At 51.3% G+C, this 139,074-nt stretch overlaps 5 protein-coding genes, 1 long non-coding RNA gene and 1 pseudogene across 18 annotated transcripts; 4 read left to right on the top strand and 3 right to left on the bottom strand.

Annotated features, from left to right (window-relative positions):
- Positions 1 to 6,203: 6,203 nt before the first annotated feature.
- Positions 6,204 to 21,682, bottom strand: LOC148819222 (aldehyde dehydrogenase, mitochondrial-like). The gene is made up of 13 exons (XM_088935982.1): positions 21,418 to 21,682; positions 19,474 to 19,578; positions 18,739 to 18,879; positions 17,763 to 17,842; positions 15,560 to 15,671; positions 14,414 to 14,542; positions 13,216 to 13,329; positions 12,685 to 12,787; positions 11,751 to 11,935; positions 10,385 to 10,549; positions 8,655 to 8,812; positions 7,213 to 7,327; positions 6,204 to 6,709 (listed from the first exon to the last, which is right to left on the bottom strand). Exons 1-13 carry the CDS (start codon positions 21,550 to 21,552, stop codon positions 6,677 to 6,679), a joined length of 1,575 nt encoding a protein of 524 aa, XP_088792108.1. The 5' UTR covers positions 21,553 to 21,682; the 3' UTR covers positions 6,204 to 6,676.
- A 457-nt stretch (positions 21,683 to 22,139) lies between these two features.
- Positions 22,140 to 44,938, bottom strand: LOC148819223 (acyl-CoA dehydrogenase family member 10-like). 2 transcript variants are annotated; one of them, XM_088935980.1, is made up of 21 exons: positions 44,819 to 44,938; positions 42,590 to 42,784; positions 41,044 to 41,192; positions 40,357 to 40,551; positions 39,682 to 39,840; positions 39,134 to 39,293; positions 38,648 to 38,789; positions 35,302 to 35,370; positions 34,144 to 34,325; positions 32,916 to 33,066; positions 32,135 to 32,280; positions 31,853 to 32,026; positions 31,321 to 31,667; positions 30,223 to 30,363; positions 29,714 to 29,851; positions 29,012 to 29,102; positions 28,182 to 28,340; positions 25,921 to 26,093; positions 24,929 to 25,072; positions 24,160 to 24,237; positions 22,140 to 23,116 (listed from the first exon to the last, which is right to left on the bottom strand). In XM_088935980.1, the coding sequence occupies exons 2-21, from the start codon at positions 42,771 to 42,773 to the stop codon at positions 22,982 to 22,984; spliced, it is 3,117 nt and encodes a 1,038-aa protein (XP_088792106.1). In that variant the 5' UTR covers positions 42,774 to 42,784; positions 44,819 to 44,938; the 3' UTR covers positions 22,140 to 22,981. The 2 variants fall into 2 exon arrangements, with proteins under 2 accessions (XP_088792106.1, XP_088792107.1); XM_088935981.1 differs by lacking the exon at positions 30,223 to 30,363.
- A 71-nt stretch (positions 44,939 to 45,009) lies between these two features.
- LOC148819224 (ATPase MORC2-like) lies at positions 45,010 to 48,932 on the top strand. The gene is made up of 6 exons (XM_088935432.1): positions 45,010 to 45,059; positions 45,464 to 45,543; positions 45,630 to 45,712; positions 45,900 to 45,985; positions 46,222 to 46,362; positions 46,908 to 48,932. Exons 4-6 carry the CDS (start codon positions 45,933 to 45,935, stop codon positions 46,963 to 46,965), a joined length of 252 nt encoding a protein of 83 aa, XP_088791558.1. The 5' UTR covers positions 45,010 to 45,059; positions 45,464 to 45,543; positions 45,630 to 45,712; positions 45,900 to 45,932; the 3' UTR covers positions 46,966 to 48,932.
- Positions 48,933 to 80,505: 31,573 nt separating this feature from the next.
- LOC148819225 (uncharacterized) lies at positions 80,506 to 81,159 on the top strand. The gene is made up of 2 exons (XR_016094336.1): positions 80,506 to 80,752; positions 80,880 to 81,159. It is a non-coding gene; the product is annotated as an uncharacterized LOC148819225 (long non-coding RNA).
- Positions 81,160 to 95,465: 14,306 nt separating this feature from the next.
- On the top strand, positions 95,466 to 107,308 carry LOC148819226 (ATPase MORC2A-like). 11 transcript variants are annotated; one of them, XM_088935394.1, is made up of 8 exons: positions 95,466 to 95,712; positions 95,840 to 95,906; positions 99,460 to 100,381; positions 101,753 to 101,813; positions 102,677 to 102,814; positions 103,704 to 103,880; positions 104,977 to 105,070; positions 105,393 to 107,308. In XM_088935394.1, the coding sequence occupies exons 6-8, from the start codon at positions 103,735 to 103,737 to the stop codon at positions 105,726 to 105,728; spliced, it is 576 nt and encodes a 191-aa protein (XP_088791520.1). In that variant the 5' UTR covers positions 95,466 to 95,712; positions 95,840 to 95,906; positions 99,460 to 100,381; positions 101,753 to 101,813; positions 102,677 to 102,814; positions 103,704 to 103,734; the 3' UTR covers positions 105,729 to 107,308. The 11 variants fall into 11 exon arrangements, with proteins under 11 accessions (XP_088791520.1, XP_088791517.1, XP_088791514.1 ...); XM_088935391.1 differs by lacking the exon at positions 99,460 to 100,381 and adding an exon at positions 99,297 to 99,409 and having other exon boundaries at positions 95,466 to 96,448; XM_088935388.1 differs by having other exon boundaries at positions 95,466 to 96,448.
- A 1,099-nt stretch (positions 107,309 to 108,407) lies between these two features.
- On the bottom strand, positions 108,408 to 119,569 carry LOC148819227 (rab5 GDP/GTP exchange factor-like; annotated as a pseudogene). The gene is made up of 9 exons (XR_016094328.1): positions 118,940 to 119,569; positions 117,311 to 117,475; positions 115,247 to 115,386; positions 114,815 to 114,966; positions 114,442 to 114,511; positions 113,768 to 113,903; positions 113,212 to 113,306; positions 112,020 to 112,275; positions 108,408 to 111,369 (listed from the first exon to the last, which is right to left on the bottom strand). The product of XR_016094328.1 is annotated as a rab5 GDP/GTP exchange factor-like (transcript).
- A 2,020-nt stretch (positions 119,570 to 121,589) lies between these two features.
- Positions 121,590 to 126,682, top strand: LOC148819228 (neutral alpha-glucosidase AB-like). The gene is made up of 5 exons (XM_088935426.1): positions 121,590 to 121,658; positions 125,199 to 125,309; positions 125,478 to 125,586; positions 125,788 to 125,915; positions 126,186 to 126,682. Exons 1-5 carry the CDS (start codon positions 121,639 to 121,641, stop codon positions 126,334 to 126,336), a joined length of 519 nt encoding a protein of 172 aa, XP_088791552.1. The 5' UTR covers positions 121,590 to 121,638; the 3' UTR covers positions 126,337 to 126,682.
- Positions 126,683 to 139,074: the final 12,392 nt, after the last annotated feature.

Consider the following 139,074-nt stretch of genomic DNA (forward strand, 5'->3'; position numbering starts at 1 on the left):
CCTTTGGGATGCCCTGGATCGCACCATCCGGAGACGTGACCCTCTGCCTGCCAATGGCCAGCAGCTTCGTCAGGCCCTTCTGCAGGAATGGGATACCATCCCACAACTGCAGGTTCAGAGGCTCATTGGCTCTATGAGCCAGAGGTGTCGGGCAGTGGTGGCTGCAAGAGGCGGCCACACAAGATACTGAAGGACTGCAAGAAGACTGTTGTTAAGGTTCACAGTTGTTATTGTTTTCCTGTTGTTTTTGTTGTACTGTTTTGTTTTCCTATTATTCTCATTTGTTTATTGTTATTTCAGCAATGAAGGTTGAAATTTCAGTCCAACAATGCGTGTTGCGTTTCTTTTTTCCATCAGTATATTTTTTACGTTTAATCACAGTATCCCAAAATGTTTTTTGCAGAGATGTAATTACTGGTGTCCAACAGGGATCTGTACTAGGATCACTGCTGCTTATAATTCATGTTGATTTAAATTCCAGTATAGTTAGTAAACTATTCAAGTTTGCAGATGATGTCAAATTAGGAAGATTTGCAAACACTGTAGAAGCGGCATGTTTTTAGATAAATGTGGATTGTAGATGCCATGTCATCTGAACAGGAAGCTACTGCTCAGCTTATGTTTGTAGAAGGGGTTCGTGCATGATATTTATACAGCTAACAGGAAATGATGGTGAGTTAATTCCTGATATATCTCAGAAAAACAAACTTTACATCTGTAAGATTTGGAAATTTTGGGAGTTTGTTTCCATAACAGTAGCAAAATTTAACCAAACCCCAGATTCAAGACGTTTATTCAAAAGCAGCGGTTGCCAGCACTGGTTTTAGAGAAACAAGACAAATGCAGACCAGCAGGCTTTATAAGTCACCCTTGATTTATCATCTTGGAAGACGTGGAAAAATTAGTTCTGGCCACTTAAGCGGACAATTGGCTCAATTAAGTGGTTTGGAGAACATCTGAAATGTAGACAAAACCCTGTAGTTCTCGGTTACTACAGATGGCCATTCCTGATTTCGTGAACCAAATAATTTATTAAATTGATCTGAATGCATTTGTTCCAAGTCCTCACAAAGGGATGATTTAAGGGTGACCTGCATCCAGATTGTGTCTTTCCAGCACCATGATTAGCCAGTCCTGTTCTATAGGTTTTTGAATAATGTACCATTTTATGGTTTGTCAAAGCATCTCTTGCCAAGATTTTTTAAGAGCATCGTTTTGGTCACCTGGTGCATTCTAGAATAGTTGCATAAGTGATCAATACACATTGGTCTTTCATTACCTGGAGAACCTGGAGTGGTATAAACTGGCAGAGGTGTCCCGTGTGCATCGTAAGGATGGTGAGCCATTCCATCAGTGAAGACATGCTAGATCACACTCACATCCAGGCCAGTTTTCCCAGACACTGATTAACCTAACAGTATGTCTTTGGACCATTGTGAGAAATTCCTCTTCAGAAGAATCAGAGCAGGACACAGTCTTGCGCAGATTCAGTTTTACTGAGCTCAATAAGGACAGCAAAGCGCGCTGGGTCTGTCCTGCAGAACAGAAAAACTGCAAGGGTTTCCCAGCTCTTACATACAGTAAGTCCACAGGCTCAGAAAGATGTTTCTTTCACACTTCAAATGTTTGTTCTGTTTTATCACCTGTAAATGACTTTGTCCTGTCCTTGTGACAAAATTTGTTTTCACACTTTGGTTGTATCCCATTAGATTAGATTACTCCTATTCATAACACCATATAGACTCAACGACAGACTCATTTTCTTCTAAATTCTCTCTATTCATTGTAGGTTTAATTTCACCCCCTCTTCACCTATCCTGACTTAACACTACCTGATTGGCCACTCTGTCTGTCCCCTGCTCCCGCCTCCCGCCCCTCCTCTCTCCCAGCTCTTGTTCTCCTGCTACATTACCTTTGCTTACTGCCCTGTCTTTCTCACACCTGAAGAAGGCTCCACGGCCGAAACGTTGTGTGTTTTCTTTCTTCTATTTTCACAGCTACCCACCCGAACTATAATAATACTAATAATAAAAATTCATAACATTCTTATTTGCACAAAACATCTCTCATCTAGTTATATATAATTATATATCACTGTTTCTGATACCATAACACACCTGATCAGTTATGAGTCTGAAAAAATTAATGAGTAGTTTGATACTAATATCAAACAGTTTGAAGGAGAAAAGGATGATAACGAAGAAAAAAAACAATGCATTTTACTTTTTATATCTGAAAATGAGAAAATTAGAAAACTTAAAAGTTTTTCTATGCATTTTTACACATTCTTTACTTTCTATCTAGGGGAAATTAACACCTGTCATATGTCCAGAATTACAGGGATGTGGCCACTGTTCCTCCTGTGATGGATGGTTACAGTATTGCAGTACTGGTGGATCAAGGCCTAATTTGAAATATTCTTAGGACATGCTATAACAATCTGAGTCGAACAATTGGAGAGATATGAAACTAATGAAGCAACACAGAACTGAAAGCACAGATCTGTAAATAATACAAAGTACTCCCTTTAAGAGAGCTGTAACTCCACCGATAGAGCCTAATTATGTTTAAATTGCGCTGATATTACAACTTTTTTAACTTAATAAGAAGCCCCTCTTACTACTGGGGGGGCTTTCTTTCAGGAAAGGAGATTGGCTGCTCTTCCCCCATGGAAATGGCTGTTTTGTTTCCGAGCTCTCCTGCTTCGAACGCTTAGTTGCTAGGAGACCACAGCGTGAGCTGCAAAAACAAATTTTGCTGAATCTCCAGTGAGGCCTGAGTTAGGGTTACTTCCCTTAGGATACAAAGAGCTAATGAAGATGAAAATGCTGGGCCATCCGAACAGAGCAAGACACTTACAGGTGATGGCAGTTGAGAATAGGTTACACTGCTGTTGTGGATAAAACACTCTGGATTGACTCTGAAAGAAGGAGGTAGAGTCCGTCAAGATGAATTTCAAAACTTTTTCTGCATTTACTGATGGTAGTCATAAAAAAAAAAACATTAAACCCACCATGGGACAATACACGTTTTTAAACCGGAATACATTTTCCCCACCAAACAAAAAGCTTTAAGGGATGTGTTTAAAGTTTGTAGTGGTAACATTTCTTCTTTAGTTGTTTAGAGTTAATTTCTATGTGTCATGCAAGTACCTATTCAGCAAAAGTACAGTACAGAGGAAATGCTTTGTATTCATCGATTAGTTTCACACAGCACCAGGATTATAATGGTCGTGTCTCAACACCCTAACCAACACAGTTTCCCTTGAACTACTGTGACAAGTCAATATGGAAAGTGGGAAAAACAGCTGATGGACTCAGTGGAGCATTCTCCGCGCTCCACCAAACAAGTCAATATCGGTGCCTATCCGCAAGATGAGAGGGGAGCCGAGTGCCCTCTCAACTCGAGCATGTAATGAGAAATACGGAAAAGCTGTCAGAAGACTCAGCATTGGAGAGAGGTCAGTAAAACGGGGTGATCCTCACTCTGGGGACGGAGCAGGAGAGAGCCTGTCAGACAGCCAGAGAATGAAAGGCCAGTACTTCACTTAGACAGTCCCCTGAGTCACTTTTTGGATGAAATCAGGAGAATCTTGAATCTGCCGTGAACGGAGAACAGGAAAAATTCATATGGTATTACTACACCACAGCATAATATAGGTCAGCCCACTCTCATGTACTGAGGAGCCTAGATTGTCACACTGTGTTCCCCTCATGATCCTATTTCATATCAAGTGTTGAATACCATCAGTGTGGCCAACTGGCATGACTCCTGTGCCTGGCTTGAGCCATGGGTATAGCTTGTATCATTCAGTACAGTGCTGTGCATCACAATGGTCATGTAAAAACTCGGGGGGGGGGGGAGCTTTTGTGTTATTTTCTCAGCAAGTTTATAAATCCAGGCAAGACTGTCTTATCAGAGCCCCCCTCTCACACCCACTTCTTCTGTGGTGTGTGAAGTCAGAGGAGCAAAGTGGAACAGAGCATGCGCGGCTCTTTCCTGAACAACACCACTGTCAAGCACCAAACAGGTAGACTACATTTAATCTTGATTCAACACTAAAGACTGGCATGCCCCCCTGAAGTGACTGAGCTCAGCCTTGAACATACCAATGGTCCAGAGGCGCTGCTCTCTTGTTGACAGCTGGGGCCTATAGGTTTCTCTCTGTATGTCTGTTTCTCGATTGTCACCAGGTTTGACATTCGACAAGTTAAAACACCTCGTCACCTGTGCCCAACTCTCTGACTAGTTTAGAGTTTATGAAATACTTGTATGGATCTTGGTCACGTGGTCACTTAATTAAGCAAACTGATACCAAACGTATTCGAAATTCAAAATCGTTATACTTCGGTATTATTTCTCTAAAACGTACTGTACAGTATATGCACAGTCATGAATTTCTCTAGATGTCCAGTATATTTTGGAAACACGTTTCTTACAGTTAATCTGGACGGACGAGTGTTGTCTTTATATTGGGACAGAAGTAACTGAGGTCGCACACCCCATTGGACACTAACCGAACACTGTTGAAATGCTCTGTACAGTCCAATGCAAGCGATTCCTTGGAACGAAGAAAAAGAAGCAAAGCAGTTCATTCATTCAATTCATACAAAAAGATAACAGTAGCTTTCTAAATGAATGAAATATCAACCTCTTAAGAATTTTTTACTCTTAAGATTTCGATTCTTATTGTTTTCGGTAATAAGAGACGTATACAAATAATGATAATTAAAAAGGAACGTGTACGGCAACGCGTTTCATGTCTTAACTTCTACTTGTGATGCGAAAAGCGTCGCCGGAATCAGCCGACAGGCGGCGTCACGGTCGTGATTAAAACGCTCCGATTATCGGAACCTGTCTACAGTAGCTGATGCCCGTCTGTAGTGTCCCAGTGACTCTGAGTGCAGGGACTGGCGGTGATCGCAGGTGATTTTACCACAACAAACACCGCTCAAGAGCACATCATCATATATAAAATCTGCTCTGCTATTCGATAAGTACCATAGCGTTGGAAAGTCATAGAAAAGCGAAGAGCTACATATTCCAAGCAGTGTTTCGGGATTTACGTATCACGACAAAACATATGACATGAATTTGGAATGACTTCAATGCACTTAAGTAATATATTTCTTCAACCGTTCTCCTTGGGGTTTTCTTTAACTTTATAGCAGCAATTAAAGATGAAAAAAAGCAATAGGTCTTACAAGGAACTATTCAATCAAGCGTTTCTGACTGAATTCCCAGAGGGCTTCGTGCTTCGTGTCTTCTAGTATCAGTTCCAGCCTGAGTAGAAAATGAAGCATTTCACATAACTGTCCAATAGTGCATAAAGTGGTTAGAAAATTGATGGATGAGTGGATGTCCATAAGATTTTTTCTTAACGTCTTTTCCCGTTATTTACTTAACGCAAACAATCCATTAGGTATTGTTAGCTGTATAGGAACAGGGCTCTCTTTATTGAATACACTGCGTGTTCAATGAAGTATTTCCGTGCTAATAATCACCAACAGAGGGACAGAGAGGCCTATTGTTATAGCTGCTGTTTCAGTGCAGCCAGTACCTTCCAGAACTTGGAAAAGCAGGGTGTTAATGAGATAATAATTAAGACTTCTCTTCTTCTGGATGCTCTGTTCTGCATCTCTTGGTTTTAAACTTGGCTTGTCTCCGTCTACGACTGTGGCCTGTGCTCACCTTCTCTGCACCTGTCTACCTCCACTGCCAGCTGCAAACACCACGCTGCTTACTCTCACTGCTGTCAGCCTGGGTTTCTCTGGCTGCTCCCGGGTTTACTTCATTAAAACATATTACTGCTTTAATATCGTCCGCAGCGACACATTACAGTGAAACAAACCCAGGAGTAGGTGATGAGCATGACATTGCCAAGCTGTGTTGGATACGTACTACAATAAGTGCAATAATATGTTCACAGTCAATAATATACCCTCATCTACACAAGCTCAGCACATTTAAATAATAAGACATGCGTTTTATACAGTTGAAATCCACAAATATCTGGGAAATACAGCCCCACTAGAGGCAAAAGTCAAAGCACATCAATCGGCAGGTTAAAGCCAACATCTTTATTGTATAAATCTATCAAAAGATGGACTACTTCTGCAGTTAAGACTCCAGGCATGCTTTCTTTTAATGAATAAATCATTCACAGCTCAACCACATGTTTAAAAAGAGAAACGGACAAAAGAAATGTTCAAATGAAACCTCTATTTAAGTGCTGTGACTTTTTTTTAATACAGAAAATGCAAAACAGGAAAGGCAACAAACGCTAAGGAAAGAGCCAGAGCTTTTTCCCCTTCACATTACGTGTAGAGCTAGTCTGTGAGAACACGTTACTGCACGGCCCGGACGCAACACTGTGTATCCTCTCAATTCATTCTTTTCAGTATTAACTGCTCTAAAACGTTTGTGCAACGGACACTAGAAATAAGAGCTTTTAAAACCATAAATCCTGTGACTCTGATCCATCTATTCCACAATCTCCAACTTCCAGCTCAATGGATAAAAACAACAAAGCTTACAGTAAAGGGTGGGACAGCACTACAATGCTGTACAATGCATTCTGGTAAAAAAAGCACAGGAAGCACATTCAGAATTGTCGTTCTTTATAAGGTTTTCTCGTCTTGCTGTCGTCACAGTGGCGGTGTTCTGGAGAAAGAGCTTACGAGTTCTTCTGTGGCACCTTGATCGTCACCTGGAAGAGAAAATACTTGTGCTTATAAGGATCTGTCTGAAGTCTGGATCTGATGTGTGCTGACAATCATCTTCCACTGTGCTTGTGCTTTGACAAATATATTTCAGACATAAAAGGTATTTAATAGTTTTTTCTTCAATTAGTGAAGAAGCGTGACAGAAATTCCCTGCTGTGCAACATACTCCACTTTCACCCAGATCGTATTTATGAAACAGTAAAAAAGGTCTTCCAATCATCAACAGTATTAGCTCAAGGGGAAAATTACATCCTGAATAACCGATACTTAAACAGAAAAAGGACACTGCTGTAGAGAAAATGGCTACCTCAACTAAAGAACAAGTCATCAAAAGCCACATTAACAGTCATTAAAAAAAAAATGACCGTCTTGTGCCACTTCTCCACTAACAGCCCCTGTTAGAGTGCTACATTTGCATGTATATTCTCTATAATGGCTTTGAAGACACAGGTTTTTATGTTAAAACTCTGCAGCCAGATGGACTCACCGTTTTAACTTCGGTGTAGTTGTCCAGGCCGTACTCTCCCAGCTCACGGCCGTTTCCTGAAGCCTTGTAGCCCCCGAACGGAGCCTGGGCACCAAACACATCGTAGCAGTTGATCCTGCAGGCAGAGCAGAAGGGCGAGTGCTGTGGGATTAACAGAGTAGGGCAACCTGGCCAATGACCATGTGGGATCAATTACCGTATGTTGTCAAACCTGCACTGATTTCTCACCATCTGCATGCAAGATCTGACTGTTTTAGCCCTAGTTATTTTTAGATATGCACTGAACTGCTATAAATCCGATGGGCTTGTTAGTCTACGCACTAGCAAGAAGCTCGTATGGATGTGCTGATGTTACGGTCTGATGATCTTCCATGTCTCAGTTATACGGAGGAGGTTTTTGCGCAAATTACAAGGCAGCAGGGAGCTGTGCTCAGGACCCTAGAGGACACACTACCAGCGAGAGTGGCCTCTTCGAGTCTGCCCTCAGGTTCGTGATGGTGTTTCTTTGATCTGATGGCTCTAGCCGTATGGTTACCAGGCAGCGAGGGGTTAACCAGCACAGGACCCACCCGACTAAGGGAGAGTGAGGCACTTTCAGTCTGCTCAGCGACACAGAGACTGGGATAAGTGCCAGCTATGCTGATCCAGCTAGCTCACAAAGGACTTTAACCTTTTCTGCAAACATTTTGCAATGGTGTGTGCTTCCTGGAGAGTATCCTCGTTGGAGGATTTGTTAACCAGAAGGCAGGAAGAATCCAAATAAAATACGGAGGGGTGAGACATGCTCTGCCTGACCCCAGAGGCAACACCAGAGGCTTCTCTCACGAAGACGCTCCCGGCAGGGCTACCTTGTGAAAAATTCGAAGAGCCCTGTGGTTTCAAATCGGGGATTTACCTTCCCTTGACACAACGAGCGGCCATGGGAAAGCCACAGTGAATGAGGAGGTCAGTTTTATATGTGCTTTCAAGCTGATCTCTTCTTTGCTTTCTAAAGGACGGAAGCAGTGGCCCTGTAGACGGCTCTCACCCACACCTTTCCACCTGACGCACAGCAGGCCAGGAGTGGAGTCACCCCCAGACAGGAAGCTGCCGATGCCCAGAAAAGGCTGGAGTCATTCTGCAAGGCTTGCCAATGGCTTTGGCAGGAAAATGGGCTTGGGAGGCTGGACCCAGCTCACCCCTCTTGGTTACAGCAATTGGCAAACAGCCGAACAGCTAGCGCATTCTGGCTGTGAGATTTCTGGAGTGACACTTTTTATTTTTATTTCGGTGCATTCTGAATGTTGAAAATTGATCACTCACACATTAAACATCTTGAGCCCTGAAGATAGTCTTTACATTAAAAACTGTGTTCCCAACTGCTCATCCAGAGTAAAAACGAGAAGACAGTGTGGCACTCCCGAAGCCGAGCTCGAGGACGGCTCCCAGAGGGGACGTCCTACCAGACAGTGCCGGCTCTCAGGGCTCCAGAAACGTAGTGAGCCTTGTCGATGTCTTTCGTGAAGACTGCCGCTGCCAGCCCATATTTGGTGTTGTTGGCTCGCTCGATGACTTCCTCCAGAGTTTTAAACTTCAGAATCTGCATCACTGGACCGAAGATCTGCCAAGAGCGAGAAGAAAGCCTCAGTCAGACCTTCAGAAGCAGCTACCCCGAAAGAGGCGAGACGGATCAGCTGTTGAAAGAACTACGCAGGATATTTACTGAAATCTGTACCTTTTGGAGTAGAGTATTTAAATTTGCATTTCAGATCAAAATATTAATATGAGGCACAAGAGTATGAAAAAATAAAAGAGCTGTGAATGTACTGGCCAGTTCCAGCTTTCGCAGTCTGCCTGTTGATATCCAAGATGAAGCCTAGAGAGTTATTTAGGATGGAAAAGCAAGTGGTTGTAAAGATGAGAGGAAAATCCAACTGCAGAGAGACTAGGCGTCGCAAAATCAACAGTTTGGAACGTCTCAAAAAAGCACGAAACTACTGGAGGAGTCAGCAAAAGGCAAAGACCAGGTCATCCGAGGAATACAACAGTAACTGGTGACAGAAGCAAATGAAATCGTAGCTAACAAGACTGCAGGCAATCTCCAGAGCGCAGGGTGAAAGTATCTTCACCCGGTGTGCAGAAGACTTTGAAAAGAGGATTGCGAAGGCGGCACTGCAAGATGCACAGTGACCTCGCATCAGCACTAAAAACAGAAACGCCACATTAGAATTTACAAATGAGCCACGGTAGTTATGGAACAAAGTTTTATAGACAAACAAGATAAAAATAAACCTTATTCAAAGTGACAGAAAGGCAAAAGTGTGGAGAATGAGAGGAACTGCAAATGATCCTTTGCACTAGTTTTACCTTGTAACTGGTGAGGAATTTTACATTTCACCATTCAGTTAAAACTGGAGCTTTAAGGCTGCTTTATAGCATTTTGTAAAATGTTGAATTGCCAAGTAACTTTTTTTTATTATTTACCCACTCGATCTGGAATCGCCAATTGTGTTTCACAACTCCTGTCACAACCCCTGCACCAGGCGGGAGAGAACACGACTCCCTGACGTGTTCCTCCAGCGAGGGCCGCAGGGCGAGAGCGGAGAATGTTTCTCACCGAAACCACCGCAAGCATTCAGCGAGTGACAGGAGCGAACACGGTCAGCGTCTGGGTTCGCCTCCAGGGGAAGGGCCTCCAACCTGCCCTCCCAGCATCTTGTACCATTTCGAACTGTAGCAGCTAAGCCCTACTTTTGCTGCTGCTGTTCTTTTTCCCTTTTTCCATGCAATGTGCCACAACAAAAGGACCAAAAACAACCAACTCTTAATCGCAAAAAGGACCTGCGGATCACAGAACGGCACTGCTAGTACACTCCAAAAATAATTCAACTGACTCAATGATCCCAGTTCAGTTGAAATAACAGTTTGCAGTGCTGCTTCGAAGGTTAAAAAAAAGCAACAAAAGAGGAACATTTACAGTGTGCAGACATTTGAGCAGAAAGCTGCATCAACATGCTTAAGTACAGGTAAAGGTTCAGTCCATGCTGAAAGGTAAAGAAACAGTGTTTCGGCTGTGGAGCCTTCTTCAGGTGAGCCACCTGCACAATGACAGTACGATAAAGGCTGTACGAGAGGCAACACTAGCTCACACGAGCACGATGGAGGCTCCCAGAGCAGCTCCAGGGATCCGTACCTCCTCCTGGGCAATGGTCATGCTGTCCTGCACCTCCCCAAACACGGTGGGCTGGATGAAGTACCCTCGGTCCGCTGCCACGCCACCGCCGCACATGAGCTTGGCGCCGTCGCGCTTCCCCGAGCTGATGTAGCCCAGGACCTTCTGGAACTGCTCCTCGTCCACCTGCCAGCAGAGCAGGGCGTACGCTCAGGAGGACCGCCAGGACCGAGCCTGCAGCTGGGCCCTTGCATGAGCCTCAGAAAACTTACAATTAACAAGGCCCAAAACTTACAATTAATTACACAACAAAAGCATTTCAGAGCTGTGTCAGAACAAATGACAAATTCTTGCTTGGAAGTTTCCTCTAATGGGTTGAAGATCTTTTTAATAGTTTGGATCCTTCTGAACCTGAGTGATCTGTTCAACAGTGGTTTTCTACATTATCACTTTCACTGTTTTTAATTTATATGTCTGTACCTGCGGGCCCTGCTCCGGAGGCTGGCGCCCCGGCCGGTCTGTACCTGCGGGCCCTGCTCCGGAGGCTGGCGCCCCCCCGGCCGGTCTGTACCTGCGGGCCCTGCTCCGGAGGCTGGCGCCCCGGCCGGTCTGTACCTGCGGGCCCTGCTCCGGAGGCTGGCGCCCCGGCCGGTCTGTACCTGCGGGCCCTGCTCCGGAGGCTGGTGCCCCCCCGGCCGGTCTGTACCTGCGGGCCCTGCTCCGGAGGCTGGCGCCCCGGCCGGTCTGTACCTGCGGGCCCTGCTCCGGAGGCTGGTGCCCCCCCGGCCGGTCTGTACCTGCGGGCCCTGCTCCGGAGGCTGGTGCCCCCCCGGCCGGTCTGTACCTGCGGGCCCTGCTCCGGAGGCTGGTGCCCCCCCGGCCGGTCTGTACCTGCGGGCCCTGCTCCGAAGGCTGGCACCCCGGCCGGTCTGTACCTGCGGGCCCTGCTCCGGAGGCTGGCGCCCCGGCCGGTCTGTACCTGCGGGCCCTGATCCGGAGGCTGGTGCCCCGGCCGGTCTGTACCTGCGGGCCCTGCTCCGGAGGCTGGTGCCCCCCCGGCCGGTCTGTACCTGCGGGCCCTGCTCCGGAGGCTGGTGCCCCCCCGGCCGGTCTGTACCTGCGGGCCCTGCTCCGGAGGCTGGGGCCCCGGCCGGTCTGTACCTGCGGGCCCTGCTCCGGAGGCCGGCGCCCCGGCCGGTCTGTACCTGCGGGCCCTGCTCCGGAGGCTGGTGCCCCCCCGGCCGGTCTGTACCTGCGGGCCCTGCTCCGGAGGCTGGCGCCCCGGCCGGTCTGTACCTGCGGGCCCTGCTCCGGAGGCTGGTGCCCCCCCGGCCGGTCTGTACCTGCGGGCCCTGCTCCGGAGGCTGGCGCCCCGGCCGGTCTGTACCTGCGGGCCCTGCTCGGTCTGCAAGCTGAAGGGGTCCCCCACCACCCGCCTCCTGGCCCTCTCCACGCTGCGCTCCACGAACTCCTGGTAGATGTCCTCCTGCACGAAGGTGCGTGAGCCCGCACAGCAGCACTGCCCCTGGTTGAAGAACAGGGCGAAGTGGGCCTGCTCCACCGCCTCCTCCACTGCGGGAGACACGCACCGTCGTCAGCCTCCCTGAACCGGCAGGGACACATCAAGACACGCAGCTCCACAGAGACGGGCAGAGCTGCACCAGCAGGGCTCTCACCAGCCTGTGGCAACGAATGCCTCTGACCTACAGCAGGACAGCACAGGGCAGCGTCTATTTCAAACAGGCAGGTGGGATATAACTGAGGGGCGGCACAGGGGCGCGGTGGTGAGCACTGCTGTCTCACAGGGCTGTTCGGAAGGCAGGAGATCGTAAATTGAAAAGAAAAATTCCATTATTTCTTATGGGGAAAATTCCCCCGCGTTCCGAACCAAAGACTAGTTCGCTAAAAAATCACCTTGAATATATAATACCCTACAGACCATTACAGCAAGCTCTACTCAAATAAGCCAACTACAGCCGTAAAATAATCAATTATATCATCTTTACATTCTTCATTCTTTCGTAAAAGATTGCGATCCGAGTGATCGGCTAGAAGGATGGGCGTACTGTTGTTGATTATTACGCTAAAGAAGCCTTTTTTTTTTCCTTAGGGCCCATAATGAACAGCAACTACAAAACAAACAAAAAAAACACTTTCGCTGTGATCATAAACGAAGCACAGCTGCCTCACGGCGTCCTCCACCACAATGCCTGGAGCCAATGCAGAAACGAACAGCTGTTCAACTATACTCCTGGAATACGCCCCCAGGTCTCTAGGGTGCAGGGCCCAGCGAAGCCCGGAGAGGGGTGGAGAGCGCTCACTGTTGGCGTCCGACAGGATGATGTTGGGGCTCTTTCCTCCCAGCTCCAGCGTCACCTTCTTCAGGTTGCTGCGCCCGGCGGCCTGCTGGATCAGATGGCCCACCTGCAGGCCAGAGGACAGAGGACAGTCAGTGCAGGCCTGCTCACACAGACGGGGACCATGCATCACCCGAGTGCGCAAGAGCAGGCTGGCCCAGCGCGGTGCCTAACACATTCTCATTACTTTAGAAGTACAGATTGCACATAAATTATAATGCCAAGACTCACAGACTAACAATGTGATTAGAGACCCAAGAGGGGAAGGTGGTGTGTGACTGACCCCTACAAAGTGGCACAAGGCGTGACATAAAATTCCTGCAGCAGCATGCCAGCCAGATTAAAGTATAGAGGCAGGAAGAGCATAGGAAGGCCATACAAAGTACATTTTCTAACTTGCACATACAGTTTTGCTAAATTTCAGCACTCAAAGGTGCTTTACAGTTTTACAGTACATATAACAGAAATGCAGCAGTCCACTGTCAATGGCCTCACCTCAGTGGAGCCCGTGAAGGCCACCTTGTCGATGTCCATGTGAGTGGAGATGGCGGCGCCCGCAGTGGGGCCATAGCCTGGTACGATGTTGACCACACCCGGAGGGAACCCCACCTGGGGGAGAACACACCCGCGGGTCACTCGTGGCCAGCAGCCTGACGCCGGCTTTCGCCGACCTCTGCTGTCTATCTCCAGGACACATAAAAGGACAGTGAGGCTGTACGTGTGTCCGGCCTGTTCCCCTGACCGGAGGGTGGACACTGCACCGTGAAGAAACGTGTTCTGTACACAATCAACTAGGAGCAAAAGGAATATGGACAGAGACAGGACTTCTGTCCAGCACAGGTTGTACAGTCCCTCAGACATCATAGACACAGACAGAGGTCACACTGTCTTGATGGAACAAACTGCAGATTTGTCTGTCTCTGGAAAACCGTCTGAACTGGAGAGGATCTGACTGCGGAAGTCTGACAGGTCAATCTGGCTACAGGCTATGTGTAAAAACGATTTATGAAAGACTGCTGGGGTACGCTGTTTGAGCGAGGGAGTGCTTTCTTATGGGAGTCAGAGCCAGAGATGGAATGTGCCTTTATCTTATCACATGGGAGGTCTGGCTTTTGAAATTGGCTGTTCTTACAGTGAATCTATTTCAGTTTTTGTGAGTCTGAACTTGGAACAGGCATCTGTAATCCAAAGTCTTGATAAGACCAAATTCTTTATGACAATTTCTTTCTTTTAGTAACAAGTTCTATGAAGGAACATCAGCTCCGCTGGTGAGAATTCACCGCTCTTGCCCAGAGTCCTTCTCAGCCACCCTTTCATTCTGTAACCACTATATCCCATTCATGGTCAAGGGAAAGCACAGCCTATGCCAGAAAGCAATGTTTGTCAGGCGGGGTACACTGTGGACGAGACACACACAGACAGACACAGACAGACACACACACAGACAGACACAGACCTGGGCCAACTTTCCCAGAAGCCAATTAACCTGCCAGGATGTCTCTGGACTGTGGGGGGAAACTGGAGCACCCAGAGGAAACCCTCGTGACCACAGGGAGAACATGCAGACTCCACACAGACAGCACCCCAAGCCTGGGATTGAACCCGGGGCCCCAGAGCTGACCCCTGCCTCCCCAGTCACTCTCATACAGACAATAATCCAGGAGCTGCTGTGTGTGCGGCGAAGGGTACTCACCTCTTTGATGAGGCTGGCCACATACAACGCAGTGAGAGGAGTCTGCTCGGCCACCTTCATCACCACAGTGTTGCCCGTGGCCAGGGCGGGGCCCAGCTTCCACGCCTGCATCAGCAGCGGGAAATTCCACTGGCAAAGACAAAAGCAGGATCCGTGAAGAGCCGGACACAACGGGGGGCTGTGAATCCCGAGCCTCTGGATCGCCGGGTGCTCCGATCACAAGCAACAATCGCATCCACTGTGAAATATCACAAAAGGCTAAAATAGATACGACTGGAGCATCCAGCGCTCCTCGGGTACACACGCGCTGAAGGCACTGTCCAGTGCCACTAGTACTAGACTGCGGAGCGGTGGCTCTGTGGCTCAGGATGTGTGGCTGGAAGGCTGCCGGTTCATATCCCGCGGCCGGCAGAGGAATCCTACTCCTTTGGCCCCTGAGCAAGGCCCTTAACCCCAACTGCTCCAGGGGCGCCGTATAAATTGCTGACCATGCGCTCTGACCCCCAGCTTCTCCCCCTGTCTGTATGTCTCATGGAGAGCAAGCTGGAGTATGTGAAAAGACAAATTCCTAATGCAAGAAATTGTATAGGGCTAATAAAGTGATCTTATCTTATCTTAGATATTCCTGCTAAGTGTGAATGCGCCTTGTCTGCCCATCACGCTCAGACTCGTATTAACAGCTTGGGGCCTCTGGGAGACACACAGTACACCCTGCTGCCCACTCTGAGGCCTGGCCTGGGTCAGCCAGCTCCACCAGTAGGCAGTGCTCTCAAGCCTTCATGGCAACAAACAAGAATTGTATAGTCTTAGAGCAACACTGGGATTCCTTCTTCCAAATGCCATGAAAACACCGAGGTCAGACGTGTGAAGAAAACAATTTGCACAGACAGAGGCCGGTCTGAACCATGTACATCACGCACGACTCGTTCAGAGGTTACATCCGTCAGCTGCATCAATAACGTTCAGAGTCTCCCGTCGTCGTCTTTGTAGGGGGGCTCTAATCACTTTTGTAATTCGCCTGCAAAAATGTCCAAGACGTCGCTGCACAGCCCCCAGCCTGCAGATAATATCACAGTGGCGTATAAAGGTCAGAGTGGCCCGAGTCCGGCGGGCCTGGGCCTCGCGCTGACCGCGGCTCCTACTCACGGGAATGATCTGGCCGCACACCCCGATGGGCTCGTGGCGGGTGTAGGAGAAGTAGTCGCCATCGACAGGAATGGTCTTCCCTTCCCACTTGTCGGCCCAGCCAGCGTAGTACCTGCATCAGAGACGCTCGAGTTCAGGAGCGTGAAACAGAACCACACAGGAGCTTCCACACGGCAGCCCCATGCAAAGACCGACTCAGGGCCTCAGCCTGAAACTTAAAGACCCTCACACTCAGGTTTCCACAGACATTAAGGGAAACATCTACTTATGTTGTTTAATACAACCGGTCTCCGATTGTCAGGAGTGAAATCTCTGAAGACTGTGAATTGATTGTTTTACCACGGGTTTGTCCAGTTGTCTCCCTTTTCCAGTTTGCACCATCGTGTGACAAATACCCCCGATGTCACTGTAGTGGGCTACGTATTATTGAATAGACTGCATAAGGGATTATGCTGCAAAATAAAATGATTCAGCTTCAGCTATTTTCAGCAGTTTTCTAAATAATTCACATCTCAGGCTAAATCACTGCAGCTAATTTCAGATTCCAGAATTACTGAGCCATTTTAAAATTGTGTACTCAGAACGTTCTTGATCCAAGCTTGTGATCTTCAACCTGCCGCTGTTGCTTGGAAACATAAAAAAGTCCCTCATATGAAAAAGACATAGTGTAGAGTATATTTCCACGCTTCACTGCTTGGAAATGCTTCATTAAAGTGTTTTTTAACTATAAAAAACTACAGACTTTTGTGCACAGCACATGAAGAACACTAAATGTACGCAGCAGTAAGATTTTCCTGATTTACAAATCCTGGTTGCTGGGACACTTCTGAACTGGAAGGGAAACAGCTCCTTGCGTGACTAAGCAGTTCTGGGGTTTGTTTACTTCGTCTTAAGTTACCCTGAACATGTGCCAAAGGTCTTCCAAGCTGGAAGTCTTTTACAAAAGGAGGGTAGAAAACAACAGCACCAGCAATCCAGAGCGTACCTTTCCTTGAGCCTGCTGCTTGCTGGGATAGGCTCTGGCTCCCCCATGACCCACAATCGGATGCTTAGAAGATGCATGGATGAGCAGCAGGGCTCTACCCACAACTCTGTTTACAAAGGAGTGCTGTCTAGTCTTGATGTAAGCACACTACCTCTTAGATTTTCATTATGCCCTGACTGATGCCGGTAAAAACTGTAAAACCTTTCTCTCACCCAAGGAAATGAAACTTTTCTCTGCCTAAACACTACTAACCTCAGACAGAATTACCTTTCCCCCCTCTATGAACTGTATTCAGTACTGTATTGTGCTTGGAATGCTTAGTTAATCTCTATATAAAGACAAAGAAGATTAATTTTATATTTCTTAGAACAATATCAATACAACGTTGACTTTTTCCCATTTCAAAAAGAACAAAAAACCTCTTGCATTATATAGCACTTCCAGAGGTCAATATTTCTGAAATTAGCACTGTTGTTCACTCTAATCACCTGAATGCTACACAAGGTTTAAGCTTTCATCTTGGGAACTGCAGATGTACAGTCCAAAAAGTACAGCAGACCCATTTTCAAGAAACTATAATTAACATTCTAAGCATTTAGAGGTACTTCATCTGACACAAGCACCGAGTCTGACATGTTAGTAGTATTTCTGACGCAAAACTGCGTCAGTCCTTCAACTGTCCACGAACTTCAACATCCGAAACATGGAACTTAAATCACTGGGAATTCTAACAATTATTTAATACGATTTAAACCATTTGGCAAAAATATGCATTCTGGGGGCAATTTTAAATGATTCATAAATAGAAGTATGCGCCTGGGCAAACGGAGATCTAGCTAAATAATCTTAATTACAGTCCATATGGTCACGTACACCAATCAGCGATCGGTTGCTGTTGCTTCTTTTCTTCATCGAGAATGGGGATTGTTGTTCATGTCTACGTACAGGAGAAGTCTTGAATGTAATGCTTTGTGCTGAGTACAGTTTCCTTTGTTTATCCTTCTTGTGGTGGAAGCTTTAGACAAGGAAGCCTCCTGTTTCTCCTGCAGCTCATCTCTGGCACGGTATCTCCTGAATCACACTGGCTGTGCCTGTGGCTCTGTGACCATGTGCAAGCTACCATGCCGTCTGGTTCCTTCAGGAGGAGCCCGTTCAGAAATGGTATTTAAAGGCTGTCTTTCTCAACTGCGAGACTGCCCAAGCGAAGCCAATACTTACCTCAAGCATTTCACCACCATGGGGACGTCCACACTGTAAGCCACAGCATACGGCTTGCCATTGTCCAGGGTCTCCAGCGCCTGGAGGCAGAATAGCCTTTGTTACGCTCATTTCCATCAGCGGGCAAAACCTACCGCAGCACGCTCATCCAAAAAAACAATCATGCTTGGTACAACGTAAGAAATATTACAAACAATGGAGGCCACTTGAATCATGTTGTACATCTGACATGCTCATTGATCTTGTTCAAGCCTCAAGAACTTCATCTGAGTTAAAATCAATTCAGGCAACTTGAGAAAAGGGAACTTAAACTCAGAACAATGACATTCCTCCTGAAATGGAGCTGATCTGCCTGGAAGAGCTTGAAGCTGTTCTCCAGGACTCAGATATACTCTTGGGCACTGTCCTGATTGACAGGCCTCATATTATAACTGACAGTGGGCCTTAAGCCAAGATTGTCCCTGGACTTGAATTACTGGCTGAATGAAAGAACTTCCTGGTCATCCTTGACCGACAGCCCCCCCAGTCTCTGCCATGTGTTAAGGAGGGAGCCACACACTGTATGAGCTTGAAAGTTAAGGCATTACAGGACCATAACCGTCCTGCAATTAGAATGACAAATTGCTTTTGTAGTCTTTGCCTTTAAATGAAAAAAGATCAGTAAAATATGAAAAGGGCAGACTGCAGAACTAGTCTCCCATCGATTATTCCGGACGAATAATCAATGCAGCATGGTGGTGTGGCTGCGTTGGAGCTGGGCGCCAGAGAGCCTTCTGTGAGAAGTCTGCATGGCCTTCCCATATTTGCACGGGATCCATTCAGGTGTTCTGATTTCTCCTACCTCTCAAAGACATGCTGACTAGAACTGCTGGTAAACTACTGTGACGGTAAAACAAGAAAAGAGACTTCCTTTACTCCGTTTTTGCCGTCTTCTAGAAGGCAAGTCCTTGGAGAGCAGCGCGACACAGGAACTTACAGCTAAGTAGGCGGCATGTTTCTCGATCTGATCGGCCAATCGGTTCAAGAGGAGCCCTCGATCAGAGGCGTCCAGCCGTCGCCAGGGTGACCCGAGCCTGAAAGCCTCCCTGGCAGCCTTCACAGCTTTATCGACGTCTGCCTGAGGAGGAGGGAGTTTCAGAAAGGGCGACAAACACACTGGCCTTTTCTTGCTGCTGAGAAGAGGTTTGCCAGAACATCAGCAATACAAGCACATACTGTACAAAATACTACCCTGCTTCTAAAATGTCCATACACCACTGCCCCTTCCACGATTAGCACGACAAAATGGAATGCAGTTCCTTCACATCAAGCTTTTAAAAACTAGGGGCGGCCATATCTGTTGCTACAGATCCAGAATCCAGCAGGTCTTAAGAGTCACCCTTTACTTACCTCCTTGAGGAGGAGCAGAGTATTTTGAAATGAATTAAACTTCCTAAACACCTGGAACAAATCCCATTTGACGCTCAAGTGAAGAAGTTCCACAAATCTAAAATGAAAATATCCGAATACTAGAGCTCCGCAGGACCACGATCAGCCTTTCCTGTCTGAAATCGGTTAATTCACTGAATTGATCACAATGCACAGGTTCCCCATCTTTCTAACATAATGATCTCAGGGTGAATTAGGAGAGCTGCTGGATTCTGGCTCTCCTGGAGCAAGGACTGACCAACCCTCCCATACAACTGCCCGCACTGGTTCTCAAAATCTTTACCTTGTCTCCCTCGGCAACCTGGCAGATGACTTCCCCCGTGGCGGGGTTTATAGACGGAAAGGTCTTCCTGCTGACCGCGTCATGCCACTCGTTGTTGATGAAGATCTACAGGGCAGACAGAAGGGCAGAAAGAAATGGCACCACAGAAAAGCAGTTGCAGGGCAACACCCACATCTAAGGCCACCCCCCCCCCCCTCCTCCCCCGGGGACTTGGAATCGACAGTTACAGTATTTCCTTTCACACCTCCCCCTCCCTGTATGGGATCTTCCACTTATTAAACCAACAGGCTTCTACCACTCCAACAGCACAACAGGGATGAAGACTATTGCCGCCTTCCTCCAAACCCTGTGACGGGACCTGCCATCTGCAGTTTCTTCACAGTGTGAATCTCACCACACTGGCCACAGCAGAGCTCGCACCTGCACACACAGGTGCCCAGAAACCCAGGAGCCCTACACACGACACGGAATACTGACTGACAAAAACTCAGGGATCCTCGCTCTGCGGAAAGACAACTCAACAGGTTTTAAGCCTCAGATCTATTTTCAGGTCTGACCAGTTCCTAAAAGGACTGGCAGAGAATAACAGATCTTTCTATGTATATCAAGGAAATCTGTCTCTCAATGACCATTAAGAGATGGAACACTATTGGGGAAAAAAAATCAGCATTCAGTCTTTCATTTCAATCTTAAATAAAACCTTGGACTCTCCCATCCTGAATTTATCTCGTAAAAGCTTTCTACACAGAAACACTACAGTATTCAGGTTACAGAAATTATAAAATGCAAAGGAACAAGTAAAGGTTTTTTTCCATGCTGAAAAGAGAAGAAAAACACGTTTCGGCTGTGGAGCCTTCTTCAGCTGTGAAGGCTCAAAAAAGCTCTCAGCCAAAACGTTGCATTTCTTTTGAACAATAGGTTTTAACAACACTAAATTATCAATAATCAACAATACTAAAAGCAATGAATATGCTTATCTTTGAGTGTAAAAATAAATAAGAATATTTTGAGACTCATCTCAAAGGCTCATCTGTGTTTACTGCGGTTTGCTCCTGTTGAGCTGTGCAAGATGCATTTAGTAATTTAATAGTGTAGTGTGAATCTATAAGCAGTGCCCAAACATATTTTTTAATGTACGGTCTTAGAACCATTTCATTTATGGACAAAGGCCGGACTAATATTTAAATTCCTTATCTCAGATTTAAATGTAATCAAAGGTGTGTGCAAAACAGCAGTGCTGCTGATAATCTAAAGAAACATTAGATTAACATTAACAGCAGATTTCCCTGGGTAGAAGTTAGGACAGCTACTTTGCACTTATGAGTACTGTCAATAGATGAATCTTTTATACTTTTGCTCTAGTATTTTACCAAAATGAAACTTATAAACTTGCTTACTTTTTTTAATTACACAATTTTAAAAGTACTGTAACTCGATCAACATCTGAATACTCTTCACCCCTGGGGAGAGCCTTATACACTCTGTCCTTCACTACCCGTTTGCCTCCAACTCCCTGAGCTACACACGCCCCTCCCTGCCTGCTCCAGGCCTCCCGGTAGTATCAGATTCGACCTCAAACTCGAAACCACCGAGCTGCAAGAAAAGCAGAAGCCAGCGAGGTCGTATCCCCAGCTCGACACGACGCCCCCAGGACACGAAGCCAAGGTAAAGAAAACAAGGTTGTGCACGAACACGCAGCCCCTAATTCCCCCCTGCCTCCTCTCGGTTTCGCACAGGAATGCCCAATTTCAACCCCACTGCAACAACTCTGCCCAGCGGGATAAGCCCATCGGCTGTAGCGTCGCCACGCCATTACCGTAAGAAACCTTTTTTCAGAATCGCTGTCAGCTCATTAGGCAACAAGGGTCTGAAGCTGGCCGTGCAGCGACTGCTGAATAACGAGCCCCCGGCCGATGTTCGCGACGACTTGCCCTGCTGGGGTACCTTGTTGAAGTGCACATCAGGCTGGGGGTTAGGAGCGGGGATTGCCGACGCAGCAGAGTAGTTATGCGCAGGCAGCCGGGTGGACCCCCGGGCACAGACCCGGAGCAGCGATCTGGAAAGCACAGAGCGCAGCATGTTGCCGTTTTAACCCCGTCACTCGTTCAACTGCGGCCACAACCCGGGCTGTCAATCCTCGGACACGGCCAGGACCTACAGTACAACAGGCACTCGCCCACTCAGACGGGGCTCCCGTTTCGCTGTGTTTTACGCCCCCGATCCCGCCTCCTGCACCTCCCGGGACAGCTACACCAATGGGCGCCTCCTCTTGCAGTTCGCATTTTGCATTTACGGCCCTGCGCCAGGAGGCCTTGCCCGCCTGCGCCAGGACCGGAGCGGAGGGGAAAGTCACCAGCTCTGGGCCAGCTGGGTGCTGTGTGGGGCTGTGTTGCGCTTTATCTGCAAAGCTAATAACTCGCCGTGAAATTGACCGAGCCATCTCCTGTTTTCTAAAGCCATGACCTATCTCTGTGCTTAAAACAGAGTTTGTCATCTCTGTACGAGGTGTATGCCTGGCGTCACCGTATTTGCAACGGAAAACACCATTAATTCCTCGCTGTAGTTTCAGCTGTAGACGGCTGTCGGGATAATAAAATCATGTATTTTTTGTGTCCTTATTTAGTCGTTTAGAAACAGTTGAAAGCACGAGTTGGAATGTCAAGCTCTGTGGTTCATTTGCTGTCTTTATTTGTACGTCAATACTGCATTTTTGGATCAAGTCGGAACTGTTGCACACCTATAGAAACAAACTACACAAACATCTTAACAAATAGCATTTTTCCCCACCCTAAAAATAATGTCAGGTTAAATAAGCATTAAAATGTGTAAAATACTACGTTCTGTGAAATGGGATAGTGTAGCTAATAACATACATTGAAAAGGCAGCCTATACAAAACAAGTGTAAACATTTGTCACATTCATTATTTTCAAACCGCATTAGCAAAAAACAAAATTATTTTTATTATGCATATAAACTGTTTTTATTTTACAAGAATGTGAAACTAGGATCTCTAAGAATCAAACATCAATAATCTCTTTATGATGACTGATTCTTATAAATATGGGGTGTCCAACCCTGGTTCTGAAGGGGCACAGTCTCAGCTTAATTAGAACAATTGTTTTCTTGGGGACTGAATGTGCTTTTCTGATCCCTGCTCACTGTTTGTTCCAGTTCAACTATACAAGACTAGTGTCTGACACTCCTGTCCTCAGCCCATTACCGTCTGACTGACCAGTTTAAGCCTCTCCCAGCACTTCAGGGGTCTGCTGTGTTAAAGACACCTGGAAAACCTGACAACACGCAGGACCAGGACTGGGGACCCCTGGAAGAAGCAGTTCAGTCCTACATTAGATGGCGACACAGGGCTGTGGCTCTTGAGGACAGGAGGACAGGTGTGTCCTTCCAGTGCAGACAGTGAAAGATGGTGATGAAGTCAGAGATAGCGAAGGCTCCCCAGGACCCGCTGAGACTACACCATGTGAAGCTTTCGAGAGAGAGGGAGGGCATCAGCGTTTCAGTTCCATTTTGGCCACAGTGGCCCGGTGGACTTCATCCGGTCCATCTGCCAGGCGCAGGGCCCGTGCCCAGCTGAAGAACAGAGCCAGGGGGTAGTCGTTACTCAGGCCCGCTGCTCCAAATGCCTGCAGAGCAAAGCACCAGACAAAACGGTTTCATTCAGGGCTCATTCACTTCCAGCAGACATCGCTGATGCATCTGGGAGACGACTGCCTCACCGCCGAGACATCCAACTTAACAAAAAGTGCCCTGCTGAGAGAGTACGTGCATCTCATTCTAAACCACCCGTTAATACCTCTGGTCTTCTCAACCACCACGAAAAAAGAAAAAGATCAGATCATTCATCTCATCAACGGCTTTAACACTTCACTTCCTGGAAGGCCAAGGTTGACTATAGTCTACAAAAACGCATACTAAAAGGAAAAAAAAATACTTGAAGAAAATATTTTCTACCCAATCAAGGCTCATTGCTAGGATTTCTGTTTAGCAAGAGCAACAAACAATGTCTATTAGCATTGCCTGTTAGCTGGAGTAATCGGCACTGAGCCGAGAGGAGGAAAGGCTAATGAGTGAGTGAGTGGAATTTCCTTGGCATCACTAGAGAGGAAGGAATGTAGGCGTGGAGGGGCGTGACGAGGAGGAGAAGAGGTAGGTCAGGGAGGGTGGAGTGAACAGACAGGCAGAAGGAACAAGCTTCTGTTGTCGTTCCGTCACCTGCTAGAAAGCCAGATCCTACAGCGTTTGCAAATGCTCCCGTTCTGGAATGATCGGCGCGAAGCAAAGCGATGAAAGAAGACTAGCAGAATGCTCTTCCTAATTCACACTTGATTTGGATTCAGATATAGTTTGTAAACTACTGACGTCTGCAGAGAATTAGGAACCTTTCTGCCTTTTCAATAAGCATCCCCATTTCACAGACCTTCATTAGACTCTTCCATTTTTCTATGAAGAGTACAAGCTTTCAATTTTCTTGCCGTTTATGTCGCCTGATGCCAGCACTATGACGCTTCAACAAAGGGCGCCTGGATGTGAAAAATGAGATCTACACGAAATGAAACGGACACGGGTTTCCTTGGGATTCATTAGGCTACAGTCAACCCACTGATGAGACTTTGGCCTCCTGTCACAGGTAGCCTCTCAGATGTTGGACAGCGATGCTGTGCTGTACCTGGATGGCCCGGTCGATAACCTTCTGAGCCATGCTGGGCACCACGGCTTTGATCATGGCAATCTCAGGAGCAGCCACCTGTACAAGGAGACAACAGTCAGGCCCCTGAGCAACCAGGTTCATCAGGGGGGAAATCAGTCTGCTTTTTGCAAAAAAATTTTTAAAGAATATACTTACAAATGTACACATTTCACTGTGAAAAAGAGAAGTGCTGTACTGTTGTTTCTCATCGTAAGGAATTAGAAGCCCAAATATAATTAGATTATTAAAAGCCTGTGCAAAAGCTAAACTTTTGGGAAGATCACACCATTTTCTACATAATATGGTGCAGGCAAACTAAAGAAACTATTTGTCTTTCAGCTACAAACATGCTACACCATTCCCAAATGACAGAGGGTGGATTAGTCAGCTGTCATTTGCTGTTGATGAAAGCAACAGTGAGACAGTAAGTGAGTTTTTAAAATGAATGATTGTTCCATTTCATGTCAACTAGACTGCATGGGATGGGCAGAGCATAAGTACAGTACGAACATTGTTCTCAGTTAGGAAAATGATCAAAGTAATTTTCCCTGGTGTGAAACTGCCTGTCCACTTCATTTACTGCACCATGGAATGGATACATTTCCCCCCCAACAAAAACAGGGCCCAGATTTGACAACATTCCATTACATCCTTGGCTTTATTTTATTATTAGCCTATTAGCTTTGAACTATTACTACTTGAACTATTACTAAAATCTCTTTTGCCCAAGCACAGCGGCCTGTCTCACCTTGTTGCCCACAGTGTCCATGAGGTGTGCTGTCTTCAGCACCAGCAGCCTTGCCTGCTCTATCTCCAGGCGAGACAGGCCGATGTCAGCCAGGATGGTGCCCTGCTCCGCCAGGGGCTTGCCAAAGGCCACTCTCGTCTTCACCTACCAACAAAAACAGGAGTACCGCCCAGAACAACAGTACACACGGATGAAATGGAAAATGTCCTGCATTTACACAGCATTATGTTTCTTAGAGTACCAGGAGAAAGTAATGTCTTATAAGTTATACCAAAGGCTAAGTCCATTAGCTGCCTGGTTAAGTGAAAAAGGTCTGAATTTTCTAACTACAGATGGGGCGAGATCCCATGGTCCAAAGGCCCTGCCCTGCAGCCGGTACCTGTTGAGATGTGGTGTGTGTGGGCAGGGGGCAGGGGGCAGGCTGTGTAGCTTAACAGTTCTATCACATTCTTCACTTCACTGTCTGCCTTCCTGTTCCCTTGAAGACAGAGCACACTTTAACAAAACTGAACAGGTGTGTAGGAGGGGCAAGTGGGAAATATGGACTACATTCTCTCACATGTGCGCACCCCATTACGGCTTCTATGGCCGCCATTAACCTCTCCATGTTTAGGTTCTCCTTCTGAAACTTCTAAGGTCTGAAATTGTGTTTTCATAGTTCCTACTGATCAACGACAGGGTTAGCTGATGAGAACTGTTGAGTAACATTGGGGACCTTATAAGAGCAGTTACAAACGAGAGGAGGCTGTTCAGCCCATCAATCACTGCTTGCAGCCATTTGTCATCAGTTACAACACTTTGTCATGGGCCCGGCCCCAGCGACGATCTCATCCAGCCGTGTTCTTGCAAATAATTCTGATGTATGAGAAAATTTGTTGAAGACTAAAATGTTGCCAGCCGGCCCTCAGAATGCATCAGTGGGATGCACAATGAAACCAGGAGCACCGAAAAGCCTAGCCTGCTGCCGCTAGTGAAGACGCCCTAGCCCTTACCCTCTCCTTCATGAGCTCCAGGGCTCGCTCCGCGTGTCCCACCAGCCGCATGCAGTGATGAACCCGGCCCGGCCCCAGGCGGCCCTGCGCGATCTCGAACCCGCGGCCCGGCCCCAGCAGCAGGCTCGAGCGAGGAACGCGCACGCTCTCGAACACCAGCTCCGCGTGGCCACCTGTCAGGGCAGCACACAGCACAGACCACGATCGCGTAGTTTCAAAGACCGAGGCAAAACAAACTCCTCCTCACAAACCACCGTGTTTGCGGACTTTTACGGGTTATTTTTCACAACACTCAAAATATTTGAAAAGATTCAAAGACCGATTTTCTTTCAAAATGAGGATGAGGAACAAAAGACACTGCCCCTTCCTTTCCTAGGACTGCACCTTGGATCACTTTTAGAAAGTGGAATGTAAATTTTAAACAGCCTAAACACGATAGTTTACATTTCTAAGGCTGGAGAGGCATGTTAGAACTGAGCAACTTTGCAGCACATGACCATCATGGGATCCACACTAACAGCTAAAGATACAGATCACCCAGACAATTTCCAGTCATTTAGTCACTCTAATGACTTCACATGGTGAAGAAACATACTGGATGCTTTGAATCTCTTAAATGAAAACCAAGGATTTCGGCATTAATGTAATGCGACAGGAAACATTTTTTAATGGTAACAAAGTTTTGCACAGCTAACATACTGTACTGATATTTGGTATATTTGTAATATACAGCAAGTAAAAGGCAGAGTTTGCCTTCCATTGATTTTTAGGAGAAACATCTGTGTGGAGCAGCACGACATGGTACTTCCTCTGAGGATTTTACTTTTCTCTTTATTTCCATGTGGGTTATCTCCAGGTGCTCCAGTTTCCTCCCATCTTCCAAAGACATGCTGCCTAGGTTAATTAGTGTCTCTGGTTTAAATTAATTCTCATCATATGCTATATAAATACAGTATATATTTGAACACTGCTATTAACACACTACCTAACCATAACTCCACTTCTAACCCCGATTAATTTTTAATAGAGCTGCAGTAAACACTTATCTAATTTCACAATTCTAAGTGCCTTGCAATGTGAGACTTTGTTTTACCTTTGATCGCAGGTAATAGTTCATTTCAGGTTTTGGAGTGCTGATTGTAAAACAGATACAGAGTTCTGGGGTAAGAAATGTTTGAAGATGGAGATATCAATGAATCAGGTTCCCATGTAATTAGAGATTCCATTCACCAGGGGTATTGATCTATAACATGAAAACCAGACCAGATCTGTATGCCTTTGATATGCACAGTGCACGATGACTAATGATCACCAGCCCATGTTGTTCAAACATGATCTGTGCCTCCTTGCTGCAGACATTATCTGACAGTGCTCACACGGTACATTCAGCATGGTCCTAAAGCTAAATCTGGACATTTAATCTGATCAGCAGTGACTGAGACAGACTGTAGCCAAGCATTTGCCAACAAGCACTGTGCCTGACTGGCAGGGCTGGCCGTCATACACTGTGCAGTAAGGAGGCTGTCCATTCAAACTGCCATTGAACTGGAAAAAGAATCTAGATGATAAGTTAGGGAGGACTTGTAATTATGATTTTAAAAAAAATGTGCACAATAATATCATCAAGCTTCCACAAATGCACAGATCAACCAGTGTTTATCAGTACCATACTACTCTCTGTTACAGTGCGTTATATTGTGAAACACTAGAGATAAGGGAATAAAAGATAAAAACTCAGGACATGATTTCTTATCAGACAACACTGTAACTGTTCAGGGAAATTTAAAGACACAGCATGCATTACGTAACTGACAACCTTAAGTCGTTAATAGTACAATTAATAATGGTACAACAGCTCTGTAATGTGCAAGTAAAACATCCCTGACTGTGACTGTAAGGTAGACTGTATATTAAAGCAAAAGTGCTTTATGTTCATTCTCAGCAAAAGATACAAAACCAACACTTCCAAATTATGACAATCTGTGGGAATCAGGACAGCTTATGCTGAAATAAGCATCATACAGTAATTTTGTTTTCAGTTGGTTAGTTGTACTGTTATGTCATGTGGCCAAAATGTTAATTAATCTTTTCTCATTCAAAATAAGTACCTGTCCTTTTCCTCGAACTTCTTTAACCTTATCAGATTATGGTGAGCCTGAGCCCAACCCAGCAGGCTCAGGCCACAGGCTGGGGCTGCACTCTAGATGAGACACTGTAATAGTTATGAAACAAGTACATTCCTGGCTAGACTAATATCCCACCTGGAGCATCTTCCACTCCGTAGACAGAGAGAGGACGCACAACCCTCACTCCAGGAGTATCCATGGGAACCAAGATCATGGACTGCTGCTTGTGTTCGGGAGCACTGGGGTCGGTCTTTCCCATGAAAACACACAGCTTACAATTGGGGTTCAAGGCTCCTGTGGAATTAAGGACTGGTCAGCAAAAAGGCTCATTACGTGCCATCTGCAGATGAATGAATAACTGTTTTAGAGGAGTTAATAATGATCTCATGTTGCACAGATTTGGATTAAGTGTCATTGGATGCAAAGCTCAAATACTAACTCAGGAAGGATGGGTTATTTAATTATATTATGTCAGATGAATAAATACTCAATTTGGTATAGCTGCTGCACCATAAAGCAAAAAAAATGTATTCTAAAAGTCTGTTTCATCAATTGTAAGAGGACCAGGGGAAGGGTCATTTATATTCTGTTTCCTGACGCAGCTCACCTGTGTCTCATTGTTTCGCATAGATCTTTTCCAACAGCGGGTCAGCTGGTTATCCTTGGCGGCCATCTTGCCTAGGTCTATATCTAGTACATCCAGTGTTTCGTTACGGAAATACTGGTTATAAATGACCCTTCCCCTGGTCCTCTTACACAATATTGACTTCCTAATTCTTCATATTAATCAAAATGGAAGTATAAGATTCAATAAAGTGTGCACATAAATTAGTTTTACCGTAAAGGAACTGTTTTCAAATATGGTACTGAATCACAGCTCAATCGCCTAATAAAATATTTCTGCAGAGCAACTATAACTGAGTCACTAGGATAATGGCAATATAGAAACTGGAAGCATTTCTGACCTGATGTCCACCACTTATGTCCATTTAGAATGTAGTAGTCCTCGTCCTCTATTATTGACGCTTCAATGTTCGTGGCATCTGATGAAGCAACCTGTCATTCAGAAAAGCAACAGCTCATCAACATAGCATTTCAAAGCGCTTCCCTGTTGTAACCTCTTGAGGATGCAGGTGTAGTTCTATTAGTTTGAAGCCTAAAGCTCTCTGACATTCACCTAGTGTACATCATTATCCACTGTATTTATATGCCGTTTTGTTTATGCCAAATACGTGAGTTATGGATGGAATTTCAGATTATTTCAAATATTCCAATGGTAGTACATCCTGAACCATACAGCACCAGTAATGCGAGAGACAAGCAGCAATTAAGGCTTATTTCTGTTCTGTCCAGGAGCCTGTGAGGTTATTTATTGGAATGGGCATGAAAATCTGGATTCAATCAAAACACTGGGTGGGTATCTGCAAAGAAGAAATAAAAATGCTTTGTTTGCCAAACTTTCCTTTCCTCCCCCCCCCCATCAGATTTTTTCCTGACACCTGAGGTTTATCATTTGTGACCGATTACCAGGTCCAGATTTTGATTTCAATTCCTATATCGCTGGTGTTACATCTTAAAAATCTCCTGCTCTATCACAAGCCTACGTCTAGGTTAACCTTTTACGTGTACAAAACAATCTGAGGAAAAACACTGAAGAAATAATTCACCAGCGGCTCCGTCATGGCGAAGCAGGAGCGGATGGTCCCCCTCAGCAGAGGCGTGAGCCACTCCTCCCGCTGCCGCTGTGTGCCGTAGCGAATGAGCACCTCCATGTTCCCGGTGTCCGGGGCGGAGCAGTTGAACACCTGTGCACACACCGGGACAGGGTCACGCACAGGCCTCCGGGGAGGCGCTCAGCAGACCCCACCAGTAACACCCCCGGGCCTATGAGCTGACATCCCAGCCGCGTCTCTCTGTGCCGCATCTAAAAGACCCGATTCTGCACGCACCCAGCCTGCGCGTTTGTCAGGTGTACGATTGCTCTGTCAGCTCATTGCTGCACGCTGGATCTCGGCGACCGACAGCGCGTGCCCTGTTTAACCTCGTTCGCTAAACGTTGCTCAGAGGCGGCGATAAAGCGGATGACGTTGATGAAAGGGACGTAGAAGACGACAGCAAGATGAGGAAGGAAGGAACAGCAGCTGTCGCACAACGAAGCCAGGGGGGCCGGCCTCACCTCCGGGGCGTACAGCGAGCGGCCCATCAGCTCACACAGGTGGGCGTACTGGAGGTTGGTCAGCCCCGCCCCGAACTGCGCCTGGGGGTCCAGCTCCAGGGGGATGAAGAGGTTCCACAGGCCCGCCGCTCGCGCCTCCTCCTGGAGACACAGCCGCAGGGGTCACAGCGCAGCGGCACCCGCGGGGGCCTTGTCCACCGGTTATTCGCACCACTCCGACTCGGAGTTGTTTTCCCATCCATTTTTTCCTCGATTCCCCCCGGTTAAACACTGCGGTAGACTCGTGTTAAATAATGTAATGACGCCAACAACAACTTTTATAGGATTTTAATTATATTCATGGAATTTTGATCAAGACAGATATGATCAAATATTGTTTTAGTTTAGTTTTGGGCGGGATGGGGCTTTCATTACCAGGCATTAAGAGTCATGGCGTAGTCAGGTATAGTGCCATGTGATCTCACAGAAGAGAAGAATATTTTCCATATTGTTTTCTCAGAAGATTAGACAGCACTATACCTCTGAGCAGCACCATATCCAGTGTCCAACTGCACACGCAAACACTTTTTTTGCCCAATCCGTTATTTGACAAGCAGAAATAAAAAAGGAGTGCTGCAGAGCGCATAGAAAACAAGGAAATAAAGACTGTATAAATCATTTCTAAGTCCACTGCAAAGGTCCCGAGTTTCTGGGCCTCCCTTGTGGCTCACATGGGAAAGGCATTCTCCTGAGCACAGGCTGAGCTCTACCACCCCAACATCATGGGTTCGAGTTTGGGCCAGGTCGCCAGCCAACTTTAACTATGCTTTCCCTAGGCGGGGTCAGGAGACATGGGACTCGCAGGGGGAGGGGTCAGGAGACACGTGGCCTGCCTTTGGGTGGCCCGGAAGTGGGTGGAGTCAGGAGACATGTGACTCGCAGGGGGAGGGGTCAGGAGACATGTGACTTGTGGGTACGAATTTGTCGTTGCGAGTTGAGATGTGACAAACACACAATGCGCCATTCCAGAATAGGGTGGAATAAAAATAAATACATGCCCATTTTTTAAAAAAAAGAAACGGTCCTGAAGACCTAACAACAGTGGCCGCAGTTCTGTACCTTCAGCTGCTCCACGACGGGGTGAATGGTCCATCTCTTCTCGGACACCTGGTGGTCCCGCAGCTCCTGCTCCACGGGCAGGATCCGGGCGCTGATGAAGCCCTGCAGGCGGCCGTACAGCTCCTGGACCGGGGGCGGCAGGCCCGCGGGGGAGATGATTAGCTGGCCTGGGGTGGGACGAGAGGAGCTGCAGCTGCCGAAGGCCCTGCGGGGTCCTGCTCCTGGGTTTCCCACCGGGACGGACTTGAAGATGCGGAAGCCCTCCTTCACGGCGAAATCCCACGCCAGCTCTGCCATCTGCTCGGCCAGTTCCCCCGTGCTGGCGGCATCGGCAGAGCTGGCCTGCCCTGTTTAGGGAGACAGAACTGATAACCCACCCAGCTCACAGCCTTTGCTTCTCCCAATTCAGGGTCGCAGGGGAGCCGGAAGCCATCCTTGCAAGCAACGGGCGCCAGGCAAGCCCTCAGAAGTGTGAACTCCCCCGCACAGCCCCCAGCGCAGGCTCCTGAGGGCCATGAGGGTTTCGCCGTACCTTTGAGGTGGCGCTTGTAGACCCCCTGCAGGATGGCGGCCACTCGGAAGAAGGAGAAGGCCATGTACATGTTCCAGCTGTCCAGGCGCTCCAGGCCCATGTGGCTGCTGTACAGGGAAAAGATCTCCTCCGCACTGGGGATCCCAAGCTCCGCCAGATCACAATGGCTGATCCCTGGAAAGCATAGCAAACCTCTGGATGCAACAATGCCTTCCCCAAATCCCCGTGCTTCCCATCCTGTTGTGAGCCAGATCAGGCGGACTCCACCCCAGTGACACGTACCCTTGAGAACTGGGAAACCAGAAGGCAGAAAGTGTGCCAGGCAGCTGTAAGCCAGATCAGAAATGGGGTCCCCCAACGTTGACAGTTCCCAGTCCAGGACAGCCAGGACCTCCGGTTTCTCTGGGTGAAAAATCAGGTTATCCAACCTGGACATGAAAAGGAAGGGAAGACAGGATGACTTAGCATCTTGTTACAAAAGATGTACTGCACACCATTTATCACATCTCTGCCATGATATTAAAAAAACAGCTCTGCCAACATTTTCCCCCATCGGAGGCCTTTTGGTATAGACTTACATAGAATTACTTAAGAATATTACATAAGTCAGTTTTCTTTATCCTGACAGCGAGATACACATCTTGCTTTGTCAGTCAACTTTTAAGATGCTGAACTGTTTCATGTCAATCTACTTCCATAAAATAAAGAAATATCCAAAGACCGAAACCAGAACAGTTGGTAACTAACAGCGTATATATTAATATGCGCAACAATTTTATCAAAGTACTGTTACTTTCTTTTGAGCTTTTTTCTTTTAATTTAGCAAGCTAATCCTGCGCTGTTTAGTCTTCCAACAGCAACAAACACCAGAAAAGCACATTTAGTAAGAATGTTTCCTCACGTTCAACACTGGATAGCTTTAGCTTCACAACACAAAGAGTAAAACAGACACCTCCTATAAGCTACCTCCCGGAAACAAAGTGCTTTTCCCTTTTAATAAGGAACACTTCCGCCTGAGATCAGGGATGCGAGGTGCAGGGCAGCGGGGAGCAGAGTGGCGCACCTGAAGTCCCCGTGCACCACCGCCGCCCTCTCGCTGCGGGGCAGGTGCTGTGGCAGCCACTCCATCAGCCTCTCCATGGCTGGGATCGGGCGTGTCTCGCTGGCTCTGTACTGCTTCGTCCAGGTCTGCACCTGCCGGGCCACGTAGCTGCCTGAGGGGCAGGGAGACAAAGAGAGAGCATCAGAGCGCGAGGGCAGGGGAGATACAGTACAGCCACTAGCCAAGTTCCCCTCTCTAACAGCTGAAGCATCCGAGATTCCAATGCTCCTTCTGACTTCTGACCTTAACGCACTGGACCACAGCCGTGACGACACCCATCGCTGCACAATAATATACAATAAAGAGACAATTTTCTGTTTTAGGGCATCTGTAATGACCAGGTGGTCAGGACATCGGTTTAATGTCTTGTGGGAAGTACAACGCCACCTACAGCACAGTGTCCTCTGTCAATATACCAGAATATTGGTACAGAAATTCTGATTCAGAGGGAAGAGCACCACCTACTGTCACAAAAAAAAACACTTTCTAGCAGCAACTGAGCTTTCCTTAGAGATCTGCCTTCCCAGTGCTGACAAGGCCTAGGCTTGTTTAGAGTCTAAGACCTGATGAGATCATTATATACAGTATTAATGCTCCAGTTATATTTTTATTAGGGTAATATTTGTTTCCAACTAGCTGAATACAGGAGTAAGGTGGCACTGGAGCCCTGGGTTCAATTCTAGACTTGGGGTGCTGTCCGTGTGGAGTTTGTATGTTCTCGTGTTTGTGGGAGTTTTTCATGGGGTGCTCAGTCCCAAGACGTACTGTTTGGTTAACTGGCTTGTGGGAAAATTAGCCCTAGCTCATTTCAATGTGTGTGTGTGTGTCTCTGTCTGCCCTGTGATGGACTGCCAACCCATCCAGGGTGTCCTCTGCCTTGTGCATGTTGCTTCCTGGGATAGGCTCTAGCGCCCCCACAGCCCTGTATTGAATGAAACATGTAGAAAATGGAGGGTCTAATATCCCTTTTCTGCTTTTTTTTCCCAGTTCAACACGCACTCAGGGCAAGTTCATTTGTAGTTCAAATTCACAAAAAATAAGTTGTATTGTTCTACAACGGAGAATCTTATTCCATCCCAGGAGTGAAGGCACATTTTGTAAAGTTATGTAACCAAGAGGCGAGATGCAGGACCATCCAGGTCTTGTAACACAACGGGACAATCCCCGAAAGAGCCAAGTCTGCTCTTACCGGATTTCCCATAGTCCTCCAGCCCAACAGCTTTGATGTCCACGCTGTGGATCCGACAGAGGACTCGGACCATGGCTTCATACACCTCTCTCCTCTCCTGCCTGTCCATCCCTGGCAGGGAAGGATCATGGAATATCCTCCCTGGACAGTATTCCATCAGGAAAAATGGAGTTCCAATAACGCTACACAAACACAGGAGATGTCAATATCAACACGCTAAAACCATTCACAGTTTTAGAATGTGCAGTTTTAAGACTGCAGAGATGAGCACTTAAATTAAAAGATGCCCGATTATATGTTTTAGACACAAATACATTTTACAAAATTACAAAGACCTCTTGATCCGACAGCCACCTATAATAAAAGTGCACACATTTGCCAGTTTTGATGTTCATTTCTGTACAATGAAGTATTAATCCTTCAGACTTTTCACCTCTTTAAATGTTTTACTGCAGTTGTCTTAGAAATTATTTCTTTACTCATCACACTACTACTTCACAGTCTCCTTGCTTTTTCCTGAACGAAGGCTGGATAGACCTGGATCAGTACCTGCAGCTCCTCTTACTGGTGCTCTGACAAATGAGCTAGAAAGCAGCTGTTAACCTTCCTGTCATTTCAGTTTCATTGCTTACAAAATGAAATTATATAAATGAGGACATCTGTAGACTTAAAAATCAACAACAAAAGAAAAACTACCCTGTTAGTCCAGAAGTATTAAGAGATTGATTCCCTTTTTACCTCATAGAGATGAAGAGAGAAAGTGCCCAGAAAGAGAAACTAAGCAGATTTCATATCTGAAGGACTTGCACCTGTCTGTATAAACCACCCACAGTAGAAAATCAAACAATATAGTCCAAAATACACCAAATACTGTATATTTTTCCCCACAAATGTCTAGGTTACAACTGATAGATCGAGCTGTATAATGCAGGAACCAAAACACTGTACTACACTATAAGACATGGTGTTTCACCGATCCTGGTGAAAACACAGATGTACTCCTTGGATATGAGCTAGGGGCCATTATGCCTATCTGTCCTGTACAGCAGAAGAAGATAAAAGGTTGTCACTATCTGGCCTTCTAGTTTCCTGCAGGAGTGGATGGTCGCTGTTAGGTTAGCAGGTAGCAGGAGGGGCTGTCGGGCATGCTGCCATCACCTGGGGTCCTCGCAGAGGGCCATCACTTTGGGCACAGGAACTCCAGCACTGCTCAGGGCCTTCAGGACTCTGCAGAACACATGACCACAGTCTCACTGCGCTCACTGGAGCAGCAGGAGCGCTGCACAACGCAGCATGCAATAATGAATTTCACAGTCTCCCTCTCTGGATGAAGCATACCCGTTTGCAAACGTTTAGGCACCCCTGGTCAAATTGTACGTTTCAGTGAATCAATAAGCGGAAATAAGTTGACACAACCTCTGTGTGGTAGAAACTTAAACTTGTAAACTTTGCACACAGCTGTGAGTAGTGAACTGCATGCTTTGCCTGGTCTTGTTTCTGAATAGTAATAAACGCTCCAGGTTCTGTGTCGGCAGTATGGGGAGTGACAGGCTGGAGAGGACTTTACAGGCTCCCTGACAGTTTTAATAAAACTGGGGCGTCATGATCAGGGAGGCAGAGAGAGACAGTGTAAGAATTCACTGGACCTACAGCAGGATTCATATTTATTTTCAGCTGAACACTATGTGCATGATAACCACTGTTTCTTTTAGTTGATCAATGTTATTTCTATTAACTTCAAACCAATGCTTGATACTTTTCATCATATATGTCTATATATACACATTTGGTGTATGCCACAATTTTGGATGGCGGTGGAGGAATAGGGATTTCCTCAACACGGCAGGGACTCCAGTTAAGAATGCTGGGTTTGTCTCTGAACTGTTAGAAGCTTTGCAGCTGCTGACTGAAGTAGCTGTGGTAAAGTGTAAATCACATAATAAAGAAATGTTTCCAGTAACTCGAGGGAACAACTTTGCAGATGCAGCTGTCAGGTGAGCAGTCCTGGTAGAGCAGGAGTCTGAGACCTCTGTGAAACCTCTGTTGGTGAAAAGGGACAGCTCAAAGGACATTCAGGCTGAGGCCTCTAAAGCAGAGAAATGGACACGGTTAGAAAAGATTGTGGGGCTGCATGATGATTGGGTGTGGTGCTGCCAGCACACTGGACACCCTGCATGCCCTCACAGCCTAATGCCCCTTGTAGCCCGACAAATGCACTCTGTCGGACACCCGGGTGTGAGTCAAATGGTGTGCCGGTTACCCAAAACTGGGTGGGGACCGGGTTTGAAGCAGTAGCCACTTATGTGGTATCTCGACGTGACACTTATCAAAGGAACTCAACTACAGTTCAGGTGCGGGTGCTACAGCTCAAAAGGCCTGCTCCTGAGGAACCTTTCATGCTCTGGCAAGTTGACGATTGTAAAGGGAAACCTGGGCTCTTATAATCCGTTTTCCCAGTGGGTTGCTGCCACTGCCTCTGTGTCTACCAAACACTTGATGATGGAGATAAGCCCTCGGTGGGCACTGCCCTGCCGCTTCTATTATGATGAAGGGACGCACTTCACAGGGAAAATGTGTCAGGCTGTGGCTGCATTGTTCGAGGCGAGATGGACTGAGATCACCCTCAGTCTGCTGGAACAGTGGAACGAAGGAACAGAACTCTGAAAGATCGACTAGACATCAGACTGAAGGAACACCATGGGTAGATGTTCTGCCTGCTGTCCTGTGTAGCCTGCGGGCTGGATCAAACAGAACTGTGTAACAGAGCCTGTTTGATATCATCATGGGCCAACCAACGAAACTTCCTGGAGGGCCAAATCTGGCTAATGGATCGTTGAATTTGCGATCTCATTCTCTATTGCAGTATTGTAGGTTGTTAATTGAAGCGGTGCACTGGGCTGGTGAACAGGTGCTGGACGTTTGGGGACCTCCAGTAGAGGGAAGACATGACCTGATACCTGGATAGTGGGTGTGGGTGAGAAAGATATACCCTGCCAGATGTTGCAACCCCGCTGGGGAGAGGCCATATTAAGTGCAACTGACTATCAACTCTGCCATCTGAGTGACAGGATAAGATCGCTGGATCTACGCGTCGCACTGCCACCGAGCCACTGCACCAGAGACTGAGTGAACATGAATTATTATGTTGTTCCTGTTTCTGTGTTTGTTGAGCTTCCCGGGGGGGGGCCCAACAGTGTGCCTGTTAAGTGTAAGGAGTGTTACTTTGATAAATGGGGATATGGAATCAATACTTTATCAGTCAGCCACAAATAATAATCAGAGCTCATGTTGGGATTGTATTGCTATAAAAGATGCTCATGGGAGTAATCCCCTTTGATAGAGGTGGTTATTTAGGTTTATTGGCATGGGTAAATAGTTCTGCTTTTAATCTGAGTTTAACTCAAATGTATTAGAACAAACCGTATGCTCCCTGCTACAATCACAGTTCTAGACCATCCTCTATTAGGGTGATAGACAGCTGTTTAGGTGAGCGAAGACTAAGCAGTACAATTCTGAGCACATTAATGACTTAGCACAGCACATTTATGATGAAGAACAATAAAAATATATCAATTATAATCCAGATGATTGGGGCATTGGTGCGTGGCTACAGTCTGTGCTAGGAACATGGGGAGGTCTCTGGTTCAATACATATTTGTGGGTCTGGTATTATTCATAATGATCATATTGTTAATATCCTGCTTGAAAACCATGTGGACTAAAGCTGCTGCTTCTGTGGTAATTGTATGTCCTGAAGGGATCAGGAAGGTCAAAAATGATTTCATGGAAAAGGTCTCTACATCTCTTATCTAGTGGTAGAACACTATGGCGCTAAGTGGGGAATGAAGAAGATAAGAGAGACGCCCGGGAAGTGAGATAATAATAATATAATTTCTTGTTTTTGTAGTTTTTTGCAAACTATGCAGTCTAGTGGCTTGAAGTAGGCTTTGTGCTCAAATATATATATAAAGACGCTGCTCGTCCTTGGTCAGGAAGATAAGGGACATATATTTGGTAAGCTGGCTGTACGCCCAGAACATGAAAAGAACTAACTGTTGTCTAGTCTGCAACCTAGATATAATTAATTGGCATGTGTTGCTGTCTTATAATTTGTCATAGTTACTCTTTTTGTTTTAAGGTATAAAGGACCATCTTCAGCTACTTACTGTATTTTTTAAGTCTGGTGGTTGCAAGCTGGACTTCCATATGCATATGTAAATAAGGGGACTTCTGCTTCACAGACACCTGAACTTTGTCATTTGTTTGACACTACAGTACATAAGGGTGGTATAGAGGTATAGAGGTATAGAGGTAGTCTTGGGTATTTGAGAGTGTGGCTTTACATGAAGGTTCTCTCCACCGAACCCTCGCAAATCTCGAGACAGTGCCGTACTGCATTATTGTTGCAGCACTTATCTGCGGTGCATTCCAGAAACATTCAAGCGGCCTTCAGAAGACCAGCGAGGCGAATGCGCAACAGAAAGAAGGGTAGAACAGCACACACCTGAACTCCCTCTCCACGGCGTGTGCAGAGGGCAGGAGAGCGCCCGGGGGCTTCTTCCGCAGGACCAGGCGCAGCCCCCCCGCGGTCACCAGGTACGTGGGGTTGGACTGCCCGTGGCTGAACTGCCGCACGCCGAGTGGCTCTGGAACAGCCGGGAGCAACAGGCCATCAGGGGACACAGAAGAAACAGCAGCATCCCTCAGTATGCCAGGGGCCCCGTGACACTCACTGCTCTGCGAGTGACCTCACTAACCTGGCTCTCAATCAGAAACCAAGATGAGGAAATCAGGGCACTCCAATGAAAGTCAGGCCAATTAATATGCAAAATACACGTATCACTCATGTGTCAACTCTTCAGGATTGCCCATCAGCTAGAAGACTACTGCTAGACACACACACACACACACACACACACACACACACACACACACACACACACACACAGGCCAGACACCTGAACGGACACAGACACGAAGGTCGGAGCACCTGGGGGCGCCGGGGACAGGACCTCCCGCAGGTGCTGTCCAAGCTGCTCGAGAGGGAGCGCCATCTCAGGCCTGACGGCGCGAGTGCCGGGAACAAACCCGCTCAGGGGGAAACCCAGCACGCCCTGCAGCTCCCCTATTGCAGCTCCTGGGTCTCCAACCTGGCGACGACAAAAACACACACGCACTGATCGCCACAACGACAAAAAACCCATCTGCATTCTGCACTCGGGTCGATTTCTCAACTGCTGCTTTTACTCGGTTAGGTTTCTTTGTGTTTTTTTAACTTGCACTGTATTTCAAATCACACTGATTATTATTTCTATATATATGATTATTACTAATGTCTTCAGTTGGCTTATTTTTCTAAAGCAATTGACTTTTACGCACATTTCTGCAACCGGGAACTTGGCTGAAGCCGAGTGAAGCACGCTGATCGAGGAAACAAGACTGGTGCCCATCGGGGAACAGTCAGAGTCTGAACCCTGCGAGCTCTACACCGCTGCCTGAGCTGGCACAGCTGCTTGCTCTCTGCAGGCCGTCACTCGCCTTGATCGCGTGAAAGCCCAGCTGCTGCGCCGCCGTCACGTTCTGCCCCACGTCATCCAGAAACACGGACTCCTCCGGGAGCACCCCGAGGCGTTCGGCACACAGCCTGAAGATCCTGGGGTCAGGCTTGCACATCCCTTCAATACAGGACTCCACAACCTGCAGGAAACAGGAGGATCGACACTGTCAAGGCTAAACCCACACTCCCCCCTTTTCTAGTGAAGAGCTTCTACTTAGGAAAGAAGGAAAACCAAATATTTTAAACAGGAATTGTTAGGTATCCCATGACAGAAGCAGGTGAGGAACATTTCTAGCATCTCTTTCTTGCTTTGAGTCTGAAAGAGAGTTCATGTCTTCGGAAAAGCTATGATACTAGGGTTGTTAAACTGTGAAATACGAACAATGAGAATAAAGGAATGTTTCCCAATGCTTCTGTAACACTTTTGTATTTCCACGCAATTTCTTATTTCTAACTTGTGTTTTGTAGACTCCTCTTTTGTTCTCCTGCTCAGATTAGTTAATTGATTGAAACAGACAAGCAGGAGCAGCCTTGCCAAGCGCTGCGCCACCGTGCCACCCTCTCTATGCACATCAGCTTTTGTGACAGGAGCCACAGAAAACCCTGGGGCTTTGGGGACTGGAGACTTTGTTTTTAACAGGAAAGGCTAGACGCACCACACTGAACTGGGATCGGTCCACAGGGAGGAAGGTCTGCCCGTCGTGCAGGAAGAAGTTGTTGGTCAGGACGGCCGTCTTCAGGCCCTCGGCCCGGATGCACTGGATGGCCTCGGTCATAGCCGGCAGCTGCTGGGCCATGTGTCCCGTTGTGAGCTCAGCAAGGAAGAGGTCCCCTGGGACGGAGCTGCCAGCCTGGGACACAGAAGGCAGGAGAATGTGTGCTGAAGAGGCAGGTGACCTACTGCACCTAGATCAGCTTCCTTAAACACATCGTCTTAAGTGACGCCAATCAGGAAATAAAGATAAGAAATATTTGGATTGTCCAGCTGAGTACTGTATATTACAAACATAGTCAACCTTTTCCAAGACAGGCTCCTCTTCAACGAGCGCATGGGCACCACATTCCTGAGTCCAGCGGATCATCAGGATTGAGCCTGTCCTGGCTTCTACAGCGTTTAGTGTAGAACACTGCTCTGCCCCGGATGGGATACTAGTCCACTGCAGGGTTACCCTCAGAAACTGGGGCACTGCTGGGTGGACTGGAGCATCTAGGGTAAAGTACCTTGTTCAAAGGTACAACTGCAGCATCCTCAGCTTTCCAGTCGGGGGTCTGGAGCCCTAACCCCTGCTCTACGCTGCTCTTTCATATCTTATTTAATAAGATATAAAACATTTCCCACTTACTATCTCTGCACACTCTTTTCCAAAAGCATCGATGAATTCTGCTGTGCTCATCTCTCCTGTAATGTACCTCTTCCATGCGCTGCTCTTGTCTCCCAGTCTCATGGCTTGGGCTATAGTGCCAACAGGCACAGCATGACGCAGCTCCAACTCTGGAAACAAGAAAGGACAGGCTGTGCTAAACTGAACAGACTAACTGGAACCGACACCTCTGATTCTTTGTGGGTGCCTTATTCCCTTAGCAGAACACGAATGTTCGGATAACAGAATAATCCAGCTTCATGCCAATTTAGGGTCGCACTCACACCAGGGCCAATTTTCCCAGAAGCTGACTAACCTGCTAGTATGTCTTTGGACTGTGGGAGGAAACCCACACAAACATGGGGAGAACATACAAACTCCACACAGACAGCACCCCGGGTTGAGAATCGAACCCAGAGCCCCAGAGCTTCAAGGCAGCAATGTTGATCACTGTGCCATCATGCTGCCCTCTTTGATATCTATCCATTTTCTAATTGCTTGATCCAGTTCAGGGTCGCAGGGGAGCTGGTGCCTTTTCTGGCAAGCAAAGGGCAGAAGGCAGGGAATGTCACACCATTAGAGTGTGTAATGTTTCGTTTCAGATAAGTTAAAGGTTTCAGTAAGCTACAGGGAAGGTCACAAGGAGTAAAGTCAATCTGTGTGACTGTTCCAAGAAACCTTTTTTGGGACAGTTTACAAACTCAACAACAGGGACAGACAAAGGTGGGCTGAACTGTGTCAACTGTAGCCATAGTAAAAAGCCTGAAGTACTAATCAAGGGGCACACAGTGGGGCAGCCCACCCTGGGACTGGACAACCACAATCCAGCAGGTTTATGGATCTAAATCAACTGAAACATTTTGTATTGGCCACTGAAGCAAGTGATTTGTTAAATTAGCTAAATGATGATCTGATATCATCTGAGAAAATCTGAATTGAGGAATCGGCACATTCTTGACTTAACCAATCCAATTATCTCATCACACTGATCAAAACTCTTGTGTTCCCAGTGTTTACACACTGCCATTGTTGTTAAAGACCTGCTGAACGCCAGGTACAGTATATGTCTTGCCCTTGGCAACAACACCAGCCTTGCAGTTTAACTTCAACGTATACAAATTGAGGCATATACTGTAGCTCCACATACTGTATCAATGAGGCTGCCAAGTTATTTTGATTTAATACTAGACTTTCTAGTTAGAACAAGCACAGTACATCACTTCACCTCCTGTAGGAGTTAGTTCTCAAAAGAAAAACTATTAATCTCATTTTATGACCCTTATAAATATTATCAGGAGAGGATTTCCAAATCTTTCAAGGACGTCTCCATAGCTCAGACATCTGCTCAACTTGCGCTGAAGGAGGTGCAGTGTTGCTCGGGTCTCTGCGGGCGATTGAACATGTGAAATGTACGAGGCGGCCTGGCTAAAATAGTTCAAGAGGCAAACCTAAGCTCTTTGAATTGCAATCCGCGTTTCTTGCGCTACAATCAAAAATATTTCCCTCAAAAAACATTTTCTTCACCCACCTGCTGCTTTCTTGTATGGAGACGGCAGGAGCACACCTCCCATGTCGAAAATGACAGCTTTGTATGTCCGAACATGTGCCCCACCCTTCACAGAAGCTTGTCTGAGTGGCCATTGCACAGAGCCCAGCTTCTCCAAGCCTCTGAAGAACAGCGAGGGGCACCGGAGCAGCCGGGCAGCACACATCACTGGGCTTTCTGCATTAAAAGATGACAGAGATTGTTACATATAATATGCATTATATTCCTTTTTATAATAGGGGCCAATATAGTTAGAGCCAAAGAAGGTACAGAATAAATCAGATACAGCCAACCCTGGACCAGAAGGTGTTTTATATCATCCTTAAATCATCAGTTCATGAATACTTGGGAAAATATAGATTTTTTGGATCAACTCAGCTAGTCAATAGCACCCTGCAACTCACAGCTAGCAGCTCACTGAAGCTCATCAGGTGTGAGCCTGGTCAGTATCTGGGTGGGAGACCTCCTGGGAAAGGTCCTGGGAGGTGTTAGTGGGACCAGTAGGGGGTGCTCACCTAGTGGTCTGTGTGGGGTCTAAAGCCCCAGTAAAGTGATGGTGGCACTATACTGTAAAAAGGGTACTGTACTTTGTAATACCAAGGACCTGTCTCTTCATTGTCATTATAAATCACAGGGTGTTTCTCAAAAACAGTAGGGTTGTTAACCCTGGGGTCCTGGCCAAATTGCCCCTTGGCCTTAACCAATTATGGCTTCCTAATAATCCCCATCTCTGAACTGGCTTCATCACTCTGTTCTCCTCCCCACTGAGAGCTGGTGTGTGGGGAGCATTCTGGCGCACTTTGGTGCCTTTGCATCATCCAGGTGGGGCTGCACACTGGTGGGGGTGGAGGGGATCCCCATTACCTGTGAAGCGCTTTGAGTGGAGTGTCCAGAAAAGCGCTATGTTAGGATTAGTAGTAGTACTTAACTTTGTTTTTTTATGGTTGTACAGTATTCATATTTCCATATAAAACGCTCTCGGAAGACAGAAATTATAAGCCTGACAGACATGCTAAGCTGGTTCTCCAGGACCTGGACTTTCCCCACCTCCTATCTTACTTTGGGAAACCAGATGGATTTAATTTCAGGGTTCATCCTCACTCCTAGTGCCAGAGACCCACAGCATGTCAGGTTGTATAGCAAACCCAAACCCAAACCCCACCACCACCTATAACTACAGTCACAAAACAAAAGGAAGGAATTCAGACCCATCCTTCCGACCTTGTCAGAGAGCGGATTACTCCTGGAAGACACCTGTCCTAGAGTGCAGGGAGTCACCAGACCCTGCTCAGCAGCCATAAACACATTTACACGGAGGAACTGAACATTAGACAATTGCTAAACTAATAATACTGCTACATTTCTGGAAAGCCACACAACACTTTAATAAAAGTCCCCAAACTTAAATGCATCCTGAATGGTTTTTTTAGTATTCCTAATGAAATAATACTGTATATTCTTGTCTTTACTTATTTCCTAAACTACAAAGACTCGGCGACATTAAGCAACATTAAGTATCATCCGCAATTAAACGGACGACTGATCCGACTTCTTTAGGGATTGGGGTATCGAGCAAGAATCATGTCAAAAAAAGTAACGGATAACTAAAATCCTATTTACAATAAAAAAGCAGCAGCGAACACTAATTCAGCAAATATTTAACGCTCACTTTATACATTCAGTTCTTTCTATATAAGTGAAACGTTAATAAGTTGTACTGTCACAACATGATCTATTTAGTGAATCAGAAAAAGCAAATAACTTCTTAGTCGTTCAGTAAGTTTGCTATTAATACAGAAACGTCGCCGTATTCTTTCGTTTCAGTGTTAAAGTTGGATTTAAACTCTGAACTTCAAACGCGACAGAATTTCATTACTATGCTTTATTGTGTTGCGAAGTTCAAAAAGGTTTAGGTAGTTAATTTTCAGTCTACAAGACGGTGATGTTAGTCAGGCTAAAACAATTAAAAGTAACAAATCATTTACAATATTACAGCGTGCTTTCTAGTTTTGTTTTGCAGCACGTGTAATACAGGTGTAGCAGAAGAGAATAACGACTTTTTAGTATAATTTATATTAAATAGCAGCATAGCTTGTTAAGAAAAGAGTTGCCTTCCTGATTTCAGTGCTGCATTCACATTCATTTAACACGCTTTACCAAGTTGTCAAAACATGTATCGCTTAATTTCTTAACGTCAGACGCTCCACTTACATGTCTTGTTTACTGTAACACTACAGGGCGGTTGATAGACATCCCATGTCCAGACTTTGCTCTGCGATTAACTGGAATTGAAGAAATTCATGCCCCCAGCTGTCTTTATGGGAGAGCGCTGGACGTAACCCCGTCACGTGACGAGGGAGCGCTTCTGACGCTCGCTTCTGCGCGCTCCTCTAGGTGCACCTCGGTGTTCCGCTTTTAATACGAGGATTTCGGCTACTTTTTTTTTTACAAGGTATCACTTTATTTATTTATTTTATTTAGATTCGCGGGAGATGTTTCTTTGTGAAGTATTTTAATATAATGTTATATAATATTATATTATATAATAATGTTTGTATCTCTGACATGACATGATTCTTTATGTCATACATGACATAAAGAAAACTCTTTATATGTGTGCATATCGCCGTTAATTCTCTCGCTACTAGTACTGCTGTTGGGGTTTTAGGTGCACATCAATTCTGCATGCTTCTTTTGCATTTAGTGCAAATGCTCTGCATCTGTGTACAGTGGAATTTATCATCACTGCTTTATGACATTATAAACACATGCCAGTTATTCTTGAATTCCTGCACCAAACCACCTGGAATTCTGCAAAGTTTTCTGAACTTCCTTTCCCCCTCGTTCTTTCCCCAGAATGTACAGATACACATCGACGCGTTTTAAAACGAGGGCAGAGCAGGAAGTGAAGAAGGCCGACCACTTGGCCAAAATAGGTAGGCTGGGCCCGGTAACCTCAGTTTTTTTTCCTATGTTATTTCTCTGTGTCGATCCTTTTAATGGGTCGGTGCTCTTCTTGCAGCTGAGGAGAAGGCGTGAGAGGCGGAAAGCAAGAGTTTGGCGCTGGAGGTGAAACTGGGAGCTGACCTCACCAGGGAGGCGCGGGTAGGAAGCTGTTCTTGCTCAGACAGTGCTCGCTCTTCGAATGAGGAATGGGACTCTGTCCTGAAGCACGTAAACGCAGGGCTGCCATTCGACCGTTCCGCAGTTTGGGAGCGGGGGTTGGGGGGCTGTATTTCCTTCCACGCTCTCCCTCCCACATCCTCCTGATACAGCTCTGCTCTTGTTTCAGGTCGTGCTGCGCAAATCACAGGACTCTGCTCTGATGCTGCGCAGGGAGGCGGAGGTGAAGAGGAAGATCCATGAGGCCAAGCAGAGGTGAGATGCAGAAACCATAAATGCATAGAAATAAATGTCCAGGATCACCTCTGAGAAGGTTCAGGAATCAGATGAGTTTGCTTTGGCTCCTCAGCTCAGTCTAGGGGTGGAGCCTAATGGGATAATACAGCTCTATGTCACCAGCGCAATGTGCCTTCTCTTCCATATCCTGTACGTTGTATCTGCAGTCCACACTTTTCTCACGTCTCTCACTCTCGTGATGTCCTCCTCCTCAGAGCCCTGAAGGAGCCCAAGGAGCTCTGCTTTATTTTCGGCGTGAATATCGACCAGCGGGACCTCGATGGCATGTTCGTGTACAACTGCAGCCGGCTCATCAAGATGTATGAGAAAGTCGGGCCGCAGCTTGAAGGAGGAATGTGAGTCACATCTGTGCTCTGCTCTGCACCACGCAGCACCTCTAATGGCTGTTTCTGCAGAAGTGTGTTAGTGGCCAAGTGGCATTTTTATTTGGCTCTGTGAGCTGTGATGCTAGATTTTCTAATTTGTCAGGGAATGGAATACAGAGGGGCTTACTTATGGTGGCCGAAAGCTTTCATAAAGTAAAATGTTTGATTTTAAAATACTGCGGTGTGATCTGCTAGTGCCACTAGCTATTGTTGCTTTTGCAATTGAGCTGTAGGGATAAATGTGTTCACATAATCATGATAATAACTGCTTACCCTTATATAGCACTTTTCTGGACACTCCACTCAAAGAGCTTTACAGGTAATAGGGACCCCCCCCACCAACACTCGTGTGTAGCCCCCATCTGGATGATGACTTTGGAACTAGCAAGTTTTGTCCAAATGTGTTGGTTCCCTCAAGTATAGTCATAACCGTACGGGAATGTCCTGCGGTTATTGTGTCCTGTAGAGCTGACAGCAGGCTGCCGGCTGACAGTGCTTCGTTTTCTACCCGACAGGCGACCAGGTCCTCCGAGAGGGTGCAGCGCCCTCGCTCCCCGCCACTGCCCGCCATGATCAAAAACGCCCCCAGCCGGCCGCCCCTCGTCAAGCCTCCACCCCTGAGCAAGAAACTCCCCACGCCCGTCCGGAGAGACGCCCGGGCCAGCGCCGCCCGGACCCCCGCGCCCAGACCTCCCGCCCGGAGCCCCGTCCCCAGCAAGGCGGCGGCCACCCCGCACGTCTGGAGCGAGGGACGCTGTGTGGGGAGACCTCGTGAAATCAAACCTTTTCTCCCATTCTGGTCAGGATATTTTTTGGGAAGTTTGTTAAATTCGTCTGAGTTGTCTTTACACATGTGACCCAGCGGTGAATAGCGGCCTGTTATGCCAAATCCACTAGATGGCGCTACCTCTTAGCTGGCGGCTCCTGTCAGGTGAGTTCAGCGTTCTGCGCATGGGCAGTAGGGACTCAGAAGCAGTGAGTTACCGTTAAAAGAACCCGAAATTACTAGGGAGTTGTAACGGTATATACGGTGTTGTTGCCCTATTTACACCCTAAATACCCGCTATATAAATGCAATTATTGCTACTATCCATGCAGTCCTTCTCTCTGTTTGTAAATGTACCCAATTTCCCCAGCCTTTGTGATGCACAGGGTTTATTTTAGTTCAAAGGAATCCTGGGTCGTGGTTGTTTGCCTGTTGGCCACAGGGGGGCGCGTGTCTGCGGAGCAAGGGGGTGTGAGCAGAGTCGGGGAAGAGCGCAGTACACTCCCTCCACCACCACGCTGCCCTCCGCTGTCTGCGCCCTGAGCTCCGTCACTCTCCCACTCTTCTGCTTCACCGCAGGCGCCGAGCCGGTCACCTTCGTCTTCTTGGGCTGCGGCTCCTCCTCCTCCTCCTCCTCGCTGTTCTCTGCCTGGGGGGGGGGCTCTCTTGCGCTGGCTCCCTGCGGGCGTTGCCTGCTTTGCTGTGCTCTGTGCGGCGGAGGGAGAAGAGGGGAGAAGGGCTCATACAAGGCTCATACCTCTTTGCTCGGGAGCCGACAGCAGCTGGCCGTCAGCGGGAACGCTCCCCCTCTGCATGAGCAGGCTCGTACTCAGCTTGTACGCCGCAGTGTGTCAGAGCCGTCACAATCACCTACAACACATACTTCTTACACACCCAAGGAGCACTCAGTAAATCTGATGTGCTTTTGCGGTTTCGATTATCCAGAGCTGTTTTTGACATATTCGGTATTTTGTGTGTGACCCAGGGTGAATAGCGGCCTGTTATGCCAAATCCACTAGATGGCGCTACCTCTTAGCTGGCGGCTCCTGTCAGGTGAGTTCAGCGTTCTGCGCATGGGCAGTAGGGACTCAGAAGCAGTGAGTTACCGTTAAAAGACCCCGAAATTACTAGGGAGTTGTAACGGTAAATACGGTGTTGTTGCCCTATTTACCCCCTAAATGAGTATAAAGGGGCACTTCATAGGATTGAGACAAGAGTAGCGAGATGGATATTAGATTTTAACGGAGTACACTGAGGCGGTAGCCAGTTTTTAGACAACTACTCGGGCTGGGGATATCTGTTTATTGATTTGTAAGTAATGGGTTTCACATGCTCCTTGTATTTTCTGTTCCTTCGTTCTTTACAGAGATTTATGTTTAGCACCGTTTGTTAAGTGTACGCAATTGTAAGTATGATACTAATTATGGTCGTAATGTAGTTCTCAGGGAGGGCTGAGAGGTGACCCGCGCAGCCTGGGAGCGGCTTATTTCTGCCCGCGCTGCGTGGTGAGTTGTTTGAACTTCAACTGTGATGTAATTTATTTATTTTTTTGTTGTTCAGTGTAGATGCGTTTCTGTAATGGTCAGATGGAATGTAAAAAACTGTAAAACTAAACATGTTTTCTTTGTTTTCCCCTCTGCGTGAAAGAACCACTGCCGTATTGTGTGTATATAAAAATATTGTTATATGTCATTTCTTTTGTTATTTTATTTTTGTTTTTTAAACTAAGAACAGATCAGACCACATACTCACCTAGAAATAAAGAACCCCAAAATTATATTGGTGTCCTGTGCTGATTATTCTTTGCCAGGCTTCCCTGCTGCATAGTCAACGTCCCGGTGACTATCAACCCTTCACCCCCTTGACTGCCTCCCTAAAAAGGACAGCACTTAAGTTTGCCATCATCTGGGAAAAGACTGGAGTTAAGGAGATCGCATTACAGACAGACTTGGGTTCATGAAAAGGATTAGTGTGCACCCCAGCATTGGCCCTACGACTTCTGCGTGGAACAGGAGTAGGTACATTTACTACACGGTCACAAGGAGAGAAGCTGGTAGTAGGCTCAGCCCTAGAAGGCTCGGTGTCAGCCTCAGTCCTAACCTGCACAGCACCTGTAGATTCAGGAGCAGGTTCAAACCTAAGAGGCTCAGAGAACACTTCTGATTCACTACCACAGAGATCCTCATCACTAGCAACATCTAATGACTCAGGGAACACCTCCCGAGTTAATCTTGGAAGCGAAACCTCCTCCAACACTACAAACTCTGGCGGAGACTCTGAAAGGGTACTAACAGACGTTCCTGTGGGGGACTGGTTTCTAACACACCTGGGGGCTGGGACAGGGCCCACACATGGCCTTAAATTAACCCTGTGTACCCGCTTTATAGGACCACCTTCCAATGGTTCCACTGTGTGTGTCGTACCCTGCACCTCTACCACCCTATACACAGTAGGTCCCCAAGCATCCTGTATCTTATTTCTGCCCAACGGTCTGTGTCTCAGATAAACCAGCTGACCTACACTGACTGGGGGAAAGAACACTTTGTCTTCTTGCAGTGCAACTCTTTCCGCAGCTTTTTGTTCTGCGTACTCTTTAGCTCGGGCATGTGCTTCGTTCAACCGTTCCTGGTGGACCACCAGCCAATCATGTCTTTTATCCAGCACCTCCTCCTGGCCCAGTAACGCATCAACAGGTAAGTGAGGATGCACTCCGTACAGAAGGAAGTAAGGCGAATATCCCGTACTAGCGTGAGGTGTCACATTGTAGGCATAGACTAACTCCGGCAGATGTTCTGGCCAACGGCGCTTCTTCTCAGGAGGCAACGTGCGTAAAAGGTCATGTAGGGTCCTATTGAACCGTTCACAGTGTGGGTTTCCTTGAGGATGGAAAGGACTGGTGCGTGTTTTCTTCACTCCGTAAAGTTTACACAGCTCTGCAACTACCTGACTCTCAAAGGTTTTTCCCTGGTCACGATGCAACCTTTCAGGGCATACAAATTTCATAAACCATTCTTTCAGGAGGACTTTTGCTGTAGTGTCTGCCTTCTGATCACGAGTCGGGAAAGCCTGTGTAAACCTGGTAAACACGTCAGTAACTACCAACACGTTCTCCCGCCCATCAGAGGCTGGCTCGAGGACCGTGTAGTCGACAGCGACAACCTCTAAAGGCCTAGTAGCTATAAATGGTTTGATGGGTGCCTGGATTTTTGGCTGTGGCATTTTGGTCAGGATACACCATTGACACTTCTCGACCCACTGTTCCACATCATTATACATGCCCACCCAAAAGCATCTCTGTCTCAACAGATTCTGAGTGCGTTCAATTCCTTGATGACCCATCTGGTCATGTACACTTTCCAATATTTGATCTTTCATACAATCAGGCAGGAGGAGTTGGAAACATTCACCAACATGAGGATCTTCGATCACCCTGTACAATAGCCCATCACGCTCTCGCACCCGGTGTCACTGTTTCAACAAAGACAAGGTAGATTTAGGCAACTTTGATCTCTCCTTATTCCCTGGTTTTCTCTGCTTATTCCAGAACATCCGGAAAGCACTGAGAGAGGGATCAGCATCTTGAAACAGACGGAGCTCCTTCTTTGTATACCCTGGGAAAGATTGGGTGTTACTCTGTGACTTGTTCAAGTTATCACAATCCACTCCCGCTTCCAAAACACGGATCTGTCTTATTTTGCAGCATTTCATACCGGCTGCCACCAAATCTGGCTCCAGGGGTGTGCCTCTGCTGACAACATTACAGATAGCCACACAATCATCATATTCGACATCATCAGGGTCAGGTTCAGGCTCCCCTGCAAATGGCTGCCTAGAGAGGGCATCAGCAGCAGTGTTGCAGCGTCCTGGGCGATAGAGATAAATCCCTAACCCCCTCTATGAACTGATCTCGGATAGCTCGCTTCTCATCCGACACTACATCAGGCGATACCTTTAACACAGCGCCGAGCATGCGAGAGAGAGAATGAGAGTAATTGCAAAGATCTTCCCCCTCCCTTTGCTTACAGCCATAAAAGGCTTGCAACAGTTGGGAAACACTGCGCTTCTCCCTGAAAGCATGTCTGAGGTAACTGAATATATCACTGACCTGTCTAGATTCACCACCCATACGTAAACGTACTTCTTCTAGGGCCGGACCCTTCAACAATGATAACACAAGGTCATACTGCTCAGCAGGAGTCTGTTCCCTGGCTCTGATGACTCGTTCAACTTCTTCGATAAACTCGTCAACGGAGCAACCATCTTTAGTTATATCACCACTAAAAGGCTGTACATTACGTTCTCTAGGTACATACACATATGAACGTTTTGGTTCAGGACCCAGTGCAGCAATAGTGGCCATGGCTTGGTCATATTTTCTAACTAGGTCTTCTACTTGAGACCTCAAGTCATGGAGGTTGTCACCATTACCATTCTCCATAACTACACGACCATCAACTGCTGCACCATCATCCCTGTCATCACCTGACATTTTGGGAACTGTTCACAAACAGTCTCTGTGCAAACATCAATCTTGGAATACCACAGTTCAGCAGATGAGTCTGAAGAGACAAGAAGACGTCCTCCACTGGCCGTTGGTGTCGTCTGGTTCCCAGCACACTGGCCACTGGACCTGGCCTTCTCCGTCCGTTATCAGCCTCCTTGGACAGCTGTCTTCACCACTACCGTATTTTATGCACTTCACTGCTTTACTGTGAGAGTCAGAACCCCCAGACTATCAGAAACCCCACTCCAAAATTGAGAGCAGAGCGATGTAGCCAATTCAGAGATGGGGATTATTAGGAGGTCATGACTATTAGGAGACCAATGGGAAATTTGGCCAGGACGCGGGGATTACACCCCTTCTCTTTTCGAGACGGACGGCGCCTGTTTACAGTATAGTGCCCCCGTCACTATAGTGGGACATTAGAACCCACATACACCGCAGGGTGAGCGCTCCCTGCTGACCCCACTAACACCTTTTCAGGCAGCAACCTTAGTTTTCCCAGGAGGTCTCTCAGCCGGGTACTGACCAGGGTCACACCTGCTTAGCTTCAGTGAGCTGCCAGCTGCGAGTTGCACGGTGTTATGGCTGCTGGCTGATGATGTGATGGCAGGGGGGTGGAGAGCAGTGTGATGTAGCAAATGGACAGCTGGCAGCCCACTGAAGCTAGAGATTAGTAGGAGGCCATGACTCCCAGCCAGGTACTAACCAGGCTCACAGCTGCTTAGCTTCCCAGGAGGTCTCTCAGCCAGGTACTGACGTGGCTCACACCTGCTTAGCTTAAGTGGGCTGTCTGCTGTGAGTTGCAGGGTGAAATGGCTGCTGGTTGGGACATTACTGCGACATTAGTACCCACATGCACCGCAGTGTGAGCGGCCCCTGCTGACCCCACTAACACCGCTTCAGGCAGCAACCTTAGTTTTCCCAGGAGGTCTCTCAGCCAGGTACTGACGTGGCTCACACCTGCTTAGCTTAAGTGGGCTGTCTGCTGTGAGTTGCAGGGTGAAATGGCTGCTGGTTGGGACATTACTGCGACATTAGTACCCACATGCACCGCAGTGTGAGCGGCCCCTGCTGACCCCACTAACACCTCTTCAGGCAGCAACCTTATTTTCCCAGAACGTCTCTCAGCCAGGTCTCTCAGCCCTGACCAGGGTCACAGCTGCTTAGCTTCAGTGGGCTGCCAGCTGTGAGGTGCAGGGTGATATGGCTGCTGGCTGATGATGTGATGGCAGTGGGGTGGAGAGCAGAGTGATGTAGCCAATTCAGAGATGGGGATTATTAGGAGGTCGTGACTCCCAGCCAGGTACTTACCAGGCTCACACCTTCTTAGCTTCAGTGGGCTGACAGCTGTGAGTTGCAGGGTGTCAGCCCACTGCCACCCTCAGCCCACTCATCATGCTGGCTGATGATTCTCAGCCAAGTACTGACCAGGCTCACACCTGCATTGCTTCAGTGGGTTGCCAGCTGTGAGTTGCAGGGTGATATGGCTGATGATGTGATGACAGGGTGGTGGAGAGCAGAGTGATGTAGCCAATTCAGAGATGGGGATTATTAGGAGGCCATGACTCCCAGCCAGGTACTGACGAGGCTCACACCTGCTTAGCTTCCCAGCATTTCTGTCAGCCAGGTACTGACCAGGCTCACACCTGCTTAGCTTCAGTGGGCTGCTTCAGGGTGATATGGCTGCTGGTTGGGACATTAGGACCTACATGCACCGCAGTGTGAGCGCCCCCTGCTGACCCCACTAACACCTCTTCAGGCAGCAACCTTAGTTTTCCCAGGAGGTCTCACAGCCAGGTACTGACCAGGGTCACACCTGCTTAACTTCAGTGGGCTGCCAGCTGTTAGTTGCAGGGTGATATGGCTGCTGGTTGGGACATTACTGGGACATTAGTACCCACATGCACCGCAGTGTGAGCAGCCCCTGCTGACCCCACTAACACCCCACTAGGCAGCAACCTTAGTTTTCCCAGGACGTCTCTCCTCTCTCTCAGCCGGGTACTCACATCATCTTAGTACAAGCACACCTGCTTAGCTTCAGCTGCGAGTTGCACGGTGTTATGGCTGCTGGCTGATGATGTGATGGCAGGGGGGTGGAGAGCAGTGTGATGTAGCTATTGGACAGCTGGCAGCCCACTGAAGCTAGAGATTATTAGGAGGCCATGACTCCCAGCCAGGTACTAACCAGGCTCACACCTGCTTAGCTTCCCAGGAGGTCTCTCAGCCAGGTACTGACGTGGCTCACACCTGCTTAGCTTAAGTGGGCTGTCTGCTGTGAGTTGCAGGGTGATATGGCTGCTGGCTGATGATGTGATGGCAGTGGGGTGGAGAGCAGTGTGATGTAGCTATTGGACAGCTGGCAGCCCACTGAAGCTAGAGAGTATTAGGAGGCCATGACTCCCAGCCAGGTACTGACCAGGCTCACACCTGCTTAGCTTCCCAGGAGGTCTCTCCGCTAGGTACTGACCAGCTTAGCTTCAGTGGGCTGCCAGCTGTGAGTTGCAGGGTGATATGGCTGCTGGTTGGGACATTTGAACCCACATGCACCGCAGTGTGAGCGCCCCCTGCTGACCCCCCTAACACCTCTTCAGGCAGCAACCTTAGTTTTCCCAGGAGGTCTCTCAGCCAGGTACTGACCAGGGTCACACCTGCTTAGCTTCAGTGGGCTGCCAGCTGTTAGTTGAAGGGTGATATGGCTGCTTACTGATGATTCCCAGGCCAGTACGGACCAGGCTTCCCACCATGTCTCTCAACCAGGTACTGACCAGCTTAGCTTTAGTGGGTTGGCAGCTGTGAGTTGCAGGGTGATATGGCTGCTGGTTGATGATGTGATGACAGGGGGGTGGAGAGCAGAGTGATGTAGCCAATTCAGAGATGGGGATTATTAGGAGGCCATGGTTCCCAGCCAGGTACTGACCAGACTAACACCTGCTTAGCTTGCCAGGAGGTCTCTCAGCCAGGTACTGACCAGGCTCACACCTGCTTAGCGTCAGTGGGTTGCCAGCTGTGAGTTGCAGGGTGATATGGCTGCTGGTTGGGACATTACTGGGACAGTAGGACCCACATGCACCGCAGTGTGAGCGCCCCCTGCTGACCCCACTAACACCTCTTCAGGCAGCAACCTTTGTTTTCCCATGAGGTCTCTCAGCCAGGTACTGACCAGGCTCACACCTGCTTAGCTTCAGTGGGCTGCCAGCTGTGAGTTGCAGGGTGATATGGCTGCTGGCTGATGATGTAATGGCAGGGGGGTGGAGAGCAGAGTGATGTAGCCAATTCAGAGATGGGGATTATTAGGAGGTCGTGACTCCCAGCCTGGTACTGACCAGGCTCACACCTGCTTAACTTCAGTGGGCTGCCAGCTGTGAGTTGTAGGGTGATATGGCTGCTGGCTGATGAGGTGAGGGGAGGGGGGTGGAAAGCAGAGCGTTGTAGCCCATTCAGAGATGGGGACTATTAGGAGGCCATGACTCCCAGCCGGGTACTGACCAGGCTCTCAGCCAGGTACTGACCAGGGTCATGCCTGCTTAGCTTCAGTGGGCTGCCCGCTGTTAGTTGGAGGGTGATATGGCTGCTGGCTGATGATGTCATGGCAAGGGGGGGGAGAGCAGAGTGATGTAGCCCATTCAGAGGTGGGGATTATCAGGAGGCCATGACTCGCAGCCAGGTACTGACCAGGCTCACACCTGCTTAGCTTCCCAGGAGGTCTCTCCGCCAGGTACTGACCAGCTTAGCTTCAGTGGGCTGCCAGCTGTGAGTTGCAGGGTGATATGGCTGCTGGTTGGGACATTTGAACCCACATGCACCGCAGTGTGAGCGCCCCCTGCTGAATCCACTAACACCTCTTCAGGCAGTAACCTTAGTTTTCCCAGGAGGTCTCTCAGCCAGGTACTGACCAGGGTCACAGCTGCTTAGCTTCAGTGGGCTGCCAGCTGTTAGTTGGAGGGTGATATGGCCGCTGGCTGATGATCACAGCCAGGTACTGACCAGGCTCACACCTGCTTAGCTTCAGTGGGCTGCCAGTTGTGAGTTGCAGGGTTATATGGCTGTTGGCTGATGATTCCGAGCCAGGTACTGACCAGGCTCACACCTGCTTAGCTTCCCACCATGTCTCTCAGCCAGGTACTGACCAGCTTAGCTTTAGTGGGTTGTCACCTGTGAGTTGCAGGGTGATATGGCTGCTGGTTGGGTCATTACTGGGACATTAGGACGCACCTGCACCGCATTGTGAGCGCCCCCTGCTGACCCCACTAACACCTCTTCAGGCAGCAACCTTATTTTCCCAGAACGTCTCTCAGCCAGGTCTCTCAGCCCTGACCAGGGTCACAGCTGCTTAGCTTCAGTGGGCTGACAGCTGTGAGTTGCAGGGTGTCAGCCCACTGCCACCCTCAGCCCACTCATCATGCTGGCTGATGATTCTCAGCCAAGTACTGACCAGGCTCACACCTGCATTGCTTCAGTGGGTTGCCAGCTGTGAGTTGCAGGGTGATATGGCTGATGCTGTGATGACAGGGGGGTAGAGAGCAGAGTGATGTAGCCAATTCAGAGATGGGGATTATTAGGAGGCCATGGTTGCCAGCCAGGAACTGACCAGACTAACGCCTGCTTAGCTTGCCGGGAGGTCTCTCAGCCAGGTACAGACCAGGGTCACAGCTGCTTAGCTTCAGTAGGCTACCAGCTCTGAGTTGCAGGGTGATATGGCTGATGATGTGATGACAGGGTGGTGGAGAGCAGAGTGATGTAGCCAATTCAGAGATGGGGATTATTAGGAGGCCATTACTCCCAGCCAGGTACTGACGAGGCTCACAACTGCTTAGCTTCCCAGCATTTCTGTCAGCCAGGTACTGACCAGGCTCACACCTGCTTAGCTTCAGTGGGCTGCTTCAGGGTGATATGGCTGCTGGTTGGGACATTAGGACCTACATGCACCGCAGTGTGAGCGCCCCCTGCTGACCCCACTAACACCTCTTCAGGCAGCAACCTTAGTTTTCCCAGGAGGTCTCACAGCCAGGTACTGACCAGGGTCACACCTGCTTAACTTCAGTGGGCTGTCAGCTGTTAGTTGAAGGGTGATAAGGCTGCTGGCTGATGATGTGATGGCAGTGGGTTGGAGAAATGTAGCCAATTCAGAGATGGGGATTATTAGGAGGCCATGACTACCAGCCAGGTACTGACCAGGCTTACACCTGCTTAGCTTCAGTGGGCTGCCAGCTGTGAGTTGCAGGGTGATATGGCTGCTGGTTGGGACATTACTGGGACATTAGTACCCACATGCACCGCAGTGTGAGCAGCCCCTGCTGACCCCACTAACACCCCACTAGGCAGCAACCTTAGTTTTCGCAGGAGGTCTCTCCTCTCTCTCAGCCGGGTACTCACATCATCTTAGTACAAGCACACCTGCTTAGCTTCAGCTGCGAGTTGCACGGTGTTATGGCTGCTGGCTGATGATGTGATGGCAGGGGGGTGGAGAGCAGTGTGATGTAGCTATTGGACAGCTGGCAGCCCACTGAAGCTAGAGATTATTAGGAGGCCATGACTCCCAGCCAGGTACTAACCAGGCTCACACCTGCTTAGCTTCCCAGGAGGTCTCTCAGCCAGGTACTGACGTGGCTCACACCTGCTTAGCTTAAGTGGGCTGTCTGCTGTGAGCTGCAGGGTGATATGGCTGCTGGCTGATGATGTGATGGCAGGGGGGTGGAGAGCAGTGTGATGTAGCTATTGGACAGCTGGCAGCCCACTGAAGCTAGAGATTATTAGGAGGCCATGACTCCCAGCCCGGTACTGACCAGGCTCACACCTGCTTAGCTTCCCAGGAGGTCTCTCCGCCAGGTACTGACCAGCTTAGCTTCAGTGGGCTGCCAGCTGTGAGTTGCAGGGTGATATGGCTGCTGGTTGGGACATTTGAACCCACATGCACCGCAGTGTGAGCGCCCCTTGCTGACCCCCCTAACACCTCTTCAGGCAGCAACCTTAGTTTTCCCAGGAGGTCTCTCAGCCAGGTACTGACCAGGGTCACACCTGCTTAGCTTCAGTGGGCTGCCAGCTGTTAGTTGAAGGGTGATATGGCTGCTTACTGATGATTCCCAGGCCAGTACGGACCAGGCTCACACCTGCTTAGCTTCCCACCATGTCTCTCAACCAGGTACTGACCAGGCTCACACCTGCTTAGCTTCCCACCATGTCTCTCAGCCAGGTACTGACCAGCTTAGCTTTAGTGGGTTGTCAGCTGTGAGTTGCAGGCTGATATGGCTGCTGGTTGATGATGTGATGGCAGAGCGATGTAGCCCATTCAGAGATGGGGACTATTAGGAGGCCATGACTCCCAGCCGGGTACTGACCAGGCTCACACCTGCTTAGCTTCCCAGCAGGTCTCTCAACCAGGTACTGACCAGGCTCACACCTGCTTAGCGGCAGTGGGTTGCCAGCTGTGCAGGGTGATATGGCTGTTGGCTGATGATTCCCGGCCAAGTACTGACCAGGCTCCCAGCTGCTTAGCTTGCCAAGTACTGACCAGATTAGCTTCAGTGGGCTGCCAGCTGTGAGTTGCAGGGTGATATGGCTGCTGGTTGGGACATTTGAACCCACATGCACCGCAGGGTGAGCGCTCCCTGCTGACCCCACTAACACCTTTTCAGGCAGCAACCTTAGTTTTCCCAGGAGGTCTCTCAGCCGGGTACTGACCAGGGTCACACCTGCTTAGCTTCAGTGAGCTGCCAGCTGCGAGTTGCACGGTGTTATGGCTGCTGGCTGATGATGTGATGGCAGGGGGGTGGAGAGCAGTGTGATGTAGCTAATGGACAGCTGGCAGCCCACTGAAGCTAGAGATTAGTAGGAGGCCATGACTCCCAGCCAGGTACTAACCAGGCTCACAGCTGCTTAGCTTCCCAGGAGGTCTCTCAGCCAGGTACTGACGTGGCTCACACCTGCTTAGCTTAAGTGGGCTGTCTGCTGTGAGTTGCAGGGTGAAATGGCTGCTGGTTGGGACATTACTGCGACATTAGTACCCACATGCACCGCAGTGTGAGCGGCCCCTGCTGACCCCACTAACACCGCTTCAGGCAGCAACCTTAGTTTTCCCAGGAGGTCTCTCAGCCAGGTACTGACGTGGCTCACACCTGCTTAGCTTAAGTGGGCTGTCTGCTGTGAGTTGCAGGGTGAAATGGCTGCTGGTTGGGACATTACTGCGACATTAGTACCCACATGCACCGCAGTGTGAGCGGCCCCTGCTGACCCCACTAACACCTCTTCAGGCAGCAACCTTATTTTCCCAGAACGTCTCTCAGCCAGGTCTCTCAGCCCTGACCAGGGTCACAGCTGCTTAGCTTCAGTGGGCTGCCAGCTGTGAGGTGCAGGGTGATATGGCTGCTGGCTGATGATGTGATGGCAGTGGGGTGGAGAGCAGAGTGATGTAGCCAATTCAGAGATGGGGATTATTAGGAGGTCGTGACTCCCAGCCAGGTACTTACCAGGCTCACACCTTCTTAGCTTCAGTGGGCTGACAGCTGTGAGTTGCAGGGTGTCAGCCCACTGCCACCCTCAGCCCACTCATCATGCTGGCTGATGATTCTCAGCCAAGTACTGACCAGGCTCACACCTGCATTGCTTCAGTGGGTTGCCAGCTGTGAGTTGCAGGGTGATATGGCTGATGATGTGATGACAGGGTGGTGGAGAGCAGAGTGATGTAGCCAATTCAGAGATGGGGATTATTAGGAGGCCATGACTCCCAGCCAGGTACTGACGAGGCTCACACCTGCTTAGCTTCCCAGCATTTCTGTCAGCCAGGTACTGACCAGGCTCACACCTGCTTAGCTTCAGTGGGCTGCTTCAGGCAGCAACCTTAGTTTTCCCAGGAGGTCTCACAGCCAGGTACTGACCAGGGTCACACCTGCTTAACTTCAGTGGGCTGCCAGCTGTTAGTTGAAGGGTGATAAGGCTGCTGGCTGATGATGTGATGGCAGTGGGTTGGAGAAATGTAGCCAATTCAGAGATGGGGATTATTAGGAGGCCATGACTACCAGCCAGGTACTGACCAGGCTTACACCTGCTTAGCTTCAGTGGGCTGCCAGCTGTGAGTTGCAGGGTGATATGGCTGCTGGTTGGGACATTACTGGGACATTAGTACCCACATGCACCGCAGTGTGAGCAGCCCCTGCTGACCCCACTAACACCCCACTAGGCAGCAACCTTAGTTTTCCCAGGAGGTCTCTCCTCTCTCTCAGCCGGGTACTCACATCATCTTAGTACAAGCACACCTGCTTAGCTTCAGCTGCGAGTTGCACGGTGTTATGGCTGCTGGCTGATGATGTGATGGCAGGGGGGTGGAGAGCAGTGTGATGTAGCTATTGGACAGCTGGCAGCCCACTGAAGCTAGAGATTATTAGGAGGCCATGACTCCCAGCCAGGTACTGACCAGGCTCACACCTGCTTAGCTTCCCAGGAGGTCTCTCCGCCAGGTACTGACCAGCTTAGCTTCAGTGGGCTGCCAGCTGTGAGTTGCAGGGTGATATGGCTGCTGGTTGGGACATTTGAACCCACATGCACCGCAGTGTGAGCGCCCCCTGCTGACCCCCCTAACACCTCTTCAGGCAGCAACCTTAGTTTTCCCAGGAGGTCTCTCAGCCAGGTACTGACCAGGGTCACACCTGCTTAGCTTCAGTGGGCTGCCAGCTGTTAGTTGAAGGGTGATATGGCTGCTTACTGATGATTCCCAGGCCAGTACGGACCAGGCTCACACCTGCTTAGCTTCCCACCATGTCTCTCAGCCAGGTACTGACCAGCTTAGCTTTAGTGGGTTGTCAGCTGTGAGTTGCAGGGTGATATGGCTGCTGGTTGATGATGTGATGGCAGGGGGGTGGAGAGCAGAGTGATGTAGCCAATTCAGAGATGGGGATTATTAGGAGGCCATGGTTCCCAGCCAGGTACTGACCAGACTAACACCTGTTTAGCTTGCCAGGAGGTCTCTCAGCCAGGTACTGACCAGGCTCACACCTGCTTAGCATCAGTGGGTTGCCAGCTGTGAGTTGCAGGGTGATATGGCTGCTGGTTGGGACATTACTGGGACAGTAGGACCCACATGCACCGCAGTGTGAGCGTCCCCTGCTGACCCCACTAACACCTCTTCAGGCAGCAACCTTAGTTTTCCCAGGAGGTCTCTCAGCCAGGTACTGACCAGGGTCACAGCTGCTTAGCTTCAATGGCAGGTCTCTCAGCCAGATACTGACCAGGGTCACAGCTGCTTAGCTTCAGTGGGCTGCCAGCTGTGAGTTGGAGGGTGATATGGCTGCTGGCTGATGATTCCCAGGCCAGTATGGACCAGGCTCACACCTGCTTAGCTTCCCACCATGTCTCTCAGCCAGGTACTGACCAGGGTCACAGCTGCTTAGCTTCAATGGCAGGTCTCTCAGCCAGGTACTGACCAGGGTCACAGCTGCTTAGCTTCAGTGGGCTGCCAGCTGTGAGTTGCAGGGTGATATGGCTGCTGGCTGATGAGGTGAGGGGAGGGGGGTGGAAAGCAGAGCGATGTAGCCCATTCAGAGATGGGGACTATTAGGAGGCAATGACTCCCAGCCGGGTACTGACCAGGCTCACACCTGCTTAGCTTCAGTGGGCTGCCAGCTGTGAGTTGCAGGGTGATATGGCTGCTGGCTGATGATGTGATGGCAGGGGGGTGGAGAGCAGAGTGATGTAGCCCATTCAGATGTGGGGATTATCAGGAGGCCATGACTCGCAGCCAGGTACTGACCAGGCTCACACCTGCTTAGCTTCCCAGGAGGTCTCTCCGCCAGGTACTGACCAGCTTAGCTTCAGTGGGCTGCCAGCTGTGAGTTGCAGGGTGATATGGCTGCTGGTTGGGACATTTGAACCCACATGCACCGCAGTGTGAGCGCCCCCTGCTGAATCCACTAACACCTCTTCAGGCAGTAACCTTAGTTTTCCCAGGAGGTCTCTCAGCCAGGTACTGACCAGGGTCACAGCTGCTTAGCTTCAGTGGGCTGCCAGCTGTTAGTTGGAGGGTGATATGGCCGCTGGCTGATGATCACAGCCAGGTACTGACCAGGCTCACACCTGCTTAGCTTCCCACCATGTCTCTCAGCCAGGTACTGACCAGCTTAGCTTTAGTGGGTTGTCACCTGTGAGTTGCAGGGTGATATGGCTGCTGGTTGGGTCATTACTGGGACATTAGGACGCACCTGCACCGCATTGTGAGCGCCCCCTGCTGACCCCACTACCACCTCTTCAGGCAGCAACCTTATTTTCCCAGAACGTCTCTCAGCCAGGTCTCTCCGCCCTGACCAGGGTCACAGCTGCTTAGCTTCAGTGGGCTGCCAGCTGTGAGTTGCAGGGTGATATGGCTGCTGGCTGATGATGTGATGGCAGTGGGGTGGAGAGCAGAGTGATGTAGCCAATTCAGAGATGGGGATTATTAGGAGGTCGTGACTCCCAGCCAGGTACTTACCAGGCTCACACCTGCTTAGCTTCAGTGGGCTGACAGCTGTGAGTTGCAGGGTGTCAGCCCACTGCCACCCTCAGCCCACTCATCATGCTGGCTGATGATTCTCAGCCAAGTACTGACCAGGCTCACACCTGCATTGCTTCAGTGGGTTGCCAGCTGTGAGTTGCAGGGTGATATGGCTGATGCTGTGATGACAGGGGGGTGGAGAGCAGAGTGATGTAGCCAATTCAGAGATGGGGATTATTAGGAGGCCATGGTTCCCAGCCAGGAACTGACCAGACTAACGCCTGCTTAGCTTGCCGGGAGGTCTCTCAGCCAGGTACAGACCAGGGTCACAGCTGCTTAGCTTCAGTAGGCTACCAGCTCTGAGTTGCAGGGTGATATGGCTGATGATGTGATGACAGGGTGGTGGAGAGCAGAGTGATGTAGCCAATTCAGAGATGGGGATTATTAGGAGGCCATGACTCCCAGCCAGGTACTGACGAGGCTCACACCTGCTTAGCTTCCCAGCATTTCTGTCAGCCAGGTACTGACCAGGCTCACACCTGCTTAGCTTCAGTGGGCTGCTTCAGGGTGATATGGCTGCTGGTTGGGACATTAGGACCTACATGCACCGCAGTGTGAGCGCCCCCTGCTGACCCCACTAACACCTCTTCAGGCAGCAACCTTAGTTTTCCCAGGAGGTCTCACAGCCAGGTACTGACCAGGGTCACACCTGCTTAACTTCAGTGGGCTGCCAGCTGTTAGTTGAAGGGTGATAAGGCTGCTGGCTGATGATGTGATGGCAGTGGGTTGGAGAAATGTAGCCAATTCAGAGATGGGGATTATTAGGAGGCCATGACTACCAGCCAGGTACTGACCAGGCTTACACCTGCTTAGCTTCAGTGGGCTGCCAGCTGTGAGTTGCAGGGTGATATGGCTGCTGGTTGGGACATTACTGGGACATTAGTACCCACATGCACCGCAGTGTGAGCAGCCCCTGCTGACCCCACTAACACCCCACTAGGCAGCAACCTTAGTTTTCCCAGGAGGTCTCTCCTCTCTCTCAGCCGGGTACTCACATCATCTTAGTACAAGCACACCTGCTTAGCTTCAGCTGCGAGTTGCACGGTGTTATGGCTGCTGGCTGATGATGTGATGGCAGGGGGGTGGAGAGCAGTGTGATGTAGCTATTGGACAGCTGGCAGCCCACTGAAGCTAGAGATTATTAGGAGGCCATGACTCCCAGCCAGATACTAACCAGGCTCACACCTGCTTAGCTTCCCAGGAGGTCTCTCAGCCAGGTACTGACGTGGCTCACACCTGCTTAGCTTAAGTGGGCTGTCTGCTGTGAGTTGCAGGGTGATATGGCTGTTGGCTGATGATGTGATGGCAGGGGGGTGGAGAGCAGTGTGATGTAGCTATTGGACAGCTGGCAGCCCACTGAAGCTAGAGATTATTAGGAGGCCATGACTCCCAGCCAGGTACTGACCAGGCTCACACCTGCTTAGCTTCCCAGGAGGTCTCTCCGCCAGGTACTGACCAGCTTAGCTTCAGTGGGCTGCCAGCTGTGAGTTGCAGGGTGATATGGCTGCTGGTTGGGACATTTGAACCCACATGCACCGCAGTGTGAGCGCCCCCTGCTGACCCCCCTAACACCTCTTCAGGCAGCAACCTTAGTTTTCCCAGGAGGTCTCTCAGCCAGGTACTGACCAGGGTCACACCTGCTTAGCTTCAGTGGGCTGCCAGCTGTTAGTTGAAGGGTGATATGGCTGCTTACTGATGATTCCCAGGCCAGTACGGACCAGGCTCACACCTGCTTAGCTTCCCACCATGTCTCTCAACCAGGTACTGACCAGGCTCACACCTGCTTAGCTTCCCACCATGTCTCTCAGCCAGGTACTGACCAGCTTAGCTTTAGTGGGTTGTCAGCTGTGAGTTGCAGGGTGATATGGCTGCTGGCTAATGATGTGATGGCAGTGGGGTGGAGAGCAGAGCGATTTAGCCAATTCAGAGATGGGGATTATTAGGAGGCCATGTACTGACCCACTGACTCACACCTGCTTAGCTTCAGTGGGCTGCCAGCTGTGAGTTGCAGGGTGATATGGGTGTTGGCTTATGATTCCCTGCCAAGTACTGACCAGGCTCACACCTGCTTAGCTTCCCAGCATGTCTCTCAGCCACGTACTGAACAGGCTCACACCTGCTTAGCTTCCCAGCATTTCTGGCAGCCAGGTACTGACCAGGCTCACACCTGCTTCGCTTCAGTGGGCTGCCAGCTGTGAGTTGCAGGGTGATATGGCTGTTGGCTGATGATTCCCGGCCAAGTACTGACCAGGCTCACACCTGCTTAGCTTCCCAGCAGGTCTCTCAGCCAGGTACTGAACAGGCTCATACCTGCTTAGCTTCAGTGGGCTGCCAGCTGTGAGTTGCAGGGTGATATGGCTGCTGGCTGATGATGTGATGGCAGGGGGGTGGAGAGCAGAGTGATGTAGCCAATTCAAGATGGGGATTATTAGGAGGTCGTGACTCCCAGCCTGGTACTGACCAGGCTCACACCTGCTTAGCTTCCCAGCAGGTCTCTCAACCAGGTACTGACCAGGCTCACACCTGCTTAGCGGCAGTGGTTTGCCAGCTGTGCAGGGTGATATGGCTGTTGGCTGATGATTCCCGGCCAAGTACTGACCAGGCTCCCAGCTGCTTAGCTTGCCAAGTACTGACCAGATTAGCTTCAGTGGGCTGCCAGCTGTGAGTTGCAGGGTGATATGGCTGCTGGTTGGGACATTTGAACCCACATGCACCGCAGTGTGAGCGCCCCCTGCTGACCCCACTAACACCTCTTCAGGCAGCAACCTTCGATTTCCCAGGTGGTCTCTCAGCCAGGTACTGACCAGGGTCACACCTGCTTAGCTTCAGTGGGCTGCCAGCTGTGAGTTGCAGGGTGATATGGCTGCTGGCTGATGATGTGAGGGTAGGGGGGTGGAAATCAGAGCGATGTAGCCAATTCAGAGATGAGGATTATTAAGAGGCCATGACTCCCAGCCAGGTACTGACCAGGCTCACACCTACTTAGCTTCAGTAGGTTCAGTGGGCTGCTTCAGGGTGATATGGCTGCTGGTTGGGACATTAGGACCCATATGCACCGCAGTGTGAGCGCCCCCTGCTGACCCCACTAACACCTCTTCAGGCAGCAACCTTTGTTTTCCCATGAGGTCTCTCAGCCAGGTACTGACCAGGGTCATGCCTGCTTAGCTTCAGTGGGCTGCCAGCTGTGAGTTGCAGGGTGATATGGCTGCTGGCTGATGATGTAATGGCAGGGGGGTGGAGAGCAGAGTGATGTAGCCAATTCAGACATGGGGATTATTAGGAGGCCATGGTTCCCAGCCAGGTACTGACCAGACTAACACCTGCTTAGCTTGCCCGGAGGTCTCTCAGCCAGGTACTGACCAGGCTCACACCTGCTTAGCGTCAGTGGGTTGCCAGCTGTGAGTTGCAGGGTGATATGGCTGCTGGTTGGGACATTACTGGGACAGTAGGACCCACATGCACCGCAGTGTGAGCGCCCCCTGCTGACCCCACTAACACCTCTTCAGGCAGCAACCTTTGTTTTCCCATGAGGTCTCTCAGCCAGGTACTGACCAGGCTCACACCTGCTTAGCTTCAGTGGGCTGCCAGCTGTGAGTTGCAGGGTGATATGGCTGCTGGCTGATGATGTAATGGCAGGGGGGTGGAGAGCAGAGTGATGTAGCCAATTCAGAGATGGGGATTATTAGGAGGTCGTGACTCCCAGCCTGGTACTGACCAGGCTCACACCTGCTTAACTTCAGTGGGCTGCCAGCTGTGAGTTGTAGGGTGATATGGCTGCTGGCTGATGAGGTGAGGGGAGGGGGGTGGAAAGCAGAGCGATGTAGCCCATTCAGAGATGGGGACTATTAGGAGGCCATGACTCCCAGCCGGGTACTGACCAGGCTCACACCTGCTTACCTTCCCAGCAGGTCTCTCAGCCAGGTACTGACCAGGCTCACACCTACTTAGCTTCAGTAGGTTCAGTGGGCTGCTTCAGGGTGATATGGCTGCTGGTTGGGACATTAGGACCCACATGCACCGCAGTGTGAGCGCCCCCTGCTGACCCCACTAACACCTCTTCAGGCAGCAACCTTTGTTTTCCCATGAGGTCTCTCAGCCAGGTACTGACCAGGATCATGCCTGCTTAGCTTCAGTGGGCTGCCCGCTGTTAGTTGGAGGGTGATATGGCTGCTGGCTGATGATGTCATGGCAAGGGGGGGGAGAGCAGAGTGATGTAGCCCATTCAGATGTGGGGATTATCAGGAGGCCATGACTCGCAGCCAGGTACTGACCAGGCTCACACCTGCTTAGCTTCCCAGGAGGTCTCTCCGCCAGGTACTGACCAGCTTAGCTTCAGTGGGCTGCCAGCTGTGAGTTGCAGGGTGATATGGCTGCTGGTTGGGACATTTGAACCCACATGCACCGCAGTGTGAGCGCCCCCTGCTGAATCCACTAACACCTCTTCAGGCAGTAACCTTAGTTTTCCCAGGAGGTCTCTCAGCCAGGTACTGACCAGGGTCACAGCTGCTTAGCTTCAGTGGGCTGCCAGCTGTTAGTTGGAGGGTGATATGGCCGCTGGCTGATGATCACAGCCAGGTACTGACCAGGCTCACACCTGCTTAGCTTCAGTGGGCTGCCAGTTGTGAGTTGCAGGGTTATATGGCTGTTGGCTGATGATTCCCAGCCAGGTACTGACCAGGCTCACACCTGCTTAGCTTCCCACCATGTCTCTCAGCCAGGTACTGACCAGCTTAGCTTTAGTGGGTTGTCACCTGTGAGTTGCAGGGTGATATGGCTGCTGGTTGGGTCATTACTGGGACATTAGGACGCACCTGCACCGCATTGTGAGCGCCCCCTGCTGACCCCACTAACACCTCTTCAGGCAGCAACCTTATTTTCCCAGAACGTCTCTCAGCCAGGTCTCTCAGCCCTGACCAGGCTCACACCTGCATTGCTTCAGTGGGTTGCCAGCTGTGAGTTGCAGGGTGATATGGCTGATGCTGTGATGACAGGGGGGTGGAGAGCAGAGTGATGTAGCCAATTCAGAGATGGGGATTATTAGGAGGCCATGACTCCCAGCCAGGTACTGACCAGACTAACGCCTGCTTAGCTTCCCAGCATTTCTGTCAGCCAGGTACTGACCAGGCTCACACCTGCTTAACTTCAGTGGGCTGCCAGCTGTGAGTTGCAGGGTGATATGGCTGCTGGCTGATGATGTGATGGCAGGGGGGTGGAGAGCAGTGTGATGTAGCTATTGGACAGCTGGCAGCCCACTGAAGCTAGAGATTATTAGGAGGCCATGACTCCCAGCCAGGTACTAACCAGGCTCACACCTGCTTAGCTTCCCAGGAGGTCTCTCAGCCAGGTACTGACGTGGCTCACACCTGCTTAGCTTAAGTGGGCTGTCTGCTGTGAGCTGCAGGGTGATATGGCTGCTGGCTGATGATGTGATGGCAGGGGGGTGGAGAGCAGTGTGATGTAGCTATTGGACAGCTGGCAGCCCACTGAAGCTAGAGATTATTAGGAGGCCATGACTCCCAGCCAGGTACTGACCAGGCTCACACCTGCTTAGCTTCCCAGGAGGTCTCTCCGCCAGGTACTGACCAGCTTAGCTTCAGTGGGCTGCCAGCTGTGAGTTGCAGGGTGATATGGCTGCTGGTTGGGACATTTGAACCCACATGCACCGCAGTGTGAGCGCCCCCTGCTGACCCCCCTAACACCTCTTCAGGCAGCAACCTTAGTTTTCCCAGGAGGTCTCTCAGCCAGGTACTGACCAGGGTCACACCTGCTTAGCTTCAGTGGGCTGCCAGCTGTTAGTTGAAGGGTGATATGGCTGCTTACTGATGATTCCTAGGCCAGTACGGACCAGGTTAGCTTAGCTTCCCACCATGTCTCTCAACCAGGTACTGACCAGGCTCACACCTGCTTAGCTTCCCACCATGTCTCTCAGCCAGGTACTGACCAGCTTAGCTTTAGTGGGTTGTCAGCTGTGAGTTGCAGGGTGATATGGCTGCTGGTTGATGATGTGATGGCAGAGCGATGTAGCCCATTCAGAGATGGGGACTATTAGGAGGCCATGACTCCCAGCCGGGTACTGACCAGGCTCACACCTGCTTAGCTTCCCAGCAGCTCTCTCAACCAGGTACTGACCAGGCTCACACCTGCTTAGCGGCAGTGGGTTGCCAGCTGTGCAGGGTGATATGGCTGTTGGCTGATGATTCCCGGCCAAGTACTGACCAGGCTCCCAGCTGCTTAGCTTGCCAAGTACTGACCAGATTAGCTTCAGTGGGCTGCCAGCTGTGAGTTGCAGGGTGATATGGCTGCTGGTTGGGACATTTGAACCCACATGCACCGCAGTGTGAGCGCCCCCTGCTGACCCCACTAACACCTCTTCAGGCAGCAACCTTAGATTTCCCAGGTGGTCTCTCAGCCAGGTACTGACCAGGGTCACACCTGCTTAGCTTCAGTGGGCTGCCAGCTGTGAGTTGCAGGGTGATATGGCTGCTGGCTGATGATGTGAGGGTAGGGGGGTGGAAATCAGAGCGATGTAGCCAATTCAGAGATGAGGATTATTAAGAGGCCATGACTCCCAGCCAGGTACTGACAAGGCTCACACCTACTTAGCTTCAGTAGGTTCAGTGGGCTGCTTCAGGGTGATATGGCTGCTGGTTGGGACATTAGGACCCACATGCACCGCAGTGTGAGCGCCCCCTGCTGACCCCACTAACACCTCTTCAGGCAGCAACCTTTGTTTTCCCATGAGGTCTCTCAGCCAGGTACTGACCAGGGTCATGCCTGCTTAGCTTCAGTGGGCTGCCCACTGTTAGTTGGAGGGTGATATGGCTGTTGGCTGATGATGTGATGGCAGTGGGGTGGAGAGCAGAGTGATGTAGCCAATTCAGACATGGGGATTATTAGGAGGCCATGTTTCCCAGCCAGGTACTGACCAGGCTCACACCTGCTTAGCGTCAGTGGGTTGCCAGCTCTGAGTTGCAGGGTGATATGGCTGCTGGTTGGGACATTATTGGGACAGTAGGACCCACATGCACCGCAGTGTGAGCGCCCCCTGCTGACCCCACTAACACCTCTTCAGGCAGCAACCTTTGTTTTCCCATGAGGTCTCTCAGCCAGGTACTGACCAGGCTCACACCTGCTTAGCTTCAGTGGGCTGCCAGCTGTGAGTTGCAGGGTGATATGGCTGCTGGCTGATGATGTAATGACAGGGGGGTGGAAAGCAGAGTGATGTAGCCAATTCAGAGATGGGGATTATTAGGAGGTCGTGACTCCCAGCCTGGTACTGACCAGGCTCACACCTGCTTAACTTCAGTGGGCTGCCAGCTGTGAGTTGCAGGGTGATATGGCTGCTGGCTGATGAGGTGAGGGGAGGGGGGTGGAAAGCAGAGCGATGTAGCCCATTCAGAGATGGGGACTATTAGGAGGCCATGACTCCCAGCCGGGTACTGACCAGGCTCACACCTGCTTACCTTCCCAGCAGGTCTCTCAGCCAGGTACTGACCAGGCTCACACCTACTTAGCTTCAGTAGGTTCAGTGGGCTGCTTCAGGGTGATATGGCTGCTGGTTGGGACATTAGGACCCACATGCACCGCAGTGTGAGCGCCCCCTGCTGACCCCACTAACACCTCTTCAGGCAGCAACCTTTGTTTTCCCATGAGGTCTCTCAGCCAGGTACTGACCAGGGTCATGCCTGCTTAGCTTCAGTGGGCTGCCCGCTGTTAGTTGGAGGGTGATATGGCTGCTGGCTGATGATGTCATGGCAAGGGGGGGGAGAGCAGAGTGATGTAGCCCATTCAGATGTGGGGATTATCAGGAGGCCATGACTCGCAGCCAGGTACTGACCAGGCTCACACCTGCTTAGCTTCCCAGGAGGTCTCTCCGCCAGGTACTGACCAGCTTAGCTTCAGTGGGCTGCCAGCTGTGAGTTGCAGGGTGATATGGCTGCTGGTTGGGACATTTGAACCCACATGCACCGCAGTGTGAGCGCCCCCTGCTGAATCCACTAACACCTCTTCAGGCAGTAACCTTAGTTTTCCCAGGAGGTCTCTCAGCCAGGTACTGACCAGGGTCACAGCTGCTTAGCTTCAGTGGGCTGCCAGCTGTTAGTTGGAGGGTGATATGGCCGCTGGCTGATGATCACAGCCAGGTACTGACCAGGCTCACACCTGCTTAGCTTCAGTGGGCTGCCAGTTGTGAGTTGCAGGGTTATATGGCTGTTGGCTGATGATTCCCAGCCAGGTACTGACCAGGCTCACACCTGCTTAGCTTCCCACCATGTCTCTCAGCCAGGTACTGACCAGCTTAGCTTTAGTGGGTTGTCACCTGTGAGTTGCAGGGTGATATGGCTGCTGGTTGGGTCATTACTGGGACATTAGGACGCACCTGCACCGCAGTGTGAGCGCCCCCTGCTGAATCCACTAACACCTCTTCAGGCAGTAACCTTAGTTTTCCCAGGAGGTCTCTCAGCCAGGTACTGACCAGGGTCACAGCTGCTTAGCTTCAGTGGGCTGACAGCTGTGAGTTGCAGGGTGTCAGCCCACTGCCACCCTCAGCCCACTCATCATGCTGGCTGATGATTCTCAGCCAAGTACTGACCAGGCTCACACCTGCATTGCTTCAGTGGGTTGCCAGCTGTGAGTTGCAGGGTGATATGGCTGATGCTGTGATGACAGGGGGGTGGAGAGCAGAGTGATGTAGCCAATTCAGAGATGGGGATTATTAGGAGGCCATGGTTCCCAGCCAGGAACTGACCAGACTAACGCCTGCTTAGCTTGCCGGGAGGTCTCTCAGCTAGGTACAGACCAGGGTCACAGCTGCTTAGCTTCAGTAGGCTACCAGCTCTGAGTTGCAGGGTGATATGGCTGATGATGTGATGACAGGGTGGTGGAGAGCAGAGTGATGTAGCCAATTCAGAGATGGGGATTATTAGGAGGCCATGACTCCCAGCCAGGTACTGACGAGGCTCACACCTGCTTAGCTTCCCAGCATTTCTGTCAGCCAGGTACTGACCAGGCTCACACCTGCTTAGCTTCAGTGGGCTGCTTCAGGGTGATATGGCTGCTGGTTGGGACATTAGGACCTACATGCACCGCAGTGTGAGCGCCCCCTGCTGACCCCACTAACACCTCTTCAGGCAGCAACCTTAGTTTTCCCAGGAGGTCTCACAGCCAGGTACTGACCAGGGTCACACCTGCTTAACTTCAGTGGGCTGCCAGCTGTTAGTTGAAGGGTGATAAGGCTGCTGGCTGATGATGTGATGGCAGTGGGTTGGAGAAATGTAGCCAATTCAGAGATGGGGATTATTAGGAGGCCATGACTACCAGCCAGGTACTGACCAGGCTTACACCTGCTTAGCTTCCCAGCAGCTCTCTCAACCAGGTACTGACCAAGCTCACACCTGCTTAACGGCAGTGGGTTGCCAGCTGTGGAGGGTGATATGGCTGTTGGCTGATGATTCCCGGCCAAGTACTGACCAGGCTCCCAGCTGCTTAGCTTGCCAAGTACTGACCGGATTAGCTTCAGTGGGCTGCCAGCTGTGAGTTGCAGGGTGATATGGCTGCTGGTTGGGACATTTGAACCCACATGCACCGCAGTGTGAGCGCCCCCTGCTGACCCCACTAACACCTCTTCAGGCAGCAACCTTCGATTTCCCAGGTGGTCTCTCAGCCAGGTACTGACCAGGGTCACACCTGCTTAGCTTCAGTGGGCTGCCAGCTGTGAGTTGCAGGGTGATATGGCTGCTGGCTGATGATGTGAGGGTAGGGGGGTGGAAATCAGAGCGATGTAGCCAATTCAGAGATGAGGATTATTAAGAGGCCATGACTCCCAGCCAGGTACTGACAAGGCTCACACCTACTTAGCTTCAGTAGGTTCAGTGGGCTGCTTCAGGGTGATATGGCTGCTGGTTGGGACATTAGGACCCACATGCACCGCAGTGTGAGCGCCCCCTGCTGACCCCACTAACACCTCTTCAGGCAGCAACCTTTGTTTTCCCATGAGGTCTCTCAGCCAGGTACTGACCAGGGTCATGCCTGCTTAGCTTCAGTGGGCTGCCCACTGTTAGTTGGAGGGTGATATGGCTGTTGGCTGATGATGTGATGGCAGTGGGGTGGAGAGCAGAGTGATGTAGCCAATTCAGACATGGGGATTATTAGGAGGCCATGTTTCCCAGCCAGGTACTGACCAGGCTCACACCTGCTTAGCGTCAGTGGGTTGCCAGCTCTGAGTTGCAGGGTGATATGGCTGCTGGTTGGGACATTATTGGGACAGTAGGACCCACATGCACCGCAGTGTGAGCGCCCCCTGCTGACCCCACTAACACCTCTTCAGGCAGCAACCTTTGTTTTCCCATGAGGTCTCTCAGCCAGGTACTGACCAGGCTCACACCTGCTTAGCTTCAGTGGGCTGCCAGCTGTGAGTTGCAGGGTGATATGGCTGCTGGCTGATGATGTAATGACAGGGGGGTGGAAAGCAGAGTGATGTAGCCAATTCAGAGATGGGGATTATTAGGAGGTCGTGACTCCCAGCCTGGTACTGACCAGGCTCACACCTGCTTAACTTCAGTGGGCTGCCAGCTGTGAGTTGCAGGGTGATATGGCTGCTGGCTGATGAGGTGAGGGGAGGGGGGTGGAAAGCAGAGCGATGTAGCCCATTCAGAGATGGGGACTATTAGGAGGCCATGACTCCCAGCCGGGTACTGACCAGGCTCACACCTGCTTACCTTCCCAGCAGGTCTCTCAGCCAGGTACTGACCAGGCTCACACCTACTTAGCTTCAGTAGGTTCAGTGGGCTGCTTCAGGGTGATATGGCTGCTGGTTGGGACATTAGGACCCACATGCACCGCAGTGTGAGCGCCCCCTGCTGACCCCACTAACACCTCTTCAGGCAGCAACCTTTGTTTTCCCATGAGGTCTCTCAGCCAGGTACTGACCAGGGTCATGCCTGCTTAGCTTCAGTGGGCTGCCCGCTGTTAGTTGGAGGGTGATATGGCTGCTGGCTGATGATGTCATGGCAAGGGGGGGGAGAGCAGAGTGATGTAGCCCATTCAGATGTGGGGATTATCAGGAGGCCATGACTCGCAGCCAGGTACTGACCAGGCTCACACCTGCTTAGCTTCCCAGGAGGTCTCTCCGCCAGGTACTGACCAGCTTAGCTTCAGTGGGCTGCCAGCTGTGAGTTGCAGGGTGATATGGCTGCTGGTTGGGACATTTGAACCCACATGCACCGCAGTGTGAGCGCCCCCTGCTGAATCCACTAACACCTCTTCAGGCAGTAACCTTAGTTTTCCCAGGAGGTCTCTCAGCCAGGTACTGACCAGGGTCACAGCTGCTTAGCTTCAGTGGGCTGCCAGCTGTTAGTTGGAGGGTGATATGGCCGCTGGCTGATGATCACAGCCAGGTACTGACCAGGCTCACACCTGCTTAGCTTCAGTGGGCTGCCAGTTGTGAGTTGCAGGGTTATATGGCTGTTGGCTGATGATTCCCAGCCAGGTACTGACCAGGCTCACACCTGCTTAGCTTCCCACCATGTCTCTCAGCCAGGTACTGACCAGCTTAGCTTTAGTGGGTTGTCACCTGTGAGTTGCAGGGTGATATGGCTGCTGGTTGGGTCATTACTGGGACATTAGGACGCACCTGCACCGCAGTGTGAGCGCCCCCTGCTGAATCCACTAACACCTCTTCAGGCAGTAACCTTAGTTTTCCCAGGAGGTCTCTCAGCCAGGTACTGACCAGGGTCACAGCTGCTTAGCTTCAGTGGGCTGACAGCTGTGAGTTGCAGGGTGTCAGCCCACTGCCACCCTCAGCCCACTCATCATGCTGGCTGATGATTCTCAGCCAAGTACTGACCAGGCTCACACCTGCATTGCTTCAGTGGGTTGCCAGCTGTGAGTTGCAGGGTGATATGGCTGATGCTGTGATGACAGGGGGGTGGAGAGCAGAGTGATGTAGCCAATTCAGAGATGGGGATTATTAGGAGGCCATGGTTCCCAGCCAGGAACTGACCAGACTAACGCCTGCTTAGCTTGCCGGGAGGTCTCTCAGCTAGGTACAGACCAGGGTCACAGCTGCTTAGCTTCAGTAGGCTACCAGCTCTGAGTTGCAGGGTGATATGGCTGATGATGTGATGACAGGGTGGTGGAGAGCAGAGTGATGTAGCCAATTCAGAGATGGGGATTATTAGGAGGCCATGACTCCCAGCCAGGTACTGACGAGGCTCACACCTGCTTAGCTTCCCAGCATTTCTGTCAGCCAGGTACTGACCAGGCTCACACCTGCTTAGCTTCAGTGGGCTGCTTCAGGGTGATATGGCTGCTGGTTGGGACATTAGGACCTACATGCACCGCAGTGTGAGCGCCCCCTGCTGACCCCACTAACACCTCTTCAGGCAGCAACCTTAGTTTTCCCAGGAGGTCTCACAGCCAGGTACTGACCAGGGTCACACCTGCTTAACTTCAGTGGGCTGCCAGCTGTTAGTTGAAGGGTGATAAGGCTGCTGGCTGATGATGTGATGGCAGTGGGTTGGAGAAATGTAGCCAATTCAGAGATGGGGATTATTAGGAGGCCATGACTACCAGCCAGGTACTGACCAGGCTTACACCTGCTTAGCTTCCCAGCAGCTCTCTCAACCAGGTACTGACCAAGCTCACACCTGCTTAACGGCAGTGGGTTGCCAGCTGTGGAGGGTGATATGGCTGTTGGCTGATGATTCCCGGCCAAGTACTGACCAGGCTCCCAGCTGCTTAGCTTGCCAAGTACTGACCGGATTAGCTTCAGTGGGCTGCCAGCTGTGAGTTGCAGGGTGATATGGCTGCTGGTTGGGACATTTGAACCCACATGCACCGCAGTGTGAGCGCCCCCTGCTGACCCCACTAACACCTCTTCAGGCAGCAACCTTCGATTTCCCAGGTGGTCTCTCAGCCAGGTACTGACCAGGGTCACACCTGCTTAGCTTCAGTGGGCTGCCAGCTGTGAGTTGCAGGGTGATATGGCTGCTGGCTGATGATGTGATGACAGTGGGGTGGAGAGCAGAGTGATGTAGCTAATTCAGAGATGGGGATTATTAGGAGGCCATGACTCCCCGCCAGGTACTGACCAGGCTCAAACCTGCTTAGCTTCAGTGGGCTGCCAGCTGTGAGTTGCAGGGTGATATGGCTGCTGGCTGATGATGTGATGTGGATGTGATGTGTGATGTGATGACAGTGGGGTGGAGAGCAGAGTGATGTAGCTAATTCAGAGATGGGGATTATTAGGAGGCCATGACTCCCCGCCAGGTACTGACCAGGCTCACACCTACTTAGCTTCAGTGGGCTGCTTCAGGGTGATATGGCTGCTGGTTGGGACATTAGGACCCACATGCACCGCAGTGTGAGCGCCCCCTGCTGACCCCACTAACACCTCTTCAGGCAGCAACCTTAGATTTCCCAGGTGGTCTCTCAGCCAGGTACTGACCAGGGTCACACCTGCTTAGCTTCAGTGGGCTGCCAGCTGTGAGTTGCAGGGTGATATGGCTGCTGGCTGATGATGTGAGGGTAGGGGGGTGGAAATCAGAGCGATGTAGCCAATTCAGAGATGAGGATTATTAAGAGGCCATGACTCCCAGCCAGGTACTGACAAGGCTCACACCTACTTAGCTTCAGTAGGTTCAGTGGGCTGCTTCAGGGTGATATGGCTGCTGGTTGGGACATTAGGACCCACATGCACCGCAGTGTGAGCGCCCCCTGCTGACCCCACTAACACCTCTTCAGGCAGCAACCTTTGTTTTCCCATGAGGTCTCTCAGCCAGGTACTGACCAGGGTCATGCCTGCTTAGCTTCAGTGGGCTGCCCACTGTTAGTTGGAGGGTGATATGGCTGTTGGCTGATGATGTGATGGCAGTGGGGTGGAGAGCAGAGTGATGTAGCCAATTCAGACATGGGGATTATTAGGAGGCCATGTTTCCCAGCCAGGTACTGACCAGGCTCACACCTGCTTAGCGTCAGTGGGTTGCCAGCTCTGAGTTGCAGGGTGATATGGCTGCTGGTTGGGACATTATTGGGACAGTAGGACCCACATGCACCGCAGTGTGAGCGCCCCCTGCTGACCCCACTAACACCTCTTCAGGCAGCAACCTTTGTTTTCCCATGAGGTCTCTCAGCCAGGTACTGACCAGGCTCACACCTGCTTAGCTTCAGTGGGCTGCCAGCTGTGAGTTGCAGGGTGATATGGCTGCTGGCTGATGATGTAATGACAGGGGGGTGGAAAGCAGAGTGATGTAGCCAATTCAGAGATGGGGATTATTAGGAGGTCGTGACTCCCAGCCTGGTACTGACCAGGCTCACACCTGCTTAACTTCAGTGGGCTGCCAGCTGTGAGTTGCAGGGTGATATGGCTGCTGGCTGATGAGGTGAGGTGAGGGGAGGGGGGTGGAAAGCAGAGCGATGTAGCCCATTCAGAGATGGGGACTATTAGGAGGCCATGACTCCCAGCCGGGTACTGACCAGGCTCACACCTGCTTACCTTCCCAGCAGGTCTCTCAGCCAGGTACTGACCAGGCTCACACCTACTTAGCTTCAGTAGGTTCAGTGGGCTGCTTCAGGGTGATATGGCTGCTGGTTGGGACATTAGGACCCACATGCACCGCAGTGTGAGCGCCCCCTGCTGACCCCACTAACACCTCTTCAGGCAGCAACCTTTGTTTTCCCATGAGGTCTCTCAGCCAGGTACTGACCAGGGTCATGCCTGCTTAGCTTCAGTGGGCTGCCCGCTGTTAGTTGGAGGGTGATATGGCTGCTGGCTGATGATGTCATGGCAAGGGGGGGGAGAGCAGAGTGATGTAGCCCATTCAGATGTGGGGATTATCAGGAGGCCATGACTCGCAGCCAGGTACTGACCAGGCTCACACCTGCTTAGCTTCCCAGGAGGTCTCCCGCCAGGTACTGACCAGCTTAGCTTCAGTGGGCTGCCAGCTGTGAGTTGCAGGGTGATATGGCTGCTGGTTGGGACATTTGAACCCACATGCACCGCAGTGTGAGCGCCCCCTGCTGAATCCACTAACACCTCTTCAGGCAGTAACCTTAGTTTTCCCAGGAGGTCTCTCAGCCAGGTACTGACCAGGGTCACAGCTGCTTAGCTTCAGTGGGCTGCCAGCTGTTAGTTGGAGGGTGATATGGCCGCTGGCTGATGATCACAGCCAGGTACTGACCAGGCTCACACCTGCTTAGCTTCAGTGGGCTGCCAGTTGTGAGTTGCAGGGTTATATGGCTGTTGGCTGATGATTCCCAGCCAGGTACTGACCAGGCTCACACCTGCTTAGCTTCCCACCATGTCTCTCAGCCAGGTACTGACCAGCTTAGCTTTAGTGGGTTGTCACCTGTGAGTTGCAGGGTGATATGGCTGCTGGTTGGGTCATTACTGGGACATTAGGACGCACCTGCACCGCAGTGTGAGCGCCCCCTGCTGAATCCACTAACACCTCTTCAGGCAGTAACCTTAGTTTTCCCAGGAGGTCTCTCAGCCAGGTACTGACCAGGGTCACAGCTGCTTAGCTTCAGTGGGCTGACAGCTGTGAGTTGCAGGGTGTCAGCCCACTGCCACCCTCAGCCCACTCATCATGCTGGCTGATGATTCTCAGCCAAGTACTGATCAGGCTCACACCTGCATTGCTTCAGTGGGTTGCCAGCTGTGAGTTGCAGGGTGATATGGCTGATGCTGTGATGACAGGGGGGTGGAGAGCAGAGTGATGTAGCCAATTCAGAGATGGGGATTATTAGGAGGCCATGGTTCCCAGCCAGGAACTGACCAGACTAACGCCTGCTTAGCTTGCCGGGAGGTCTCTCAGCCAGGTACAGACCAGGGTCACAGCTGCTTAGCTTCAGTAGGCTACCAGCTCTGAGTTGCAGGGTGATATGGCTGATGATGTGATGACAGGGTGGTGGAGAGCAGAGTGATGTAGCCAATTCAGAGATGGGGATTATTAGGAGGCCATGACTCCCAGCCAGGTACTGACGAGGCTCACACCTGCTTAGCTTCCCAGCATTTCTGTCAGCCAGGTACTGACCAGGCTCACACCTGCTTAGCTTCAGTGGGCTGCTTCAGGGTGATATGGCTGCTGGTTGGGACATTAGGACCTACATGCACCGCAGTGTGAGCGCCCCCTGCTGACCCCACTAACACCTCTTCAGGCAGCAACCTTAGTTTTCCCAGGAGGTCTCACAGCCAGGTACTGACCAGGGTCACACCTGCTTAACTTCAGTGGGCTGCCAGCTGTTAGTTGAAGGGTGATAAGGCTGCTGGCTGATGATGTGATGGCAGTGGGTTGGAGAAATGTAGCCAATTCAGAGATGGGGATTATTAGGAGGCCATGACTACCAGCCAGGTACTGACCAGGCTTACACCTGCTTAGCTTCCCAGCAGCTCTCTCAACCAGGTACTGACCAAGCTCACACCTGCTTAACGGCAGTGGGTTGCCAGCTGTGGAGGGTGATATGGCTGTTGGCTGATGATTCCCGGCCAAGTACTGACCAGGCTCCCAGCTGCTTAGCTTGCCAAGTACTGACCGGATTAGCTTCAGTGGGCTGCCAGCTGTGAGTTGCAGGGTGATATGGCTGCTGGTTGGGACATTTGAACCCACATGCACCGCAGTGTGAGCGCCCCCTGCTGACCCCACTAACACCTCTTCAGGCAGCAACCTTCGATTTCCCAGGTGGTCTCTCAGCCAGATACTGACCAGGGTCACACCTGCTTAGCTTCAGTGGGCTGCCAGCTGTGAGTTGCAGGGTGATATGGCTGCTGGCTGATGATGTGATGACAGTGGGGTGGAGAGCAGAGTGATGTAGCTAATTCAGAGATGGGGATTATTAGGAGGCCATGACTCCCCGCCAGGTACTGACCAGGCTCAAACCTGCTTAGCTTCAGTGGGCTGCCAGCTGTGAGTTGCAGGGTGATATGGCTGCTGGCTGATGATGTGATGTGGATGTGATGTGTGATGTGATGACAGTGGGGTGGAGAGCAGAGTGATGTAGCTAATTCAGAGATGGGGATTATTAGGAGGCCATGACTCCCCGCCAGGTACTGACCAGGCTCACACCTACTTAGCTTCAGTGGGCTGCTTCAGGGTGATATGGCTGCTGGTTGGGACATTAGGACCCACATGCACCGCAGTGTGAGCGCCCCCTGCTGACCCCACTAACACCTCTTCAGGCAGCAACCTCAGCGCCCAGACCTCCCGCCCGGAGCCCCGTCCCCAGCAAGGCGGTGGCCACCCCGCACGTCTGGAGCGAGGGACGCTGTGTGGGGAGACCTCGTGAAATCAAACCTTTTCTCCCATTCTGGTCAGGATATTTTTTGGGAAGTTTGTTAAATTCGTCTGAGTTGTCTTTACACATGTGACCCAGCGGAGAATAGCGGCCTGTTATGCCAAATCCACTAGATGGCGCTACCTCTTAGCTGGCGGCTCCTGTCAGGTGAGTTCAGCGTTCTGCGCATGGGCAGTAGGGACTCAGAAGCAGTGAGTTACCGTTAAAAGACCCCGAAATTACTAGGGAGTTGTAACGGTAAATACGGTGTTGTTGCCCTATTTACACCCTAAATACCCGCTATATAAATGCAATTATTGCTACTATCCATGCAGTCCTTCTCTCTGTTTGTAAATGTACCCAATTTCCCCAGCCTTTGTGATGCACAGGGTTTATTTTAGTTCAAAGGAATCCTGGGTCGTGGTTGTTTGCCTGTTGGCCACAGGGGGGCGCGTGTCTGCGGAGCAAGGGGGTGTGAGCAGAGTCGGGGAAGAGCGCAGTACACTCCCTCCACCACCACGCTGCCCTCCGCTGTCTGCGCCCTGAGCTCCGTCACTCTCCCACTCTTCTGCTTCACCGCAGGCGCCGAGCCGGTCACCTTCGTCTTCTTGGGCTGCGGCTCCTCCTCCTCGCTGTTCTCTGCCTGGGGGGGGGGGCTCTCTTGCGCTGGCTCCCTGCGGGCGTTGCCTGCTTTGCTGTGCTCTGTGCGGCGGAGGGAGAAGAGGGGAGAAGGGCTCATACAAGGCTCATACCTCTTTGCTCGGGAGCCGACAGCAGCTGGCCGTCAGCGGGAACGCTCCCCCTCTGCATGAGCAGGCTCGTACTCAGCTTGTACGCCGCAGTGTGTCAGAGCCGTCACAATCACCTACAACACATACTTCTTACACACCCAAGGAGCACTCAGTAAATCTGATGTGCTTTTGCGGTTTCGATTATCCAGAGCTGTTTTTGACATATTCGGTATTTTGTGTGTGACCCAGGGTGAATAGCGGCCTGTTATGCCAAATCCACTAGATGGCGCTACCTCTTAGCTGGCGGCTCCTGTCAGGTGAGTTCAGCGTTCTGCGCATGGGCAGTAGGGACTCAGAAGCAGTGAGTTACCGTTAAAAGACCCCGAAATTACTAGGGAGTTGTAACGGTAAATACGGTGTTGTTGCCCTATTTACCCCCTAAATGAGTATAAAGGGGCACTTCATAGGATTGAGACAAGAGTAGCGAGATGGATATTAGATTTTAACGGAGTACACTGAGGCGGTAGCCAGTTTTTAGACAACTACTCGGGCTGGGGATATCTGTTTATTGATTTGTAAGTAATGGGTTTCACATGCTCCTTGTATTTTCTGTTCCTTCGTTCTTTACAGAGATTTATGTTTAGCACCGTTTGTTAAGTGTACGCAATTGTAAGTATGATACTAATTATGGTCGTAATGTAGTTCTCAGGGAGGGCTGAGAGGTGACCCGCGCAGCCTGGGAGCGGCTTATTTCTGCCCGCGCTGCGTGGTGAGTTGTTTGAACTTCAACTGTGATGTAATTTATTTATTTTTTTGTTGTTCAGTGTAGATGCGTTTCTGTAATGGTCAGATGGAATGTAAAAAACTGTAAAACTAAACATGTTTTCTTTGTTTTCCCCTCTGCGTGAAAGAACCACTGCCGTATTGTGTGTATATAAAAATATTGTTATATGTCATTTCTTTTGTTATTTTATTTTTGTTTTTTAAACTAAGAACAGATCAGACCACATACTCACCTAGAAATAAAGAACCCCAAAATTATATTGGTGTCCTGTGCTGATTATTCTTTGCCAGGCTTCCCTGCTGCATAGTCAACGTCCCGGTGCCTATCAACCCTTCACCCCCTTGACTGCCTCCCTAAAAAGGACAGCACTTAAGTTTGCCATCATCTGGGAAAAGACTGGAGTTAAGGAGATCGCATTACAGACAGACTTGGGTTCATGAAAAGGATTAGTGTGCACCCCAGCATTGGCCCTACGACTTCTGCGTGGAACAGGAGTAGGTACATTTACTACACGGTCACAAGGAGAGAAGCTGGTAGTAGGCTCAGCCCTAGAAGGCTCGGTGTCAGCCTCAGTCCTAACCTGCACAGCACCTGTAGATTCAGGAGCAGGTTCAAACCTAAGAGGCTCAGAGAACACTTCTGATTCACTACCACAGAGATCCTCATCACTAGCAACATCTAATGACTCAGGGAACACCTCCCGAGTTAATCTTGGAAGCGAAACCTCCTCCAACACTACAAACTCTGGCGGAGACTCTGAAAGGGTACTAACAGACGTTCCTGTGGGGGACTGGTTTCTAACACACCTGGGGGCTGGGACAGGGCCCACACATGGCCTTAAATTAACCCTGTGTACCCGCTTTATAGGACCACCTTCCAATGGTTCCACTGTGTGTGTCGTACCCTGCACCTCTACCACCCTATACACAGTAGGTCCCCAAGCATCCTGTATCTTATTTCTGCCCAACGGTCTGTGTCTCAGATAAACCAGCTGACCTACACTGACTGGGGGAAAGAACACTTTGTCTTCTTGCAGTGCAACTCTTTCCGCAGCTTTTTGTTCTGCGTACTCTTTAGCTCGGGCATGTGCTTCGTTCAACCGTTCCTGGTGGACCACCAGCCAATCATGTCTTTTATCCAGCACCTCCTCCTGGCCCAGTAACGCATCAACAGGTAAGTGAGGATGCACTCCGTACAGAAGGAAGTAAGGCGAATATCCCGTACTAGCGTGAGGTGTCACATTGTAGGCATAGACTAACTCCGGCAGATGTTCTGGCCAACGGCGCTTCTTCTCAGGAGGCAACGTGCGTAAAAGGTCATGTAGGGTCCTATTGAACCGTTCACAGTGTGGGTTTCCTTGAGGATGGAAAGGACTGGTGCGTGTTTTCTTCACTCCGTAAAGTTTACACAGCTCTGCAACTACCTGACTCTCAAAGGTTTTTCCCTGGTCACGATGCAACCTTTCAGGGCATACAAATTTCATAAACCATTCTTTCAGGAGGACTTTTGCTGTAGTGTCTGCCTTCTGATCACGAGTCGGGAAAGCCTGTGTAAACCTGGTAAACACGTCAGTAACTACCAACACGTTCTCCCGCCCATCAGAGGCTGGCTCGAGGACCGTGTAGTCGACAGCGACAACCTCTAAAGGCCTAGTAGCTATAAATGGTTTGATGGGTGCCTGGATTTTTGGCTGTGGCATTTTGGTCAGGATACACCATTGACACTTCTCGACCCACTGTTCCACATCATTATACATGCCCACCCAAAAGCATCTCTGTCTCAACAGATTCTGAGTGCGTTCAATTCCTTGATGACCCATCTGGTCATGTACACTTTCCAATATTTGATCTTTCATACAATCAGGCAGGAGGAGTTGGAAACATTCACCAACATGAGGATCTTCGATCACCCTGTACAATAGCCCATCACGCTCTCGCACCCGGTGTCACTGTTTCAACAAAGACAAGGTAGATTTAGGCAACTTTGATCTCTCCTTATTCCCTGGTTTTCTCTGCTTATTCCAGAACATCCGGAAAGCACTGAGAGAGGGATCAGCATCTTGAAACAGACGGAGCTCCTTCTTTGTATACCCTGGGAAAGATTGGGTGTTACTCTGTGACTTGTTCAAGTTATCACAATCCACTCCCGCTTCCAAAACACGGATCTGTCTTATTTTGCAGCATTTCATACCGGCTGCCACCAAATCTGGCTCCAGGGGTGTGCCTCTGCTGACAACATTACAGATAGCCACACAATCATCATATTCGACATCATCAGGGTCAGGTTCAGGCTCCCCTGCAAATGGCTGCCTAGAGAGGGCATCAGCAGCAGTGTTGCAGCGTCCTGGGCGATAGAGATAAATCCCTAACCCCCTCTATGAACTGATCTCGGATAGCTCGCTTCTCATCCGACACTACATCAGGCGATACCTTTAACACAGCGCCGAGCATGCGAGAGAGAGAATGAGAGTAATTGCAAAGATCTTCCCCCTCCCTTTGCTTACAGCCACAAAATGCTTGCAACAGTTGGGAAACACTGCGCTTCTCCTTGAAAGCATGTCTGAGGTAACTGAATATATCACTGACCTGTCTAGATTCACCACCCATACGTAAACGTACTTCTTCTAGGGCCGGACCCTTCAACAATGATAACACAAGGTCATACTGCTCAGCAGGAGTCTGTTCCCTGGCTCTGATGACTCGTTCAACTTCTTCGATAAACTCGTCAACGGAGCAACCATCTTTAGTTATATCACCACTAAAAGGCTGTACATTACGTTCTCTAGGTACATACACATATGAACGTTTTGGTTCAGGACCCAGTGCAGCAATAGTGGCCATGGCTTGGTCATATTTTCTAACTAGGTCTTCTACTTGAGACCTCAAGTCATGGAGGTTGTCACCATTACCATTCTCCATAACTACACGACCATCAACTGCTGCACCATCATCCCTGTCATCACCTGACATTTTGGGAACTGTTCACAAACAGTCTCTGTGCAAACATCAATCTTGGAATACCACAGTTCAGCAGATGAGTCTGAAGAGACAAGAAGACGTCCTCCACTGGCCGTTGGTGTCGTCTGGTTCCCAGCACACTGGCCACTGGACCTGGCCTTCTCCGTCCGTTATCAGCCTCCTTGGACAGCTGTCTTCACCACTACCGTATTTTATGCACTTCACTGCTTTACTGTGAGAGTCAGAACCCCCAGACTATCAGAAACCCCACTCCAAAATTGAGAGCAGAGCGATGTAGCCAATTCAGAGATGGGGATTATTAGGAGGTCATGACTATTAGGAGACCAATGGGAAATTTGGCCAGGACGCGGGGATTACACCCCTTCTCTTTTCGAGACGGACGGCGCCTGTTTACAGTATAGTGCCCCCATCACTATAGTGGGACATTAGAACCCACATACACCGCAGGGTGAGCGCTCCCTGCTGACCCCACTAACACCTTTTCAGGCAGCAACCTTAGTTTTCCCAGGAGGTCTCTCAGCCGGGTACTGACCAGGGTCACACCTGCTTAGCTTCAGTGAGCTGCCAGCTGCGAGTTGCACGGTGTTATGGCTGCTGGCTGATGATGTGATGGCAGGGGGGTGGAGAGCAGTGTGATGTAGCAAATGGACAGCTGGCAGCCCACTGAAGCTAGAGATTAGTAGGAGGCCATGACTCCCAGCCAGGTACTAACCAGGCTCACAGCTGCTTAGCTTCCCAGGAGGTCTCTCAGCCAGGTACTGACGTGGCTCACACCTGCTTAGCTTAAGTGGGCTGTCTGCTGTGAGTTGCAGGGTGAAATGGCTGCTGGTTGGGACATTACTGCGACATTAGTACCCACATGCACCGCAGTGTGAGCGGCCCCTGCTGACCCCACTAACACCGCTTCAGGCAGCAACCTTAGTTTTCCCAGGAGGTCTCTCAGCCAGGTACTGACGTGGCTCACACCTGCTTAGCTTAAGTGGGCTGTCTGCTGTGAGTTGCAGGGTGAAATGGCTGCTGGTTGGGACATTACTGCGACATTAGTACCCACATGCACCGCAGTGTGAGCGGCCCCTGCTGACCCCACTAACACCTCTTCAGGCAGCAACCTTATTTTCCCAGAACGTCTCTCAGCCAGGTCTCTCAGCCCTGACCAGGGTCACAGCTGCTTAGCTTCAGTGGGCTGCCAGCTGTGAGGTGCAGGGTGATATGGCTGCTGGCTGATGATGTGATGGCAGTGGGGTGGAGAGCAGAGTGATGTAGCCAATTCAGAGATGGGGATTATTAGGAGGTCGTGACTCCCAGCCAGGTACTTACCAGGCTCACACCTTCTTAGCTTCAGTGGGCTGACAGCTGTGAGTTGCAGGGTGTCAGCCCACTGCCACCCTCAGCCCACTCATCATGCTGGCTGATGATTCTCAGCCAAGTACTGACCAGGCTCACACCTGCATTGCTTCAGTGGGTTGCCAGCTGTGAGTTGCAGGGTGATATGGCTGATGATGTGATGACAGGGTGGTGGAGAGCAGAGTGATGTAGCCAATTCAGAGATGGGGATTATTAGGAGGCCATGACTCCCAGCCAGGTACTGACGAGGCTCACACCTGCTTAGCTTCCCAGCATTTCTGTCAGCCAGGTACTGACCAGGCTCACACCTGCTTAGCTTCAGTGGGCTGCTTCAGGGTGATATGGCTGCTGGTTGGGACATTAGGACCTACATGCACCGCAGTGTGAGCGCCCCCTGCTGACCCCACTAACACCTCTTCAGGCAGCAACCTTAGTTTTCCCAGGAGGTCTCACAGCCAGGTACTGACCAGGGTCACACCTGCTTAACTTCAGTGGGCTGCCAGCTGTTAGTTGCAGGGTGATATGGCTGCTGGTTGGGACATTACTGGGACATTAGTACCCACATGCACCGCAGTGTGAGCAGCCCCTGCTGACCCCACTAACACCCCACTAGGCAGCAACCTTAGTTTTCCCAGGACGTCTCTCCTCTCTCTCAGCCGGGTACTCACATCATCTTAGTACAAGCACACCTGCTTAGCTTCAGCTGCGAGTTGCACGGTGTTATGGCTGCTGGCTGATGATGTGATGGCAGGGGGGTGGAGAGCAGTGTGATGTAGCTATTGGACAGCTGGCAGCCCACTGAAGCTAGAGATTATTAGGAGGCCATGACTCCCAGCCAGGTACTAACCAGGCTCACACCTGCTTAGCTTCCCAGGAGGTCTCTCAGCCAGGTACTGACGTGGCTCACACCTGCTTAGCTTAAGTGGGCTGTCTGCTGTGAGTTGCAGGGTGATATGGCTGCTGGCTGATGATGTGATGGCAGTGGGGTGGAGAGCAGTGTGATGTAGCTATTGGACAGCTGGCAGCCCACTGAAGCTAGAGAGTATTAGGAGGCCATGACTCCCAGCCAGGTACTGACCAGGCTCACACCTGCTTAGCTTCCCAGGAGGTCTCTCCGCTAGGTACTGACCAGCTTAGCTTCAGTGGGCTGCCAGCTGTGAGTTGCAGGGTGATATGGCTGCTGGTTGGGACATTTGAACCCACATGCACCGCAGTGTGAGCGCCCCCTGCTGACCCCCCTAACACCTCTTCAGGCAGCAACCTTAGTTTTCCCAGGAGGTCTCTCAGCCAGGTACTGACCAGGGTCACACCTGCTTAGCTTCAGTGGGCTGCCAGCTGTTAGTTGAAGGGTGATATGGCTGCTTACTGATGATTCCCAGGCCAGTACGGACCAGGCTTCCCACCATGTCTCTCAACCAGGTACTGACCAGCTTAGCTTTAGTGGGTTGGCAGCTGTGAGTTGCAGGGTGATATGGCTGCTGGTTGATGATGTGATGACAGGGGGGTGGAGAGCAGAGTGATGTAGCCAATTCAGAGATGGGGATTATTAGGAGGCCATGGTTCCCAGCCAGGTACTGACCAGACTAACACCTGCTTAGCTTGCCAGGAGGTCTCTCAGCCAGGTACTGACCAGGCTCACACCTGCTTAGCGTCAGTGGGTTGCCAGCTGTGAGTTGCAGGGTGATATGGCTGCTGGTTGGGACATTACTGGGACAGTAGGACCCACATGCACCGCAGTGTGAGCGCCCCCTGCTGACCCCACTAACACCTCTTCAGGCAGCAACCTTTGTTTTCCCATGAGGTCTCTCAGCCAGGTACTGACCAGGCTCACACCTGCTTAGCTTCAGTGGGCTGCCAGCTGTGAGTTGCAGGGTGATATGGCTGCTGGCTGATGATGTAATGGCAGGGGGGTGGAGAGCAGAGTGATGTAGCCAATTCAGAGATGGGGATTATTAGGAGGTCGTGACTCCCAGCCTGGTACTGACCAGGCTCACACCTGCTTAACTTCAGTGGGCTGCCAGCTGTGAGTTGTAGGGTGATATGGCTGCTGGCTGATGAGGTGAGGGGAGGGGGGTGGAAAGCAGAGCGTTGTAGCCCATTCAGAGATGGGGACTATTAGGAGGCCATGACTCCCAGCCGGGTACTGACCAGGCTCTCAGCCAGGTACTGACCAGGGTCATGCCTGCTTAGCTTCAGTGGGCTGCCCGCTGTTAGTTGGAGGGTGATATGGCTGCTGGCTGATGATGTCATGGCAAGGGGGGGGAGAGCAGAGTGATGTAGCCCATTCAGAGGTGGGGATTATCAGGAGGCCATGACTCGCAGCCAGGTACTGACCAGGCTCACACCTGCTTAGCTTCCCAGGAGGTCTCTCCGCCAGGTACTGACCAGCTTAGCTTCAGTGGGCTGCCAGCTGTGAGTTGCAGGGTGATATGGCTGCTGGTTGGGACATTTGAACCCACATGCACCGCAGTGTGAGCGCCCCCTGCTGAATCCACTAACACCTCTTCAGGCAGTAACCTTAGTTTTCCCAGGAGGTCTCTCAGCCAGGTACTGACCAGGGTCACAGCTGCTTAGCTTCAGTGGGCTGCCAGCTGTTAGTTGGAGGGTGATATGGCCGCTGGCTGATGATCACAGCCAGGTACTGACCAGGCTCACACCTGCTTAGCTTCAGTGGGCTGCCAGTTGTGAGTTGCAGGGTTATATGGCTGTTGGCTGATGATTCCGAGCCAGGTACTGACCAGGCTCACACCTGCTTAGCTTCCCACCATGTCTCTCAGCCAGGTACTGACCAGCTTAGCTTTAGTGGGTTGTCACCTGTGAGTTGCAGGGTGATATGGCTGCTGGTTGGGTCATTACTGGGACATTAGGACGCACCTGCACCGCATTGTGAGCGCCCCCTGCTGACCCCACTAACACCTCTTCAGGCAGCAACCTTATTTTCCCAGAACGTCTCTCAGCCAGGTCTCTCAGCCCTGACCAGGGTCACAGCTGCTTAGCTTCAGTGGGCTGACAGCTGTGAGTTGCAGGGTGTCAGCCCACTGCCACCCTCAGCCCACTCATCATGCTGGCTGATGATTCTCAGCCAAGTACTGACCAGGCTCACACCTGCATTGCTTCAGTGGGTTGCCAGCTGTGAGTTGCAGGGTGATATGGCTGATGCTGTGATGACAGGGGGGTAGAGAGCAGAGTGATGTAGCCAATTCAGAGATGGGGATTATTAGGAGGCCATGGTTGCCAGCCAGGAACTGACCAGACTAACGCCTGCTTAGCTTGCCGGGAGGTCTCTCAGCCAGGTACAGACCAGGGTCACAGCTGCTTAGCTTCAGTAGGCTACCAGCTCTGAGTTGCAGGGTGATATGGCTGATGATGTGATGACAGGGTGGTGGAGAGCAGAGTGATGTAGCCAATTCAGAGATGGGGATTATTAGGAGGCCATTACTCCCAGCCAGGTACTGACGAGGCTCACAACTGCTTAGCTTCCCAGCATTTCTGTCAGCCAGGTACTGACCAGGCTCACACCTGCTTAGCTTCAGTGGGCTGCTTCAGGGTGATATGGCTGCTGGTTGGGACATTAGGACCTACATGCACCGCAGTGTGAGCGCCCCCTGCTGACCCCACTAACACCTCTTCAGGCAGCAACCTTAGTTTTCCCAGGAGGTCTCACAGCCAGGTACTGACCAGGGTCACACCTGCTTAACTTCAGTGGGCTGTCAGCTGTTAGTTGAAGGGTGATAAGGCTGCTGGCTGATGATGTGATGGCAGTGGGTTGGAGAAATGTAGCCAATTCAGAGATGGGGATTATTAGGAGGCCATGACTACCAGCCAGGTACTGACCAGGCTTACACCTGCTTAGCTTCAGTGGGCTGCCAGCTGTGAGTTGCAGGGTGATATGGCTGCTGGTTGGGACATTACTGGGACATTAGTACCCACATGCACCGCAGTGTGAGCAGCCCCTGCTGACCCCACTAACACCCCACTAGGCAGCAACCTTAGTTTTCCCAGGAGGTCTCTCCTCTCTCTCAGCCGGGTACTCACATCATCTTAGTACAAGCACACCTGCTTAGCTTCAGCTGCGAGTTGCACGGTGTTATGGCTGCTGGCTGATGATGTGATGGCAGGGGGGTGGAGAGCAGTGTGATGTAGCTATTGGACAGCTGGCAGCCCACTGAAGCTAGAGATTATTAGGAGGCCATGACTCCCAGCCAGGTACTGACCAGGCTCACACCTGCTTAGCTTCCCAGGAGGTCTCTCCGCCAGGTACTGACCAGCTTAGCTTCAGTGGGCTGCCAGCTGTGAGTTGCAGGGTGATATGGCTGCTGGTTGGGACATTTGAACCCACATGCACCGCAGTGTGAGCGCCCCCTGCTGACCCCCCTAACACCTCTTCAGGCAGCAACCTTAGTTTTCCCAGGAGGTCTCTCAGCCAGGTACTGACCAGGGTCACACCTGCTTAGCTTCAGTGGGCTGCCAGCTGTTAGTTGAAGGGTGATATGGCTGCTTACTGATGATTCCCAGGCCAGTACGGACCAGGCTCACACCTGCTTAGCTTCCCACCATGTCTCTCAGCCAGGTACTGACCAGCTTAGCTTTAGTGGGTTGTCAGCTGTGAGTTGCAGGGTGATATGGCTGCTGGTTGATGATGTGATGGCAGGGGGGTGGAGAGCAGAGTGATGTAGCCAATTCAGAGATGGGGATTATTAGGAGGCCATGGTTCCCAGCCAGGTACTGACCAGACTAACACCTGTTTAGCTTGCCAGGAGGTCTCTCAGCCAGGTACTGACCAGGCTCACACCTGCTTAGCATCAGTGGGTTGCCAGCTGTGAGTTGCAGGGTGATATGGCTGCTGGTTGGGACATTACTGGGACAGTAGGACCCACATGCACCGCAGTGTGAGCGTCCCCTGCTGACCCCACTAACACCTCTTCAGGCAGCAACCTTAGTTTTCCCAGGAGGTCTCTCAGCCAGGTACTGACCAGGGTCACAGCTGCTTAGCTTCAATGGCAGGTCTCTCAGCCAGATACTGACCAGGGTCACAGCTGCTTAGCTTCAGTGGGCTGCCAGCTGTGAGTTGGAGGGTGATATGGCTGCTGGCTGATGATTCCCAGGCCAGTATGGACCAGGCTCACACCTGCTTAGCTTCCCACCATGTCTCTCAGCCAGGTACTGACCAGGGTCACAGCTGCTTAGCTTCAATGGCAGGTCTCTCAGCCAGGTACTGACCAGGGTCACAGCTGCTTAGCTTCAGTGGGCTGCCAGCTGTGAGTTGCAGGGTGATATGGCTGCTGGCTGATGAGGTGAGGGGAGGGGGGTGGAAAGCAGAGCGATGTAGCCCATTCAGAGATGGGGACTATTAGGAGGCAATGACTCCCAGCCGGGTACTGACCAGGCTCACACCTGCTTAGCTTCAGTGGGCTGCCAGCTGTGAGTTGCAGGGTGATATGGCTGCTGGCTGATGATGTGATGGCAGGGGGGTGGAGAGCAGTGTGATGTAGCTATTGGACAGCTGGCAGCCCACTGAAGCTAGAGATTATTAGGAGGCCATGACTCCCAGCCAGGTACTAACCAGGCTCACACCTGCTTAGCTTCCCAGGAGGTCTCTCAGCCAGGTACTGACGTGGCTCACACCTGCTTAGCTTAAGTGGGCTGTCTGCTGTGAGCTGCAGGGTGATATGGCTGCTGGCTGATGATGTGATGGCAGGGGGGTGGAGAGCAGTGTGATGTAGCTATTGGACAGCTGGCAGCCCACTGAAGCTAGAGATTATTAGGAGGCCATGACTCCCAGCCAGGTACTGACCAGGCTCACACCTGCTTAGCTTCCCAGGAGGTCTCTCCGCCAGGTACTGACCAGCTTAGCTTCAGTGGGCTGCCAGCTGTGAGTTGCAGGGTGATATGGCTGCTGGTTGGGACATTTGAACCCACATGCACCGCAGTGTGAGCGCCCCCTGCTGACCCCCCTAACACCTCTTCAGGCAGCAACCTTAGTTTTCCCAGGAGGTCTCTCAGCCAGGTACTGACCAGGGTCACACCTGCTTAGCTTCAGTGGGCTGCCAGCTGTTAGTTGAAGGGTGATATGGCTGCTTACTGATGATTCCCAGGCCAGTACGGACCAGGCTCACACCTGCTTAGCTTCCCACCATGTCTCTCAGCCAGGTACTGACCAGCTTAGCTTTAGTGGGTTGTCAGCTGTGAGTTGCAGGGTGATATGGCTGCTGGTTGATGATGTGATGGCAGAGCGATGTAGCCCATTCAGAGATGGGGACTATTAGGAGGCCATGACTCCCAGCCGGGTACTGACCAGGCTCACACCTGCTTAGCTTCCCAGCAGCTCTCTCAACCAGGTACTGACCAGGCTCACACCTGCTTAGCGGCAGTGGGTTGCCAGCTGTGCAGGGTGATATGGCTGTTGGCTGATGATTCCCGGCCAAGTACTGACCAGGCTCCCAGCTGCTTAGCTTGCCAAGTACTGACCAGATTAGCTTCAGTGGGCTGCCAGCTGTGAGTTGCAGGGTGATATGGCTGCTGGTTGGGACATTTGAACCCACATGCACCGCAGTGTGAGCGCCCCCTGCTGACCCCACTAACACCTCTTCAGGCAGCAACCTTAGATTTCCCAGGTGGTCTCTCAGCCAGGTACTGACCAGGGTCACACCTGCTTAGCTTCAGTGGGCTGCCAGCTGTGAGTTGCAGGGTGATATGGCTGCTGGCTGATGATGTGAGGGTAGGGGGGTGGAAATCAGAGCGATGTAGCCAATTCAGAGATGAGGATTATTAAGAGGCCATGACTCCCAGCCAGGTACTGACAAGGCTCACACCTACTTAGCTTCAGTAGGTTCAGTGGGCTGCTTCAGGGTGATATGGCTGCTGGTTGGGACATTAGGACCCACATGCACCGCAGTGTGAGCGCCCCCTGCTGACCCCACTAACACCTCTTCAGGCAGCAACCTTTGTTTTCCCATGAGGTCTCTCAGCCAGATACTGACCAGGGTCATGCCTGCTTAGCTTCAGTGGGCTGCCCGCTGTTAGTTGGAGGGTGATATGGCTGCTGGCTGATGATGTGATGGCAGTGGGGTGGAGAGCAGAGTGATGTAGCCAATTCAGACATGGGGATTATTAGGAGGCCATGGTTCCCAGCCAGGTACTGACCAGACTAACGCCTGCTTAGCTTGTCCGGAGGTCTCTCAGCCAGGTACTGACCAGGCTCACACCTGCTTAGCGTCAGTGGGTTGCCAGCTCTGAGTTGCAGGGTGATATGGCTGCTGGTTGGGACATTACTGGGACAGTAGGACCCACATGCACCGCAGTGTGAGCGCCCCCTGCTGACCCCACTAACACCTCTTCAGGCAGCAACCTTTGTTTTCCCATGAGGTCTCTCAGCCAGGTACTGACCAGGCTCACACCTGCTTAGCTTCAGTGGGCTGCCAGCTGTGAGTTGCAGGGTGATATGGCTGCTGGCTGATGATGTAATGGCAGGGGGGTGGAAAGCAGAGTGATGTAGCCAATTCAGAGATGGGGATTATTAGGAGGTCGTGACTCCCAGCCTGGTACTGACCTGGCTCACACCTGCTTAACTTCAGTGGGCTGCCAGCTGTGAGTTGCAGGGTGATATGGCTGCTGGCTGATGAGGTGAGGGGAGGGGGGTGGAAAGCAGAGCGATGTAGCCCATTCAGAGATGGGGACTATTAGGAGGCCATGACTCCCAGCCGGGTACTGACCAGGCTCACACCTGCTTACCTTCCCAGCAGGTCTCTCAGCCAGGTACTGACCAGGCTCACACCTACTTAGCTTCAGTAGGTTCAGTGGGCTGCTTCAGGGTGATATGGCTGCTGGTTGGGACATTAGGACCCACATGCACCGCAGTGTGAGCGCCCCCTGCTGACCCCACTAACACCTCTTCAGGCAGCAACCTTTGTTTTCCCATGAGGTCTCTCAGCCAGGTACTGACCAGGGTCATGCCTGCTTAGCTTCAGTGGGCTGCCCGCTGTTAGTTGGAGGGTGATATGGCTGCTGGCTGATGATGTCATGGCAAGGGGGGGGAGAGCAGAGTGATGTAGCCCATTCAGATGTGGGGATTATCAGGAGGCCATGACTCGCAGCCAGGTACTGACCAGGCTCACACCTGCTTAGCTTCCCAGGAGGTCTCTCCGCCAGGTACTGACCAGCTTAGCTTCAGTGGGCTGCCAGCTGTGAGTTGCAGGGTGATATGGCTGCTGGTTGGGACATTTGAACCCACATGCACCGCAGTGTGAGCGCCCCCTGCTGAATCCACTAACACCTCTTCAGGCAGTAACCTTAGTTTTCCCAGGAGGTCTCTCAGCCAGGTACTGACCAGGGTCACAGCTGCTTAGCTTCAGTGGGCTGCCAGCTGTTAGTTGGAGGGTGATATGGCCGCTGGCTGATGATCACAGCCAGGTACTGACCAGGCTCACACCTGCTTAGCTTCAGTGGGCTGCCAGTTGTGAGTTGCAGGGTTATATGGCTGTTGGCTGATGATTCCCAGCCAGGTACTGACCAGGCTCACACCTGCTTAGCTTCCCACCATGTCTCTCAGCCAGGTACTGACCAGCTTAGCTTTAGTGGGTTGTCACCTGTGAGTTGCAGGGTGATATGGCTGCTGGTTGGGTCATTACTGGGACATTAGGACGCACCTGCACCGCATTGTGAGCGCCCCCTGCTGACCCCACTAACACCTCTTCAGGCAGCAACCTTCGATTTCCCAGGTGGTCTCTCAGCCAGGTACTGACCAGGGTCACACCTGCTTAGCTTCAGTGGGCTGCCAGCTGTGAGTTGCATGGTGATATGGCTGCTGGCTGATGATGTGATGACAGTGGGGTGGAGAGCAGAGTGATGTAGCTAATTCAGAGATGGGGATTATTAGGAGGCCATGACTCCCCGCCAGGTACTGACCAGGCTCAAACCTGCTTAGCTTCAGTGGGCTGCTTCAGGGTGATATGGCTGCTGGTTGGGACATTAGGACCCACATGCACCGCAGTGTGAGCGCCCCCTGCTGACCCCACTAACACCTCTTCAGGCAGCAACCTCAGCGCCCAGACCTCCCGCCCGGAGCCCCGTCCCCAGCAAGGCGGTGGCCACCCCGCACGTCTGGAGCGAGGGACGCTGTGTGGGGAGACCTCGTGAAATCAAACCTTTTCTCCCATTCTGGTCAGGATATTTTTTGGGAAGTTTGTTAAATTCGTCTGAGTTGTCTTTACACATGTGACCCAGCGGAGAATAGCGGCCTGTTATGCCAAATCCACTAGATGGCGCTACCTCTTAGCTGGCGGCTCCTGTCAGGTGAGTTCAGCGTTCTGCGCATGGGCAGTAGGGACTCAGAAGCAGTGAGTTACCGTTAAAAGACCCCGAAATTACTAGGGAGTTGTAACGGTAAATACGGTGTTGTTGCCCTATTTACACCCTAAATACCCGCTATATAAATGCAATTATTGCTACTATCCATGCAGTCCTTCTCTCTGTTTGTAAATGTACCCAATTTCCCCAGCCTTTGTGATGCACAGGGTTTATTTTAGTTCAAAGGAATCCTGGGTCGTGGTTGTTTGCCTGTTGGCCACAGGGGGGCGCGTGTCTGCGGAGCAAGGGGGTGTGAGCAGAGTCGGGGAAGAGCGCAGTACACTCCCTCCACCACCACGCTGCCCTCCGCTGTCTGCGCCCTGAGCTCCGTCACTCTCCCACTCTTCTGATTCACCGCAGGTGCCGAGCCGGTCACCTTCGTCTTCTTGGGCTGCGGCTCCTCCTCCTCGCTGTTCTCTGCCTGGGGGGGGGGGCTCTCTTGCGCTGGCTCCCTGCGGGCGTTGCCTGCTTTGCTGTGCTCTGTGCGGCGGAGGGAGAAGAGGGGAGAAGGGCTCATACAAGGCTCATACCTCTTTGCTCGGGAGCCGACAGCAGCTGGCCGTCAGCGGGAACGCTCCCCCTCTGCATGAGCAGGCTCGTACTCAGCTTGTACGCCGCAGTGTGTCAGAGCCGTCACAATCACCTACAACACATACTTCTTACACACCCAAGGAGCACTCAGTAAATCTGATGTGCTTTTGCGGTTTCGATTATCCAGAGCTGTTTTTGACATATTCGGTATTTTGTGTGTGACCCAGGGTGAATAGCGGCCTGTTATGCCAAATCCACTAGATGGCGCTACCTCTTAGCTGGCGGCTCCTGTCAGGTGAGTTCAGCGTTCTGCGCATGGGCAGTAGGGACTCAGAAGCAGTGAGTTACCGTTAAAAGACCCCGAAATTACTAGGGAGTTGTAACGGTAAATACGGTGTTGTTGCCCTATTTACCCCCTAAATGAGTATAAAGGGGCACTTCATAGGATTGAGACAAGAGTAGCGAGATGGATATTAGATTTTAACGGAGTACACTGAGGCGGTAGCCAGTTTTTAGACAACTACTCGGGCTGGGGATATCTGTTTATTGATTTGTAAGTAATGGGTTTCACATGCTCCTTGTATTTTCTGTTCCTTCGTTCTTTACAGAGATTTATGTTTAGCACCGTTTGTTAAGTGTACGCAATTGTAAGTATGATACTAATTATGGTCGTAATGTAGTTCTCAGGGAGGGCTGAGAGGTGACCCGCGCAGCCTGGGAGCGGCTTATTTCTGCCCGCGCTGCGTGGTGAGTTGTTTGAACTTCAACTGTGATGTAATTTATTTATTTTTTTGTTGTTCAGTGTAGATGCGTTTCTGTAATGGTCAGATGGAATGTAAAAAACTGTAAAACTAAACATGTTTTCTTTGTTTTCCCCTCTGCGTGAAAGAACCACTGCCGTATTGTGTGTATATAAAAATATTGTTATATGTCATTTCTTTTGTTATTTTATTTTTGTTTTTTAAACTAAGAACAGATCAGACCACATACTCACCTAGAAATAAAGAACCCCAAAATTATATTGGTGTCCTGTGCTGATTATTCTTTGCCAGGCTACACAATTTTGGTACCAGGAGTGGGGTTTCTGATAGTCTGGGGGTTCTGACTCTCACAGTAAAGCGGTGGTGCATAAAATACGGTAGTGGTGAAGACAGCTGTCCAAGGAGGCTGATAACGGACGGAGAAGGCCAGGTCCAGAGGTCCAGTGGCCAGTGTGCTGGGAACCAGACGACACCAACGGCCAGTGGAGGACGTCTTCTTGTCTCTTCAGACTCATCTGCTGAACTGTGGTATTCCAAGATTGATGTTTGCACAGAGACTGTGTTTGTGAACAGTTCCCAAAATGTCAGGTGATGACAGGGATGATGGTGCAGCAGTTGATGGTCGTGTAGTTACGGAGAATGGTAATGGTGACAACCTCCATGACTTGAGGTCTCAAGTAGAAGACCTAGTTAGAAAATATGACCAAGCCATGGCCACTATTGCTGCACTGGGTCCTGAACCAAAACGTTCATATGTGTATGTACCTAGAGAACGTAATGTACAGCCTTTTAGTGGTGATATAACTAAAGATGGTTGCTCCGTTGACGAGTTTATCGAAGAAGTTGAACGAGTAATCAGAGCCAGGGAACAGACTCCTGCTGAGCAGTATGACCTTGTGTTATCATTGTTGAAGGGTCCGGCCCTAGAAGAAGTACGTTTACGTATGGGTGGTGAATCTAGACAGGTCAGTGATATATTCAGTTACCTCAGACATGCTTTCAGGGAGAAGCGCAGTGTTTCCCAACTGTTGCAAGCCTTTTATGGCTGTAAGCAAAGGGAGGGGGAAGATCTTTGCAATTACTCTCATTCTCTCTCTCGCATGCTCGGCGCTGTGTTAAAGGTATCGCCTGATGTAGTGTCGGATGAGAAGCGAGCTATCCGAGATCAGTTCATAGAGGGGGTTAGGGATTTATCTCTATCGCCCAGGACGCTGCAACACTGCTGCTGATGCCCTCTCTAGGCAGCCATTTGCAGGGGAGCCTGAACCTGACCCTGATGATGTCGAATATGATGATTGTGTGGCTATCTGTAATGTTGTCAGCAGAGGCACACCCCTGGAGCCAGATTTGGTGGCAGCCGGTATGAAATGCTGCAAAATAAGACAGATCCGTGTTTTGGAAGCGGGAGTGGATTGTGATAACTTGAACAAGTCACAGAGTAACACCCAAACTTTCCCAGGGTATACAAAGAAGGAGCTCCGTCGGTTTCAAGATGCTGATCCCTCTCTCAGTGCTTTCCGGATGTTCTGGAATAAGTAGAGAAAACCAGGGAATAAGGAGAGATCAAAGTTGCCTAAATCTACCTTGTCTTTGTTGAAACAGTGGCACCGGGTGCGAGAGCTTGATGGGCTATTGTACAGGGTGATCGAAGATCCTCATGTTGGTGAATGTTTCCAACTCCTCCTGCCTGATTGTATGAAAGATCAAATATTGGAAAGTGTACATGACCAGATGGGTCATCAAGGAATTGAACGCACTCAGAATCTGTTGAGACAGAGATGCTTTTGGGTGGGCATGTATAATGATGTGGAACAGTGGGTCAAGAAGTGTCAATGGTGTATCCTGACCAAAATGCCACAGCCAAAAATCCAGGCACCCATCAAACCATTTATAGCTACTAGGCCTTTAGAGGTTGTCGCTGTCGACTACACGGTCCTCGAGCCAGCCTCTGATGGGCGGGAGAACGTGTTGGTAGTTACTGACGTGTTTACCAAGTTTACACAGGCTTTCCCGACTCGTGATCAGAAGGCAGACACTACAGCAAAAGTCCTCCTGAAAGAATGGTTTATGAAATTTGTATGCCCTGAAAGGTTGCATCGTGACCAGGGAAAAACCTTTGAGAGTCAGGTAGTTGCAGAGCTGTGTAAACTTTACGGAGTGAAGAAAACACGCACCAGTCCTTTCCATCCTCAAGGAAACCCACACTGTGAACGGTTCAACAGGACCCTACATGACCTTTTACGCACGTTGCCTCCTGAGAAGAAGCGCCGTTGGCCAGAACATCTGCCGGAGTTAGTCTATGCCTACAATGTGACACCTCACGCTAGTACGGGATATTCGCCTTACTTCCTTCTGTACGGAGTGCATCCTCACTTACCTGTTGATGCGTTACTGGGCCAGGAGGAGGTGCTGGATAAAAGACATGATTGGCTGGTGGTCCACCAGGAACGGTTGAACGAAGCACATGCCCGAGCTAAAGAGTACGCAGAACAAAAAGCTGCGGAAAGAGTTGCACTGCAAGAAGACAAAGTGTTCTTTCCCCCAGTCAGTGTAGGTCAGCTGGTTTATCTGAGACACAGACCGTTGGGCAGAAATAAGATACAGGATGCTTGGGGACCTACTGTGTATAGGGTGGTAGAGGTGCAGGGTACGACACACGCAGTGGAACCATTGGAAGGTGGTCCTATAAAGCGGGTACACAGGGTTAATTTAAGGCCATGTGTGGGCCCTGTCCCAGCCCCCAGGTGTGTTAGAAACCAGTCCCCCACAGGAACGTCTGTTAGTACCCTTTCAGAGTCTCCGCCAGAGTTTGTAGTGTTGGAGGAGGTTTCGCTTCCAAGATTAACTCGGGAGGTGTTCCCTGAGTCATTAGATGTTGCTAGTGATGAGGATCTCTGTGGTAGTGAATCAGAAGTGTTCTCTGAGCCTCTTAGGTTTGAACCTGCTCCTGAATCTACAGGTGCTGTGCAGGTTAGGACTGAGGCTGACACCGAGCCTTCTAGGGCTGAGCCTACTACCAGCTTCTCTCCTTGTGACCGTGTAGTAAATGTACCTACTCCTGTTCCACGCAGAAGTCGTAGGGCCAATGCTGGGGTGCACACTAATCCTTTTCATGAACCCAAGTCTGTCTGTAATGCGATCTCCTTAACTCCAGAAGTCTTTTCCCAGATGATGGCAAACTTAAGTGCTGTCCTTTTTAGGGAGGCAGTCAAGGGGGTGAAGGGTTGATAGTCACCGGGACGTTGACTATGCAGCAGGGAAGCCTGGCAAAGAATAATCAGCACAGGACACCAATATAATTTTGGGGTTCTTTATTTCTAGGTGAGTATGTGGTCTGATCTGTGCTCCTTGGGTGTGTAAGAAGTATGTGTTGTAGGTGATTGTGACGGCTCTGACACACTGCGGCGTACAAGCTGAGTACGAGCCTGCTCATGCAGAGGGGGAGCGTTCCCGCTGACGGCCAGCTGCTGTCGGCTCCCGAGCAAAGAGGTATGAGCCTTGAATGAGCCCTTCTCCCCTCTTCTCCCTCCGCCGCACAGAGCACAGCAAAGCAGGCAACGCCCGCAGGGAGCCAGCGCAAGAGAGGCCCCCCCCAGGCAGAGAACAGCGAGGAGGAGGAGGAGCCGCAGCCCAAGAAGACGAAGGTGACCGGCTCGGCACCTGCGGTGAATCAGAAGAGTGGGAGAGTGACGGAGCTCAGGGCGCAGACAGCGGAGGGCAGCGTGGTGGTGGAGGGAGTGTACTGCGCTCTTCCCCGACTCTGCTCACACCCCCTTGCTCCGCAGACACGCGCCCCCCTGTGGCCAACAGGCAAACAACCACGACCCAGGATTCCTTTGAACTAAAATAAACCCTGTGCATCACAAAGGCTGGGGAAATTGGGTACATTTACAAACAGAGAGAAGGACTGCATGGATAGTAGCAATAATTGCATTTATATAGCGATTTACATGTTTCCAGGAAACCCACTTTATCACCCACTGAAGTGCTGCACCTTCTTGGGTGATGCCTCTCGCCCTTTTTCAACACTATGCGGCAGATCAGGTAGAGATATGAGAACTCCCTTCTGTGGCATTAAGGGGGTGTTTTAAGACTAAAGACTAAATTAAGAACACAAGATGACAGACTTTGGGCAAAGGAGCCCAGTCGTTGTTTGGTTTTAACTGGACTTTTGCTTAGTTTTCACCTGTGTCTTTTGAGGTGTGTTTCACTGTTCATTCTGATGGATTTATGGAAATGGTTGAAAGCCAGAGTGAAATTTAGCTAGGACATCACGGGTAGCATCCCTGCTTTTAAGCACAGTGCCTCTGCATCTTTAATGACCAGCTCGTCGGGATGTCTGCTTAATATCTCATCTGAACGATGGACTTTCCTGCAGCGCGGTGTGCTTAACCAATGGAAATGTTAAAGGCGTCGCAGTTGGACCTTGAATAATGATAATATTATATCAACGTGGGGAAGGTGAGGGCCTGAGGTTTCTGCACATCCCTAAGCTCCCCTGTCTGTTCTGGTGGCGGGTGTTGTACTGGACTGCCCCTTCTCCGGAGTCACGTGCGATGTGCTGTCCTTGAATCTGCAGAGCGCTGGGAAGCAGATGCCTGGCTCCAGACGGAGGACACTCCCTCCTGCTGAGAGCACGGAGGAGGAGGAGGAGGAGGAAGAAGAGAAAAGGCCAAGCTCTGGCAAAAACAGGCTGGCGGCTGCAATTGCGCCCCAGGTGTTCAGAGCAGCGGCCGAGCCAAGCGCTCGGAGAGCCCAGAGCAGTGTGGTGGTGGAGGTACGCTGATCCCCCGACGGGGCGCGGTTCCGAAAAGCCCTCTAGGCGGTAGCCTCCTTCCCCCAGCACAGACAGGCGGCGGTGTCTGGTCTCAGTCGCTGCAGCAGAGCCTGGCGTGTGGCTCGTCCTGCAGCCCTCTCTCTGGCAGGCAAGGCCCGCAATTCTGCAGTTCTGTGGGTCTCAAGCTGACGTCATGCGATACTGGAAACGTGGACGCGCTATCGCAGTTTTTTAGCCAAGATTGGCAATGATGTCGGTAGCTAAAACATTTCTGTTACAGCTTGGTGCACCTGACACTTTCCGTGTCTAGAGGTGATGACATTTTATAGCTTTGCTTCGCAAATTTTCCTTTGTGATGATGACTCCTTATGATGAACCACTGCCTTTTGCCAAAATGATGTACTATACAGCAGTAAAAAAAACATAAAGCCAGAAAGAAAAGATCTAGTTGGCTGTGGCAATTGTTTTGGGGAGCAAAACATCCCAAATACTACACATCCGGCACTACACATGCATCCGGCGCCCTGATAAATTATCTAGATATGATAAAGGTTCTTGGTATTCATACATCTGAGTATCCAGATTGTGGTGTATTTAGATAAAGAATTTGATGAATTCTTTGTGCTGGTGAGAGAACGCCAGCTTTCGCTTTCTCTAGCACGCGGTGTCCTATCCGAGCTCTGAGCTCTTGGTTATTTAATTGAACCTGAAGTTTAAACTAATTGAAGCTTTTGATGCATTTCTGTTCTTGAACGTCGGAAGATGGTAAGAACAAAAACAAAAGTAACTTGAAACCTGTACCCATTTGGAGTGCATTTAAAGGCATTTTTTAGCCCTCCTCTCCTCGTAGTCGACAGGATCTGATGAACCAAATTATTACCTTCACTTAGGGTTCAGTTAAGCAGCTGGAGAGCTCATCTGGAGTGGAAACCTGGAGGCTCTGGGGCTACGGTGGGGAAAGATTTGCTCTGGCGTTTGAGACATCAGCTAGTGGTTTCATTTCCAGAGCCAGACCCTGCTGTGCTTAATGCCAGGCTTGTCTCTTGTGTTGGCAGATCACGGACAGCAATGAAGAGGAAGAAGAAGCAGGAGTGGATCTCAAGGCAGCAAAGAAAGGTGAGCAGCTCTAGAGAGCTGTAGGAATCCACAGGAGGAATGTTAAGACACTGCAGCCCAGCCAGTGGGAGAGCCTGGCCAGAGTGACTCAGACCAGTAAACCTTTGCTTTAACTGAACATTAGATAGTGTAACATGTTCTTGTACAGCATACTTTTAAATAGATTTAAAAGCCATGAATGGCAATGGAGCAGGTAAAGGGTGGGCAAATTGCTCATGGTGGGTCTTGTTTGTGTTTCAGATGCTTTAACAATTTTTTTTAATACTCGTACGTTTTAAAAAGTAAATTCTAAAATAATGCTAACCATGTAAAAAAATAATCTGTAAGATGCATACATAATAAAACAAGGTAAAAATAAATACTACATAGATTTAAAATTCAGGAATACCAATGGAGCCCTAATGACAATAATAAACTTTATTTTATATCACTCCCTTACAATTGGCTTGTCAAAGCGCTTTACAGAAAAACAATGAGAGGAAAAGCAGAATTACACAAGCTACAATGAGGGATTAGAATACAGCAAAGGGGCACACAGAGCCTAGTTAAATAAAAGCCCTTCTACATCAGTTGCTTACACGGGTGTTAGTTGCGTGTTGTATATGTATTTTTTGTCATAGCATATTTTGAGAAAAAAATGAAAAAAAAACATTCATGATTAAGCAGACATTTGGCAATAACAGACACCTCTTCTCATTTATTAGCCCACTGAGCTGAGGGTGTACTGTAATATAAGAATTCTGCCTCCACTGCGGCATCCTCGTTTGGACCGTGCGTGATTGTGCTCGCAGAGGTGAAGGGCGCGAGTCATTGCAGGGTCGCTCTTTCAGGCCGCCTACAGTGTCCCCTTTGTCTGCTGATAGAGGCTTACTAGTGGAAGTGAAGGTGAACAAGGAGTGGTTCACCGGCCGCGTCTCGTCTGTGCAAGCTGGCAAGCAGGGCGTTCTCTGGAAAGTGAAGTTTGACTACGTGCCCACTGCCATCACCCCTCGTAGCAGGTGGTAAGTATCCTTTTCCCTTCGGGAAGGCTTTCCCGAGTTCCTTACAATATGGTTGGAGTAAACCAGCAGGTAGACGGATAACGGTGTTGGATTGCCATCTCCGATTTCAGGGATTTCTTCAAGGTTTTTCTGCAGAGCACTGGTTCACAGTAGGGGAAATGGTAAAAAATGACCTGTTCCGAGGTTAACCCTGAAATATTTGAACCCTGCTGCGGAACGTTTTGGAGGCCACGCACACAAAGCAATGCATTGTCACTTCACACAAATAGAAGCAGCAGGCAATGGTGTGGAGTTTATTCTCATGGCACACTTTCTTTGACCTTTTTGCACATTTGGGCAAGAGCTTCTTTGAATAATTGAATTCTTTCCATTTCTATAAAATAGTCATGCTGGTTACATTAATCAAGGTCTTTTTGACAAGGGTAATGTAAGCAACACAGTGCTTTCTGTAATATGTCCATAACAATTACTAATCCAGTTGGAAAGGTTTTAGAATAACCTGATATTCTAGTTTTCTGTGGTGTACAGATGAGCTGTACGTGAAAAGTGATTTAAACATGCTGCCATGTTGAGGCTAGATATGCAACCACGATCCTGAGGATAGGCAACGCTGATCTAGCTGATCCTGCTCGCCAGGCGTTGATCGGCAACCCTGAGCCTGCTCACTAGGAATTGTCTAAGGCAAGGTGCAATTGGTGGACAGACAATTTTCAATAAAACGGAACGTGTCTTGGCGGCAGCAACAGCACAACTGTCTTGAATGTACTTGAGCTGCCTGCCTTCCAAAGCGGGGTATGAAATAGCCAAAGAAAAGAAGTGGTTACCAGTCCTCCAGAGCCCAGGGATGTTGTCCGTGATGCTGCTGCCCTTCTCACGGTCTTGCTGGCAGGGTGCTGAAGGGCAGTGATGATGTGCGGCTGATGCGTCCTCCAACGCCCGAGTCCCAGAGTCCCAACACCTTGGAGGACATGGAGAAGGAGGAAGGAGCCCCCACCCGAATGGAGCCCGACACCACCCAGCCCACGGCCAGCCGGGAAGTCATCGAGAGCCTGGTTGTGAGGATGAGGTAGGCCAGGGGCTGAGTAACGGGCTGCGGAGAGGGTATCCGACCGATCCCGGGGCTTCCGGACCTCTGTGGCATCCTCCCCTTTTCTAACCACTTTATCATCAGGGTCACAGGGCAGCTGGGGCCTATTTTGGCAGGCAGCAGGCAAAAGGTAGGGTACAGTCTGGACCCAGTCCATCGCAGGACACACACAGACACACACTCACACCAGGGCCAGTTGACCTACCAGTATGTCTCTGGACTGCGGGAGGAAAACCATGCAAACACTGGGAGAACATACAAACTCCACGCAGACAGCACTGTAGGAATTAAACCGGGGCAGCAATGCTAATGATAACCACGGAACAAGTAAAGGTTTATTCCATTCTTTACTTGTTCCATTGCAGCCTAAGCATGCTGTTGTAGCACCCTACTTGAAAGAATGATAACCATGCTGCCCCTTCAGCGGTTTTTTATTCCTTTTATCCCCATCCGATTTGGAAGTGCCAGTAGTAATTTCTGCACTGTGCAGGACCCATGAGGAAGGACACGCTTGTTCCTCTGACGCGCTCGTCCCTCGAGCGGGCCACCTTGTGGCACGAGGCACAGGGCCTTAAGGGAGAGGGCTAGTGCACATTGCCTCCCTGACTAACATCACCGCCGGCTTGCAGCTTCCCATCGCTGGAGGCGCTGATCCGCGGAGAGATTCTTCTCCGCCTCACCACGACGCCTGAATCGTCTGCACTCGGAGCATCTCTCTGTACCGGTTCAGCTGTGCAGGAGTGTCTGGCTCCCGTATATATAGAGATGTACAGGGCGATTGCAAAGTTAGTTCGCCTCTTCAAACACAGTTACCCTGCAGACTGTTCTGTGAAGCCTTGGTATTTCATACACCTACAAATGAGACCACTGGGGACTCGTGTTCTCAGGTAATCCACATTTTTTCAATGGACAAGTGAAAAGTGCTCTGATTATTCCAAGTTCGGAGAACCAAGTGTTTATGTACTTTTCCTTCAGTCTTCTCCATAGCATATTAATATCTTTCCTGTACTTTAAAGATTCTTATGGTTGCAGACACAATTCTGTAACATATTTCCCTTTGCCTTAATCCTTCCAGGATGTTGCTACGGTACTTTTTCCCTCCGGATTTCCAGATCCCTAAGGATGATGTCAACACCATGACTGCAGAGGAGCTGGTGGCTTTCCCAATGGTAGGGAGCACTCTGGGATTGAGCAGAGAGCCTGCTGACACGAGGCTGCCGTTAGATAACCATTCATCAACAGGGCATGGGGGGACGTCCAGGGTTCACCAGGGAACACTGGAAGACAGAATTGTTGGTTATATAATTGACTAGCGGTTATTACACCTTCTTACATATTCTAAATATGAAAACTCTAGAAAGTTGAATTTAACACATAAATATTTGTGTTTGTGAGGAAATTGTAAGCATAAGTTAGATATTATATCTTAATACGCGACGGTCTCGGGTGGGGCAGCTGGGCTGACGCCTGCGCCGTGCCCTGCCTCCACAGAAGGAGTATTTCCAGCAGTACGAGCTGGGGCTGCAGACGCTGTGCAATTCCTACCAGAGCCACGCAGACGCGCGGGCCCGGGCCGTGGTGGAGAAGAGCAACAGCGCCGAAGCCAGGCTCCGCGAGACGGAGGAGAAGCTGCAGAAACTGCGCACCAACATCGTGGCTCTGCTGCAGAAAGTGCAGGAGGTGAGAGCAGCGCTGCAGCCAGGGCTGGGCTCCCACGCGCTGTTCACTCGCTGCCTGGACACGGGACAGCTCGTAAGAATTATCAGGCCACTGCTGGGAAAGTGGCACCCACTGTATCCAAGGTTTAGACCTATTCAGTTGGCGTGAAGCACCTTGGATATATCTTTCAGGCTGTCCAGCTGAATTACCTTGCTGGGGCAAATGCTACTGCTTTTAAAGTAAATAATAGTTTTATTTTCTTTGTTCATCGAATGTTGTTAGCAAGCACACGTTTCTGAAATCCCTAAAGGTTATTTTCTCCCTTTACGAGACGCACCAGACTGTACTCTTGACTGTCAGATCCGATACTTTTGTTTGGAAGTGACTCTTTTCACTTCACATTACGAATTCAAATGTAGATTTTCAGCAGTTCCGCTATAATTTTTGGCTGCATTGTGCCGAATAGCAGGCACCACAGCTTTGGCTTAATTTAATCCTCTACCTTGCGGGACATCGATATCAACACGGATGATGAGCTGGACGCCTACATTGAAGATCTGCTTACTAAGGGAGATTAAGAGACGCCTACTTCTTACGTCAGCCAAAGGGACTGATCACAGACAGCATAGCTGGCTTGGGCCCGTTCACCCTGTTCCACTTCCTGGAGTCGTCTGTTCTTCTCTTACATTGTTCTGCATTCCTAGAGACCAAGGCGTTTGTGGGCAGTGGCACTGGAGGGTCCAGGAGAAGGGGGCATCGCAGTGGTGGGTCAGTGGCTGGTTGCAGCAGCACTTTGGAAGCAAAGGAGCAGAAAGACTGCTTTTTTTTTTGCAGAAGCTCTCTCCTGCAGGGAACAGGGCTGGCACCACCCTCCCTGTGTGGGCAGTGCTCACCAACCCACCCCGAGCCTGAAAGCGAATCTGCTTTCGCTAATCTGTGGCTAAGCGGGGATGGAGGAATAACGCTAAATGGCATTAATTGTACCAAGGTAACAAAAACTACACTGCATTCAACTTTTAAGGACAGCCAATTGAAAGGGCAGAGGAGGCTGGAGGATGCTGTTTGGTTGTGGACCAAAGTAGCCTACGGAGATTGAGCTGAGCTGGGAGAACCGTCTTCTGCTTCCAAAGAAACTAAGATACCTTGCCTGGATGGCTGTGGTGTTCTCCTGGACCCAGGGAAAATGTGACTTTTACAGCTGAGCTCCAGTCTGTTAACATATTTCTGTTGGACGACTGTTTATGAAAAGCGCATCACCTTCCCCACCGTTTTTAAATTCCTAATTTTTAGTTATCACAGTTCAAAATTTCTACATTTTACCTAAAATAACGTAAGCTTTCTTTGGACTGTTTGTTGTTGTCTGTGACAACTTCACGTCAGGTCTTGCTCAGACTAAAGCTAAACCAGTAATGACCATTGTCAGAAAGTCACTATCGCACTCCCATTGTTGCATCTGCTGTTAAAAAAACAGATTTTCAAAGTAAGGTAAGACTGCTTTGTATATACCACAGGGTTTTTAAATAGCCATACAAAAACAGAGCAGGTAATAACTGCGAACTAATCATTCTGGATTTTTTCCAACTGTAGCTGATTTCAAGGATGTTAGCCATCATAGTCTACTGTGATGATGTGCATAAGATAACAGGGTTTCTTTGAGGCTGTCGTCTTGTGAAATACCATCTGTACTCTGATTTTTATTCTTGATGCAGTCACCTGTTCTCCAAATTAAATCCAAACTTTTAACTAAATGCAGGGTGCAATTTCCCGCTGGTTTTTTGACTGCTGTTTTCCGTTTGTCAGAAGCTTTTACTCCTCACTGCGGAAAGCAGCCTTCGATCTAGATGGGGAAATGTCTGTGAACAGGTGGATTGAAGTCTGGGTTTAATACAGGAAACTTCTACACAGTTTTGTGCTATAAATCCACTTGCAGATGAAAGGATCATTGTTAGTTTCCCAGCTTTAAATTATAGTTTTTCTAGCTACGTTTGAGCCCAGCAGGATCAGATTTTGCTCTTTTGGGGTCTGTTAAAGGCACAAGAAATAGTGCCACAATTGTTCCCTTAACAAGATTAGAGCATGTATATGAATAGGTCAGGAAATAATACTATCTGTAAAGTGTAAACTGTATAACTAGTGTTAACAGTCCATCTTTGTTGTTGCCTGTTCTCAGTTTTGATTACAGCCTGTTAACCGTTGTAATCCAGCCTGATTGACCCATATACGTTTCTTGGGTTCTGTGATTTGCAGCCTGAACAGTCTGCCTGCTGGGATCTGTTAACTGTCCATGTTCATGTTGAGAGGACAGTTCAACACCTTCAAAAGAAATACAGTTTATCAACCAAAAGTGTGGGCTACCTCCACAGGGATGCCCTCAAGCCAAAGTGTTTACTGGATTATCAGTATAATGTTTTTATTTCAGTCCAATCTGATTAATACACCAAATTCCAACTCATGGTTGTGTTCAACACATTGAAGGAGGATCATTTCAATTTCAGATTACCCAGAAACAGGCTAATGTGCGTACAGTTCAGTATACAATTTTTTCTGATCCTCTGCCTTCTCTGAAACAACAGGTTTTGGTTTTTTTAGAATTATTTTAACAATGTTAAAGAAGAAATAAGTGGTTTATTAAAAATGGTGGATTGATTTTTTTGAGATACTGTGATGGACAGATTATTGGAAACACTGAGCTGTAAAAGTTAAAACCCTAAACCTAAAAACTCTAAGGAGGGAGAATCAGTTTCATGTGTGATTTCTTAGTGTTTCAGTATAACAGCTCACCTGGCTTCACTTTTAAAAATTAAATATGTTCATTGTTTTATGATTTTCCTTAAAAAGACAACTCTGTACATTCTGAGAAGACATTTTATTGGATAAAAATAGGCTTTAGTTTTTATGAGAAAGGAAAGGTGACTGCCAGAGCACCAGAGGTATTTTAGACAGCTTCAGGGTTGGCAGGAACCTGTTTCTGTTTTACAAGTGATTATGCATCTTACAAATCTTAATTACAGCTCTGAAAACAAAAGCAGAGGGCATGTGTCCTGCGCAAGGTAGTCTTTACATTTTCAGTAATTCTGTTTCTGGATATGAAATGCACATGGAAAACTACTGTAGAAGGAACAGAAAGGAGCTTCTATCCATGTGCAAACATGTTCCAGACATGGAATGTACTGAAGTTGAGAACATAACTCAATTTAGAATGATTATTAAAGGGATGACAACAAAAAAACATTTAACAACATAAAATAAATATGGTGAAACAGTTCAAATGTGCATGAAAAAAAGTTCAGAGGCACAGGTATTTCTATTATTTGATGCAAGCATTTTAAAGTATAGGGTGACAATTCCAAAAGACACGGCACGAGAGAATAAGAATTTATTGTTAATACACATTCATATCGGTTCTTCATGTGCTTTATTCAAAACTTCATGTCACCAGTAAACATCACAAGCACTACGCAGACTGCTTGTACACAACACAAGGACTTGTGCTAGTGGCTTTGTTTACTGAACACAATCATTGTGAACCCACTTCACCCACCCCCCACTCCCCCAGAAAGTTCCACGAGTATCTTCCGTATACCTCCTCATTTTTTAGCCCTGCTGAAACTGCACACAGCAGCCTGCGGCAGCTGGAGATTAATTCAGAAAGCACTAGTATGCTTACACTGTAACTTGTTCCAAAATACAAGTAGTTGGTTAATAGTTATTTGTTCTTGTACCACTATGGTTACAAGGGTTGTGATGCACTGCTTTCCTTTCTAGATTTCATAGTTGCTAGAGTCCCAGCTGCCTGAAGTTATGTTTTCAGGCAGTGCTGCCAAGCACTCTATCGTCATGAATTTGGGTTGAGATAGTGGCTGTTTTCACGAGAACATTACATTTATTCCAGAGGCTCTTGAGGCCCTGGAGACTGGGACCCATAGGTGGGGTAGGCGATTGTCCTCTGATCGCTTACCAAATTGTTATAAAATAATCATTTTCCCACCCACGGTCGGGCCTGTTAAGTTACATAACTTGAGTACATACGTGGGATAAAGTTAAGGAACACCAATAACACAGAGCTTACACTCAGAGACAGACTTTAACAGGACATCACAGTCTAATACCAATACCAGCTTCATAAGAAAAGGCACCGAGGTGGAAGGTCCCGACTTCATTATTTATACGCAAAGGCGCTTGAGGAAAGACAAAAAAAATCAGAAATGTCAAACTTTCTCTACTCCACTACAAACAAAATAATTTAGACATGTTCTTCTATTGAGCACCCTGATTCATTTTAAAAAGTACAAGAAAGAGGCTGCTGAAATGAGACTAGCAGAATTGATGACCTGTTCCTTAAATTACAGACCTGTCTCTTAGTTTTACTTGAGTGCTGTAATACTTGCATTCCACCACAAGAGGGAAGCATTGGTTATTTTTGGTTACAATCAAATAACAGTTCTTGAATACTGCACTTCAAACTCAGGTTAAAGCTCTGCGTTGTATAAATATGGCACTTCACTACACGTATCAGACTGCTGTTGAAAGAGGGTTTTTTTTCTACACCCACTCCCCTTGTCTCTATAACTCCAAAAGATCTAGAATCGTCGCACCAGTACAATTACCTGGGTTTACAAAGCAAACCCTTTTTTTCCCCAGAGCATGTTTTACTTCCCCTCTGCCCTGGGAATGAAGCAATTCTGATTATTTAAAGGCCGGTTTAGGTTAAGCAGCCAAAAGACTCCTGTGCTTCACAGTCGACAAACAAAAACAATAAATATGCGGCTAAGATCACGTAGGATTCAACTGACGATAATTCAGAGAAAAATGAAAAAAGGTGCAAAGATGTAGGTACCTGAGTAGTAACCACTCTTAAGTATTGTTTAAGACTTCCAGCGCTTAAATATTCATAACTAAGTAGGAAACAAAATACTCATCTTTATTGGTGTGTCACAGAGAAAGCAAGCAGGCAGGTACAACTGTAGAATGAACTACTGGTACCTCACAGCTGACACTTTCCTAACTAAAACATGTTCAACGTGCAGTAAATGCAGCCTCTGAGAAAACAAATTTGTCAATGAGACCTCTCTGAGTTTACTGAACAGTGCTACCCTAGTGTAGCAGGACCCCTCAGGCCTGCTTCAGAGTGCCTGCCCGATCCAAGAAGCATCCCCCCGCGCTGGCCCTTCACGAGGAAAACCTATTGAGTTACCCTGCACCCTGGTATAGCTGTGTTCTTGGCAATGGACTGAAGATAAAACACTGGTGTTTGCAAAAGTCCCAGCTGAAGGGCTGGTCGCCAAAACCTAACACTTCGAGACAGAAGCCAGAAATCAAACCGTGTTACTTGGTTTCCTGTTTTCCACAGAACTGTTACAATAAGGTCTCAAACACCAAAGCCTTGAACTTCAGCCCAGTAATTTGTAAACCCATTTTACCAAAAGTAATACCTGGGGTTGAAGTTTCAGAAGCGAACATCCAGACGCCCAGGCAGGCCACGCCCCTGAAGCTAGCTCTGACTCGGGGGCTCTGTGCATGTGAAGTTCAGGGGGACCTTGGCCTGGATTTCCTCCACCTGCGTCTGCACTGCCTGCACCCACCGCGCCAGGTCTGCCTGCAGGGCCTGCGCCCCCTCCGCCAGCTGCTCCTGCCGGCTCGCCACCTCCGCCAGGAGCTGCCGGTTCTTCCTGGCCCTCCGAAGCCCCTCGCAATCCGTCTCCGCGTCCCGCGGGGCCGCGCGCTTGCCCTGCATGTACCCCTCGAACTCCTCAGCGCTCAGGTTCAGGGCCGGGCCGTCCAGCTTCTCGATGAAGGCCACAGCGCAGCACTGCCGGGAGAGCAGAGACCTGGCTTCAGTTTTAAACAGTTTCTGGGTGAACAGACAGGACGCGACATAGACATATGATACACAAGATGATAAAAGGAACGTCAAATGGTTAATTTTTACAGGACTTGCTTACAGTACACATGTGGTTCATTAATTTTTAGTTTCTTCTTGCATATACAGTCTCGTGAAAAGCATTCACCCCTTCCTGCATTTTCTTCCTATGGAATATTGACAGTGCTTCATGTGGGTCCTAATGATGTATACAGACAGTCTGAGTGAACAAATAACACCAACATTTGGTACTTGTTTCATTAATTTCAGGAACAGTCATCCAACTTCTAGTGTCCCTGTGTGTAAAAGTCCCCCCTAGTTCAATCAATTCAACTAAAAGGCATAACTAAGGCGGTCTGTGTGAATACTTGATTAAGTAACCGGGGCTTATTTGCATCAGCCCTGCTCGGTGTAAAAGAAACTCAGCTGTTCATCATCGTCATCGTCACCAGTGAAGCCCCACCCATACAGACCCTCAGAGCCACGCCACGCCCCGTTCAAAAGAGATTCCTGAAGGTCGTCGCGGGAGTGCGCCAGTCTGGGGACGCTCTGGGGAAGCTCTGGGCCGCAGAGGCCCGCGGTCCCGCAGCTGGACTCACCAGGTTGGTGAAATAGTAGCCGGACGCCCCGGCCATGAGGCTGTGCGGCAGGCCGAAGCGGGTGATGTACTGCGTGTTGGAGTGCAGCCGGGGCGGGCTGGCCTTCAGCACCACCAGGATCATGCCGGACAGAAGTCGTCGGCGCTCGCCGGCTCCGAGCTTCTGGAGGCCAGCACCCGGAAGACACTCTGGTTGCACTTGGAGACGCAGGCCAGCTTGTCCTGCGGCGCTCGCCGGGCGTCCATCTCGATTATCGCTGCCGAGAGCAGGGGGCGAAATGCCTTCATCGTACGGCCACTGGGGTTCGGGAAGTTTCAGAATCTCTCTTCATCCACTAATGTTCTAATCGCTGCTTCCAATTCCGAGTCACAGGAGGAGCTGGAGTCTATTCCAGCAAGGAACAGGCACAGGGCAAGATACAGCCTGGACCGGACACGCACATACTCACAACTGGGCCAGCATTCCCAGAAGCCCGTTAACCTGCCAGTATGTCTTTGGACTGTGGAAGGAAACTGGAGCACCCAGAGGAAACCTAAGAGAGCATGGGCAGGCACTCCACACAGACAGCACCCCAGGCCTGTAATTGAACCCAGGGCCCCAGCATTGTGACGCAGCAATGCTGACCATTGGTAGAGTATAAGAGTGGCTAACTAGCTACAGCCCCATGTAGGACAGTGACAGCTACTCAAAGTGTTGACAAGACAGGTGATCCTGGTGTTCAGGACTATTACACATTCAAGGCATAGATACATTTGAAGGCGTTCCAGGAAGTGAGTTTAATCAGAACTCTTGAGCACAGATCGCTTATGTGCTCAATGAAAAGTCATGCTCAGTGGCCTGGCCAGACATGATGCCCTGATCCTGTCTGACACTGGTAGAGAGCCACTGGGGTCACTGGGTTCCATGAATGTGCAGGCCTTCAAGTGGTCGTCTATCAAAGACTATTATACAAAGCTGTCTGGTTTTGTGTGCACTTTACCCTGTTGTTCTGTAAAAATAAATTCAAAATAGCACAATGGAACGTACCAGCTGAACAAAATAATTAAAAAAGCCTAAGATATCGAACGGAGATGGTGAGGACAGAACAGCATAAGGCATAGCATCTACATACATTTCAGTGCACAACAACAGAGCCATATTCTGTTATTAATCAGTGAGAAATTAAAAGTTACCTTCTTAAAAAAAAACTCACCTGTGATGGCAGGCAGGAGGGCGTCACTGTTGACCTCTAACCTCTCCTCTTTAATGGGAACATGAAGCATCTGAGGGGTCACCCAGCTGAGAGATCTGTGGAAATAGCAGTGGCAAAGATCAGCTTAGTAACTAGTTAGGCAGTGTAGATGTAATAGTAAAAGGCTGCTTCAGACATTCCTAAACCTAATACAGAAGGAAAGACCTCTGTCCAATTATAGTCCACTTCATTAGAAAAACTCATGTGGTGATTTTCTGGACTCTGGGCCTAACCTTCAGTGGTTTAGCAGGTATGCAATCTGAGATACAAATTTTGTTTTAACCCACATGGCTTAAGGAATGATATCTTGCCTTCCTACACCCTGTAAGCCTGAATGAGATTTTGACTTTAAGGAATAATTTCAGCCTATTTGTGTAAATTTCCTCCAGAGGATTAGCTGTCCGCTTGGTGATGTATTCTGGGATTTTCAGCATCTGTTATGAACAACAGCCTATAAAAGGATGACTGTTACTGAGCTGTACTCAGCGGGCTTCCAGGTCTGTGGTCCGAGTCTCACCGGATCCTCCTCTGCAGGGCCAGGTCTTTCTGCTCATCGTCAGAGCTGTCGTGGCAGAACACCCACTTGTGCAGACGCGTCATGATCAGCTTTTCAATGTGCTCCATCATCTGCACCGTCTGCTCCTCGGAGAGGCCTGCAGGACAGAGGGGGGGCAGCAGCTCGAGCCCGAGGGAATCCCACACCCTTCCTCCAGCTCACTGCATGTGCACAACCAAGCCACAGCCAAGCGCTCTTTCAGGCGTGCAACAGGCATTCCTCTCACACGTATCGGTTCTGTGCTCCACAGAACCTTTGGGTTCAATCGGTCAGTCTCTCTCTATGGGTACAGGCAACACGGCAGACTAGAACAGCACGAAAAAGACTTCTATCCCTTTCTTGACCAGAACAAATCCCAGATCTCAACTGTACCGAAAACTGTGTAACAAACTGTTTCAGCAAAGGTCTGGATCCAACACATCCAGCCCAATTTGCTGCAAAACCTGGCCCTTGTGTCACTACGCTACTGACAATCAACCAAACAAGACAGTTTATACATAAGGCCATTCAGTCCCGTCAGACACACAGCACATGAGACCATTCAGTTGTTCTTTAGTTAAATAATGGGGGCCAACCATAAGATACACAAGTTCATACAAAATTGTATTATACACCTCCAACTGCTTTTTACTCACTGCTGAAGTGTCCGGCGATACTCTGATAAAAATCCTGCACCAGATCCCACTGTTTCTGTACCAGCAGATCCTACAAAGAGACAGACGGGGGATCAGCCAATGCCAAGTTCTTCCAGGTTCTAAGCTCTTCATCTCAGTGACACTAGAAAGAGGTCTGCTGCCTCACCTTCTCAGAGAAGCAGTGTGAGAGGGCACTGGACAAAGCGTTAGCAGACCTGGGGCACAGTGGGCTAGAGGAGGAAGGAGAGAGTGGGGAGGGTGAGAGGTGGCAGGAGACAGGCTGTGAGTGACAGGCAGTCTGGGAGCAGAAATACAGATGGGAGACTGGCAGAGACGTGGACAGAGACAGGTAGTCGGTGAGAGGGGCTATTACATGGTAGGCCTCCATGGTGTTGACAAAGGCCGTGCAGCGCGACTACAGGCTCTGGGAGAACGGCTTGCACAGCAGCTTGAGGAAATTAGTAAAGTCTCCAGGCTGGAGGCTCTGAAACGCCTTTAGGGCAGCAGACTGGCTCTCTGTGGGCTCTGGGGACAGAGAGGAGACAGATATTAGTAAAACCAAAAACCCTGCAAGGGGATGAAGGAGCTTGACTGGTAAAGCCCAGGCTCAGAGAGCCGCCCATTGATAAAAACAGAACAGCACAACTGACACTCACTTCAGAGCCAAACTAGATTTCACAGGAAATCTGTGAAACAAACACTGTCCTTAGTTTACTAGTCAGGTGATGGGTGAATTTAAAAGCCTGTGGCTCATTTTGAGAAAATGACGCCTTTGTGTTTTGAGCTATGTAGAGGACCATCTCACCGTTGGGTTTCTTTGGAGAGGAAGAAGGGCCCCAGAAAAGCCTCTTCATGGTGTTGACTCGTCGCCCCTTTTCTGTGCTCTTCTTCTCCTCGAACTTGGAGAAGGTGATGGCTGAGCCCCCTTCCACACCGGGGCTAGGGCTGTGGACACAAAACAGCAACCCCACACACGCTTAGCCATCGCAGAGCGAAGATCTACACACCCCAGGGCACACCGGCCACGGGAAGTCAGAAAGCAACGAGCGCATCCTGTAAAGTACTGGCAAGATCTAGGCAGGAAACTAATTCAGGGCAAACCAAACCAGCAAAATAAGTATCGGAGAACAAGAAGAAAGGGTGGAAGGTATTTGGAACAGAGAACCTAGCCATATACATGAAACAGATTCCCTGGGATCTTTTAAAAAAGGGTTGAATGAGATGATGTTCAATGCTGTACTAGCAACCAAACAAATGATGAGCCCAATGGTCTCTTTTCACTTGTCACCTTGTACCAAAAGCACATGCTTTCTTCAAATGTACACAGGCTGCGCACTGAAGCTCACATGTACACACAATCAATTAGTGCACACGTGAACCCCAATCTCTCTAATGCACAAGAGATAAATACACTCCTTATAAGAACACGGCACTGGAGGGATACAGAATTATGTCATCTTTCTCCAATACAGGGTTGAGGGGGAGCCGGAGCCTATCCTGTCAAGCAACAAATGCAAGTCAGGTCGCCAGTCCACCACACAGACACAAACACGCACTCACACCAGGGCCCGTTTTCCCAGAAGCCTAGCAGCTTGTCCTAGCAGCAGGTCTTTGGACTGTGGGAGGAAACCGGAGCAGCTGGAGGAAACCCACAAGAACGCAGGCAGGGCAAACTCCACAAAGAAACTCTCCTTGAATCGAACCCAGGGCCCCAGCTCTGCGAGGCAGCAACGCTGACCACTGCACCACCCTGCCGTCCAAACGTACATTCAAGATATATACAAGCTAACAGACGTGCTTGAAAAACACTTGAAAAGGTCAACACAAAAATCTTGTTCTGGGGATAAGTAGGGTCAACACAGGTGGAAAATTAGGAGAGGACAAGTAAGAACTGCTTACACATAAATGTAGCTTATCGCAAAAAAAATATCCCTGTGTTCTCTCCTGTGCCTTAGGTGTTTCCATATCATTTAGAAATGAAAATGTAAGCCAGTGTGGCAAAGTACATGATCACATTTAAACCCAGAGCTGCTGTACTGGTTTCATGGCTCCATGAAACTGATAAAAAATTGCAAAGGTAGCTGCATGCTCTCATCTGGAGGATTTCAGCGTACAAACGCGTACATTTCTTTACTAAAAACCTAGAGGGGAGCAGGGATAATATCAAATATCCAAGACCGTCCAGCTATATATGGGAGAGGCCGTAATAAATATATCTTAACGATGACCCACGTAATAGTTCACTGGACTGAATAATTCAACTATTCTCTATTTCTTCATGCTGTACTAAGAACGGGATCAGCTGGTCTCCAACCTTGTTCCACAGGTTTTTTTGCTGCACTTGAGTGTGCAGCTGGGGATGGTGCCGAGACTGTACCATACCAGTAATACTCAACTTAGTACGCAGCTCTGTAACAAATCTACAAGTTCACTGCGATTGACCTATTTTTCTTTTTTTTTTAAGTGAATGTGAGATGCAATTCCATAGGAAACACTTAAGCTCGGTATTTAACCAACATTTGTACATTCAAAACAATCGCCAAGCCCTGAAGAATGAACAGATCCCACCAAATACCATCTGCACAATTCAGTTAGTCCACATCGTGTGCACATATTGTGCCAAGAATTTGGGAGCAGCTGCAGGTGGTCAACAGCATCACAGCTGAAGAAAAGCAGCATTTTTTTTGATCACGAGCTTTAGAATGTTTTCACAAGAACACAGAAACATGCAAGAAGGACGGTGATACACCACTGAAAGCTTCCTGAAAACGACTCTTTTTGAGTCGTGCGACGCAGTTATTAAAGGCAGGGCTCGGGGACACGGCCCCGGGACGTGTACTCAGGCAGTGCGGTCCGCCGTGGGCCCTACCTGCTGTGCTGCCTGCAGGCCTGCGCCCTGCGAGACCTCTCTCGCCAGCACTTGGAGCAGCAGCCCTGCCACGCGGGGTTGCCATAGTAACCACAGCCATCTTTGCACAGCAGCTCCGACTGGTCCACGTGAATTCCCCTGGGTTCCGCCCACATTCCTCCTGGCCTGGAAACAGGGGTCACGGCTTGTTAATGTCACAGCGAACTGTAGTTTCACAAGTGGCAAGCTTTGTCCTCAGATAAATAAACTGAATTGAATCAAAACTAAAATCCAGAACAAAAACACCAGGTTATGGGTTAAGTAACACATGGGAAGCTTAAATGTTGAGCGTACAGTGTACTATAAGTAGGGCAATACCTAGAGCATTCCTGCGTCACGGGACAGCCTGAAGTCATGCCTTGCTCGCTAGATGCCTCAGATTTACAGGAAGAGAGGACAAGAAATGTAACAATACTCATATAAGGAATCTTTGTAAACCCCATCTTATCCCTTCTGGTTTATCTTTTTGGAATGCAATATTTCAAAATATAAACTGGAAGTTAGTTTGGACAACTCCTGATAGATATTGGGATATTTATTTGATAGGTATTACAAATAAAGTTAGAGATATCGTTTAAAATTGTTCATAAGTTTTATTCAGTTAAATTAGTGCTCTCTAAATTTAAACCTGAGCAGGATGATCTGTGTGTTTTTTGTCGGGCTGAAAGGGAATCTTTTGTGCACTTATTTGTAAGGTGTGTGTTTGTGAAGTTGTTTTGGACGGACTTCCAGAGTTTTGTTTGCAGGCAGTTAAAGGTGTTTTTTAGATTTAAGGATTTTGATATTTTATTGTACTGTTTAATAGAAAATTTGGAAAAAGAGCATTTATTTATAGTCAATTTATTAGTCATTTCACATCCATAAATCAAAATGGTCTAATAATCCCCTTTTTAGTACTTTTGAGGTGGAGCTGAAACACTATTTAAATTCTATACAAAATTTGAGAAATAATAAAGCAAGGAAAACATATGATATATGTAAAAAATACAATTTGATCACACAATTTACTTCATTACCTCTGGCGGTTGAATGTTTTTTTTTCTGTTTGGGTTTTTTTCTATTGTACCTGTTTTTGATCCTCTGGTTGTACTTGTATTTGTAAATTCTTTATAAGTTTAATAAAAAAAATTATGAAAAAATATTTATTACAGGAAAAGCGATGAGTTTTAGAAAAAAAAACTAAAGCGACTCAAACTCCACCTTGGTGTAGGCCTACTTGCCAATAAATCCCGGATTCGTTTAATCACCAGATTCTAGCAGGTTAAAGATGAACGTCACTCTCTTACAAGTACTTTGAATTTCACAAATTAACCTGCTGCGTCATATTTTTCATAAATCAGTGAAGGAAAGCTGCCCGCACTGATCTCTGAACGCCTTTCCTCCGCACATCAGTGTTGATAAGGGTTTCATCTCTGGATAGTGGCAGCACTCTGGAAACGTGTCAGCAATGCAATTTTCTTAATGCAATAAAAGTCATCAACGAACAAAGACAGCAACGCGTATAATCGTTACTTCAACGAAAATTCCTAAAAGTTCGAAAATCGAAGATATAAAATACTCTTCAAAAAATATATTTTCGTTGTAAATTACCTGCACAAAGCTGAAGCTAAGATTACACCAATCGCCGCCCGTATGCGATCTCGTTGTAGGAGACGAGTTATATACTAGACTAGTTATCTTTATTTAAGTTTTCCATATTTAACTAGTTTTCAAATAGGCTTTATATCCGCCGCCCTAGGCACCGAAAGTGAGTGATGCCCTGTTGTTGTACAATCATTTTTAATAACTTAGAAAATAAAATCGATCAAACCCAGACATTTTCTCCCCCGGATCTCAAATGCAAATTAAAGAGAAAAACAGCCTGTTTTTTCTTGGAGTTTTTTTTTGCTAGATGCATGTCGTCTTTTTTTCCGGCGTTTTACTGCTATCAGCCCAGACAACTTTTGCTTGTTTCCCGGAGTTTCCGCAAATGCCGGTGCGTGATGTCTTGATGTTTACAGAGGCTGTCAGATCCGATTTCCCACCCCACTGTCCCAAACACAGCAAAAAGAGGGTTGAAGGGCAACTCATCGGGCTGGACGGCAGCAGTGCCTACACTTTACTGCAACACCGGTGTATGAACGAAGCTGACAGATAAATCAAGTTCGAGATAAAGTACGATTCACCCTCTTCTGTCTCTTGGTGCTTCGTCCGTAACCCGGAAATGCTACACTAAGCGTCACGAATGATCCGGAAGTGTATGCAAATAGCCGAATTTCAATCAAAGTAGAAGACTTTCAGCTGCCACAGTAGCATATGAGGAGTATAGCAACATTAAGCGAAGTGACAAGCAGCTGAAACACCTGCTTTGTTATTTCTTCATGGTTAACTGTAATTCCTTGAACATTCAGCTAAAATTTGAGAGGGTCCTTTTTTCATTTTAAATCGCCTCCACTAATCTCCACGTTTGACAAATCTAAGATGATTCATTTTTTATGAATTTTACAGCACCTTTCTTCCATTTATACTACTGTAAAAATTGTCATCGCTATATTTTTCCTAGAAATGTTTTTTTTTTCTGTTCAGTGAAAAGGGTTTTAAGATGCAAGCTTTTAAAGGAGCTGTATCTGAAATGTGTTATTAAATCAAATTATTATATTTAAATTCAATCGTTTTTTTAAACTATAACCAGGGACAAAAACTTTTTTTGCACCACCAAAAGTGGTGAGACATACAATGTTAAGACAGTCAGCCAATAGCAAATCACCCTTCTTCATTCCCTTTTAAGTCTTTATTAATATTTTTGGTCTGGGTGGATCACCTCTAGAAAAACTGCAGTGCAGAATTGGATGGGGAAAATTTGTGCCTCTCCACAGGTGGATGGAATCTATTGCACAGACCCTCAGCTAATAGTAAATCACCTTGTTTTTGGCAGCTAGGTGTCTCTGTCAAAACTGCTGGGGTTTATAGAGCACCTCCTATTCCCAGACTGGGACTGTGCAGCGATGGGCAGGGAGCAGTCTCACTCCCCTCCCAGCCAAACAAAAATGTGTGCCTCTTCAAAAATATTTCAGATCTACTCTACAGATCCTCAGCTAATTTAGTACATCACCATGGTTTTCTCAGATAAGTGTCTCTGCTAAAGCTGCTGGGGTTTATAAGACCACTTGCTGTTCCCAGACTGGGACCGTGCAGTGATGGGCAGGGAAAAGTGTCAACAACAACCGTGATCCCATCCAAAGTAATGCTGACACTGAAGATCATAGTATTGCGACCAAAACCATAGCTGTGACAGGGAGTAAGCGTACAATAAAAAAACAGTTCTTAGACACAGAGTGGATGACTGGCACTGTTTTGAAAAGGCAGAAACCGTTATGCATCTAAATCACCCAACAGCCAAAAAAAACAAAGGTGGAGTGCGATGCTTGCACTGAGCAGCTTAACTTTGTGTAGGTATGACACAGAATGACAGAGATACTGAATCTGTAGGGTTTCTGTGTTGCTCAGAAAATTGTGATGTTAAAGCCATGGCATTAAAAACTGGGTTCACTTTAATGAACAAATGTGAAGCACTCAGCAGTTTAATACATAATAAGTCAGATGTAACCAAAAAAAAAGTAAAATTGATGTGTCACATGTCAGCATTGGTGCTCAAACAGCGCTGGATTATCTCAGTTTTGGGGCTTATTGTGGTAAGGCAGACAAACAAATGGTAGTTCAGGTGGGTAGCTGCGTCAGCATGCGTAGGCTGCAAAGGAACAAGTAATTGTTTTCTTTCTTTTTTCCCCAGCATGGAATAAACCTACGTTTCGACCGTGGAGCCTTCTTCAGGTGTTAACAGATGGTGTCCAGCGGGGTCAGTGCTGGGGGTCACACTGCCCTGAGGTGTCCAGGGGGGTCAGTACACTGGACCACAGTCCCCTGCCGCAGGGAACACCTGGCCTGGATCGGACTGCTGCGCACTTGGAATCTACAAATCAACAACCTACATAGTGAAGTTTTAACGCAGTGAAACTAAAAAACAAGCGAGAATTACGCCACTTCCTCGGCACGTCCTACACTGCCACCCTGCGCCCTGAGGCAGCTTCGCTCTTGCAACAGTAAAGACAGAGATCCGTCTTGAACACAAACACCTGTACGCGTAACCACCTATCGCGTCCCGCCATGTGCGCCCCCCTCCCTCAGCCTTGCTCATGCATATTCATGAGCCGAGGCTGCGAGCCGGCCAATCAGGGGAGGCTGACGTAACCTCGCGAGAAGCCGGAATACAGAAAAGGAATCGGGAGAGCAAAGCTCAGGTTTGAATCAAGATGGCGACTTACTCTATGAGGTACGGTGTAGCGGCGCCGGCGGCTCGTTTACCTGCCTCCTGTGCTGGATTAGACGAGGCTGCGGCGGCTGGGGGTCTGTCCGACCACGGAGTGTGCAGGGAAGCTGGCGGTGCTGCTCTCTGTCCTCCAAGGTCTGCGGGTTCCCCGAGCCGGCGGTGCCGGGTGGAGGGGCTCCTGGGCGCCGGGTCTGGGGGGATGGAGGAGGCGGTTAGGCCGCAGATCAGGGGTTTAGTTTCGCTGGCCCGGCCAGTGTTATGCGACGCCAGCCGGCGAGGGGGAGGTCGGGTTGGGCCTGGTTGCATCACGCAGCCCGGGGTCTCGGCGGGCTTCCCGGCTCTGAAAATAATAATTGCTTACACTTCTATAGCGCTTTTCTGGACACTCCACTTAAAGCACTTTACAGGTAATAGGGACTCCCCTCCACCACCCCCAATGTGCAGCCCCACCTGGATGATACCGGACCATTCGGGCCCGGACTACCAGACTCGGAGACAGTTTTTACCCCCGCACTATCGAACTATTAAACTCCCAGCCTCTCTCACTCTCACCTATGATCTGAACCTCACAGTACCTTCTTTCTTACCAAAAACTTAAACACACATTGAAAATCTACCTCTACCATACATGTCAAAAGCTCACTCCCCATAATTTCATTCCGTTAATGCATGTTCTTGCACATAACCTGTTACCTTTGTTGTTTTGCACACTGCCTGTTGTCCCTGTCTTTCTTATGTTAAACAATTGAATTGTTTTTTTGTACTACTTATTGTCCGAGAGCTAGCTAAATAGCATTTTGTTATACCATATACAGTGGTGTGAAAAAGTGTTTGCCCCCTTCCTGATTTCTTATTTTGTTGCATGTTTGTCACACTGAAATGTTTCAGATCATCAAACAAATTGAAATATTAGACAAAGAGAACACAAGTAAACACAAAATGCAGTTTTTACATGAAGGTTTTTATTATTAAGGGAAAAAAAATCCAAACCTACATGGCCCTGTGTGAAAAAGTGATTGCCCCCCCTGTTAAAACATAAATCAACTGTGGTTTATCACCTCTTTGGAAAGCTGAGTTCAATTTCTCTAGCCACACCCAGGCCTGATTACTGCCACACCTGTTCTCAATCAAGAAATCACTTAAATAGGACCTGCCTGACAAAGTGAAGTAGACCAAAAGATCCTCAAAAGCTAGACATCATGCTGCGATCCAAACAAATTCAGGAACAAATGAGAAACAGTAATTGAGATTTATCAGTCTGGAAAAGGTTATAAAGCCATTTCTAAAGCTTTGGGACTCCAGTGAACCACAGTGAGAGCCATTATCCACAAATGGCGAAAACATGGAACAGTGGTGAACCTTCCCAGGAGTGGCCGGCCGACCAAAATTACCCCAAGAGCGCAGCGACGACTCATCCAAGAGGTCACAAAAAACCCCACAACAACATCCAAAGAACTGCAGGCTTCACTTGCCTCAGTTAAGGTCAGTGTTCACGACTCCACCATAAGAAAGAGACTGGGCAAAAATGGCCTGCATGGCAGAGTTCCAAGACGAAAACCACTGCTGAGCAAAAAGAACATAAAGGCTCGTCTCAGTTTTGCCAGAAAACATCTTGATGATCCCCAAGACTTTTGGGGAAAATACTCTGTGGACTGACGAGACAAAAGTTGAACTTTTTGGAAGGTGTGTGTCCCATTACATCTGGCGTAAAAGTAACACAGCATTTCAGAAAAGGAACATCATACCAACAGTAAAATATGGTGGTGGTAGTGTGATGGTCTGGGGCTGTTTTGCTGATTCAGGACCTGGAAGACTTGCTGTGGTAAATGGAACCATGAATTCTGCTGTCTACCAAAAAATCCTGAAGGAGAATGTCCGGCCATCTGTTCGTGACCTCAAGCTGAAGCGCACTTGGGTTCTGCAGCAGGACAATGATCCAAAACACACCAGCAAGTCCACCTCTGAATGGCTTAAGAAAAACAAAATGAAGACTTTGGAGTGCCCTAGTCAAAGTCCTGACCTGAATCCGATTGAGATGTTGTGGCATGACCTTAAAAAAGCGGTTAAGGCTCGAAAACCCTCCAATGTGGCTGAATTACAACAATTCTGCAAAGATGAGTGGGCCAAAATTCCTCCACAGCGCTGTAAAAGACTCATTGCCAGTTATCGCGAACGCTTGATTGCAGTTGTTGCTGTTAAGGGTGGCCCAACCAGTTATTAGGTTTAGGGGGCAATCACTTTTTCACACAGGGCCATGTAGGTTTGGATTTTTTTTTCCCTTAATAATAAAAACCTTCATTTAAAAACTGCATTTTGTGTTTACTTGTGTTCTCTTTGTCTAATATTTCAATTTGTTAGATGATCTGAAACATTTCAGTGTGACAAACATGCAAAAAAATAAGAAATCGGGAAGGGGGAAAACACTTTTTCACACCACTGTACCTGTATATGAGTATAATGACAAACTTGAACTTGACGATGCGACATCAGCCACCGTGCACCAGAACGCTCACCACACATCAGCTGTGGTGTCAGGACCAAGTCAGGACCTCGGTTTTACGTCTCAGCCGAAGAACGGTGCCTGTTTACAGTATAGTGTTCCCATCGCTAGTGGGGGATTAGGACCCACGTGGACCACAGGGTGAGCGCCCCCTGCTGGCCCCACTAACACCATTTCCAGCAGCAACCTTAGTTTTTCCCAGGAGGTCTCCCATCCTGGTACTGACCAGGCTCACACCTGCTGAGCTTCAGTGGGCTGCCAGCTGTGAATTGCAGGGTGATATGGCTGCTGAAAATAAGCGCACAGCACAGCACCCGTCTCCCGGGGACACGCAGGGCCGAGCCTCCAGCTGCGCTGTGCTTTAATCCCAGATGTGGTGCCTCCGGGGGAAAGGATTATATAATAGAGACAAAAGTACTCACACTACACTCTCTTCTTTAATTTTCGTGGAGTTTTTCTCCATTTCTCCAGTTCCTCCGTCTTCCAAGCCAGTCCACAATCCGTTCTCTCAATCCTTATTCAGTCCGAGTTCCAAAGTCCGTAAGGTTCCACAAATCCGCGCCATATCCAAATCACAAACCGTAAACTGTAATCCTTTATTTCTTCCATAAATCCATTATGCTTAAATCTGTACCAACACCAACCAAATTCACCTACTGGCTTCTGCACTGGTTCACTGTTTCCAGGGCATATATATTTTGTTTCCTGATGAGACACACCTGTGTCTTGTTGTTTTTCGGACTGAGCCCTTTCCATCTGCGGGTCAGCTGGTTTCTCTTAGCGGCCATCTTGGTCAGGTCTACGTCGAGTAGATACCTGTCCTGGATGACCCTTCCCCTGGTCATCTTACATAGATTAAAATATGGAGCAATCTCCTCTCTGTGTTTCTGCATTCGCCCGTCAGTTCAAGGTGCTTTATTAGCATGACCGATGGGTCCAATCAGTGTTGCCTCTGGGACTGTGGGGTCAGTCCCCTGTCTCTCTCTCTCTGTGTGGCTCTGGGACCGTGTGGTCAGTCCCCTGTCTCTCTCCCTTTATTGCAGGATACTGCGTTTCTGTCTGGCAGGACTGACTCTCTCAGCCCTCTGGCTCCAGCTGGTACAGGCTGTGCATCGCACTAACTTCAAGACCTGCAAGCAGAGCTCCTTCTGCAAGTGAGTGTGAACTCGTCCATTCTCCTGCCTCTGCTGAGATCCTCACACCAGTCTGAGCTGGTCAGCAGAAAGAGCCCCAGTGTCGTCTCTGCGACCACCCAGTGAGACTCTCTGGTGTGTGCATGTGCATGTACGTGCGCCTGTGCTCACGCTGTCCCTCTGTCCCAGGTGCCAGTGGGCTGTCCAGCCTGGCCAGTCCCTCTACAGAGCCCTACTGGACACCCAGCAGCTCAGCGATTCCAGACTCTCCCTGCAACTGCTCAACGAGAACAACAAGGTGAGGAGCAGGTCACCCCAGCCAGTGCCGGGGCTGAGCTGGTCAGTGTCAGTGCCGGGGGGGGCAGAGGTCACTGGGCGGGTGACCTGGTCAGTGTCGAGTGGGCAGAGGTCACTGAGGAGGAACTGACCGGTGAGGCAGGTGACCAGGTCAGTGTTGTGGACGGAGGTTGCTGCGGTTGACCCATGCTGTGTCTCCCAGGTGAAGCTGCTGCCGGAACTGTACAGGCTACAGGGCAACATGACCCGGATCAAGATCAACGAGCTGAAGCCACTGAGGCCCCAGATGGAGGTTCCTGATGTTCTGATCTGTGACCCACCTGCTTACCCGTGAGTAAGACCCGCGCAGGCAGGACCCCAGTTCGGATCCTCACGTCCCTTCTTGCATGTGGGACTCGCCAGCACCTCTGACCCGGGACGGCGAGAGGGTGGGGGGGTATCTGTTCTGTTTGGCTGCCCTGCTTTCCCTCCTGTGAAGCCTCTTGTCTGTTGCTGTGGAAACCACCTCCCTGTAGGAAACCACCCGCCCCGTAGGGGGCGCCCCCTTTGTACATAGCGCTCGTTCACACCACTCACCCCCCCCGAATCTCGTTGCTACAGTGACACGAAGAAGGAGGAGGAGGGAGCGGAGACCCAGGACGGCGGAGCACAGGTGGGAGAGAAGGCAAGTATCCCACAATGCACTGGAGCAGCACGTGCTCGATTGTTGTTTAACGAGGCAGTAAACAAAAGCAATATATTTTACGTTTGAGTTTAATTTCTGAGGGATACAGAAAAGCCGAATTAGAAAGCTAGAAGTGATAGAAACATGATCAGCATCCTTTAAACTCGATTGGTCCGGATCCTGCTGGATCCTGGGATTGTGCGTCCCAGGTTCCGGTGCTCTGGGGCTCCTCAGTCAGTGACGCCTCGATAACGCTTGCCCCCCTCCCCCCCCCACGAAGCAGCAGCAGGAGAAGGAGGAGGACCAGTCAGGAATGTGGGAGACCTTCAAGACCCACAGTGACAGTGCCCGCCGCACTCTCGGCCTGTTCTGGCTCAACGTGGCCCAGACCTGTGTGGACATCGTCTCCAACACCGCCGGCAGGAGCCCTGGGGTGGGGGGGTGTGCAGATGGGGCTGTGGGGCTGTGGGGGTGTGTGCGGATGGGGCTGTGGGGGTGTGTGCGGATGGGACTGTGGGGGTGTGTGCGGATGGGGCTGTGGGGGTGTGTGCGGATGGGACTGTGGGGCCCGGCGGGTTCAGGCTCTGGTCTGGATCGGCGAGTCTTAACTCTGGTCTGGCCCGGAGGACTCTGGTTGTGGTCTGGCCTAGTGGGTCTTGGCTGCGGTCCGGCCCGGTGGGTTCGGACTGCGGGCCGGCCCGGCGGGTTCGGCTCCGGTCCGGCCCGGCGGATTCGGACTGCGGACCGGCCCGGCGGGTTCAGACTGCGGTCTGGCCCGGCGGGTTCGGACTGCGGTCCGGTTCGGCGGGTTCGGACTGCGGTCCGGCCCGGCGGGTTCAGACTGCGGTCTGGCCCGGCGGGTTCGGACTGCGGTCCGGTTCGGTGGGTTCGGTGGGTTCGGACTGCGGTCCGGCCCGGCGGGTTCAGACTGCGGTCTGGCCCGGCGGGTTCGGACTGCGGTCCGGTTCGGTGGGTTCGGACTGCGGTCCGGCCCGGCGGGTTCAGACTGCGGTCTGGCCCGGCGGGTTCGGACTGCGGTCCGGCCCAGCGGGTTCAGGCTCCGGTCTGGCCCGGCGGATTCGGACTGCGGACCGGCCCGGCGGGTTCAGACTGCGGTCCGGTCCGGCGGGTTCGGACTGCGGTCCGGCCCGGCGGGTTCAGGCTCCGGTCTGGCCCGGCGGGTTCGGACTGCGGTCCGGTTCGGTGGGTTCGGACTGCGGTCCGGCCCGGCGGGTTCAGACTGCGGTCTGGCCCGGCGGGTTCGGACTGCGGTCCGGTTCGGTGGGTTCGGACTGCGGTCCGGCCCGGCGGGTTCAGACTGCGGTCTGGCCCGGCGGGTTCGGACTGCGGTCCGGTTCGGTGGGTTCGGACTGCGGTCCGGCCCGGCGGGTTCAGACTGCGGTCTGGCCCGGCGGGTTCGGACCGCGGTCCGGTTCGGTGGGTTCGGACTGCGGTCCGGCCCGGCGGGTTCAGGCTCCGGTCTGGCCCGGCGGGTTCGGACCGCGGTCCGGTTCGGTGGGTTCGGACTGCGGTCCGGCCCGGCGGGTTCAGACTGCGGTCTGGCCCGGCGGGTTCGGACCGCGGTCCGGTTCGGTGGGTTCGGACTGCGGTCCGGCCCGGTGGGTTCAGACTGCGGTCTGGCCCGGCGGGTTCGGACTGCGGTCCGGCCCAGCGGGTTCAGGCTCCGGTCTGGCCCGGCGGATTCGGATTGCGGACCGGCCCGGCGGGTTCAGACTGCGGTCTGGCCCGGCGGGTTCGGACTGCGGTCCGGTCCGGCGGGTTCGGACTGCGGTCCGGCCCGGCGGGTTCAGGCTCCGGTCTGGCCCGGCGGGTTCGGACTTCGGTCCGGCCCGGCGGGTTCAGGCTCCGGTCTGGCCCGGCGGATTCGGACTGCGGACCGGCCCGGCGGGTTCGGACTACGGTCCGGCCCGGCGGGTTTGGACTGCGGTCCGGTCCGGCGGGTTCAGGCTCCGGTCTGGCCCGGCGAATTCAGACTGCGGACCGGCCCGGCGGGTTCAGACTGCGGTCTGGTCCGGCGGGTTCAGGCTCCGGTCTGGCCCGGCGAATTCGGACTGCGGACCGGCCCGGCGGGTTCGGACTGCGGTCCGGCCCGGCGGGTTCAGGCTCCGGTCCGGCCCGGCGAATTCAGACTGCGGACCGGCCCGGCGGGTTCAGACTGCGGTCTGGTCCGGCGGGTTCAGGCTCCGGTCTGGCCCGGCGAATTCGGACTGCGGACCGGCCCGGCGGATTCGGACTACGGTCCGGTCCGGCGGGTTCAGGCTCCGGTCTGGCCCGGCGAATTCGGACTGCGGACCGGCCCGGCGGGTTCGGACTGCGGTCCGGCCCGGCGGGTTCAGGCTCCGGTCTGGCCCGGTGAATTCAGACTGCGGACCGGCCCGGCGGGTTCAGACTGCGGTCTGGTCCGGCGGGTTCAGGCTCCGGTCTGGCCCGGCGAATTCGGACTGCGGACCGGCCCGGCGGGTTCGGACTGCGGTCCGGCCCGGCGGGTTCAGGCTCCGGTCTGGCCCGGCGAATTCAGACTGCGGACCGGCCCGGCGGGTTCAGACTGCGGTCTGGTCCGGCGGGTTCAGGCTCCGGTCTGGCCCGGTGAATTCGGACTGCGGACCGGCCCGGCGGGTTCGGACTGCGGTCCGGCCCGGCGGGTTCGGACTGCGGTCTTTGCCTCAGTGCTGCAATGATGTAGTTGGATTCTCTCTTCCTGATCGATCGTGAAGAAATTCCTTCTGAGCAGCGCCGGGGCCTACTGGGCTCTAGTTCCACAGCAGTCGAGTCCAGGCCGGGTCTTACCAGAATGGGGTGTGTGCGGATGGGGCTGTGGGGGTGTGTGGTGGGTGTGTGGGTGTTGGGCGGTGTGTGGGGCTCCTGGGTGCTGTGGGCGTTGGGCAGTGTGTGGGGGTTCTGGGGAGTGTGTGGGCGATGGGCGGTGTGTGGGGGTTCTGGGGGGTGTGTTGGCGTTGGGCGGTGTGTGGGGGTTCTGGGTGCTGTGAGCGTTGGGCGGTGTGTGGGGGTTCTGGGGGCTGTGGGGTGTGGGCGTTGGGCGGTGTGTGGGGATTCTGGGTGCTGTGAGCGTTGGGCGGTGTGTGGGGGTTCTGGGGGCTGTGGGGTGTGGGCGTTGGGCGGTGTGTGGGGGTTCTGGGGGCTGTGGTATGTGTGGGCATTGGGCGGTGTGTGGGGGTCCTGGGGAGTGTGGGCGTTGGGTGGTGTGTGAGGGTTCTCGGGGCTGTGGTGTGTGTGGGCATTGGGGCGGTGTGTGGGGGTTCTGGGGGCTGTGGGCGTTGGGCGATGTGTGGGGGTTCTGGGGGCTGTGGTATGTGTGGGCATTGGGCGGTGTGTGGGGGTTCTGGGGAGTGTGGGTGTTGGGTGGTGTGTGGGGGTTCTGGGGGCTGTGGTATGTGTGGGCGTTGGGCGGTGTGTGAGGGTTCTCGGGGCTGTGGTGTGTGTGGGCATTGGGGCGGTGTGTGGGGGTTCTGGGGGCTGTGGGCGTTGGGCGGTGTGTGGGGGTTCTGGGGGCTGTGGGCGTTGGGCGGTGTGTGGTGGTTCTGGGGGCTGTGGGGGTGTTGGGCCTTGTGTGGGGGTTCTGGGGTGTGTGGGCTTTTGCGGTGTGTGGGGGTTCTATGCGATGTGTTAGCGTTGGGCAGTGTGTGGGGGTTCTGGGGGCTGTGGGGTTATGACGCAGTGGTGGCCAGGCCTGGCGAGGTGTGACGCAGTTGTGGCCGGGCACGGTGAGGTGCGCTGGCAGCTGCAGGGAGTGACACAGTTGTGACCGGGCACGGTGAGGTGCGCCGGCAGCTGTGAGGTGTGACGCAGTGGTGGCCGGGCTTGGCGAGGTGTGACGCAGTTGTGGCCGGGCATGGTGAGGTGCGCTGGCAGCTGCAGGGTGTGACGCAGTTGTGGCCGGGCACGGTGAGGTGCGCCGGCAGCTGCAGGGTGTGACGCAGTGGTGGCCGGGCCTGGCGAGGTGTGACGCAGTTGTGGCCGGGCACGGTGAGGTGCGCCGGCAGCTGCAGGGTGTGACGCAGTGGTGGCCGGGCGCGGTGAGGTGCGCCGGCAGCTGCAGGGTGTGACGCAGTTGTGGCCGGGCACGGTGAGGTGCGCTGGCAGCTGCAGGGTGTGACGCAGTTGTGGCCGGGCACGGTGAGGTGCGCCGGCAGCTGCAGGGTGTGACGCAGTGGTGGCTGGGCCTGGCGAGGTGTGACGCAGTTGTGGCCGGGCACGGTGAGGTGCGCCGGCAGCTGCAGGGTGTGACGCAGTTGTGGCCGGGCACGGTGAGGTGCGCCAGCAGCTGCGAGGTGTGACGCTGTGGTGGCCGGGCCTGGCGAGGTGTGACGCAGTGGTGGCCGGGCGCGGTGAGGTGCGCTGGCAGCTGCAGGGTGTGACGCAGTTGTGACCGGGCACGGTGAGGTGCGCCGGCAGCTGCAGGGTGTGACGCAGTGGTGGCCGGGCGCAGTGAGGTGCGCCGGCAGCTGCAGGGTGTGACGCAGTGGTGGCCGGGCCTGGCGAGGTGTGACGCAGTTGTGGCCGGGCACGGTGAGGTGCGCTGGCAGCTGCGGGGTGTGACGCAGTGGTGGCCGGGCCTGGCGAGGTGTGACGCAGTTGTGGCCGGGCACAGTGAGGTGCGCTGGTAGCTGCGGGGTGTGACACAGTGGTGGCCGGGCAGGGCGAGGTGTGCCGGCAGCTGTGTGACGCAGTGGTGGCTGGGCGTGGGAGGTGCGTTGGCTGTGTGGCAGTGAGGGTGTGTGCGGATGGGTTTGAGGGGGCTTGTGGGCTTTGGGGGTGTGTGATGGGTTTGTGGGGGCTGTGGGGTGTGTGGGCATTGGCGGTGTGTGGGGGCTGTGGGGTGTGTGGGGGTTCAGGGGGGTGTGTGGGCATTGGGCGGTGTGTGGGGGTTCTGGGGGGTGTGTGGGCGTTGGGCGGTACGTGGGGGTTCTGGGGGCTGTGGGCGTTGGGCGGTTTGTGGGGGTTCTGGGGGTGTGTGGGCGTTGGGCGGTGTGTGGGGTTTCTGGGGGGTGTGTGGGCGTTGGGCGGTGTGTGGGGGTTCTGGTGGGTGTGTGGGCGTTGGGCGGTGTGTGGGGGTTCTGGGGGGTGTGTGGGCGTTTGGGCGGTGTGTGGGGGTTCTGGTGGGTGTGTGGGCGTTGGGCGGTGTGTGGGGGTTCTGGGGGGTGTGTGGGCGTTGAGCGATGTGTGTGGGTTCGGGGGGGTGTGTCGGCGTTGGGCGGTGTGTGGTGTTGTGTGTGTGGGAGTTGGGGTGTGCGGATGGGGCTCTGGTCTGGCCCGGCCCGGTGGGTCCTGTCTGTGGTCTGGCCTGGTGGGACGGTTTCAGGCTGTGGTTTTTCACGGCTGGTTCGGACTGTGGTCTGGCCCGGCGGGTCTGGGCTCTTGTCTGCCCGGCGGGTCTGGGCTGTGGTCTGCCCGGCGGGTCTGGGCTGTGGTCTGCCCCGGTGGGTTCGGACTGTGGTCTGGCCCGGCGGGTTTGGGCTCCGGTCTGGCCCGGTGGGTGTGGGCTGTGGTCTGGCCCGGCGGGTGTGGGCTGTGGTCTGACCCGGCGGGTCTTGGCTTGGTCTGGCCCGACGGGTGTGGGCTCTGGTCTGGCGCTGTGCAGGGGGCTGGCACCTCTGTCTTTGCCTCAGTGCTGCAATGAAGTGGTTGGATTCTCTCTTCCTGATCGATCGTGAAGAAATTCCTTTACCAGATTCTGAGCAGCGCCGGGGCCTACTGGGCTCCAGTTCCACAGCAGTCAAGCCCGGGCCGGGTCTTACCAGAATGGGGTGTGTGCGGATGGGGCTGTGGGGGTGTGTGGTGGGTGTGTGGGCGTTGGGCGGTGTGTGGGGGCTCTGGGGGCTGTGGGCGTTGGGCAGTGTGTGGGGGTTCTGGGGGATTGTGGGCATTGGGCAGTGTGTCAGGGTTTTGGGGGCTGTGGGGTTTGTGGGTGTTGGGCGTTGTGTGGGGGTTCTCGGGGGTGTGTGGGCGTTTGGGCGGTGTGTGGGGGTTCTGGGGGATGTGGGCGTTGGGCGGTGTGTGGGGGTTCTGGGGGCTGTGGCCGTTGGGCGGTGTGTGGGGGTTCTGGGGGCTGTGGGGTGTGTGGGGGTTCTTGGGGGTGTGTGGGCGTTGGGTGGTGTGTGGGGGTTCTGGGGGGTGTGTGGGGGTTCTCGGGGTTGTGTGGGCGTTGGGCGGTGTGTGGGGGATCTCGGGGGTGTGTGGGCGTTGGGCGGGTAGGTGGGGGTTCTGGGTGTTTGTGGGCGTTGGGGGGTGTGTGGGGGTTCTCGGGGGTGTGTGGGCGCTGGGCGGTGTGTGGGGGTTCTGGGGGGTGTGTGGGCGTTGGGCGGTTTTGTTGACTGTGGGGTTTGTGGGCGTTGGGCGGTGTGTGGGGGTCTTGGGGGCTGTGGGGTTTGTGGGCGTTGGGCGGTGTGTGGGGGTTCTCAGGGGTCTGTGGGCGCTTGGCGGTGTGTGGAGGTTCTCGGGGGTGTGTGGGCGTTGGGCGGTACGTGGGGGTTCTGGGGGCTGTGAGCGTTGGGCGGTTTGTGGGGGTTCTGGGGGTGTGTGGGCGTTGGGCGGTGTGTGGGGTTTCTGGGGGGTGTGTGGGCGTTGGGCGGTGTGTGGGGGTTCTGGTGGGTGTGTGGGCGTTGGGCGGTGTGTGGGGGTTCTGGGGGGTGTGTGGGCGTTTGGGCGGTATGTGGGGGTTCTGGGGGTGTGTGGGCGTTGGGCGGTATGTGGGGGTTCTGTGGGTTTGTGGGCATTGGGGGGTGTGTGTGGGTTCGGGGGGGTGTGTCGGAGTTGGGCGGTGTGTGGTGTTGTGTGTGTGGGAGTTGGGGTGTGCGGATGGGGCTCTGGTCTGGCCCGGCCCGGCGGGTCCTGTCTGTGGTCTGGCCTGGTGGGACGGTTTCAGGCTGTGGTTTTTCACGGCTGGTTTGGACTGTGGTCTGGCCCGGCGGGTCTGGGCTCTGGTCTGCCCGGCGGGTCTGGGCTGTGGTCTGCCCCGGTGGGTTCGGACTGTGGTCTGGCCCGGCGGGTTTGGGCTCCGGTCTGGCCCGGTGGGTGTGGGCTGTGGTCTGGCCCGGCGGGTGTGGGCTGTGGTCTGACCCGGCGGGTCTTGGCTTGGTCTGGCCCGACGGGTGTGGGCTCTGGTCTGGCGCTGTGCAGGGGGCTGGCACCTCTGTCTTTGCCTCAGTGCTGCAATGATGTGGTTGGATTCTCTCTTCCTGATCGATCGTGAAGAAATTCCTTTACCAGATTCTGAGCAGCGCCGGGGCCTACTGGGCTCCAGTTCCACAGCAGTCAAGCCCGGGCCGGGTCTTACCAGAATGGGGTGTGTGCGGATGGGGCTGTGGGGGTGTGTGGTGGGTGTGTGGGCGTTGGGCGGTGTGTGGGGGCTCTGGGGGCTGTGGGCGTTGGGCAGTGTGTGGGGGTTCTGGGGGATTGTGGGCATTGGGCGGTGTGTCAGGGTTTTGGGGGCTGTGGGGTTTGTGGGTGTTGGGCGTTGTGTGGGGGTTCTCGGGGGTGTGTGGGCGTTTGGGCGGTGTGTGGGGGTTCTGGGGGCTGTGGGCGTTGGGCGGTGTGTGGGGGTTCTGGGGGCTGTGGCCGTTGGGCGGTGTGTGGGGGTTCTGGGGGCTGTGGGGTGTGTGGGGGTTCTTGGGGGTGTGTGGGCGTTGGGCGGTGTGTGGGGGTTCTGGGGGGTGTGTGGGCGTTGGGCGGTGTGTGGGGGTTCTCGGGGTTGTGTGGGCGTTGGGCGGTGTGTGGGGGATCTCGGGGGTGTGTGGGCGTTGGGCGGTATGTGGGGGTTCTGGGGGTGTGTGGGCGTTGGGCGGTATGTGGGGGTTCTGGGGGTTTGTGGGCATTGGGGGGTGTGTGGGGGTTCTGGGGGGTGTGTGGGCATTGGGCGGTTTTGGGGACTGTGGGGTTTGTGGGCGTTGGGCGGTGTGTGGGGGTCTTGGGGGCTGTGGGGTTTGTGGGCGTTGGGCGGTGTGTGGGGGTTCTCGGGGGTCTGTGGGCGCTTGGCGGTGTGTGGGGGTTCTCGGGGGTGTGTGGGCGTTGGGCGGTGTGTGGGGGTTCTGGGGGGTGTGTGGGCGTTGGGCGGTGTGTGGGGGTTTTGGGGGCTGTGGGGTTTGTGGGTGTTGGGCGGTGTGTGGGGGTTCTCGGGGATGTGTGGGATTTGGGCGGTGTGTGGGGGTTCTGGGGGCTGTGGGGTTTGTGGGCGTTGGGCGGTGTATGAGGGTTCTCGGGGGTGTGTGTGCGTTGGGCGGTGTGTGGGGGTTTTGGGGGCTGTGGGGTTTGTGGGCGTTGGGCGGTGTGTGGGGGTTCTCGGGGGTGTGTGGGCGCTGGGCGGTGTGTGGGGGTTCTGGGGGGTGTGTGGGCGTTGGGCGGTTTTGGGGACTGTGGGGTTTGTGGGCGTTGGGCGGTGTGTGGGGGTCCTGGGGGGTGTGCGGGCGTTGGGTGGTGTGTGGGGGTTCTGGGGGGTGTGTGGGCGTTGGGCGGTGTGTGGGGGTTTTGGGGGCTGTGGGGTTTGTGGGCGCTTGGCGGTGTGTGGGGGTTCTCGGGGGTGTGTGGGCGTTGGGCGGTGTGTGGGGGTTCTGGGGGGTGTGTGGGCGTTGGGCGGTGTGTGGGGGTTTTGAGGGCTGTTGGGTTTGTGGGCGTTGGGCGGTGTGTGGGGGTTCTCGGGGGTGTGTGGGCGTTGGGCGGTGTGTGGGGGTTTTGGGGGCTGTGGGGTTGTATGCGTTGGGCGGTGTGTGGGGGTTTTGGGGGCTGTGGGGTTTGTGGGCGTTGGGCGGTGTGTGGGGGTTCTCGGGGGTGTGTGGGCGTTGGGCGGTGTGTGGGGGTTCTGGGGGGTGTGTGGGCGTTGGGCGGTGTGTGGGGGTTTTGGGGGCTGTGGGGTTTGTGGGAGCTTGGCGGTGTGTGGGGGTTCTCGGGGATGTGTGGGGGTTGGGTGGTGTGTGGGGGTTTTGGGGGCTGTGGGGTTTGTGGGCGTTGGGTGGTTTGTGGGGGTTTTTGGGGCTGTGGGGTGTGTGGGCGTTGGGCGGTGTGTGGGGGTTCTTGGGGGTGTGTGGGCGTTGGGCGGTGTGTGGGGGTTTTGGGGGCAGTGGGGTGTGGGCGTTGGGCGGTGTATGGGGGTTTTGTGGGGTGTGTGGGGGTTTTGGGGGCTGTGGGGTGTGTGGGCGTTGGGCGGTGTGTTGGGGTTTTGGGGGCTGTGGGGTTGTATGCGTTGGGCGGTGTGTGGGGGTTTTGGGGGCTGTGGGGTTTGTGGGTGTTGGGCGGTGTGTGGGGTTCTCGGGGTTGTGGGGGTTTTGGGGGGTGTGTGTGGGTTTTGGTTGCTGTGGGGTTTTTGGTCGTTGGGCGGTGTGTGGGGGTTCTGGGGGGTGTGTGGGCATTGGGCGGTGTGTGGGGGTTCTCGGGGGCTGTGGTGTTTGTGGGCGTTGGGCGGTGTGTGGGGGTTTTGGGGGCTGTGGGGTGTGGGCGTTGGGCGGTGTGTGGGGGTTTTGGGGGCTGTGGGGTTTGTGGGCGTTGGGCGGTGTGTGGGGGTTCTCGGGGGTGTGTGGGCGCCGGGCGGTGTGTGGGGGTTCTGGGGGGTGTGTGGGCGTTGGGCGGTGTGTGGGGGTTCTGGGGGGTGTGTGGGCGCTGGGCGGTGTATGGGGGTTCTGGGGGTTGTGTGGGCGTTGGGCGGTGTGTGGGGGTTCTGGGGGGTGTGTGGGCGTTGGGCGATGTGTGGGGGTTTTGGGGGCTGTGGGGTTTGTGGGCGTTGGGCGGTGTGTGGGGGTTTTGGGGGCTGTGGGGTTTGTGGGCGTTGGGCGGTGTGTGGGGGTTCTCGGGGGTGTGTGGGCGTTGGGCGGTGTGTGGGGGTTCAGGGGGGTGTGTGGGCGTTGGGCGGTGTGTGGGGGTTCTTGGGGGTGTGTGGGCGTTGGGTGCTGTGTGGGGGTTCTGGGGGGTGTGTGGGCGTTGGGCGGTGTGTGTGGGTTCGGGGGGGTGTGTGGGCGTTGGGCGGTGTGTGGGGGTTTTGGGGGCTGTGGGGTTTGTGGGCGCTGGGCGGTGTGTGGGGGTTCTCGGGGGTGTGTGGGCGCCGGGCGGTGTGTGGGGGTTCTCGGGGGTGTGTGGGCGCCGGGCGGTGTGTGGGGGTTCTGGGGGGTGTGTGGGCGTTGGGCGGTGTGTGGGGGTTCTGGGGGGTGTGTGGGCGCTGGGCGGTGTATGGGGGTTCTGGGGGTTGTGTGGGCGTTTTGCGGTGTGTGGGGGTTCTGGGGGGTGTGTGGGCGTTGGGCAGTGTGTGGGGGTTTTGGGGGCTGTGGGGTTTGTGGGCGTTGGGCGGTGTGTGGGGGTTCTCGGGGGTGTGTGGGCGTTGGGCGGTGTGTGGGGGTTCAGGGGGGTGTGTGGGCGTTGGGCGGTGTGTGGGGGTTCTTGGGGGTGTGTGGGCGTTGGGTGGTGTGTGGGGGTTCTGGGGGGTGTGCGGGCGTTGGGCGGTGTGTGTGGGTTGGGGGGTTGTGTGGGCGTTGGGCGGTGTGTGGGGATTTTGGGGGCTGTGGGGTGTGGGCGTTGGGCGGTGTATTGGGGTTTTGGGGGGGGTGTGGGCGTTGGGTGGTGTGTGGGGGTTTTGGGGGTGTGGGGTTTGTATGCGTTGGGCGGTGTGTTGGGGTTTTGGGGGCTGTGGGGTTTGTGGGCGTTGGGCGGTGTGTGGGGGTTTAGGGGGCTGCGGGATGTGGGCGTTGGGCGGTGTGTGGGGGTTCGCGGGGGTGTGTGGAAGCTGGGCGGTGTGTGGGGGTTCTGGGGGGTGTGTGGGCGTTGGGCGGTGTGTGGGGGTTCTCGGGGGTGTGTGGGCGTTGGGCGGTGTGTGGGGGTTTAGGGGGCTGCGGGATGTGGGCGTTGGGCGGTGTGTGGGGGTTCGCGGGGGTGTGTGGAAGCTGGGCGGTGTGTGGGGGTTCTGGGGGGTGTGTGGGCGTTGGGCGGTGTGTGGGGGTTCTCGGGGGTTTGTGGGCGTTGGGCGGTGTGTGGGGGTTCTCGGGGGTGTGTGGGCTCTGGGCGGTGTGTGGGGGTTCTGGGGGGTGTGTGGGCGTTGGGCGGTGTGTGGGGGTTCTCGGGGGTGTGTGGGCGTTGGGCGGTGTGTGGGGGTTTTGGGGGCTGTGGGGTTTGTTGGCGCTGGGCGGTGTGTGGGGGTTCTCGGGGGTGTGTGGGCGCCGGGGGGTGTGTGGGGGTTCTCGGGGGTGTGTGGGCGCCGGGCGGTGTGTGGGGGTTCTGGGGGGTGTGTGGGCGTTGGGCGGTGTGTGGGGGTTCTCGGGGGTGTGTGGGCGTTGGGCGGTGTGTGGGGGTTTAGGGGGCTGTGGGGTGTGGGCATTGGGCGGTGTGTGGGGTTTCTCGGGGGTGTGTGGGCGCTGGGCGGTGTGTGGGGGTTCTGGGGGGTTTGTGGGCGTTGGGCGGTGTGTGGGGGTTCTCGGGGGTGTGTGGGCGTTGGGAGGTGTGTGGGGGTTCTCGGGGGCTGTGGGGTTTGTGGGCGTTGGGCGGTGTGTGGGGGTTTTGGGGGCTGTGGGGTTTGTGGGCGTTGGGCGGTGTGTGGGGGTTCTGGGGGGTGTGTGGGCATTGGGCGGTCTGTGGGGGTTCTGGGGGCTGTGGGCGTTGGGCGGTGTATGGGGGTTTTGGGGGCTGTGGGGTGTGGGCGTTGGGCGGTGTGTGGGGGTTTTGGGGGCTGTGGGGTTTGTGGGCGTTGGGCGGTGTGTGGGGGTTCTCGGGGGTGTGTGGGCGTTGGGCGGTGTGTGGGGGTTCAGGGGGGTGTGTGGGCGTTGGGCGGTGTGTGGGGGTTCTTGGGGGTGTGTGGGCGTTGGGTGGTGTGTGGGGGTTCTGGGGGGTGTGCGGGCGTTGGGCGTTGTGTGTGGGTTGGGGGGTTGTGTGGGCGTTGGGCGGTGTGTGGGGATTTTGGGGGCTGTGGGGTGTGGGCGTTGGGCGGTGTATTGGGGTTTTGGGGGGGGTGTGGGCGTTGGGTGGTGTGTGGGGGTTTTGGGGGTGTGGGGTTTGTATGCGTTGGGCGGTGTGTTGGGGTTTTTGGGGGCTGTGGGGTTTGTGGGCGTTGGGCGGTGTGTGGGGGTTTAGGGGGCTGCGGGATGTGGGCGTTGGGCGGTGTGTGGGGGTTCTCGGGGGTGTGTGGAAGCTGGGCGGTGTGTGGGGGTACTGGGGGGTGTGTGGGCGTTGGGCGGTGTGTGGGGGTTCTGGGGGGTGTGTGGGCGTTGGGCGGTGTGTGGGGGTTCTCGGGGGCTGTGGGGTTTGTGGGCGTTGGGCGGTGTGTGGGGGTTCTCGGGGGTGTGTGGGCTCTGGGCGGTGTGTGGGGGTTCTGGGGGGTGTGTGGGCGTTGGGCGGTGTGTGGGGGTTCTCGGGGGTGTGTGGGCGTTGGGCGGTGTGTGGGGGTTTTGGGGGCTGTGGGGTTTGTTGGCGCTGGGCGGTGTGTGGGGGTTCTCGGGGGTGTGTGGGCGCCGGGGGGTGTGTGGGGGTTCTCGGGGGTGTGTGGGCGCCGGGCGGTGTGTGGGGGTTCTGGGGGGTGTGTGGGCGTTGGGCGGTGTGTGGGGGTTCTCGGGGGTGTGTGGGCGTTGGGCGGTGTGTGGGGGTTTAGGGGGCTGTGGGGTGTGGGCATTGGGCGGTGTGTGGGGTTTCTCGGGGGTGTGTGGGCGCTGGGCGGTGTGTGGGGGTTCTGGGGGGTTTGTGGGCGTTGGGCGGTGTGTGGGGGTTTTCGGGGGTGTGTGGGCGTTGGGAGGTGTGTGGGGGTTCTCGGGGGCTGTGGGGTTTGTGGGCGTTGGGCGGTGTGTGGGGGTTTTGGGGGCTGTGGGGTTTGTGGGCGTTGGGCGG

Source organism: Atractosteus spatula, chromosome 17, assembly GCF_055471065.1.
Source record: "Atractosteus spatula isolate fAtrSpa1 chromosome 17, fAtrSpa1.hap1, whole genome shotgun sequence".
NCBI lineage: Eukaryota > Metazoa > Chordata > Actinopteri > Semionotiformes > Lepisosteidae > Atractosteus > Atractosteus spatula.

What these genes read in the sequence shown, in the direction of transcription:
- LOC148819222 (XM_088935982.1), bottom strand. Translation starts at nt 21,552, where the DNA reads ATGCTGCGCTCTGTGCTTTCCAGATCGCTGCTCCGGGTCTGTGCCCGG. An exon ending in CCTTCACGGGCTCCACTGAG is followed by an intron (nt 12,788 to 13,215) that starts GTGAGGCCATTG and finishes TCTGGCCTGCAG; the next exon opens with GTGGGCCATCTGATCCAGCA. An exon ending in CTGAGAGCCGGCACTGTCTG is followed by an intron (nt 7,328 to 8,654) that starts GTAGGACGTCCC and finishes CTCTGCCTGCAG; the next exon opens with GATCAACTGCTACGATGTGT.
- LOC148819223 (XM_088935980.1), bottom strand. Translation starts at nt 42,773, where the DNA reads ATGTGTGCTGCCCGGCTGCTCCGGTGCCCCTCGCTGTTCTTCAGAGGC. An exon ending in GTGGTGCACGGGGACTTCAG is followed by an intron (nt 32,281 to 32,915) that starts GTGCGCCACTCT and finishes TTTCATGTCCAG; the next exon opens with GTTGGATAACCTGATTTTTC. An exon ending in ACATAAGTGGTGGACATCAG is followed by an intron (nt 28,341 to 29,011) that starts GTCAGAAATGCT and finishes TTAATTCCACAG; the next exon opens with GAGCCTTGAACCCCAATTGT.
- LOC148819224 (XM_088935432.1), top strand. Translation starts at nt 45,933, where the DNA reads ATGCTGCGCAGGGAGGCGGAGGTGAAGAGGAAGATCCATGAGGCCAAG. An exon ending in ATCCATGAGGCCAAGCAGAG is followed by an intron (nt 45,986 to 46,221) that starts GTGAGATGCAGA and finishes CCTCCTCCTCAG; the next exon opens with AGCCCTGAAGGAGCCCAAGG. An exon ending in CCGCAGCTTGAAGGAGGAAT is followed by an intron (nt 46,363 to 46,907) that starts GTGAGTCACATC and finishes TCTACCCGACAG; the next exon opens with GCGACCAGGTCCTCCGAGAG.
- LOC148819226 (XM_088935387.1), top strand. Translation starts at nt 103,735, where the DNA reads ATGCGTCCTCCAACGCCCGAGTCCCAGAGTCCCAACACCTTGGAGGAC. An exon ending in AGCCTGGTTGTGAGGATGAG is followed by an intron (nt 103,881 to 104,976) that starts GTAGGCCAGGGG and finishes TAATCCTTCCAG; the next exon opens with GATGTTGCTACGGTACTTTT. An exon ending in AGCTGGTGGCTTTCCCAATG is followed by an intron (nt 105,071 to 105,392) that starts GTAGGGAGCACT and finishes CTGCCTCCACAG; the next exon opens with AAGGAGTATTTCCAGCAGTA.
- LOC148819228 (XM_088935426.1), top strand. Translation starts at nt 121,639, where the DNA reads ATGGCGACTTACTCTATGAG. An exon ending in ATGGCGACTTACTCTATGAG is followed by an intron (nt 121,659 to 125,198) that starts GTACGGTGTAGC and finishes CCTTTATTGCAG; the next exon opens with GATACTGCGTTTCTGTCTGG. An exon ending in TGCTCAACGAGAACAACAAG is followed by an intron (nt 125,587 to 125,787) that starts GTGAGGAGCAGG and finishes TGTGTCTCCCAG; the next exon opens with GTGAAGCTGCTGCCGGAACT.